Below are 131,349 nucleotides of genomic sequence, written 5' to 3'. Positions count from 1 at the left end.
CGCTTTATCCTGGTTAGGGTCATGATGGATCCAGAACCTATATTGAGAACACTGGGTGTGAGTTGGGAATACACTGGATGGGATGCCAGTGCATCACACTGACCCATTTGCACCTAGGGGCAATTAATGTAGCCAATCTTTCTACTGGCATGTTTTTGGGAGGTGGGAGGAAACCACAGAATTCAGAAGAAACCCACATAGACATTTGGAGAACATGCCAAACGCAGAACAGACAGTAGCCCGAGCTCAGGATTGAACCCAAGCTGTAGGGTGACACCACTGTCCCTAAATCAGACATATTAAGTAGGTTCACCTTTATATGACAGAGATACTAGGGGCATCATTTTGGATTGAGAGTATGGTATAATAATAAAAGTGCTTGAAAATATGAAACAAAATCATCTTATTTCCTGTAACTTTCTCTCCATCTGTAACACACACCGGCTCTCAGGAGGATCCCAAACAATAGGAATGGTTTTGTGTGTCTATTTCTGTGTGTATATATATATATATATATATATATATATAGATATATATATATATATATATAGATATATAGATTACTAAGTAAAAGAAATCTTACAACAAACAATTTTCTTACTAGAAAATGAAAGGATATGGATTGGGTCAGTGGCACATCCGTTGCTAAGTAGTACATAGAACATGGCAGGCTATACATCAAAACGAGGCTAGCACAGCTTGTTTTGAGTATTTTCTTAATATTTATGTATATATCTCAGTGTTGGCGCGTCTTTGTGGAAATGCCGATATTGAGGATGATGTTCGGGAGATGAAAGAGGAAGCCAATAAGATGGCCATGGAAAAAAAAGTTTCCATCCTGGAGCTGTTCCGCAACCCATTTTTCCGGCAGCCTATCATCATCGCCATTGTCATGAACCTCTCTCAGCAGCTGTCTGGAATCAATGCCGTGAGTTTACGTAATCAAGCATCAGCAGTACAGATCGTCAGTGTAGTTACTCATATTGTTCTTCTATCTAAAATGCCAGTCAAGATGCTAATGACATTAGGGGTATGGGAGGTACCATATGCACTCTTTAAACATAACCTGCTGGGTCCTGCTTAGAACTTGGTTCTATCCTAGATACCAAAGAATTGCCAATATGTTGAAAATGCAAGAAAGAAGTGCAACTTCCCTCCACCACTTCCTTTTCTTCATTAGCTTATCTCTAATGTTTGTCTGTTTGTTTTTCTCCAGGTATTTTATTACTCTACAGAAATCTTCACGAAGGCAGGTATCACTGAGCCAACATATGCCACTATCGGAGCGGGAATAGTCAACACTATCTTCACCGTGGTCTCTGTGAGTGCATGACACCTTTGTTAGCTTATATAATGGTATACTATCACAGGCTTAAACCTTCAAATGAAAATGATGCCTCAAGGTAACAAGACAGTTGTATTATGCAGTGTTGGCTCTAAACACTACTCCTCCTGTCTCTTAAACAAATGACCTCCTTCTCAGTCTCTTTTAACCAATTTCTCTCTCTGATTCAGTTCTCCAATCTTCCATTTCCTTGCCACAGTTTATGTTCTTCGTTTATTTGATCTGTTTGACGTTATGACATCAGCCTTGCTGACAGCCTCTGAAAAACCATTATGTGCACCATTTGTTTTTTGTCCTATATAAACAATTCTGCATGATCAAGGTGCTGTCTGTTGCGGCATGTTACATTTCCTTATAATGTATTATTACTAAATACTGTATATACCGTATATATGTGTCAAATATCATAATTGTCACAATTTAGCAAAATACACAGAAATATCCTGACCTTCTCTCTTAACTCTGCTGTTGGGCATCAGCTCTTTCTGGTGGAGAGGGCAGGACGAAGGACACTTCAGATGATTGGATTGGGTGGAATGGCCGTTTGTGCTCTTGTCATTACCATCGCTCTTCAGTTATTGGTGGTGAGTGAAAGCTGACATTTACTTTGCATTGTACTCTGCTTACACATTTTCTGCTCATTTGTCAGGCATTAACGGAAGCATATTTCTCATTTTAACTATCTACTACAGAAATCAAATTTTTTCTGTAAACCCTTTCAGGCATACATTATTTAGACATAATTATATCCAGATTCTTCTCTCTTTTAGTAAAATTGCATGATATATGAATTTTCATTCTGTTTAAATATTATTTATATTAAAAAGTAAATGGATTGCCCATGAGGAAAATGTACTATGGGACTGAAACAGTATGGCTGAAGTAATAATAAAATGTCCAACATTTTTTACATTTGGATCAAAAATATTTAATTTTGAAGACACAAAGTTTTAGAAAATATCATTTATGAGCATACAAAATTCACACAGTTTAGAACTGTTGTATGATGCAAAAATAAAATAATGTTTGTGTGTGTGTGTGTGTATATATATATATATATATATATATATATATATATATATATATATATACACACAAAAATATATATATATATATATATATTTGTTTGTTTGTTAATTAGGGTTTTTTCACATTTTATTAAGAAAATTAGTAACGACTTAGAACAACAAATAGTCTAGAGACATACAGATGTTTGTTAATTTACAGTAATGCCCTCAAGTGATTTGGAGGTGATTTACATTTTATTTTGTATTAAAATATATTATATTTTGCTCAGCATTTTAACCATTTGGTTGGATGACCTATTTGAATGGTTCAGTTAATAGAAGAAGAGTTTATGATTAATGACACTTTTGCTCCAGTGAAACATTTGCTCCATTACGTACAGTTATAATGTTAGCTAATACTGCCTTTTTGTCATCATTGTACCTTTTGATGACCGTAATAAGGACCCATGTGGACAACAAGAAGAGAATCTTTCTGGAGCTCCAGTCCCGCTTGATTGCAATAGAACCATGGAGGCAACACCAGATGGGGTTAGTGTTCACATAGAAAAATCACCTATTACCAACTTTGAAACCCACCATAACATACTTTCAGTCCTGCCCTAACATGTTCAACCAATAGTTTTATACTAATTAAGACCTACAACCCTAGATATCATCCCTGATACCAGGCATGTTTGTGCTTGATGACCATCATTCAGTCAGTAGATTAATATCATAACATATTATAAACATTGGAGAAAATTATCAAAAGCACAAACTGTATATTATTTAGTTACAGATTTTATCCCCATTATCATAAATTTTTCTGTTCAGTCTGTTACATTTGTATTCACCGCTATTAAAAACTAGCCATTGTCCGAATACAAATATATACCAGGAATAACTGCAAAGACCATCTACTGTGTACAAAATTCTGATTAGGTCTATAGAAGCAAGAACCAGTTGCCTTCTAAGCTACCAATGAAGACAACAACAAATATGTCATCAGGTGGTTTAACCTGGCATCAAACTGGGCGTGTACCTTCACCAAGCTCATGAACATTACCATTCAGCTAATAACCACAGCAGTGATGAATAATAGGAAGGGTTTATGCCTAAATCCTGCCCTTAAATCATTATTATACTTTTAAAAACGTTTGTGGTTTTATGTTTGCTTGTTTAATAAAATGACTTTTGACAAAAAATGCTGCGGTGACAAAAGTCATATTTTCATTATTTTATCATTCTTGACAGTTTGCTTTGGTTTCATGAATAATTATGTAGAATATGGCATTGAGGTCATTGCTGAATTGATTTTACACCACGTCTGAACTGGGTCTCTGCCATATTTGGGCCAGATATTAAAAGTAACATTTAAAATAACCAAAACTTGCACCTGTTTATGGCCAAATGTGACAAATTTCTTTATTACTCTTGGCTGTTCAAAATCTGTGATGGTGCATATCTGTTAAAAGGATTAGTTCTGGTGTTGTCCATGCAACACACTGTTTCTGCTCTGTTCTGTGGAACTGGAGTGGATACAGTATATTTAATATAGATTTGTGATCTGGAATGTTAATATACAGTCATGTTTTACAAGCAGAGATTCCTCACAATTTACTAAAACGAATGAAGCCTCTCAGATCAGTAGCAAAACTTGTTCATGACTTAAGAAGTCCCCTTGACTTACTACTACAAAGCATTCAGCATGACCTCTGACGACTAAAAATTTTTGTCACTTTTTTCCTTTGGCAGAGTAAAATTCCACCAGCAAGCTACGTGGCCATCGTGGCTGTTTTTGGGTTTGTGGCAACTTTTGAGATTGGACCAGGGCCAATCCCATGGTTCATAGCAACAGAGCTCTTTGCTCAAGGTGCACGACCAGCTGCTGTCGCTGTGGGTGGCTGCTCCAACTGGACGGCCAACTTTCTGGTGGGTCTGTGCTTCCCGCTCCTGCTGGTAAGAACACTTACATTTTTGTTTGTGACAAAGCTACCTATTTTACAATCTTACTAAACATGGGACAAAATGAAAAATATTTTCCGCCATGCATTTCTCATTAAGCATGAAGAATAATTTCTTCAAATTTTATATTTTCTTCACAACTACTGTCTTGTAATTATGTGTGAAGAAACAAGGCAAAATAAAAGTGTTAAAATGACTTTCTTTTTTCTCTCCAGCGCCTGTGTGGACCATATGTCTTCATCATTTTCCTCATCCTCCTTGTATTGTTCTTCCTGTTTACCTACTTCTGGGTTCCTGAGACCAAAGGCCGGACCTTTGAGGACATTGCCAGTGGATTCGCTAGAAAGGCAGCTTCCGGCCCCACCCAGTCCTCCCAGACAGAAGGCGGGGCTAGTGTGTCAGTGTCTTCCCCCACAGAGAAAGTTGCAATGGTGGAATTTTAGTGGACAGGAGGCCGGCAAAACTGGTGCTAACCCATAGAGCTCACGCTATAGGTTTCATTTAAACTTCTTACATCTTCTTACAAGCACCAGAGAAGAGCAGAAGAGAGTCAGTCTAAAGGCTAGTCTAAGTTCTAAACGAGAAGGCCCATAATGATACCCACATGGGGCAGATTTATTAAAGGAAGCACTAAACAGAGCTGCTGTAGCTACTATGATGGCGTGTATTGCCAGTTTAGAGGGCAATCCACTAGAGACGTGCATACAAATGAATACAGGCTCACTTTGCCCTAATTAACAAATGCCTGGAGCAGCATAAACCCTTTTTAATGCAAGCCTTTGTGTCTGAAATTAAATGAAGGAATTGTACTACTATTGCTTTGGGACTCGTATTGTTCTACTATTTCTTAATCTCTCTAATAATTCATAACAGTTCATACAATTTGGCATGTAATATGTTTGCATTTTGGTTTCTTCAGGGATCCAAATCAATTTAGAAACAACAAGAGCCAAAGTAAATATATATATATATATATATATATATATATATATATATATATATATATATATATATATATATATATATATATACATATACAAAGACAAAGTAAATATTTACTCTCAGCCTTTAAAAATCTGAATAATTTCTTCATTACAGTGAACTCCACTCTGCGTTTTACACTTTGAGACAGGAAAAAAAAAAAAAAAAGATTTTCCCTACTTTATATGATCAGCTCAATTGATCTAATAAGCATAAACATATGTTTAAAAGTCATTGTTATAAACCACAATGAGGTTATTTTCTCCCTAGAGTAGTAAGATGAAATACTGCATGTCCCATTCCTTCACTATCGTTTATTCATTCTCCCACCTGCACACCCACATACACCTTCCACCAGGAAACAAGGATATATTGGATATTACAAAATAAATATTAAAACAGTATTTCTATAAATTTTGAAGTGACGGCATGTCACGTTGGACAAATCATATATTTAATAGAATAAAGGCAAAAGCAAAAAAAAAAATCAGCGATTTTATTTCAACGTGGTTTTATATTAGACAGCTTTTAGTAGCGTGCATCTGTTTATTAAATTCACACACGTCAGTCATGTATTTGACAGTGCAAGCATTAATAAATCTGCCCTTTGTGTAAAGTGTCCAGTCTTCCACCCAATTTAAGTCAAAATACTAAAGTTAAAATGTTTTTTTATAAACACATCAAAGTCATTGTCAGTCTCAGGAACAGGTTATAACAGAACAACACGGTTTTTATAACTGGTGCATTTACTACAAAACTATATTCACAGTAGTGTAGAGAGAGTAATTTACTGATTTATTATGAAATATTCTTCACGTAATATAATGTATTGAGGTACACCACCGTGTGTGATGGTTAAATCTATTTTCTTACAATTGAGCACGTTTAAACATGAAAATAGAAAATGTAAATGTTTAAAACTATAAAATATCATACAATATTTATTTGAACTGGAAGTGGAAAATTGTGAAATTGTCATTGTATTTGTTATTTGTTAACTTCAGGCATACTTGGATGGTTCTGAGGCACTTTTCTTCACCCCGTAAGATTACTTACTAGGATCGCCTTGCACTATAGGTAATACTCTTTATTGTTCCGAGTGTCCTTACCTGTGGTTAACACGGAGCATACTGTATGCAGTTTATTAGCTGGGAATGTTTATTATTATTTTATGGTTACAATTATTAATGTCTTAAAAATATTTTTTTTATTCCATTGTTTATTACTTGAAAGACTGCAAATAATATTTTTACATTTTAAATCAACTCTGCGATCATAAATCATGTTTTATATAATGCAGTTTGCAGACGTTTGTGAGTAAATTTTAATGACCTCTACAATGAACATAACCTTATACATTACATATTTCTGTAACAATAATAATAATAATAATAATAATAATAATGCACATTTATATTTTATTCGCTGTTTATTTGCTGAAGCTAGCAGATTAAGCTTAAGAAAATTTTTTAATTGAAAAAAATAGAAAAATTAAGAAAACCATAAAGATTGTCAACTATGCTCAAAACTTGATTTTTTTTTCCCTCCATTTTCTGTATGCCATATAATGACATTTTAAAAATAAGCAAACAAACAAGAACTGTTTCAAGCATAGTTTACATTATGCAGAACTGAAGCTACACTGCTACTGCCCAGTTTATTAAACTTAAATACTTTTCTTGTTTGTTTGTTTGTTTTTTTCCCTATTAATTATGAATGAATAAAATTATCAATATTTCACAAGTTCTGTTTCTGTAATGAGTATAATGCATTTACTCGTTAGAGCGGTTTGGGGAGCTAGAGAAAAGTATGTATTTCAGGGGTGTCAAACATACAGGACTGTGCAAAAGTCTTGGCACACATAAAGACATTGTGTAAAGATACTTTCAAGAACAACAAAATGAAAGTTTTCTACATATAGAGATGGACTATAAAGAGAAGTTAACAGTTATAAAAAAAAAAAAAAATGTAAGCAGCTTAAAGCAAGTTGATATTTGTTGTGACCAAACTATGCATTTAAAACTGCATCAGTTCTACGACGTACACTCATGCAGTTTTATAAAGAAATTATCTGGTAAATTTTTCCAAGCATCATGAAAAATCTGCCACAGTTCTTCTGACCACTTTGGCTGATGCAGTTGTTTTTGTTTCTTGCTACTATAGAAGACAGCCTGGTGCACTGTTACTTAAAATGTTACTTCCTTTAATGATGTTCAAACATTCCGCTGTAATATTTAATTTTTATGGAAAATTTTTACAGAAAAATCCTAAAAATTGCCTTTTTCTGCTGACAGTAATGCAGACATAAAGCAAACATCTACGACAAAATTTAATATAAAAACAATTAGGGTGCCTAAGACTTGAACAGTACTGTGAGTCCTGCATGAATATCAGTTCATCTAGACTAACAAATAACCTGTAAAATCTGTGTTCTGAACTAAAATCAACTGTAAATGATTTGAAAGATTGAGTCCACTAGTGGACAAAATAGAGCAATGAACCCAAGTCTGCAACAATGTTTAGGAAGGTGGTACATATCAAAGCAGTGGCGTGCGGTCAGGGGAGGCAGCATTCATTACATTCATTGTCATCATGAAATGTAAAAAATAAATAATGATTAAAAATAAATAAATAAATATTTGTCCACTGATCTGTGATAGAAATGTAATTATTGTATGATTCCAATCATTCCAATGATTTTTATAGTCAATATCGCTGAATTAGTGTATTTTCCTGTTCAAATACGGGGGAAAGACACAAAGGGAGGCAGCGATGAGCTGAGCCTCCTCTCGGATTGCGCAATCCCTCACAAACTGGGTTGAGCTGCTCATTTTTTTTGCTCAACTTGAGCACGTGCAATTGATCTCTCTGTATGTCACCAATGTAATGTTTGTACACACTTTTATTATATGTCCTCACATTCCATAGTCTAGGTCATGTATTTCACGTATGTGGATTGCATATTAGTCTTGCTGATCTGACATAACGCCGCAGTGAAAAAGCAGGAGGGGAGGCAGCCAGTACCTCTGCCTCACTGAAGGGGGCGTTTGTGAGCATACGGGCTTGTTCTGCTATTGTTCTTCTTCATGTATTACAGACAAATGGCATTGTGGGTAATATGCTAGCTAAAAAAGTCAAGTAGAGAAAGTCAAGTGCACCGCATCAGTCCGTTTAGTTTTATTTTTTGCCCTGACTGTAAAAATAGAAGATTATATATATAAGCTAAAACATTTCTCAAAACTGGAAGTGATAAATAATGGAAGACCGATGCCGGAGCTAAAAGATTTGCTTCAAATGACAGGACAGAAGATAACACGCTCTTTTCAAACAGAGTGGTACACAATGTTAGCCTCCACAATGCTAAGGTAAAGGAAAACCGAGAGATTTTAAAAGACCTCATTAATGCAACTTGCTTCCTAGCAAAACAGCAATTAGCATTTCGTGCTAACGATGAGAGTACGACCTCTTCTAATCATGGCAACTATGTAGAACTATTACATGCTTTTGCTGAGAAAGATGATGGGTCAGCTAGACATTTGGAGACATCCACTGTGTTTTCTGGCTTATCAAACAGAATTCAGAACGATTTAATTGAAGCAGTAAGTGATGTGATTAGAAATGATATAAAAAAGGAGATTAATGCAGCCCTATTTGTTGCTGTAGAAGTAGACGAGACAACGGATGTCACAAACAAAGCCCAGATCTGTCATTTTACGTTATGTGACAGACAAGTAAAGGTAAGACCATGCATACACTGCTGTACAGTCCACGACAAAAATAAAAGACCAGCCCTTTTTAATAATAAATAAAAATATATATATAAAATAATATAAGAAAAAAAATACATTTGTCTTTTTGTTGTGGACTGTATATACTTTCATTTGTATTGAATGAGTATGAATTGTGGAATTGTGATGGCAAATCAAGAACACACGGAGGGTGCAGAGCAAATGCGCTTTCTCTGAGCCGCTATAAATTTAACGTTCTTCTTTGGCCAAATATGTACCTTACATATGTGTATGTAAAGAATGCTGATATGGGATATGAAACATAACCAGTAGTCAATGTGTAAGCAGCCAGTTGAATGGTGAATTTATGCTACTCTGTTGAATTCATATATTTGTAAATCTGACTTTGAAAGAGTCAGTGCCTCCCCAGCCACAAACCTCACTGCACGTCACTGTATCAAAGTAACACCCACATGAATTCCAGGACCCAAGGTTTCCCAGCAGAACATTACCCAGAGCATCACACTGCCTCCGCTGGCTTTCCTTCTTCCCATAGTGCATCCTGGTGCCATCTCTTCCCCAGGTAAGCGACACACACACCCAGCATCCACATGATGTAAAAGAAAACGTGATTCATCAGACCAGGCCACCTTCTTCCACTGCTCCATGGTCCAGTTCTGATGCTCACCTGGCCATAGTAAACACAATGAAATTCACTTCACCTGTCAGTGGATTTAATGTTCTGACTGATTGTTCTATATTATAGAAAACAAAATGGGTTTTGTTGATATACTGCACACTGACATACGTTTAATCCCGTTATGTATTCAGTCACCTTAATCCTTCAGATAAATGCTGATATTAAGGAAAAAACATTTAAGAGGAGTTGTTGATCTGATATTTGCCACTAAACTGATTTTAATATATATATATATATATATATATATATATATATATATATATATATATATATATATATATATATATATATATATTGTATGGCTCACTTAACATTGGAATGTGGCCTGTTGCCTAAAATGAGTTTGACACCTCTGTATTAAATGTTCTGTAAATGTTTTATTAGTGATGTACAGCAGAGGGCGCTGCCTTTATACCCAGACTCCAGTATCAAACCATGCATTAAACTAGGGATGTGTGTGTGAGAGAGAGTGGGCATGTTTTTATATTTTGTTGGGGACCTAATGTCCTCAGAAGGAAAGGAATATTTGACAGGTTTTGACCTTGTGGGGACATTTGACTGGTCTCCACGAAGACATCTAAAGGAACAACAAAAAAAAATCCTTTTAGGTTATAGTGAAACGTCCCCACAAGGATAATAAGACAAATTATTAAGGTGTGTGTGTGTGTGTGTGTGTGTGTGTGTGTGTGCAAAGAGAAAACTTCCCAAAATATTGTCTTAAAATGGCTGCAAACTGAAATGAGACAACTTGCCTCTTCACTGCAGTGGATATTTCTCCTTGTTGGTCTCATACTGCAGATGCCAAGACGTCCGACTGATTGGTGTATTTAGAGTATGGGTGTGAATGCCAGGGACTCACTGCTTTCTACATGTTTCGACAGTTTTTCTACAGACCAGCCAAACACGTTTTCAGTTCTTTCATGCTCTCTCTCTCTCTCTCTCTCTCGCTCTCTGACTTAGTCATAATCATCATACACAGACTCTCCTCCCCTTTCACATCTCTCTCTCTCTCTCTCTCTCTCTCTCTCTCTCTTTAATCAGAAATCAAAAAGAGCACACAGACTCCTCCTTCTATTCCCCAGCTCTCCCTCTTTCTCTCTGTCTACCTCTCTTTTTTTCTCAGATACCCCTCTCTCACTCATGCCTTCTCCCTCTTGTCACTCTTGTAGTGGACTGTACTGACAGAAATGTGGACAATCATCCTCTCGCTCTTCCTCTCGCTCCAGCCCGGTTCTGCTGAAGAAGGTAAGGAACTACTACACTTGTTGTGTGTCTGTGTGTGCCATGTGTATGAGACAATGTCTGTGTGTTTGTAAATGTGTGCACAAGAAGTCCAAATGCCAAGACATGCACATAGACACTACAGTCACACATGAGCAGGAGGTTTGAAGCTTTTATTTTGTGTACATATGCAGACAGATGTGTGTACAGACTTCTTTGTTGTGTGTGTATGTGTTTCTTAGTTTTTTGATGTGTGTGTGTATGTTTGTGCTGAGTCTGTGTTAACGGAGGCAAAGGCCACTGCAAATATTGCTGATACACAGAAAGATGTATGTGTATATAATATATGCAGGGTGTAGGAATGCAGAGTTAGCTGCTGTATGCAGTTCAATGTGTGCATATAGAACCGTGTAATATGCAAAGAATTAAAAAAACATGGTATGGTATGTGCTGTTATAGGAAAATAATCAACAACTGGGTGGTGTGATGCAGCCAGACACAGAGCGGAGCTACTGTTTTACTGAATTACCTCCCTGAAGTTGATTATTTTACAATAACGGCACAGCCCCTAGTGTTTTATCCCTCAAATACCATAGATTAAAGAATTAAATTAAATTACCCGTCATACTTTTTTATCCACTTATTGTCACATGTAATGTTGTGGAACGTCTGTGAAACAAGCTAGCTCCTGTTATAACTATCATAAACAGTCATTCCCTCACCAGACTCTATTATTTTTATCTCTCTTGAAGTTAAAAAGCCAAAATATGCATCTTGTCATGTTACCGAGAGAAACTCTGTCCAGAAGACTGTGGGAAAAGTTACAGCTTTACCTCTGTGTTATGAAGCACTGACACTGGAGACTCCTTCCAAAAATACTAAACAGCTTATTAACAGTTACACGCACACACACACACACACACACACACACACACACACACACATATATATATATATATATATATATATATATATATATATATATATATATATATATATATATATATATTAAAAACGTTTCTTTTGGAGTGTCCTCTATACACATTCCTGTGTAAGTTGTTACTATAGAAATGTTTTAGAAGTGCACTAATATAAACCTTGCTGCTGTTATATCAGTTTAATCAACAATTTCTGACCAATCACAACTGAGCATTCGAGAGCACTGTGGTATGAGACTATATAATATTTCGTGAGAGTATCTTGGGCATTATTAATACTTTTTGTTTGTGTCTGATTTCACCATTACTCACAGTAACAACTAGTGTATTAGAGTTAACCTTTGTACCAAAGGTTTTATTTTTCTCACCTTTTCCCTGTTAATTATTTTTTGTTATATATAAATGTTAAAAATATAAGACTTAACACTTTAAACAAGAAAAGTTTTTCAAAATTATTGTAGGTTTTAAATGCTATGCCACTGTTTTGCTTGCTTTCTGTTAGCAAACTTGAATATCAGGAATATATATTGTACACTGATACAGGATGGTGTAGTGTATAAACATTTCTGCAAAATGTGTGTGCGAGTGTGTATGTTCGGGCACACAATAGCTTCCACCAGTGTTAGTACTGATGATACACACATTTATTTTCTGTAAAGTATCTACAGTATCTATGAAACTAGAGATGAGACGAGCTGACTTTTTCTTTTCAGATACCAATTCTAATACTGAAACCTTGACTATCAGCTGATTTCGATACCCATCCGATATAGTTTTTCATTTAAAAGCAAGCTACAGAATGATTTTTTTTAACTGATGCTCTTTAAAAATGCAGGAGTAATACATAGCTAAAAACACAACTTTACACAAAACCGTATGTTTCACACAAAAATCTTTACATTGCAAATATAATAAAGCATATAGTATAAATGTAATAAAAATTGTATCCTAAAATAAATAAATAAATAAATACAATCAGGTCTCTTTATATGTAAAACATTTACAGTTCTGAAATAAAAAAAAAATTCAAACCCAATTCCAATCTTTTCCTTTTGTTATAGGGTCAGATTATATTCATTCTTTATTACTCCTTGTATCAGCCTGATACTGATCGCGGGTGTTGGACCGGTACCATCTCTAATTGACACTCTTGTTTGGTGAATGCAAGGATTTGTATGCATAGACTAAGTATATGCATGACCATATTTGTGTGTGTGCGTGTGTGTGTGTGTGTGCGTGCATATGTCTGAGTTGTCATTGTGTATTGAACAGGGCTCTGCGTGCCCTGCCAAGCCATCTTCCCTCATAACAAAAGCAGAGAGGACAGGGCCAGAAGAGGGTGCATAATCAGTCGTGTAACCTTTGTCTTGCTCTAACCCTGGTGGCCTCCTTCCCATTCGCCTCTTTTATGATGATATTATAACTGTTAAAGATGACCCTCCCACTGTCCCATTCAGCTCTACTGTACAGCTGCCTATCCCCCATTTACGCTTCTTATCCTTTGCTCTCTCTCTCTCTTTCTCTGTCTTGCTCTATATGCTTTCTTATGTGCTTCTTTGTCGCCATGTCAAATATGATTGGCTGTGGTGCTCGGTGCTAACGTCTGCTCTGAGGGTTTTTTAGGTTAGTATTTTGGGCCTGTGATTATAACTGCAGTTTTGTAATGATGAGAAGATACGGGGGCAAATTAAGGGAAATAGATGGAAATAAAACAGCATGTGGTAGGCTCTGATAAATTAAGGTCTGATTTTGTGTTTGTGTGTTTGAGAGAGAGAATTTTGAATTCCTGAGCAAGTTACATGAGGAGATTTTCTATATGCGTGTCAGTGAACTTTTGATGTTGTCTAAGTGGAGCATACATAAGTGTGCCTGCATTTCATATGTGTGTGTGTGAGAGAGAGAGAGAGAGAGAGAGAGAGAGAGAGAGAGAGAGATTGATTTATGTACATAAACAGACCAAATTCATTGACTGATAATTCAAATGATTGGGAAACAGCTTGTAGCTTGTATTTACAGAGATAGAGATAGAGAGAAACAGAGAAAAAGAAGAGAGAACGAGAGATGCCCCAGTGACTACACTAATGCTGTATTAACCCAGTAGCACTCATCATTCTGCCACATGTGTAATCGTTGTAAACTAACACAGAAACGCCCTCACTGCACACTGCAAAATGTCACATAACTGAACTCAATTGAATTGCACTCTTTTTTTTTTCTTTTTTTTTGGTCTTTCTTTTTTTTTGAGACTAAATTGTCTCCGATGGGAAAATGGTTGCTGAGTATATTGACATCATCACCACAGTAGAAAATACATTTAGTACCAGACACCACACTACAACAGCAAATAGATACCATGGGTTTTAGTGGGATACAGTGAAAATGCACGAGCATCTCTTTTCTACTTATAGACTATGAGCCCACTTACATTACTCTATTACTACAAAACAGCTTACTTTTTCCACCAAATAGCATGGTAGCTTCATAGATGGCTTTCCATACTTTTCCTACCGAACATATCTGCAAGTCATGCATTCTGTTATAATACATTTAAAATACGTGACTAACACACATTCACAAACTGTTGCTTCAACTGGTATTCAAAATCTGGTACCAATCATTGCAGATGTTTTAAAGCACTTTTAGGTTCATTTACAGCACAGAAATATATTGAAGTCAAGACAGAATACAATCCAAGTAGATCTCATAAACTGAATCATGGAATTTGTCCTCAACCTGAGCACCACAGAGATTCCCTTCTACATAATGTTCCTTTCCCTAGCTCCACTGGTGAGCACAATGAACTGCACTTTCACAACAGTGACAGTTACCCACAATGAATTATATTTCCTGTGCTTCGGGGGTTTCCTCTGGGTACTCAGGTTTCCTCCCCCAGTCCAAAGGCATGCACTGTAGGTTGATTATCATTTCAAAATGGTCTGTACTGTGTGAATGTGTGTGTGCGATTATTGTGCACTGTGATGGACTGGCACCCCATCCAGGGTGTCCCTCGCCCGGGATAGGATCCAGGCTCCCCCCTGAACCTGCGTAGGATAAGAGATGACAGTGACACACAAGGTCGTAGCGTTATCAACTCACACCTCCAGAGCCCCTGATTTTATCCTGAGTTACAGGTTAACTCTGTATGTGTGTGCATGCTTCCTCTGGATTCTCCGGTTTCCTCCCACCTTCTAAAAACATGACAGTAGGTGGATTGACTAAGATTAATTGCCCCTGGGTGTGAATGAGTGTGTGAACACACAGCATTCCCGGGATAGGCTCTGGATCCACAGCAACCATGGCCAGGATAAAGCCTAACTGAATGAATGAATAATTGAATAATTGAAGGAATGAATGAAGGAAGGAAGGACTAAGAATGCATCTCACTCTCACGCACTTATTCACTAAGTACTTTATCCTCTCAGGGTTGCTGAGGATCCGGAGCCTATCCCAGGAACTAGGGTGTGAGACAGGGCACAATGCACACACACATTCACATACTCCTTCACACCTAGGGGCAATTTATCTTAGCCAAGTCACCACTTTTGGCTGCTCAATTTCAGAGTCACCACAGAGGATTAACTGTCCACATATTTTGATTCTGGCACAAGTTTTATGCCGGATGCCCTTCCTGACGCAACCCTCCCCATTTACCAGGCATGGCACCAGCACTGGCTTGTGCAACCCTCCAGTGGCTGGTGTTGGTTCTTTGACTGGCAACCCAGGCCACGGTGAGATGATAAGAGGGCCACATGCTAGCCAGAGCATCATCTTAACAAAGTCAACTACTGGTATGTCTTTTAAGTGTTGGGAGGAAACCAGAGAATCCAGAATAAACCCACAAGACACAGAAATGAACTTAGGACCCTGGAGCTATGGGGCAGCAACATTACATGCTCCACCACCATATATATATATATATATATATATAAAATATGTATGTATGTATGTGTGTGTGTGTGTGTGTATATACATAATACATGTAATATATTAGTTCTCAGGGAGATGAGCAAGTGGGATGGACAAAATTTTTCCACATTGAGCAACTCTTCACATTTTATTCATTCGTCTTGTCATATCAGATTTACTTAAAGATTTGGCTTTTATCCTCTGCTTGTTTCTAACTTCATCTTTTCACGGTGGAGTGGCAGGTTCACTGTTGTCTTTAATTCAGCATCAGATTATTGGAATGATATGGCATGCTAAGAACACACTCTTGTGCTGGGTTAAGTGCTTGTTAGTAGGAGAGTTTTTTTCCTGTCACACTGCATAATGGCCAAAGCACTGGGTCATTTTCCAAGCCACAGACACACTGCTCAGCTGCTTTGTTTCATTTTTAATTAGTCAACCACTTGACCTACTCTTTACAGCTGTATGGCATGAGTGAAAGTGTGTGTGGTGTACACGTGCCTAAGAGAGCAGTGTGACCGGAGGGAGCGTGTGAATGCACGCAGCATGGTGTTTCGAGCTGAAAGACAGCTGAACGTTTTAAAAGCCTGGCTCCATTAAGAGTCTTCACTGCCCACAGCCTCAATGCAGTACGGTCCTGGAGAACGAGGGAGTTGCGGAGTAGGAGAGGAAGGAGAAGTGGACAGAGGGAACAGGGCTAGGGGACGTTAACCTCATGCAGAGTTGAGTGGCTATGGGCTTTTGCCTTTCAGCTCTTATTTTTGATGTCTCTCCTGTTACTCTGTGTGTGTGTATGTTTATATATATGTGTGTGTGTATGTGTGTGTGTGTGTGTGTGTGTGTGTTCAGCTTGCTGAGATGACTGATCTCTCATGCCATCAGTGTACCTGCTGCTGCGTCTTTGGCTCTCCATGCTGTCACCTATCACTGCACGCCATCGTCCACTCAAACAAAACGCACTCAATGAAATTGACATGCATTTTCGCAGTGAAGCAAACGCAAAGAGCCTTGCAATATCAGAGGCATCAGGTTTATATTAGAAGACATGTTCATATCAGATCAGAATTGATGAAACACACATGTACATGGTCTCATTAATAACCGAGGCACACTGCAGTCAACACGAGAATCAACCAAATTTACTTCATTTCCAGCATTTATCTGGATGAAACACACAACAGCAAGATGCAGTGCCCTTTAATACCATCTCAACAGACTGCCTCCCCCGTTCATGCGCCAGTGTGATGAGTTTTTGCTTCACTGCACTGTAGCACCAACTGACCGTCACTCTCTGTGCCTAAACATTTTCAAACGGCCGTATGTTGCATCCGTTCTTTCCGGGTGCCATTTTACACAAAATTTGTTCCCTGATGCAGAAAAACATTCATGAAAAGTTCCCAAAATCGATTTAGCATTTTAAAATGACTAAAATAATGTAGAATTTGTAGCCAAGAAGCCCCTTCAACATGCCTGCGTGCCGTTTTTCAGGACATAGATCCCATCTGCAGCACTGATTAGAGCCAGAAGTCATTACTATTTCAAATACAGTGTTCTAAATGGATTGGTACCTTTACATTAAAATGGAGTCCAAAAGTCTGAGAGCACTATAGAGAAAATGCTTCCAGTTTGCATTCATTTCTAATTTAATACAACAATTTTGATTGCAAATTATATTAATGACAAAATGTGAAATTGAAATCTTTGAAATTGACTATGAGTTTCAGAGTTTCTCAGTTTGTGGTAAGTTCAGAGTATTTGGTGTATTCTAGGGCTGCACGATTATGGCCAAAATGATAATCATGATTATTTTTGATCAATATTGAGATCACGATTATTTATCACAATTATTCATTGATTTTAGGGAGAACATTTTTAAAAAAAATTGCACTTTCACATTTAAATAAACAGACCGCTGCTTTCACCTCCATGTTGTGCTACATTCCAGCTAATGTACAAATCTTTGCATCAACTTAGACCGGTCCTTAAAGTGCATCATCTCGTAAAAGCAAAATGTAAATAAAATTGTACCCAAAATATAGGATAATTAAAAATAAAAATGCCATCAGCCAAATGAAAATATTCAATCAAATATAACAATATGCAATGCTAACTCATTTCCAGGTTTTAGCATTACAAAATGATGTCATCCCTGTGCTATGGTGATTGGCTGTAAGTTTAGGAAGCGCTTGATTTGATCTTCACCGGAGTTTTCTATGAGCGGACAACGAACTTTAGAAAGGTCAATATCGCAGTCAAGTATGTCATGTAATCGTGGGCAGTCAAAATCGTAATTGAGATCAATATTCAATTAATTGTACAGCCCTAGTATGTTCCCTTTTTGCTTTAATGACAGTGTGAACTCTAGCTGGCATGGACTCCACAAGTTAATGTAAAATCCAACAGATCAAATCCGTCAGAGTGTCGTCTGAACACATGCTTCAATAGAAGAGATAAGGCATGAGGAAAGCCTGAGCTTTTGTACAAACCAACTAATATGGTCATTTACACAAATTTACTTACATTTAAACAGGGATCTGGAAATAGTGCAGAATTTTGAATATTCAATATTCAAGATATTGAAAATGCCATTTCTTTGTTTTAAATATTTCAAAATTCTAAAACTTTGTTTGTTTCCAATTGTAAATGAGTGTAATTGAGTTTTTCTCACACTTTTGGACACCACTATATTTGGAAGATTTTTTTTTCATAGAGAAGCATTTAAGTGCATTCATACCATGGCAATCTTGAATTCAAATCTGATTGATCAGAAGGTGTTGATTAATTTTTCATAACTGCATGGCTTTGACAGTAGTGCTGACTGAAATTCAAATGATAGATTTATATTAAGGCATTCATTTTAATACATTGAATGGTGGATGATGTACATAATCTAAGGTTAATAAATAAATGGATTATAAACATATTTTTTAGCAATGAAAATAATCATTTATGATATAATGTGTTCCATCCATTTTCTATATCGCTTATCATACTAGGTCATGGGGAACCTGGAGCCTATCCCAGGGAGCATGGGGCACAAGGTGGGGTACACCCTGGACAGGGTGCCAATCCATCACAGGGCACAATCACATTCACACACCCATTCATACACTATGGATACTTTGGACATGCCAATCAGCCTACCATGCATGTCTTCGGACTAGGGGAGGAAACCGGAGTACCCAGAGGAAACCCCCGCAGCACCGGGAGAACATGCATGCATGCAACCCTGGAGGTGTGAGGCGAACATGCTAACCTCTAAGCCACCGTGCGCCCCGGATATAGTATGTTCTGTAAGGAAATGTTTATTTAACATTTATGGAAGGAGTCATGGGTGTCAGCACTTTGTAACAGTCTTTGTAGGAGTCTTCAGTTTGCACTTTTCGGGTTTCTCACAAGCTCCCTTTTTTTTTTTGTCTTATTACTGTAAAGAGAAAGGAAAAAAAAAAAGTTTTTTATAATGGTGCATGTAACTGTGCTCAGAATTAACCAATCACATTCAAACTCCTGTTCAATTAAGCAATATAAAATAGGCAAGAGTGGCGTTATACTGAATAACAGCACGGCTGTGATTCTCCGCAGGCATGAGCCCACAGGCTGAATGCTGTAGCTAATCACAACCTTTCTGATGTTCAGAATAACCGCATGATTGTGCGATGTTGCTTTTATAGAGCAGTTCTATAAACAAGAAATTAATATTGAGTAAATGATAATATGGCCAAATGTTTTGTTTATTTTTGCTAAATTTCATGAGAAAAATTTTTTTCCAAGCCTGCCTAAATCACCCCAAACCATGTGGTAAAAAGTATTCTGGTCTACTGAGAAAAAGGTAGAACTTTTTGGGCATAATTCTAAAATATATGTTTGGTGCAAAAATGACACTGTTTATAATCCAAAGAACACCATACCAATGGTGAAACATGGTGGAGGCATTTTTGCAAGGTAGAGTGGAATAAAACTGCCAGTATACTCTTACCTAAAAAGATTGAGTGCTGTATTACAAACATAAAGAGCTTTAACAATGTGCACACTTATACAATAGATTGTTCTGGTCCACTAATATGATTGGTTGAGTAGCATTGGAAGATATTGCTTATATTTAGTATAACCGTGCTTATTGCTTATATTTAGTATAACCACAGATGTTTCACTGTTTGTATCACTCCACGTCACATCCTAATTCAAAACGATTAATTTCAGTTCCTAATTCAAAACGTTTCATTTCAGTTCCTAATTCAAAACGTTTCATTTCAGTTCCTAATTAAAAACGATTCACTGCAGTTCCTAATTCAAAACGATTCATTTCAGTTTCTAATTCAAAACGATTCATTTCAGTTCCTAATTCAAAACGTTTCATTTCAGTTCCTAATTCAAAACAATTAATTTCAGTTCCTAATTCAAAACATTTCCTTTCAGTTCCTAATTCAAAATGATTCATTGCAGTTCCTAATTCAAAACGTTTCATTTAATTCAAAACGATTCATTTCAGTTCCTAATTTAAAACGGTTACTGCAGTAGTGCTAGTGACCTCATCAGCAGACAAGGCAAATGGTACATCAGATGAAAAAGGAAAGTAAGAAATCACACCAGTTTGACTGAATGCACCTTTAACAGGAACGTACAAATCACGGTAAGCGAGTCAGCTTGGTGACGTGCTATAACGTGAGTGTGGCTTCTTCAGGATCTATTTCCGCTAGCGGAGCAAAAATAAACAAAACATTTGGCCATTTTGTGCTGAAATGTCACTTACTCTATATTACTTTCCTGTTCATAGAACTGTTGTGTACAGTGATTTTTCTATATTTCTGCATAAATGTGACCTAAAACATCATCAGGTTTTCACACACAAGCCCTCAAAGTAGATAAAGAGACCCAAATTAAAGAAATGAGACAAAAATTTTATACGTGGTCATTTATTTATTGAGGAAAATGATCCGATATTACATATCTGTGAGTGGCAACAGTATGTGAACCGTTGCTTTCAGTCTGGTGAGACTTGTGCAACTAAATGTTTCCAGTAACTGTTGATCAGTCCTGCACATCTGCTTGGAGGAATTTTAGCCCATTTCTCAGTACAGAGCAGCTTCAACTCTGGGATGTTGGTGGGTTTCCTCACATGAACTGCTCACTTCAGGTCCTTTCACAACATTTCTATTGTATTAAGATCAGGACTTTGACTTGGCCATTCCAAAACATTAACTTTATTATTCTTTAACTGTTCTTTGGTAGAACGACTTGTGTGCTTACGGTCGTTGATTTGCTGCATGTCCCACTTTCTCTTGAGATTCAGTTCATAGACAGATGTCCTGACATTTTCCTTTAGAATTGGCTGGTATAATTCAGAATTCATTGTTCCACCAAAAATGACAAGCTGTCCCGTTCCAGATGCAGCAAAACAGGCCCAAACCATGAGACTACCACCACTGTTTCAGATGGAATAAGTTTCTTATGCTGTAATGCAATGTTTTCCTTTCTCCAAAAATAACACTTCTCATTTAAACCATTTAAACCACTATTAACTTTCCAATAGTCTTCTGGCTTGTCCACATGATCTTTAGCAAACTGCAGACGGGCAGCAATGTTCTTTTTGAGAGAAGTGACTTTCTCCTTGCAACCCTCCCATGCACACCATTGTTTTTCAGTGTTTGCCCGATGGTGGACGCATGAAAATTAACAATGTGTGAGAGGACTTAGAAGTTGCTTAGAAGTTACCCTGGGGTCCTTTGTGACCATGGGCAATATTACACGTCTTGCTCTCGGAGAGATCTTTGTTGATTGACCACTCCTGGGGAGGGTAACAGTTGTCTTGAATTTCCTCCATTTGTACATACACTGTCTGACTATGGATTGGTGGAGTCTAAACAATTTAGAGATGATTTTGTAGCCTTTTCCAGCCTGATGAGCAACTCTTTTTCGGAGGTCCTCAGAAATCTCTTTTGTTCATGTCATGCTACACTTCCACAATCATGTGTTGTGAAGATCAGCCGTTGATAGATCCCTGTTCTTTAAATAAAACAGGGCACTCACTCACACCTGATTGTCATCCCATTGATTGAAAACACCCGACTCTAATTTCACCTTCAAATTAACTGCTAATACTAGACATTCACTTGTTTTTGAAACTCACAGATATGTAAATGACAATATAATAAATAAATGACCAAGTATAATAATTTTGTCTCATTTGTTTAATGTCTTGGGTCATATTTATGCAGATATATAGAACGTTCTAAAGGGTTCACAAACTTTCAAGCACTACTGTAAAAGCAATATTGGCTGTATATAACCAATATCACAGAAAAAGGAGCAAGAGTGCAGTTATACTGAATTTTGGCAGGGCTGTGATTAGCTACAGCATTCAGCCTGCGGCGTTGTGCCTACACCGGATCACAGCCGTGCTGATATTGCTCATATTTCTAAAGAAACCTTTTAATAAGCTTTTATTGAAAAATAAATAAAGAAATAAACTCAAAAAGCAAAGATGTTTCCTTTTGTTTACTGAGGTTAAGGTTAGGGTTAGATTTAGATGTAGGCATAGCATTATTTACAGCTGCATTCATTTTTACATTAATGGAAGGTCCTCACAAGAAGATAAAATAAGTGTGTGTGTGTGTCTGCACATCCTGATAGTGACATCTGGAGCATATTAAAGAGAAGACAGGACTCTCTCTCTCTCTCTCTCTCTCTCTCTCTCTCTCTCTCTCTCACCCTCTCACCAAGCCCCACACACAGATTTTTCAAACAGTTCAAAACACTTTTTGAAAAGGCACAGCCTTGTCTTTCACTCTGCCCTCGCACTTTTTTAAGTTGCTATAAGTCAGTATGAGTGTGTGTGTGTCTACAGCCACTCCATCCAGTAAAGGTGTTAGAGGAAAACACTTCACTGGTCACATAACAGAACTATTAACCTTGTATCCCTGCCTCAAGCATGACGACCCAATCAAGCATGAACTAAAGCAAAGCATGTTAACACGTCTGGAAGGCAAGAAAAAAAAGGCACACACACACACGACTCACAGAGAACAGAAAACATTAGCCCTTCACAAGCACGCCTGCACTTGAGTGAGAATGAGAGTAAGTCTGAGCACTCAAGTGAGCGCAGCTCTGACACCGAGCGAGACATAGAGTCACTAATGTAGGACACCCATTCAGACTATCAACACCCAGCAGAGCGAGAGAGTGAAAGAAAGAATGATAATACAGTTTATTCATGGTAATTCACTCTTCTATTAGCATCAGCAACATGGAAATGAAAGCAGGCAGGAGGTACTTAATAGATAATAGAAGTAAAGAGACATGGAGTCCATCTAACTCAATCTCTTTCGTTCTCTCTCGTCTCTGTCCACATGTCACAGCTTTCAAAACAAAGTGACTCTTCTTTTTTCTCTCACATCAATAATTGAAACTCAGTGTAGCCTTGTGTTTAAGCTCTGACAGTGGCCTTCTGTCACTTTAGAGATTAATAATACACACAAAAGAGGGGGACTGAGAATGAAGGAGAGAAAGAATAGGGTGTGTGTGTGTGTGTCTGGGGGGTGGGTGTATCAGAAGCATAAGACTGACCTGTTGGTGCAGTGCATTACTGTTGCACTTCAGTGTGCTTTTTGCCTACGGAGCAATTTATGCCTCCATCAAAGTTTCCTCCATGCACTCTGTCTGAATAGTGATGGGATGAGTATACCAGCATGACTGCACGCCATACTTTTGTGTATGGACTATAGGTGAAGTTTGTGGGGGCTGTTGCTCAAATTACAAGAACATTCCAACATTTTTATTTATTTATTTATTTATTTTTGTAAAGTGGCTTTGGTGATATATGACAAAAAAATGACCTTCTGTCGGCTTCCATTGGGCATAGAACTTTTAGAACAGAACACATCTAGTTTTAAAACTTTAAAATGCGGACTTTAACTTGATCATGTGCACTACTTTACCACTCTGTCCTTATCTGAATGTCGTTGTTCCTCATCCACTGGACAGATTTAATGATTGTGAAAATAAATATTTATTCACACACACTCTAATGCCCTGTGAAAGCATATAGGAACGTGAAACAATGTTAGAACCATAGAACCGATGTGGGTTCTTTCAGAAGGATAACTCTTCTTAAACAATTTCTTGAATTTTCTAGAGTGTAGTATCAGCAATGTATCTGTTCATCTACAGGGGTAGTGGTACAGTATTAAGCTACGTTCACAAATACAGTGATTTTATGTGAGACTGCAAGTTGCCAGACGCTGTACTATGAATTTGCCAGTAGGCATTTCTGCTACTGGTTGCCATAATAATATTTATCATTGGGTGGCACAACTAGTATTCCACTTTTGACAACAAACTAGTTTTCTTGCCGCTAAAATGAAACATTCTGGTGGGACAGCGTTTGTTGATAAAATTCACCAGTGTATATATTGCGGCCATCTGTCTGCGGCGAAAGCACAAGTGCCCGACTGTCCAGGTCCACGTAACAATTCGGACTCGAGGGCAGCATGGCAGATCACGGATCACGTACGCTCTACTGTCTTCACTCCCATTGGTAGTTGCTGCACCAAGTTGCTCCAAATTTACATAAAGACAAACTTTTCTCAACTTTGTTGTCGTTGGACACGCCCGCATCTAGTCACCAACGATCGCTGTTGCTCAAATTGCAGGAAGTCATGAGCTCTCATTGAATATGAATGATCTCCGGTCACTTTGATGCTGCGAGTTGCTGTATGTGTACGTGTATGTAACTTTAGTGTATATTGTTTAAAGGAACACTTTAGTATTATATGTAGGCTACCTTAAAAAATATTGTGAAATATAAGTAAGCGGTAGAAGATGGCTGGATGGATAAATATATATATAATTTATTAAAAAAAATTTTTTTACGTGTAAATAACATATGAACAATGTGAGGTTGGAATGTTCCACCTACATTCCTGGGGTCAGAATGACCTGGGGCAATGATGAGGAGCCGTTGGTGTAGATGTGGAAAGTGTCAGATAATGTTGCTGAGATTGGGACCTCATTTTATTGCATTTTGTAGGGCTGACAGTGATGGAGAGACAACTGACTGAAACAGTTCTGTAATGTTTCACAGCTTCATTTTTAGCAAATGGCAGAGCCTGTTTTCTAAAGTTCTTTTCAAAGTGCTTTTATTCAGTAAAATTCTCCAGCCTGCTCTGTTAGAAAAGTCAAAGTCTTCCATCTTGGGTTCATACATTTCCAAAAAGACTATTTCTGAACTCAGATGAACGATGGTACGCTCACTACTTAACATTCTGGTCATGTTTTGATGGCTAATGTTACTGGCCCAGATCAAGATGCGCCTTTTCAGTTACATTAAGCTACGATGCGGGCAGGACAAAATGAGCACACTAACATGACTGGGGCTTAATTGTAGAAATGAGTGTGTTCAAGCAGAGATACAGAAATATTAAGTAAAGAAAATATATTTTTTAATTCCTTCAATACATTCAAACAACAAAATGATGATTAAGCAGTAAAAAGTGCCTCCTCCGCATGGTGTGTGCTAATTCTTCATCACAGATTTATTATATCAGCCAGAACACACACCACTGAGTTTGGGTGTGGGAGAGTTAAGGCCTGTCCAAATTCTCTATACAGCTTTCAAATTATAGCACAATCCAGCCCTACCCACCTCTTTAGAGTGGCTTTTACACTGCCTCTGGCAGTCAAGAGAGGTGGAATCCAATTTAAAATTGAGAGTGAAAATCAAATAAATACTTTTGCTGACACAGTTCCATGTGTTAACTTCACATCTCAGAGAGTCAGTGGTGTAGCCAGGAATTAATGTCAGGGCATGATGAGGAAATATACTAAATAAAATCAATGTGTGAGTTATATAATTATTTTGTTACGCACCAAATGCTTGTGCATTTTAGCTGGAATTCAGACAGCAATCTGCATTCAACCAATTTTGCTATATCAATGGGAGGTTACATTTTATCTTATAAAATAGATCTACCCTTTTTCTACTCCTTCTTTAGTAAATCTCCAGTACTTCATTGGCTGTCACCTCCATATCCCTGAGCTCAGAGTATAGCTAGTTGGATAGTAGCTTCTAAACAGAGAAATGCATGATTCTGACGATTTCGTCATGTTTCTCACCATAGCAGCTGCCATCAATAAAATGTCTAAGAGACACGTTTATGTATTTGACATTTGAGAAGTTAAATATGGACTTATGACTATGATAATTATGACTTTTCTGATCTTTGTGAACATCCATACAGTGTAATTACTGTTCAAAACTTATTTGACACATATATAATCATCTGTGTTGTATGTGTGTGCTATGTTAACCGCTCTTGAATAAGCATTTGGAAATATCAAAATATTTAAAATGCCCTCCCATCGTCCTCATGGAGGTTCCACCAACCCGGAAGTTAGCATCACCGTGGTTCCCTCAACAAAAAGCCAATAGGATTTTCCCATTGGCTTTTAGATTATTGCGGAAAATAAGCTCTGCGACCAATAAACATTTATGATTCTTACATGTTTTGTTCAAGATAATCTTTAGTAAAAGGATAAAGTTAGGTTATAAACGAACTACACCACATTCGTATGACTTCCGACAAACTCTTTCAATCTTTATTTAAAACAAGTTGTAAAGTTGGAGTTGGAATAGTTTGCAAGAGCATGAGTAGTCCCATTTAGCCACTTGTTTGCAACCGTCTTTTTCAAGACACTTTAAAGCTTAAAATCACAAGTGGGGTACTACTGATGTATTTCATGCCGTAGAATACAATGTGAAAATATCTTGAGCTTGTGTTAACCACAGATCTTATTTCAGGCATTTAACCAAAAAACCATTCAAAAAAAACCCATTGACTTTGGGACAATGGAACCGGAAGTGCAAAGATGCTAACTCATTTCCGGGTGTTAGGACTCATTTCTGCACCACTGTATAATATTACGGTTTAGTGGCTGGTTGTGTATCCTTTAACAGCTGTCCAGTTTGCTTATACATAGGAGTGGCCCTGGAGAGTGGGGTGTTTGTCTGTCTAGCCACAAAAACTCAATGAAAACTGCAGTGCACACTTTTGGCATTTGGCACATTGTTACCATTTTGCTTTTGTACCGACTTTTGTTTTGACATGAAAAAATGCAAAAGACATTGTATTGTGTGCCGATCAGTAAAACAATCCCAAGTTATGAGATGTGCAAGTGTCATGTTCTTTATCAGTTCTCAAATAAATAGCCCAACTAGGAGTTTGGAATCAGTGGGAGGTTATTGTTGCACTGTGTCTAATTCTAAAACCAAGTTCTGAAATGATCATGGCTTTGTTTGTTTGTTTGTTTGTTTGTTTTTGTTGAGGTTTAACACTGAAATATTCCTATGTTAAACAGTAGAAGAGTCAATCAGACTTGCTAGACCATCATCAATTATCCATATTTACCGCAGGCAAGGTTATGAGAATTTATGCTGAAGGATTTAGCTTATTAAATCAAAGGCACGCACACAGCATGACTTGCAAATCTACATTTACCAGAATCCCTGCAGCTGAACAACGCTGCTCTGTAAATTCAAATAGCACTGGATTAATGGAGTCTGACACAAACATGGGTCTAAGAAAATTGTAGAAGCAGGTGGTAAAGTTTTTGATAGGACTTGCCAGTACTGCAAGGCTCAGATCTGGCTCTCGGCAACCTCCAGATGGACTGAACATATTTTAGCTATGAGCTGAAAAACCTTTACTGAAGCATAGCCCCACTGAAGTCACTGAAGCTCATGCCCCAAACTCCATCCTAAAATTCACATTGCTTTGAGTGTTTAACTACCCTTTCCAGCAGCTTTAAGGATAAGTGGAAAAGAAATATGGCTGTTTTACAAGAGTCTGAAATACCTACAGAATAATTTCCTGGACAGATGTTAAAGCAGAAGTTAAAAATACATCTGCAATTTCTTCCTATCTAGCTTTCCATTTATAACCATACATACCAGGTTACAAAACCTGGTCTTATCCTTGGACTAAATATATTGAAACTATTCACAAACTATTCCTTTGATGGATCCAGATATCATACTAAGACTCATGATAGCTGGGGCAAGAGAGTTCAGCTAATCCCTAAGTGACAATTATTTTAAATCATTTTTAGGTGGTCTAGTTATTAAGATGCCTAAATTCATCTAAGCCCTTTAGATTTAGAAGGGTCAAGTGTAGTTGTGTAACATGCCACTTCCGTTGGTGATCTGATGTCTAACACGTCAATCAAAAAATCTTGCTTATGAAGGTGTACAATTGGGTTGATATCTGGTGAGTGTGAAATCCATAGCATATACTCATTAAACCGTTCATTTAGCCCTCAGGTCCTGTGGCTGGGAAGACTGTCATTCTGGAAGAAACCATTCTCATCAGGATAGAAAAGGTTTATCATAGGATAAAGCTGATTAGTCAGAACAACTTTTGTTTATAGATTTGCTGTGATGGTTCCCTTTAAGGGGACAAACTTTGCCAGCAAAGTATCCCAGAGGCATAACAGAAACAGTGTTTTTTCCATTAATTTGTCACTTTCTGTATCTTCCATATTCCTGCAAGCGTAGGCTGTTTCGCAAGATGTCATAGCTAACTTGGCTGGCTGACAAACTTTTTAGTCACCACACTCAATAGCAATAGCAAATGAGTAGTTAACACCAACTAGCATGTGAGACCAAACATTTCTGGCACACTGACAAAGCATGAGACAACATACTTATGACTAAGCAATAAATAACAGTGTACTCCAATATGTCATTATAGTACTAGACAATCTGCATAGATGCATAACACATATCTGTTATGTATGTTGTATCATATATGCTGCATATGTATCTTCTATTTAGATCGATCATTGATGTAACAAAAATAAATAAATAAATAGTCGTTAAAGATTGCAGGAGGTTGCTAGACAGGAAATTTCTACAGTGAGAGTTGAATATGTTTTGGGGGTAGATTAATATTGAACTGTGCAAGGGACTAAATTAAAGCAAAATCAAAATGGAAATTTTATTCCTTATATCAAAACTTACTGAAACTATTGAGATCTAATTAAGTTTATTGCACTGCTAATTGCTATTGTTGATATGATGAGAAAATAAATACCCATGCTAACAAATAGATTTTGTCAGCCTCGGTACTTCAGTGCTGCTGAAATGAAACTACTCACCAAAGCAGGGGTTTAGTGAACTCACCCAGTTTTTATGCTTTGGGCGTGTCTCTAAACTATAGCATTCTCACTCAAGCTTTTAATCATTGCATGGACGGGACTGTATGCAAAGGGTAAGCAATGTGTATTAAAAGCCTCCTTTACATGACCAGTGCTGGAGAGGAGTAACTATTCACCCTTCAAGTGAAAAAATATGTTGCTTTAAAGAAACATGAAACACCAACATTTAATCTACTGAATTGCAGAAATAATTCATTTGTAAACAATGTGACTGGCTCTGTATAGAAAATAATCCCTCTTTTATCCTCTCTGTCACTTTCTAATGGTCTCTCTTAAATATATTACATGGGAGAATGTACAATATACTGCATATGATATACCTGTAGACATTCATGCAATTATGTCTTCATGTCAGTTCGAACCAATTTGGTCATTCTCCTCTGACTTCATGCATCAACAAGGTGTTTCCACCTACAGTACCATGCTTTGGTCAAAGTAATAGTGATTGCATTTTTCCCCCATTCTGATGTTCGATGTGAACATTATTCAAAGCCTTTTGACCTGCATCTGCGTGAGTTTATACATTGCACTGCTGTAGCATGATTGGCTGATTGCATGAGTGAGCAGGCATGCAGATGTTCCTATTAAAGTGGCATGTGTACAGTATATACAGTAGAACAGTTTACTGTATACATGTGTATTTGTTAATTTGTCTGTATGTGTCAGTGTATATTGGTTGTCATTTCTGTAGCAGATACATATACTGACCGAATTTGATAAGGAGAAATTCTTTCTATATTAATAAAGGAGATTTTTCTACTTTTGAACTTATCTCTTTCTCTCTCTCTGAGTGATGCTGCTGGACACCACTGAATCCACTTCTGAACTTGGCTGGACAACTTATCCTGTAACTGGGGTGAGTCCCATAATCTGTGTGTGTACGTGTGTGTGTGTGTGTGTGTGTGTGTGTGTGCGCACAGTTTTGAGTCCTACAATGAATCACTCGCTTTTGAAAGGGTAAATCCATTTTGCAATTTCTTTCTACAATAAGTGGTGTATAACACAAGCATTCTCATAACTTCAAGCTAGCACTTTTATGCTTCAAATTCAGGGTCAGGCAAAAATGATTAAAATGCATTTACATTGAATTAACATTATGTTGTTTAAAGAAAGGTTTGTCTACTAAATGATACTTAATTGCCTCTGAAATTTTGTTCCATATACTGTATTGAATAGGGAGCCACAAACCCCTAAATAAGCAAATACTATGCATGTACAGTATACAGTGGTGCTTGAAAGTTTGTGGAATTTTCTATATATATCTGAATAAATATGATCTAAAACATCAAGTCCTGAAAAAGGAGAGTCCATAGAGAACTCAATTAAATGAGACAAAAATATTATACTTGCTCATTTATTTATTGAGGAAAATTATGTTTTAGGTCATATTTATGCAGAACTATAGAAAATTCTAAAGGGTTCATAAACTTTTCAGCACCACTGTATGTATGTACCGTGTGTGTGTGTGTGTGTGTGTGTGTGTGTGTGTGTGTGTGTGTAGCTGGTAGGAACACTGAGGGAATGCAGACATTTTCACTGGTATTAACAGCTCACATATCTGCTGATATGACCTGGGGCTCAGAAAGAGCGAAGGAGGAATAAAGATGAAGGGAGAGAGACATGAGTTTATTATTAACCGTTATTACTCACAATCTCTTCAGTCCTATCTCTCTAAGGGATGTCTCTTTCTTCTCCCTGTCTCACTCTACTTCTGGTTGAGTTGCAGTATGTTACACTGGTGATGCCAATAGACCAGTCAGATATGCTGCCTTTATGCCCTGGAGCATCTTAGTGACTGAACTACAGATGAGAACATTACTCTCTCTCTCTCGCTCGCTCGCTCTCTCTCTCTCTCTCTCTTGCATTGACCCATTCTCATATGATTATATAGTGACACATACTACATACTCCGCATACAACATTAAGCCTTTTCTTTGCTTCATTTTCTTCCTCTAATCCTTTTTTTCTCGCCTGTTCTCTTCCCATCTCTTTTGTTATTTGTTCTGCAGCTTGTTAATCTATCCATCTGTGCTTTTATATAATCCCCTCCTCGATTTTCTCACCCCCCTCTCAATCTGCCTACTTGTTTTTTAACACCCGTTCACCCGTTGTAGCTGCCAGTCTCTATCTCCTCATCCCCTCTTCTGTCCCTCAGCATTCATTTGAAGCAATCACACATCTCTGTCTTGTTGGCATCCCTCTCGCTTCCATTTGTCCGTCCTTTTATTCCACTCTTATGTAGCAGTTGTTCCCTGTCTCTGTGTGACCATGTCTGTTTGAGATTGTTGTCCTGGAGAGATTTGGTATGTTTTCTGGGAATTTCTGATCAGATTACATCACACCGCTTTGAGAGGGGCTCAAGTTGAGTCATCTCTCCGATCCAATCTGTTAAATTTCTACCTAAGCAAAGTGACAAATTGATATTCATATAATCATATTATGATATTATGTACTGTATATGATGAGATATTTATAGTCTTCGCAATTTTACGTTGAGGAACATTATTCTGAAATTGTTCCACAATTGTAGATGCAGTTTTTCACAGATTGGTGAACCTCTGCCCATCTTTTACTTCCTAAAGACTCTGCCTCTCTAAGATACTCTTTTTATACCCAGTCATTTTACTGACCTGTTGCCAATTAACCTCCAGCTGTTTATTTTTAGTAACACTTACTTTTCCAGCCTTTTGTTGCCCCGTCCCAACTTTTTTGAGGCGTGTTGCGGCCATCAAATACAAAATTACCTTATTTTTTTCTTAAAATTGAACATTTCCTCAGTTTAAACATTTGATATGTTATCTATTGTGTCTATATGTCTATATCTATATTTTCTATTGTGAGTAACTTACTGGTTTATGAGATTTGTAAATCATTGCATTCTGTTTTTACTTACATTTTACCCAGCGTCCCAACTTTTTTGGAATTGGGGTTGTAATTATAAATTTCATATTGATAGTTTAGTGGTAGGAAACAGACTCACCAACCACAACAAATGTGTCTGTCATTTCATGCACTTTTGTGAACGCACACTTGTATGAGCCTCTAGGACATAGCTTTTAGATTCCAGTTCCAGGGGCCACTTGCACCAGCTGGACATCCACCCGGCTGTAAGATTAGACTGGACATAAAATGCACCTTAAGTCCTACGTAGAATTAATACCTGTTGCACCATCTAGGCATAGTGCTATGTCTGAGACTAAATCTTATGCCTAGACAAAGGTAGGTGTAAAGTGGAGGTGTAAATTGACTATTTTCCAAGGTGAAAATAAAAACGTCTAATATACAGGCTACACGATCTGCAGGCTTTCAGGCGTGAAAGAGTAATGAGAGACTGCACCGATCATCTGGATATACTATATGGATATAGAGAACTTATTAAAAAAGGTTTCATTTCAGCAGGGCTGAATTGTTATAATTAATTCAGAAGTTCTCACCATCTAAAAGATGAGTACCTTGTTGGTAAACAAGGAAGGCTTTCAATCAGTTAATGGTATGGCCTTATTTTGTTATGCATACTAAAATATGCAGATACATACTGTAGAGTTCGATATTATCTGAATAATAATTTTTTGTTTTGGTTTTTTTTTCGGCTCAGCAGTCATGTTTAATCTATTTGTTGGCGCCAGTAAATGTGAGTTTGTAACCATAGCAATGTTAATTGGCACGGTATCACTATCACTGCAGTAGAATGCGTCAGCTTGGACGTGCATTGTCTACTCTGGGAATAACTGCACCTAGTCATAATTTTAGATGGTGCAACAGGTGTAAATATTTATCACAAGACTGAACGTAGCTAATTCTGTGTAGTGCTTACACCCAACTTTTTTTTTTTTTATGTCCAGCTGGTACAACCAGCCACAGGACTATATGTTAATGATTTATAACTAATTGATTCAGTGCATATACTTGCATTTATGTGTGATTTACATTTAGTAGTCACAACTTGTCCTTAATGGTTGGTTGGAATGAAAACCTGCACCCAGACCTGCCCTTTCAGGATAAGATTGGACACCCCTGATTTACATTATATACTAAGCTTGTAGTAGCTTCATTGGCTGAAAAAGTAAGCTAAGTTCCAACGATCTCTGCTACTTCCTTCCAAGCTTGATTTTTCTTCATAATGTCTCTATACACATTTAATAAGAAGTCATATATGACATGATAAGATGACACCACAGTTATCAGTTTTTCTTCCATTTTGCACGTCAAACAATAAATGGGAACTAAATGCATTTAGGAACGGTGCGAGTGGGGAAGTGGAGAAACGTTGGACCAAATATGCCATAAGACTGATCAGAGTTTTTGCTTCACTGTGTCATACATTTGCATAAATTTGAGGAAATCTAAATAAAACTGTTACTTGTCATTCTGTTGCTTGTTGCTGTAGCTGAAAATGTGTGTGTATATAGAAAATAACCGGTATATTGTCAATTGTCAATCTATCCATTTCTGTTTTTAGTGGGATGAAGTGAGTGTGCTTGACGACAAGGGCAAGCTTATCCGCACCTTTGAGGTATGCAACGTCAATCAAAACCAGCGTCTCCATGACAACTGGTTGGCCACTCCCTTCCTGCTCAGCTATTCAGCTCCACGGATTTTTGTCACTCTACGCTTTTCCGTACGTGACTGCGCCAGTCTGCGTTCACCCTCGCCAACCTGCAGGGAGACACTCACACTCTATTATAGGCAGGCTGACTCTCAGATTGAAGTGGAGAAAACCTGGAGCGCAGAGGTGAGAGATACAGGACTACATTTCTTAAATATTGTGTATACAAATCGAGATGAATCCTGATCAGTGAATGACATACATGTATGGGGTTAGTGGTTTTTGCCACAAAGAAGCCTGTTGAGTATAATCAGATAATAAACCTCAGGCTTAGGTAGGCCTAATGCACACTCACACACAGTCAATTGGCACTTTATAAGATACACCTACACTCTCAGTGCTCAAATTGGAAGAAGGAGAGGTAGGATTTTAAATTGGCATCCTATTTATTTTTTACACAAAACAGACTACAGAAATCTAGCTTGTTTTGTCAGACAGACCACTGTCTATAAAATAAAAATTTGTATAATCAAAATTTTATTTGATTTTTTTTATTTATCAGGTGCACTTTGTCGGTGCACCTGACTTTAGCTGATATGTTTCTGAGTTCAGTTTATCAAGTGCACGCCTCTAGCCCATCCATCAGAGGAAAAGGACCACTTCAGGGCCACCAGTGGGCGTTGAACTATTGACAGCACAGATGCGACACCTGACATGGGGATGGCATCTTAGTATGTGTGTGGCACCAGTACAAATGCTATGAATTTGAAACACCTCAACGTTACTGCCATGTTGAGAACAGTCCACCAAGTTAAAACTACAAGGTGCAAGAACAGTATATGGTGGATGTACCTGATAAAAAGGTAAAAAATTGAGTAAATTACTGCTTCCTAACTTGCATTCCTTTTTCGTTATTCTGCAGCTAAAACTGGCATCTCTGAGTAGTGGAAAACGTGTTGTGTTTGGCATCTTATTCTGCACACCCACACACACTGACATACAACAACTCTCAGCCTGGTGTAGAGTCTTTCTGTACTAGTTACAGCCAAGAGTAAGAGTGATCCAAGGAGTGTTGTTGTCTGGATAGTTTAATCTCCATGTTTTTATTATGTTTGTAAAATTGTATGAACTTTATTTCCCATTTCGCATTAGCTAGGGGACAGAGAGATCTCCTCTTATGTATTTCTTGTTGGAAAACATCCCATGGGTCAAAGTAAAAGGAGTTTGAGATGTGTTAACACTTCCAGATACTTTCAGGGGAGACAGAAAATCGGTCTCTTAAATGCTTCATCAGATTTTAGTGACATGCAAGTGACTCAATGACATGGTTGCAGTTTGAAGAGATGAGAGACAGCTATTGACAACTTGGATACTCAGTTCTCATTTTCGCACTATAAATGACTTATGACAATGCTTGACAATACCCACTGACAATTTTGGACCTTTCTATAGCATATGAGAAGGCAATGTTTACTGTTACAGCTTTCTGTGTAATATGCAGAGATTAAAGGCAACTCATGCTTATTAAGGGCAATCCTTGATTCGTTGTCAGAGGTCCAAGTGGGGGGTCAGAGCACAAGCAGACAGCAACAATCCATAGTCATATATATATATATATATATATATATATATAGAGTTTGTTTTTTTCTCCTCAGTTTGGTCTTGCCAATTCATACCCACAAGCTAACTCTCCCCCATCATATGACATTTACCAGCCGGAGAATGTGGGGCAGGCACATGCTTCCTCCGAGATGTGAAGCCAACCTCAGTAACTTTTTCTAACTGCTGCATGCAGCATCACAGGGTGGTTTAACACACATGGAAGAAAGCATTATCTGCCCTATTCCACATGCATGAGCTCACAGATGCCTGCAATTGGCAAGTGTCACTCTGCTTGACAAGAGAGTGAAAGTATAACATCCCTCCCACCCTTAGAGCACAGCTAATTTTGCTCTCTTGGCTCACAGCCATGAATAGCTATGGTATTGTCAATAGATTGAGAGTTTGAACAGGGCAAACATTTTCTGTTGCACCAGTCTGTATGGAATTAAAATTGTGCCAAATGTATTGAATATAACTTTTTAAGAAAAGAATAAAAATACAATAATAGAAGAAAAACACTCTGAAACTGAAAACAGTGAACTGAGTAGCAAAAATTTAACATGCTCTTCAAATAAACAGTATTCTTTGTTAATAGTTTTCTAATCTTCATTGTCACTAATCATGGTTTATTAATGCGCTGCTAGAATTTTCATTTACGCTTTCAAACTTTTTGTTTACGCGCCGAAAGTTTATGTTCGCCATTCAGGCGCGAATCTCACATGTGGGCGGGGCTTAACAGCGATACTTTCATTGGTTAGTGAGATTTGGATTAACACAAAGTTACGTTCAATACTTTTGGTACAAATTTAATTTCATAGTCTGGAGCCTAACAATCCATAATCTTTAAATGAGGAAAACAGGTGAAGGCCAAAACCAGGAAGTAATACACATGGACCTAAGGTACTTGGGACTCACAACAGAATAACTTGAACCCACAATAATGAGACTTGGAATGAGACGGAAAAAAAACCCAGCAGTGTATAAATAGATAAACTAATCAGGGACTAAACACTGAACAGGTAAACACCATCGGATAACACACTAATGACAAGACAGGGGTGGAGACAGAAATAAAATCACATGGCAATGTGAACCCAAAACAAACCAACATGAAAGCAGTAAATGTCCCACTCGGAACCACACCACACTGAAGCAGGGAATTTATGACATAAAGCTGCATCTGCTGTATGAGACCCAAACATCAGGCACCTGACAAAATATTAAACATGGCTATCTTAATCAGTTAAATTTTGACATCTTGACCAAGTGAATAGAAAAACCTGTAAGATCAACAAGTCTGATTATCACAAGATTGGGAGTTTGAATTCCAACAATGGCATTGTCATCTGAGGCAAGGTCTAAGGACTGGGTGGGAGGAATGTCATTCCTTCCTGTCAATCACAGCATGTGCTGGCTTGAGCCACATTGTAGAAAAAATGTAGTGGCTGGTTTCATATGTCTTGAAAGAAACATATTATAGGCTTTGCTCTTCTTTGTAGCTGTTGTGCAATACTGGAGAACTAGTTAATGTGTGGAAATATGCAGTGACTAAATTGAGGTCAAATTGGGTCAGAATAGGTAGAAGGTAGTAAGCAATCATAACAGATTATCCTTCCCTTGAAGTAGAGAGAAGATAAGGTTCTTGGCTCATAGCATGACTGTCCGTATGATCAAATTTGCTACACCTTTCCTTTATTTAACAATATGAATACTAATATATAACTAAATTGCTAGTGATATAATTACTAAATAAAATGTATTATTTCATCATTAATTAGTACAAATGAAACACCCCATCAAGTGCAAAAAGAACACAGAATCATACCCTGATGTTAGTGGTTTTATGCGAGAAACTTTCTATTTTATAATTCAATTATGTAATTAAATTCATTCTGCTTTCTTGCATCGAATGTAAGGGGTGGTCATGGTTTCTTTGTTACAATCTGCAAAGCAAACCGAGATGTATTTTCTGCTATTCAGTCTGAGCCAGTGGGCTAGTGTGTTCGCCCAGGAAATGGGAAAGCACTGCATGTTATATTCACTTCAGGTGCAAACATAGTGGTATAGTGCTATGATCACTCAAGAGGCTTTCACCAAGAGGGTATACCTGGACCAGAGCAAACAAAGGCCACAGCATTAACAAAATAGACAGCCTATGTTTGCTGAACTTCCTAAACCAATTATTCACCTTAGACTTGGATCTCATTCTGTAGAATTATACTGTACGTCACGGAAAACTTAACATGCTTGGAGGCTGTTATTCTTTTCTTTCTTTCTCTTTTTTTTTAAAAAAATTGACGAGTACTGCAGTTTGCTAAATTTAGATTTAGTTCATGGGACATGGCATTCCACAGAGTTCAGCTCTTAAGTCATTATTTAAAGTATTTTACAAGCGGATGCACGGGAAGTCTCAGCAACATGTGATTTAGTGTAGGTGTCCTACAAGAACTTCAATTGCAAATTGCAAAAGCCCAGCATTATGAGATAGGATCTGAGATATGAGGATATGAGATGCAGGATGCTCTAAATTTTATTTTGGCACATCCCATGACACCTTTAATACACTCTCCAAATATTATGTTTGCATGCATTCTATTCTTGCTCTTGTTCTCTCAGGATCAGATAATGCAGGTTACACATTTATGTCCTGTTATGAGTTCACTAACAGGAATAGCTGGTCTGTATTGCAGTGATCAGATCCATCACACACTGGAAATAGTTTTTTTTTTATTTTTTATAAAACAACTGAGTCTTTAACTTGTTAGTTTTTTCATAACCAATTCCGACCTACACAGACACACATGCACAGAGCTCATACAACTGACTAAAAACACATTAACAGGGTGAACTGAGAAAACCTAAACACTTAATATCCTGAAACATTTAATAACACAGAAAACCCAGGCCTTAAAGCTAACACAGAACAAATGTTGAAAACAATATCTGTAACACAACAATAAATCAATTTAAAGTTCCTCAGGCCCATATGCAATGGAACCTAACATTAAAAACACATGTTTTGAAGACAAGGATTGATAAGTCTCACTTATACTTTGAATTATGTGCTGCATATGAATACTGGGAAGGAGCACAGTCAAAATCACATGAAAACATATGGAGGGGTGACATGGTGATGCAGTGGGTAGTGATTGGCTAGGATAAATTGATCCTAGGTGTAAATGTGTGCGTGATACCATGGTGGATGGTGTCCAATCCAGGGTGTATTCCCACCTCACACCCAGTGTTCCTAGGTTCCAGATCTACTGCAACCCTGACCAGGATAAAGCAGTTACTTGATGTGAAAGAATAAACATTTTGAGGCGCATTGATGATGACTTGCATTTTTGCCAAACTGCAGTTCAAATCCATGTACTATCTGGTATGTGCTCAATTCCAAGTACCTCTCGCTCTCTCTCTCGCTGTCTGTCTTTCTCTTAGCCTTTGAGTGGGGAGACCAGAGAGGGCTGGGTGAAGATAGACACCATCGCAGCAGACAAGAGTTTTAGCCGTGTGGAGCCAAGTCTTCCTCACCAGTACAAGCCAGACCGGACGCGCCGCATCAACGTGAAGACCCGCAGCTTTGCCCCCCTCACACGTCGCGGGTACTATGGCGACTCCCTTTGACCTTTTCACGGTCACCTTCATATCACTGCATGGTCCAGTGCTGATATGTGATGGGTGACTGTTCAGAGATGAAATGAAACTCTGTGCGGTTCAGCTGGCTTTGTGTGCCTGTGCGGCCAAAACAATTCAACTGAGTAAATATCAATGTGTTCCAGCGCTAATATTTGCAGGAATAAAGTCTGGATGGAGAGAAAACAGAAAACGGGAATTAATCAATCCACATTCGCCTGTTTTCTTCAGCTCTCAATGACAGATGAGCATGTAGTGCATGACATTATTTACCTTCTTTCATCTCTCTCTCTCTCTCTCTCTCTCTCTCTGTCTCTCAGATTTGTGCTGGCTATTGTAGACAGTGGAGCATGTGTGTCACTCATGGGTGTGTCCGTCTTTTACCGCCGCTGTCCAGCAACAACACTGTACCTGGCTTCTTATGTGGCCACGCCCTCAGGGGCAGAGCCTACAGCTCTGGTGCCAGTGACTGGGACTTGTGTACCTCACAGCCAATCGCAGGGCGGGACGGCACCCCGGATGCACTGTAATGCAGAGGGTGAATGGATGGTGCCTGTAGGAGGGTGCACATGTGACGCAGGATATGAACCAAATCATAATGGCTCTGCCTGTCTAGGTGAGTTAGTAATACTTTACTGAGATAGTTTGAACCTCTTTATGTCTGTGTCTAAGTTACAGGATTATTTACATTTACATTCGTTCATCTAGTATCTAGCGATTTACATCATACATTCCAAGTATACAAATGAGAGTTGTTCAATCTCCGTCAGTGGCTCTGAGTAAGCACTGGGATTCTGAACTCATTGTGTTTACTGTATATCACTAACATAGAACCTTAACCACTGAGCCATCGCCACCTGTAAGATATGCCTGTCTGTGTAATCCCCAATCAATCTCCTGTCATTCAGAATGTATTCTTGCCTCCAGACTCCACATCCTGGTGTTCATACCTCTGAACACGACACTTCAATTGGACTCAAAAATCCATCTAATAAAAACAGGATAAACACAAATCTATATATACAAAACACTAATACAGGCACAAGGACAATCCACACCAAGGTAACCCAGATTCACAAGTGTAATACACATACCAAACTCTGCAAACTATTGCACGTTTATAGGAATTTTATTCTTAACGGTTTCTTTTTGTCTGCATCAATAGAGCGTAAGCGTGTTGTATGTCTTCATTGTGTTAGTGTGGCTCTGAATCAATAGTCCATGTGCCCTCCTGTCACTGTAATTATAATCTCTGCTTGACGGACAGAAGACGGTGTGTATGTGTGTTTGTGTGTGTTATTACAGTGGACAGTGTGTGTGTGTGGGGGGGGGGGGGGTAGTTAGTTGCACAGATTTGTTTACAGACAAAAGAGACCATCTGCAGCACCCACTGTTCTTCTATAGTGTGCGTGTCTGTGTGTCACTGCACTGTGTGTGTGTGTGTGTGTGTGGCAGCCTGTACCTTTTTTTGTTACTGTGCAATACACATGTGAGCATTAGAAGAGTTTTTAGTGAATGTGCACATAGAATTAATGTGTGTCACTACTGCTCTTGACCACTCTTGACAACGGGAGGCAGTTGATGCAAGTGTTCTTGTTTGTACTGCTTTGTGTAGCACACCGAGAGAGAGAGAGAGAGAGGGGTGATCTTGAGATGAAATGAAGGAGATGCAGCAGCAACAAGCGCTCTTCCTCCCAGAGGTCCAGCACCAAAGGGTGGAGTTAATTCCTGGGGTGATGGCATAGAATCAGGAGAACATACCTTGGAGAGAAGAGGAAGAAAAGAGAGAGCAAGGGACCAGAGGAAAAGAGCAGGGTGTGACACATTTAGGTCGCATTGATGTATTAGCCACTCAACTGTGAACAAGTGACAGAAAGTGCAGGGGATGGGGTCCAACATACAGTAAGTGGACACAAGTTAATGATGCAAGACTGAAGCTGGCATAAATCCTTGCAAAGATTGAGAAAAGGTATGGGAAAGACTGAGGTTGTGCATGGTGTAGACACACTGGAGGATATTTTAAGGTGTGAAAAGTCAACATGACATTAAATTGACAGTGAGTAACAAAGTCCTGACATTTTAGCTCTGCAAGCTGTTCCATGTCGAGGGAGCAGAAAACGTTTGCCCTTCTTAGTCCAAACTTTAGGAACACTCATAAGCACAGTGTTCTGAAACCATAAATCATAAGTTGCATGTTTTCTTGACATTAAATACACAAATACCAACTATTCATCTCTCTCTCTCTCGCACATTCAGCCCATTCACTCTGCAACAAATATAAAAATGTGAAAACGTTCACACATGCACATTTATGTTCAATCACAGATACAGGCACAGAGAAACAGACATGTTTGTGGATCAAATGATCACGTGTTGGGCGGGCACACAAAAGACATGCTCATGCACATTTGGGCAGACTGAATACACATGCTATCTCTCTCTCTCCCCCTCTCTCCTCCTCTCTCCTCTCCTCCGTCTCCTATTTCTCTCTCTCCCCCTCTCTCCTCTCTCTCTCCTGTCTCTTTCCTCTCACTCTCTCTCTCTCTCTCCCTCTCACCCCCCCCCACCTCTCTCTCTGCCTCTACAGTGTATCTGCCATATATAATCACAGTGAATCATATCATATAGATTTACATACTGTATAGACTCTTACATTTTTCTCATGCAAAATTAAAAAACATGATGTTCTCTGTTCAACTTCATTCAGGTGTTTTTGAAGGGCACATTGAATATACCTAATGAACTTAATGATATAATAGTCTCATTGATGGAAACTCTGAAGCAGCAGAATACTGTATTTATACTGAATATGGACAAATTCACGACCTTTTGGGTACTGAAAGAAAAAATGTTGGCTTGGTTCTGGATTCTGAATTAAGATTTGCCATCTTTGTTTTTGGTATAAGTCATGTGATCTCTATCCAGCTCAGTCTGCTAGATGATGGGATTTGTTGTCAAGGTCATGAGCACACACAGAAAGAGCAAACAAGGAGCAATGTACAGCAGCTAACTTGCTCTAATTGCAACTCTGTTGCATAACAATAAAGGAATAAGTAAGGAATAATACATGTCAGGGTGTGCTGTTCTTGTAAAATAATATTTTATTCCTTTTAAACCACAACAGTTTGCCAACAATTAATAAATTTTCATTGATTATCCCTTTATGGTATGCCTTATATTTTAACCATTTATAGTTACATTTAATGTTGTGGAACGTCTGTGAAACAAGTTCATGTTAACACCAACGTTATAGCAGCTACAGTCAGTCATCCCCTCACCAGAATCTCTTTTCTCCTCTATTGAAGTTAATAATACAAAAAAAAAAAATTGTACGCAGCTCTGTCCTGATGACTTTCCTATGATGGAATATTTGCGGTAAGTAGCAGCCCTACTACTGAATGTTACAACGTGCTGACACTTGAGACTCTGTCTATGTTGTTAAATAAACACTATCCTTGCAGGAAGCTTCACCATATCATCCATCTTACATTTTTGTTTAATAGCAATAGCTTTTTTACATCTGTTTATTGTTAAGCTTACAGGGTTTACCTTGTGCTTCGGGGGTTTCCTCCCCTAGTTCAATGACATGCTTTGTGATTGGCATTTCCAAATTGTCTGGTGTGTGTGTGTGCGCAACTGTGCCCTGTGATGGATTGGCTCCCATCCAGGGTGTCCCCTGCCTTGTACCACGAGTTCCCTGGGATAGGCTTCAGGTTACCCTGTGTAGGATAAGCAGTATGGAACATGGATGGATGGATGTTATACTTAAATTATTAGAGTGTCTGCCATACAGGTACCTGTGAATTATTATTATTATTATGATGATGATGATGAGACTGATTTGAGTTAAAGTCTGAGTCATGCTATTATTAAAAAAATTAAAACATCTTTTCACCAGTTGAAATTGAGAATTCAATAGTGCTCTGGCAGAATAATGTTCACAATGATTGTGACCATGCTCAGTACAAAGATATAGACATTATTCATACACTACCATTAGGTCCTGTGGCTGCTAGCTTTTTGACCAAACTGGACTTGGTTGCTTTGTGCTAATTGTGACTATAATTTCCTTCACATTCCTTAGCTGCATGGGATTGCTATAGTTTAAATCAGCCAGGGTTAAGTTCAAATTGGTTACATTGCTGTTTGTCCTGGTTTCAGTGTGAATCAGGTGATTAGTTATGTAGTTTCAGCCAAGACTAAGTGTCTTTGGTGTTTGATGTTACATTACAGTGTTATCGGTTAGCCATGGGGAGAGGATATATATACACACTGAAACGCTGCCAATGTGGGGCAATCCTATCAGGCCCTAATAGTCTTTCTGTTCAATGCACTGAGCTAGAAGAGCATAACAACCATGTATAATAAAATCAGAAAAATAATACTGTAGAGAAAACATGTTCATTATCTCTTACTGCTCAAGTGAGTTTGAAAGTCAGCTTGGGTTTATTTGGCGGCTCTCTGGGAGGCACAGGATGAGGAAATGTGTATGTTGTGTTTCAGTCAGTATGTAGCGCTGCGAGCAAAAGAAAAATGAGAGAGAGAGAGAGAAAGAGAGAGAGGAAGAAATTGGGTCAGCGATCTAAATACCAAGTACAATGTCAATGGCAGATTATGCATTCCTGTATGCTGCATTTCTCCTTTTGATCTACATCTACAAATTCCTACTTTACAGTCTCTGAGAATAAAATATATCCCCTCTCTTTGAAATGTCAACTTTCCCCTTATTTTTATATTTAAATCCCAAAGAAAATCAAACTTACACAAACACACACATCCCTTTGTCTCTTTGATCTATTTGCCCTCAACTGTCCCTCAACTCGATAACTTTCATTATCGTGTGATGTTCTGTGCAATTTTACATCCATTTATGCATTCAGTCAAGTGAAGGATTTGCGGGCCTCTTCCATCAATAAGTTATGTGCATTGTAATGTACATTTTCATTTTGGGATAGCTGACAAACAGTAAACAGACTCTGTGCCCAAAATGTTCCACATATAAGATAAAAGGAGAAAGAGGACGGCAAACTTCTCTTAACATCTCTATTGTTATTCCTGCATTTATCATATTACATGAAAGGAAAAAAGTCAGAGAATCAGTATATATGGAGCTGTGATTAGTAAACGACGAGAAGCTGAGAGATCACCGAAAACCACAAAATTTTTTGTACCTTCTTTGTCACAGCTCTGGGGAAATCACATAATGAATTCTAACAGCATAAAAGATAGAAAACATCCCCATTTTCTTTCTCTGCCTTATTTTCTTCCTCTCTCGCCTCTCACATCGGTGCTGGGAGCGAATCTCAGATTTAGTCGAAGTGAAAACAAGGAAAAGCTTTTATCTTGGGGAGAACTGCCACACTTTCTTGCTTTCTGCTGTTTTGTCTCTCTCTCATGCTCTGCCGTGCCGCACTCAGACACATGCACACTACTGAAGCCTTGAAAAGGTGTTACACTTGTTAGACAGCACTATACTCATGGTTAGAGAAACGTGTGAGGTATTTAAGGACCAGCACTCAGGTAGTTCAATGGAGCTATGCACACCTTTGCATGTATATCTGCTTCTACACACACTCACCTGAATATGCTTTTTTGGCTCTGTGTCAGTATGAATATATGTATTTCATACAGATCATTTTGAGTCAATCTGGAATTAGTCACATTTTCATTATGTACATGTGGCTGACAGGCAAATTCAGATCAGCACTTCCATAAGGCCTTGTGTAGATGTTTTTACTTTGCAAAATTAAAGCTGACAGCATTTTTCATACATCAAACCCCTCCTATCACTCATGTCTGTATCCTTTGTTTTCCCAACCCTAACTTTTTGTCTTCAGCCTGTCAGATGGGCTTCTATAAAGCCGTGTCGGGTTCGATTTCATGCACTGAATGTCCAGCTAATAGCAGAACCAGCTTGGAGGCTTCTAAAGTGTGTGAGTGCCGCAGTGGGTTCTACCGGGCGCCAAGTGATGCCAACACCACGGCCTGCACTGGTAAGGACCACATGACTACTGTAGCATGAGTTTACAGATTTTAACCACTCCAAAACAAAAGAATAATCTTAATCAAATAAGCAGTAGGCTAAAGCAGTAAGCAGTATCGGCTTAAATAAGGTAAGAAACAAAGGAACGGTTGTGATTACCAATACTCAAATTAATTTCTGCAGTCCATTCTAAAATGATGACGCCTAGGTAGGGTAGTTTGAATAGAGAAAGGCCATGACAGCTATTTGTAGGCTCATTCCAAACTGAAGTGATGAAAAACATTTGCTTCAAAGCAGGGGATCGCAAACGTTTTGCAGCCAGAGGTCCTGTTAATTGTAAAATAAATTAATTTGACCCCCCTATATATTTATTTTTATAAATCTAATCCAACTAGACATGTACTAGGCTCATGATTTAAATGTGTATGTTAATATTTTGACTAATTATCAGAGCCATATAGCTTTTTACTCCATCAATAGTACATATTTTCATTAAATGTGTCATACTATGTAAAGGCCTATTTTTTTGTGGATTATTGAACTTAGAAAGAGTAAGTATCGCTCGCACACATGAGTGAAAAAAGAATGACGGTGTGTAAAACAAACAATGCACATCTCATGTGCATTCAATGTGTATTGGTCTTTAGGCTGAAAAGTCTACTGCTCTGCTGCACAATTCTCCAATGAAGTGTAACGCTGTAAATGCCACATGACAGCATGCTTACAGTCAAGAGTTGCCTATTTCTGCGTTGATGATTGGAGCAGAAAAGTATGGTCATGTGATGTAAACAGTCAGATGCCAGCCAAGGCCTTTGATTTATAGTTAAATTAATATTATTAAACTCCTTCTCTTGATATGGGCCCTGACCATCCATCCATCCATCTCTATATCTATCTATCTATCTATCTATCTATCTATCTATCTATATATATATATATATATATATATATATATATATATATATATATAGAGAGAGAGAGAGAGAGAGAGAGAGATTTTTTTAAACTATATAATAAAAGAAAAGCTTTGAGTAAGAGTATGTTTGCCTTACCAGCCCCCCCCTCGGCCCCTGTGTCTCTGTCCTGGGAGTACGAGAGCTCAGAGGGAGGGGTTTCTCTACGCTGGAAGTCCCCGCTGGACCTGGGTGGTCGGAATGAAGTGACATATGGAGTGGTGTGCAGAATCTGCCCCACAGCCATGCAGATACAGCCTAGTGTCTGCTCCTGGTGTGGAGATTCTGTGACTTATATGCCTTCTAAAAGTGGCCTCAGACAAACTAAAATCACCCTCAGCAATCTACTGACCCGAGTCACCTATCTCATACAGGTAGGCAGACTACATTACCTATGAGCACTCAGCTAACACAGGAACAGTCCAACAAACAACATTATCAAAAAGTTCAGTGTGTATAAAAATGTAATGTAAGGAAAGGTGTGTGAATATAACATAAAATTACTCCCAGAACACCCAAAAAAGAGAAATGGGTAATGGTTTCTATGAAGCCCATGCTTATAATGAATTATATCCCCATTTATACTTATTTATAAGCAAGTATTACTGCTCTATAAACACATTTATAATGACACAAAGACTTATACTTCGTTATAATAAAAGATATAGCTACATTTATATTATTGTTATAATTACTCATAAGTGATGCACTTGCTTTTTTTCAGTGCCCATGCTCATAATACATTACACACCAATTTATACATATTAGTCAGTCTTGTGGTTTCATTAATGTATTCATAAAAATGCAGCCTGCATTTTTATAATGTTATTATATTATAGTTATAATGACTTATTGGTAATGCAGATTTATTTCAAGGTCCAATAAGTGAATAATTTTATATTGTTGATCGTTGTGCTGTGCTGCCTTATAAATACTTAGTTATAATACAATTACTAACCTTTATAAATGCATCATTGATGGCTTTAAGTAAAGTGAAAGCATAGGATGCAGTTTCCATAATGCCAGTGTTATGAAATCATTAAGATGTGCTTATTATTGTTACGATACCTGTTGGAGACAAGCGCGGACGGACAAGATTAGAGAGTGTGGATCAGACGGAAGATGAAACACGGAAAATAGACGAAGGTGAACAATCCAAACTAGGCAAGGCAGAGAATCGTAACCTAGAAACAGGCAGTATATCCGATAACCAGGAAAATCCGGCTTGGTAAAACGACAGAGTACGACAGCTGAGCGTTTACTTTGCGAGACGCTGAAGTTAACGAGGCCTTTTATAACCTATGATGAAGCACAGGTGTTTGCACTCAGTACTCCGGTGAACTTGAGCGCGTGCATGACTGGGAAGTGTAGTTCTCGTCAGCCATGTTTGTAGGCAGCACTGCATTCTGGGAACTGCAGTTGCGAGTTCGCTGTGACGTGACAATTACACAAATAGAACATGTCCAGATGGCACAAACCACCAACAAAATACACAACAAATATATCCAAATGGCAAAAAATGAAATAACAAATTAGAAAAGCATGAAACTCTTAGCAACAAAATGTGCCATTTCACAAATAAAACATTTGAAACGTACTCATCTCATTAAACCTTTACTGAAATCAGCACGAGATCCCTCTTAGCACTGTCACATATGTAATATAGGCATGCAGAAGGTGCTTTTTCCACTTCCTATGGCATGGACGTGGGATTGGAATTTAGGAGCCAAAAATAACTATTTACAGCAAACAGGAAAGTGCAAAATATAAACTAGTATATACAAAACATGAACAAAAGTGCAAAAAACCTGAATAATAATACATTTAAATAATTTAATATTAAAAGAATATTTATGTATTATTATTTAATAATTTTAATAATAAAATAATTGGCTGTCCTTGACATCACAGTATGGCTGCACGATTATGGCCAAAATGATAATCATGGTTATTTTAATCAATATTGAGATCGTGATTATTTATCACGATTATTCATTGATTTTAGGGACAACATATTTGTATTGCACTTTCAAATTTAAATAAACAGACCGCTGCTTTAACCTCCATGTTGTGCTACATTCCTGCTAATGTACAAATCTTTGCATCAATTTAGACTGGTCCTTAAAGTGCATCGTCTCGTAGAAGCAAAATATAAATAAAATAGTACCCAAAATACAGGATAAGTAAAAATAAAAATGCCATCAACCAAATGAAAATATGCAATCAAATATAACAATATGCAACCAAATGAAAACAATTCAGGCGAATGCAGAAAAGGCAATAACAGTGTTTACAGGAGGAGAGACGCAGCCACATCACCCAATAGAGCGGTGACACAGGGATGACCTCATTTTGTACCGGAACCCGGAAGTTAGCATCACACTGGTTCCCTCGACAAAAACCCAATAGGATTTTCACATAAGCTTTTGGATTATTGCAAAAAATAAGCTCTGTGATCAGCAAAAGTTTACAATACTAACACGTATTAAGACTTGATTTGATATGCTGCAGAGTTTTCTATGAGCGGAGGACGAACTTTAAGCTTCAATATCGCAGTTGATCATGTTTATGTAATCGTGGGCAGTCAAAATCGTAATCGAGATCAATATTCGATTAATGTTTTTCTCATTTACTGACACAGATTTGAAAAATATTGAATAATACATTTAATAAATGGTATCCAAAAATCAGCCTGATGCCTTATAGGTCCAAATCCAAGCACTGTAATGTGCCTATATTAATAAGACAGCTAATATCTTTTTATGGGAATCAAACTGGAATCCAAAATTGCTATTTTAGATTTTTTTTAAAACATCATCGTTAATTGCTTTACGAGAAAAATCACTCACTAGATTCAATATCACATTTATTGAGCCCATGACAGATTTCTCTTATGAATGTTTATGATCTTGTGTTCTTACACACCTCATGTTCACTGTATTGGTTTATTACTGTTTAAATTTTTAGAAACACACTGGGTAGTACTGTGTGTTGTGACTGTTCCAAAACTCATAACCTTTCCTTAGAGTCATTATCAAAAAATAAAATAAAATGCAAATATTTTTTCATGGGATCCAGTTTAAAACAGTTGGTGTTCTGGGAAAAATAATGGCATGGTAGAACAAGGATGAGAACGAGGTAGAAAATTTAAGTGTGACAATATACCAGTATATAGTATGATTGAAAAAAATATTAAATAGGTATATTCCATTAAAGTGGCTTCTGTTTTACTGGTTTAGATCATGTCTACAGAATTGTATAAAAATGTATAAACACACCATTAAATATACCACCAGACTTAAAACAGGCTAGCCTACATATTAAAGAATAAACATACCGTGCTCTGTTGTAATAAATTCCTGCAAGCTAAAAGCAAACCTATTAACAAGCTTATTTTTAAAATCCACAAGCAGTTCCTTAGCTTATTGAATAATTGAACACAGTGATACCCTGTGATCCATAATACAAAACTGTAAGGTTATCATATAACTCTTTCACTCCAGTACTAAGACTACAACACTCTTTATATGACTCTCCACATCATCCATGTGTAAAGAATATGACCGATGAGCAGTCTTACTGTTTATGCTGCTCCAGTCTCAGTAAGCCTCTTGTTCCTGTCTATAATAGTGTCTATAAAAGAAACCTGACCCCATTTTATAATGATTACTAAACCTGAAAGTGGGCGGGCCATTTCTGGCTGTGAGAAGTAAGCAATGTAGTTTGATGTTCATTTACAGCCCATCTGCTAAAATGAGCCTAAATGGACTATCCATCATTTTCACAGACAAATAAAGGTACATCCATTTGTATACAAATCTCTTTTATGCTGCAAACTACATTTTCAGTCAAAGAGAGAATAAATGGGTTTATTTGTTAACCATGTCCATCAGTGGTGTATTAAAGATTTAGCTTGTTGTGTTTTATTCATTACATGTATTCCCATATGCAGTATGTATGCATGATATATTTAAACATAAATATTCTTATGGTTTTGTTTTTAGCAAGGAATTTAGGCATTAATCTTGACTGATTTTTATTTGACAATTCAGTTATTCATTATAAAACCCATCTGCAATGATTAGATATAACTTTGAACTTTACATGTTTTGTCAAAAATGTTGATTGGCAGGTTCAAGCTATGAACGATGTGTCCCCTCTCAGTCCTTTCCCACCACAGTTTGCTAGTATCAACTTCACCACCAGCCAATCAGGTGAGTGTTATCTTACTTTGATTAAATGGATTGGTGTAATCGGAGACTGTGTGTCTGTAACTAAGTACAGTATATAGAGGTGGATGTACACCGAGGGCAAGAGCAGCTCATGACTGTAGATTTTGGTGAGGCATTGGTGACATTTAATGGTGACATTAAGAACAACAAAGCCTTAAACAAATTCCAGTTGCACTTGAATTATGCTATAGGCTACTATCGAGTATATTTTCGGAGTAACCCTAGTTGAGAGTCAACAACAAACAGTCATCCAGAATACAGACTAGTAGCTTGTTTTGAGAGTACCTTTGTTAAAATGTGGCACACACAGAGAAGCTAATGTCATTAACCAGTATTGCCAGGTTTCAGCAAAATTTCCAGCCCAACTATGCCTCAAGCAAACTGGACATACAACTAGCCAAAACAAATTGAGCATTAGAAAAGCGAGACACATTTTTCTACTTTTTCCTCAGTTTTTGTGTCGGCAACAAGGTCACTGTCTTGCACACAGATTTCTAATGTGCAGAAATAATCCACTTTTAATCCCCCTTTACCTTGCCTAATCTATGCAATATATCTTACAAAAGAAATGCTTCTGCATTATCATACATCATAGACATAGACATACTGTCTGAACTTATTTTGCCTTTGTTTGTGGCAATTTAAAGTATTACATTTAATTTTGATTAGTTGCTATAAATAAGATCTTGGCTAGTATTTTTAAACTAGCCCCTGGCAACATGAAAATATGACCCTGACAACCCCAATAACTGTCCTGTCCACTGCTCCTCTGTGATCATGGGGCAACATGCTTCCTGCCCAAATGGGCCTCTATTAGCGCTTGTTGCAGTTCCCATTTTTAACCACTAGGTGTATTAATAACAAATAGGCAGTGAGTATCTAGAAATTTGAGCAAATCAGTGGAACACTGGCTTATATCTGTCAAGTTTCAATTATTTTTTAATCATTAGTCACTAAAAAGAGGTCATTAGCATTTCAATGGAATTTAAAATGCACCGAGTTGTGAATGAAGACAGGGTTATGAAGGCTAAGACTTGTTGAACAGCTGATATATATGGTGGTGCTCTGCTCCAGCTGCCCCTATAGACAAGTCACCACTGACTGAAGGTGTACCTTAGATTTGATGTGAACATGTTTCTGTGTCTCAGATTATTTCTTTTGATTTTTTTTGGTGCCATTTTTTCTTTACCTCCTGATTATTTTCAGATAATTTCAGTAATTATGCCAATATTTTATGTGTGGTTTGTTTTTCTATAACATACAAGTGCTTATTCTATACTGTATATAATTGTCTGTCATTTGTTATTAGTATATTTTTGCCCGGACTAGACCCTCCCCCCCCCCCCCCCCCCCCCCCGCACCCGTCTCATAATTTCTCCTCCTTGGCCTTGGACTGCGGTGGTTTTGGGTCACGATATCCTGTCAGCTCATATAATGCTCAAGGAAGCAGAAAGAGGTAGAGGTTAATCGTTGTGGCAGTTCACAGAAACTTTTGGGATGTACAACACAGCTCAGGCCCCCCTCCACATGAAATGAGTAAAGATTCTGGTTTTCACACTCTCTTTCTGATCTCTCTCTCTCTCTCTCTCTCTCTCTCTCTCTCTCTCTCTCCCCCCCCACACACACTTTTTTGTCTATTAGTACATAGCTTTAGTCTGCACTTATTTCAAATTTTACTCTGTAAATATTCCTAAATTGATATGATGTAACACTTCTTTAAATGTCAAGTGGTCTGTACCAGTACTCAGTGTAGCTTGTCCCTGCTCTTATACATGATTGCTTGAGATTTGAGGTGACTGAGAGAGAAGAGGTTTGTCCCTGAGAAATGAGTGGATGAGTAATGTGTGACATCAGGTTCAGGAGAGTCTTCCACTGTTTCTTTATAACTGCCAAATATGAATACTGGCAAACATCAAGATTTTTTTTTTTCTAACTTGCTCACCCATCTATCTTGTTAGGGAGTTAATATGAAACTACACAGATTAATGTATTCCTTTTTGAATTATTCCAAGCCCCTTAAATAAAATAAAATAAACTCTACAGTTAACCGCACAAAACTGTATTATATATTTTAACATGAAATACGTTGATGCCCCCATGTGGTTGCAGTTATAATAGCAGTCTCATTCACTGTATGTCTCTCTCCAAGTACCTTCTGAGGTTCCCATTCTGCATCAGCTCAACAGTGCTCCAGATTCTATTACTCTGTCCTGGCCTCAGCCTGACCGGCCCAATGGAGACATCCTGGAGTACCAGCTCAGATATTATGACAAGGTCCAAGTCACTGCATCTACACTATATTTCACCATCATAACATTTTCATGATATTTATTTAAGTTTGATTTTTTTTTTTTTTTTGGGCATACAATTCTGACTCCTAGGCATGTTTTTTAAGTAATGTCATAAAATAAATTGAGGGGGAGGGGTGTTAAAATATGAACGTGAATTATGAGTGAATTATTATTATATTTTTTTGCAGATTGTTCTGCCATGCTTTTTATTATTATTATTATTATTATTGTTATGATTATTATTATTATTATTATTATTATTGACTTTATTTCAAGGACCTAAGTGAATGGAATATGTTATTGGACTGTGCAGCTTTTCCCATGCATCTTCCCCTCTAAACTCTGCCGCAAACTTTTTTTTTTTAAATAAATGACATTTTTATGAAAATCTAAATGCAGAGTTACTTTATAATTGATTAACTTAAAAATAGGGAAAATGGATGCCTTTCCAGTTGTAAAGTCTCAAAGCACAATTTAGTCATTAGCCCTTGATTGGCTCCTTAGGACTTGCTAGGCAGGTCAAGACATCAGTAGGAATTGTCAGCCTATGGCAATTTCAGAGTGTAATAAGCTTTCTATCTCTTCAAACTTTGTACTAACACCCAGCAATCTTGGACTCCTCTAAGTAGCTGATTAAGGATGTGAAAAATAAAACTAATTGATGCCTACAAACCAAAGGAAGTCTTGAAAAAGGTATCAAAGCCTTTCCAACGTGCATTTTTCACTGTAAACAATGTCATTAAGAAATGACAAGATCTGCATGACTAAGAAAACACTCAGATGGAACTGCCTGTATGCTGGAGAAAAAGGCAAAGCAAAACCCCTTATGACATCAAAGGACCTACAGGATAATTAAGCTGACACAGGAGTGCCTATTGGAAGACTCATCAGAAGGGAAGCTTACTGATGCAAGACAGCCCAAGAATATCTCAGAACTTAGAGAGAGAGAGAGAGAGAGAGAGAGAGAGAGAGAGAGAGAGAGACTCCTAGCAGGCTAGAAAAAGCATTTGCATGTTGTGATAGCTGCCAAAGTGGGGATTACTAAGTACTGACTGGACTAGGATGTCCAAACTTTTGCACATGACACAATTAGTTTTTTCTATTTTTTAAGTTTACCAAATATAAAGTAACTGTGCATTAACGTTTGTTATTTTTAAATTGTTTGATGCAGAGGATGTGTTGAATTCTTTTCACCAAGAGCACAAAACCAATCCCTCTTTCCCTCTGCAGAGCTCTGATGAGAGCAGTGCAACCAGTGTGTTCACTGAGACCAACACAGTGACCGTGTCTGCTCTGACCCCAGGCTCCATTTACGCCTTCCAGATCCGAGCTCGCAATGAGAGAGGCTATGGCCCTTACAGCAATTCGGTTTACTTCAGCACTCTGGCTATGGGTACAGATTATATACTCTTCCACCAACTTTGCACCTTTCATCTATCAGTGACCAGTGATCTATCACTACGGACGACAGTTACAGTTATATCATCAGTTATTAATTATTATTTATTAATTCTTCCCAATATTCCAGAATGAATGAATCTTCTTGTGCATATGACATACAGTTTTAATATTGTAAGTAATTGTACCAAATGGGTCTGGTTTTCTGCACTTCAGTGTGCATAATGAGCATAATGAATATTCCAAACCCAGTACAATGCCTGGAAATCAGAAGGTTGTATTTATATGAGTATATGGCTTAGATCTGCATTTGGAGTATTCATGCAGTTTGTTAAGATGTCTTTATTGCTGATTTTGTCACCGTAGAAGAGCAATCAAGGCAAATTCAGAGCCGCCTGCCTCTGCTGGTTGGATCTATGATGGGTGGAGCTGCATTTCTATTAGTTGTGGCAGCAGTCGTCATTGTGTTTGTCTTTAGGACGTAAGTGTATTTCAGTATTGAATATACTTTAATATTAACTGAATATGTTGTATACAATGATTCAGATGCACCAATAAATAGTAATTTTGCATGGATTAAATAGTGGGATATGAATGTTTGTAACAGGTAATCACAATTTCATGTCAAAGTAAATTCTTACTGTATTCTTACTTCAACAGTAAAAGGAGAGAGAGCCATTACAGTGACAGACTTCAGAGATATATTAGCAACCGAGGTGAGTGTGTGTGTGTGGCCAGTGTGAACAACAGTAATATGACTATAGTACTTTCTTTTCCTCTAGCTCTAATGTAGAATACTCTTTAGCACAATTTCTTCAGGATCATGAACATCCTTTGTGTTTTTACAGCACCTGCATTTACGTTGAATTTTTTTCACTATACTGTCCAGGTTATGATGTTATTTTAAAATGCATATTTTCAAAATGTATTAACATATCAAAGAAAATACCAAATTATGTATTCTAATTCGATGTTCTGAGTTGGTAAATAATTCTCCATCTGCATTTCAATTTTTCATATTTGACAGGTTGGCAGGTGTGTCTGGTACTCTAAGGATGAGCGCATATTCTCAAAGCTGTATCTGTATGGTGCTTGTGCTGATTTTGTGTTGTGCTCCAGGGGTCACATTATGAGCTGCTATTTTGGGCATTGGGAATATTAACATGTTTTCTGTGTTTTGTTCAGCTGGGGTAAAGTATTATGTGGATCCTTCCACTTATGAGGATCCAAGTGAGGCAGTCAAAGAGTTTGCCAGAGAAATTGACCCTGCTCACCTGAAGATTGAGGAAGTCATTGGTGCTGGTGAGTAGATAGATGAGGTTTACCTGGTTGCTAACCAGTGTTGCATTACAGACCTAATACTAAGCCTAAACTAATGGTTAAAAAAAAAAAATCAAGTAAAATCTGAAGTAATGCATGTGAAAATTTTCTAATGTCAGTTGCACTTAATTATCAAAAGTACTTTGGTATCAGAATGAGGGAAAAAATGTTCAAATTAATAAATTAATTTAAATTTAACTTCTAAATTAATCTTCAAATCCTCCTAAAAAGGCAGAAAGTATTGATGTGTCATCCAGAAACTGAGTCAGCTTTTTGTGTTTGCTTTTTAGGTGACCTTTTTTTTGTTTGTTTTTAGGAGCACCACATAGCTGTTTTGTTGACTGAACTACCAAGAAAGAACAGTCAAAAATAATTGTAATTTAGAGATTACGAAGAATAGGTCAGCGTGATCTCAGTGATTTTTGTCCATGACATGATTTTTGGTGCCATATAGGTTGGTTTAAGTATTTCTATAACTGCTGATCTCCAAATGAACACCTTTGGGATGTAGTAGAACAGAGATTCGCAGCATGAAAGTGCACGTGAAAAATCTGTAGGAATTGTGTGATGCAATCATGTCAACATGAACCAGAATCTCAAAGGGATGTTTCCAACATCTTGTGGAATTCATGCCATGAAGGGCTGAGGCTGTTATGAGACACTACCCAGTATTAGTATAGTGTTCCTAATAAAGTGCTCAGTGAGTGTATTTATACTGATTATCCAGTGTCTTTCATTCTCTTTCCTTCTCTTTTTCTGTGTTTTACATCTGTATTATCATTATAATATTAACTGTATACTATATTATACTGTAATTCAGTTTTCCATCTCACTCTTTTTTTCCCTCTTGGTCTCTCTCTTCAGCTCAGTTTGGTGAGGTGTCCAGGGGAAGATACAGACCTTTAGGCCGTAGAGAAGTGTTAGTAGTGGTGAAGACTCTGCGATGGGGAGTAACAGACCGTGAAAGAGGAATGTTCCTCAGCGAGGCTGGGGTCCTGGGCCAATTCGATCACCCCAATGTGCTGAAGCTTGAGGGTGTGATCACACAAACTCCTCCTGAGCGCATCATTATGGAGTTTATGGAGAACGGCCCCCTGGATGCCTTCCTCAGGGTGAGCAAGATAAAAAAACAAAAAACTATACCATAGATCTTATTAACACAGTAGATTCTAAAACCTAAGGTAATTTATGTGTCAGAGCTTGTGAGTCTGTTTTCTTCATCTGATTTTTATTTCCTTGAAATCCAAAAATATGTGAAATCTTTGTGTTCATTATTTCTCTTGCTCCCATGTTCCAGGAAAATGAGGATCAGTTCAGTGTGTTGCAGCTGGTGGGTATGGTGAGAGGCATCGGAGCAGGAATGTGTTACCTTTCTGAGAGGAACTTTGTGCATCGTGACCTCGCAGCTCGAAACATTCTGGTGAACTCAAACTTGGTTTGTAAGGTCTCCGACTTTGGTCTGTCACGGCTCATGAAGGACCTGGACCACAATATGCCCACCTACACTGCATCACTGGTGTGTTTTGGGAACTGAGCTGTGTCATACTACTATAAAAGTTTAAATCACTTTGGGATTGGTGAAAAGGAAATTTGTTTAGTCATACATTTATGTCTGTATTTATATTAGTAAGTTTTAGAGTTTTTCCTATGGGGTGCCAAATGTAAAATGTTTCATGTTTTTTCTCTCTGATTTTCTGAGAAAATTTGAAGTCATTCTGACACATTTAAATAGTGACTCATGTCAACTATCTGTTTCAGTGTAAATTTTAAATATAAACCTAAATGTTATATGTATAGTATCTCACAAAAGTGAGTACACCCCTCACATTTTCGTAAATATTTGATTATATCTTTTAATGTGACAACACTGAAGAAATGACACTTTGCTACAATGTAAAGTAGTGAGTGTACAGCTTGTAAATTTGCTGTCCCCTCAAAATAGACATTAGACATTAATGGCTGTGTGTTGAGTTATTTTGAGGGGACAGCAAATTTACAAGCTGTACACTCACTACTTTACATTGTAGCAAAGTGTCATTTCTTCACTGTTGTGACATGAAAAGTTATAATCAAATATTTACAAAAATGTGAGGGGTGTACTCACTTTTGTGAGATACTGTAAATGTTAAATATACATTTTAAATGTATAAGTTAAATGATTCATTCATTTATTATTCATTTATTATTTGTTAATTTAATTGCCCTTGCCCTCTCTGAGTGTGTGTCATTGGGAATACACAGCAGTGTATTCCACAGTGTGATAGTTTTGGAACATGGTTGAGGATTTAAAAAGCAGGTTCACTGATGGCATTTTTTGGGCTGATTTAATAACAGTCCACAGCCACCAAGATTTTGTTTTAAAGCAAATAATCAAAATTAAATCAAATCAATTTCTGCGAATATATGCTATGGCAAAAGGAAAATTTTAATGAAAACAATTTAAAACCAGGGATGAGCTACTTTTGAGCATCTTGATCCTTTATCCCCCCAAAAATTTGATCCTTTATCCCAAGTTGCCAGATTACTAATCCATACACACACGTTTTACACCACCTTACTCAATTTCCTCTTTATTGAGGGAAATCAATGTACAATTAATGCAGTGCATTTTTAACGATTTTATTAACTATAAAACTTGAGCAATTGTGCTAATTCAAATGGGCAACTTCGTTGGCAATTGACAACCAATATTACCCCAGCAAGCAAATGTAAACATCTCAATTGTACTGTCTGTAAATTTGCAACAAACAAATGTACAAAGGTCCTATTTTTGGTTAGTATTCTCATTCTCAACCCAACCTCAGAGAACAGTTCAAAAGTGCTTATTCAAAAAATAGTTATTCCAAATGTTATTACCAAAATCCACATATTACCATGAATAATGCCGAACATGCAGTAACAATTCAGTGCATAGATGTCCATACCAGTCTACCCCCCAAACACACACAGTTCAGACAACATTCCCACTACTGATGATCATTAGTGATGATTCATGCATTTGGCAAAAAAGGTTTTTGCTGATGTATTTTACCTTTTAAATCTGAGATGAGAGCAACTCTGGCATCTGTATCTTTCATACTTCTCTTTGTAAGCAGTGGTGCAATGGCAATTTAAATTAAAATCTTTCATTAAAAATTACGTTTCCAAACACACGGACGCCCCTTTGAACTCGGTAAAAAGATCATGTTTCCCATCTTGACTGGAAAACACTAATTTAATTGTCAGTTTTTATTTTCTTTTTGCTCATTTTTGTGAACGTTCACATTAGTGTACACACGCTCTCTGACTTAATGCAGGACACTCATTAGGATGATCATTTGGGAATGCAATGTCAACATTACAACCAGTAAATCCTGAAATTAATCTCTGCTATGAAATGACTGATGTAAATAAATACAAAATAGGTAAATAGGGAAATGCAAAAGTAGGTAGCACCTCTAGCGTTAGCTACTCAGATAACCAGCTTAGCTACCGCTAATGTGCTGTGTACCTTCTCTGCTTCTGTATACTTTGCGGTATTTTATAGTGGAGAATAATTTCAGGAGTTACCAGTTGCAATGTTTTGAACATTTAGATTTAAGATTTAGATTTAAGATTTAGGTGTAACATTTGTATGAATATTTAGATTTAACATTTAGATTAACATTTCTTTTTAACAATTACATTAAATAATTAGATTTACCATTTAGATTGATTTTAAACTTTTTACATTGAATGTTTATCTTTAAATTTTACCTATAACATTTAGATTTATATTTTAAATTTACTCTGATACTTAAGATTGTTATTTGACGAGTCACTATCTATATGTACCAGAATGGCTTCAAATATGTTCCCAGAACTGCCAAATTTGCATTTGTTTTCCTTTTATTTCCTTTTTCTCAGGGTTGTAAAATACCTATAAGGTGGACAGCTCCTGAGGCTTTCCAGCATCGTAAGTTCAGTTCGGCTAGTGATGTCTGGAGCTTTGGGATCCTCATGTGGGAGGTGATGTCATATGGAGAACGGCCATATTGGGACATGAGCAACCAGGAAGTAAGGCTTGTGATGTGTGTACGTGTTTGTGTCTGTCAAGGTCTTCTAGATCTTTGCTGAAGGACCAGACTAACTGAATTATTCATGGTTCATTGATTCATGGTCTGATGATAGTTAATCTATTAATCATTAATTGGTAGATAATTGTATATTGGGTAGACTTGCAGTGTACAAATCGTAATTTGATGTTCCAAATACAAAATGAGCACAAATGTGATAAGCAACAATACGTTAATTCCCTAGGCATGGGTACAGTGAAAAAATTAGCAGGAGCTTGTTTATGTGTGGATTCATGTGAGGGTTCATTCCAAAAATTGGTTTTCTATTAAGCTATTTTAATCATGACTGCGTAGTTCAGTGCAAGACACGATAACCAACCTCCATTTTTTTCCACCTCTAATTAAATCAGTTATGTGCAGTCATGAATGAGTCTGTATGCCTACAGCATTCTGATGATGGAGCTGTTATGCGATTCAGTCTGTTTCAAAACTGTGTGTGTGTGTGTATGTGTGTGAGTGCACACTGAGATGCATAATGTCACCAAAGGCCTCCAGCCAAAGACATGGCATGCCACTGAAGCAACATCATTTATCTGGCATGTGTATCTATTTTTATAACAATTGTGGTTGGATGTTTACATTTCCGTGCAATGTCTTCTCTGCACAAATAATTCACATACAGAAATGTGCATGTGGCTGACTACTACTTACTATTTTGCATTTCTGGTTAGATGCTAACTGAATTTTGTTGGCTTTGTACTGGTACTCTGCTCAACAACAGTGAAGCTGAATCTGATCTAATCTAGTCTAAAATGAGAGCCAGCCACTAACAAAAAAATTTGTGTGCCCCACACTCAATAAAATCATCTCTACAGGTTCACTGCAATTATGCAATGAACCCCAAACCACAACACTGACAAACAAATGAGGAAAGGACAACTGACATCTGTAGTAACCTACACTTTATTTCATTTATTTCCCTGATTTTCTGTCTCTAGGTAATGAAGGCAGTAGTTGATCAGTATCGTCTTCCCGCACCTAATAGTTGCCCTCCTGTTCTACACGCTCTGATGCTGCAGTGTTGGCAGGCTGATAGACAGAACCGTCCCAGATTCGACTCTATCCTCTCTTCTCTAGACCGTCTCATACGTCACCCTGCATCCCTGAAGGCTGAGCATGCTCGGTACGACAAGCACTTCAAACTACATCTTCCATCATGAACTTTCCTTTAGTAGTTTTTATATGTCCTTGACAAGGAACTGTGTCAGCTTTTCGCTCGGAATTCCGAAACATCTTCAGGGTATGGCTACACCTTGATAATGACAAAATCAGAAAATATGAATGTTTGCAACCTATTCATATCATGCAGTCGAATGATTACTGCAAAGCTCTTTAAAAATCCATTTGCTTGAAGCTAAATGCCTGTAACACTAAAAGGAAGGGGGCTAACTCAGATATGCACAAAACATTAGAGAAACTTTGCCTTCTGTCAGTGCTGTCATTCCCCCCACTCCCCACCCCAATGTAATAACATACTCCTGATAAAATATTGTGATATTCTTAAATGCAATCTAAATATGTTTAAAGAAATATTACATAAATTCTTCAGACAATACGTTCATTCAGATTGATTCTAGCTAATGTGTTCTCCCCATTACATCCCCTTAACATGTTCTTTTTAAGCCCCACCCAACCCCTGCTTAGCCCCACCTCCACAGATCTGTCAACAGTGACGACAGTCAGCGAGTGGCTGAGTGCGCTGAGGATGGACCGCTACAAGAATGAATTCGAGAGAGCACAGCTGCACAGCCTGGAGAGAGTGAGCTTGCTCACTATGGAGTAAGTACACTTAGCATACATAGGAAAGGTTTTGTTAACTGCTCTGAATTAAGGGCTAGTGGATTAATACATTAACTAGTCAGACAGTAAACAGAGTAATTCAATCCCACTTAGTAGGGTAGAGTGGCACATGGACGCTGACAAAATCCAAACCAGACTTGTTTTATGATGCTTCTATAAGGCACTTTTTGATGGACATGAGCTTCCATGCTTTGTAGCCTCAGTTTCAGAATCAACAGTTTCAGTTGAGCCACCTGGTTGTCCATACCAGTGCATTTTAAGAATTGGTGCATCTGTAAATAGTGTAATATGATACACAGATATATTATTTTGCATATTTATTGCATTGATTTGCTTATTTTTGTTGTTAAGAGTGTAGCCTAAGAATCATTGAAGTTCGAACTGTAATTAGAAGTCTGTCTGTGGCTGTTAAGTGAAGTAAAGTACGGTTGGATGCATTCTTTGCTGTAGTTTAATCGTATTTAACTGCACTAATAAAATAGCCTAAAACAGCAATGTCAGTCAGTTTTCATCATCCATCATCTCTGTAAAATAAATAAATAAATAAAGGGCTCAAATGACATTATTCAGCTCATTGTTCCTTGTGTTAGCTGGGGGGAAAAAAAATAAAATTTTAATGCCTCAACAATGTGGAACAACTTACAGGATCATTTCAAACTTGCTGTGCTCCCTTCACTGGTTGAATTTATGGCATTTGTAAATAACTTTGAGTATAGACATATTGGAAGTGGCTTCTGCGATATTTGATTATGTATTACTATGTATTTTTTTCTATTTTTGTTTGTTTTTATTGATTCATTTTTATTTATTTATTTTCCCCTGAGTAGCCATAGTTTTATAGCTACTTAGACTAATTTGTTCATGAAGTATCAACAAGAGGTCCAAAAGGAATACAGACAAACAAGAAAGAAAAAGAAACTCTCAAACAGAAGCTTTTACACTCCAGTCTTATACACCAGACATCAAATTACATGCAGTGCAGTATTGTAGTGGTACAGGAATGTACAGACTTATAAATTGACAAGACAAAGCAGGAGCTCAAATTCCTCAGGACAGGACTCTCCAGGCAGTACCTACTTAAAAGGATGACCAATGGCACATTTTTATAGACAAGACAGTTTGGACGGCATCTATGTCAAACTGGAATAGAAAGGGAGGCCTGTGCCAGGATTTATCATCTTAGTCCAACTTTCATCTTTAGCCTGGCAGTTTCACAGCCATTCACACCTTAAGGATACCCTGAATTTATTGTGACCTTAATGAACTTCGTAACATTGGTGTGAATCACACTGAGATTTAATTGCCACAGAATGTGCCACCATACAGGTGTTGACAGAGTCCTTTGGATAAGCGGCTAAAGGTTTTGCCATTATGACTTCCAGCTACTATACATGCTGTGAGTTACAGTACATCATATAACACTGAAGTTACAACTGAGGGCAACTTTTGTTCTTCATGACCAAGATCTACCGTTAGATACTCTTATCAGTAAATTTGTGAGAATTTTTTTTTTTATATACATGGCTATTCACTACAGTAAATGTATGTATGTATATGTGTGTGTGTGTGTGTGTGTGTGTGTGTGTGTGTGTGTGTGTGTGTATATATATGTGTGTGTGTGTATATATGGTGTATATATAAATTTACTTTAGTGAATAGCCATGTATATAAAAAATTCTCACAAATATATATATATATATGCGTGTGTGTATATATAAAATATATATATATAGTATATACACTGGTGCATCTCAAAAAATTTGAATATTGTGGAAAAGTACATTTTTTTCCCCGTAATTTAATTCAGAAAGTGGAACTTTCATATATCCTAGACTCATATTTCACATAAAGTGAAATATTTCAAGCCTTTTTAGTTTTAATCTTGATGATTACAGCTTCTAGCTCATGGAAATAAAAAATCTCAAAAATATTAGAATAAAGAATTTATAATACAGAAATGTTGACCTGAGAAGAGCTCTAATCAGCTAATTAACTCCAAACACTGGCAAAGGTTTCCTGAGCCTTTAATTTCTCAGTCTGGTTCAGTACACTACCGCAATCATCAGGAATATAATCAATTTTGCATTTGATTTGGAAATCAAGGTCCCAGAGTCTGGAGGAAGAGTGAAGAGGCACAGAATCCAAGTTGTTTGAAGTGCAATGTGAAGTTTCCACAGTCAGTGATGATTTGGGGTGTCATGTCATCTGCTGGTGTTGGTCCACTTTGTTTTCTCAAGTCGAGAGTCTATGCAGCGTCTACCAGGAGATTTTAGAACACTTCATGCTTCCGTCTGCTGACAAGCTTCATGGGGATGCTGATTTCGTTTTCCAGCAGGACTTGGCACCTGCCCACAGTGCCAAACTACTAGTAACTGGTTTGCTGACCATGGTATTACTGTGCTTGATTGGCCAGCCAACTCACCTGACCTGAACCCCATAGAGAATCTATGAGAGACACCAGATCCAACAATACAGACAAGCTGAAGGCCGCTATCAAAGCAACCTGGGCTTCCATAACACCTCAGCAGTGCCACAGGCTGATTGCCTCCATGCCTTGCCGCATTGATGCAGTAATTCGTGCAAAAGGATTAAAGCCCTGACCAAGTATTGAGTATTGAGATACTTTTCAGAAGTTCAACATTTCTGTATAATAAATTCTTATGTCAGATATATGTGACTGATATCGCAGGGTAGAGATGCATCAATATAATTTTTTAATCATGTTTTTGGTACTATTACCAATACTGATACCAAAATAAGTAACCTGCATAGTATTATTCAGACAAAAATGGAAGATTTTATGTAACTGTTTATGTTTCCTCAGTTTACTTCATGGCATGCACACATAAGTTGATGTATGTAGGCTATAAACCTTGTTCTTTATAACATTAGTGAGTTGATTTTCTATGAAGTGCATTAGCTACATTAGTTACATTACATAGAGTAGGGTTGCAGTAGAGAGCAGGCTACTGTATGTTTCTCTTTGCAAACACTTTTGCACAGCTGTATGTAAAGTTCGTTTTATTGTCTTCATCTTTTCAGAATCCCTTGTTGTTTAAGAACAATAGTGTCTGAGTTCAAAAATAGTAAGCTGTGTAAATGCTGTTATTTACACGTACCTAGGCTTATCTGTAGACAAGTTTTCTCACCTAACCAGTGATTGCTGTGCCATTTGTTGATGTTTAGTGCTGCTAGCGATGCACTCGTCATGCTGAGTTTTATGTTTAAGATGTTTTATCAGGTTAGTTGTATTTTAGAAAGACACTGTACTACTTCCTCTTGATATTTTTGCAGAGCACAGTTTGCAGTCTGCTTTACTTTCATATACAGTCCAATATGTACAGATTTCACGTCATATTTTCCATAGCACGGCAATGTACACCAGGCTTACGTCACATAGTATCACATTGTATTGAATATGAGTATTGGAGCATTTTTTTTTCTGAGTAGTAAAGGGATTTTCCATTTATAATTCCGTTATGGGATTTTCCACTTTACATTATAATTACATTATAAGAGAGACATTATAATGTACATTATAATGTAATGGGATGGTCATCCTCAATTCTATAGACATTATAGTCATTGGTGAAACCATCTTGTTCAAGAGTCACACAGTGATGGGGGCCAGCATTATTAACAATTCTTTTTGCTCAGTCTGAACAGAAAAAGAAAATAACGATCAGTTTTCTTTTTCCTAAAAGCAATTTCATGTCATAATGGCAATTTGCAGGACAAAATTCAAGCCAGTGGGGAAGGATGTGTGCTGGCAAATATGTATATTTCTAAACAGCAAGTTATGGAATACCAATCAAATTTTAACAACACATTAATGATTTCTCATGCATATACACATACTTTGTGCCTTCTCTCACTGGCCATTTTATCAGATACCACAGGACCACCAGAGACCGGATATTATTTGGGTGGTGGATCATTCTCTGCACAGCAGTGATACTGGCATTGTGGTGTGTTCGCGTGGTGGTTGTATAAGTGTATCAGTCACAGCAGTGTTGCTGATATTTTGAAACAATGTGTGCACTTACTGGACCTTGTTGCTTCACTTAAACAAATTGTACATACATTTGAGACACTGTAGAAGCCAATATATGTCAGGTTTTTATTCAAACACATATGATTCTGTTTATCTACTGAATAAACTAAACCTGACCAGCCTTTTTTAATTTTACATTGCAGTTAAGTGGTAAAAACAGTAGAGTGCAAATAATGACTTCTCTCTCTCTCTCTCTCTCTCTCTCTCTCTCTCTCTCTGTCTTTCTGTGTATTTCAGGGATGTGCAGGCATTGGGAGTGAACCTGTTGGGTCATCAACGGAAGATTGTGAACGCAGCACAGCAGCTCAGGACTCATCTGACTCAGGGACAGGTGGAGGTGTAGAGGACTTTGCCATCCTTTCTTGTGGACATTATAATACACAGATGTTCAGTCTAGCCTACACAGCAGCCCAAGCCATGCAACACAAGGAAGGTCAAAGGACCAGGTGTTATGGCATGATAAGAACATAGTTTTACAATATTTATTTGCACATCAATCTGTCAGTATCTCTCTTGTTCACACACCAATTTTCTCTCTTTCTTGTCATGCTTGTTTAGGTGTTCATATTCCTCTCTCCTTTGCCTCCATTGTTTATCTGTCCATATTCCTGTCTGCCTTGTTTCTCCAACACTCCCACACACACCCCCCCAAATGTCCATTGTCCATTAATGCAGATTGCAAAAAAAAACAAACAGCTGTAAGCTAATGCCTGGGGAAAAAAAAAAAAAAAAAAAACGAAAACAAAGGGAGTTACCACTACAGTCAACTGCAATGATAGTCGATGGCATTGTTTGACTGACTGTTTGATTTAATTTAGAAGTTATGCATCTTTCAATTGGCTCTGGATGGTTGCTAATTTAAATACTAATTCAAATGAGTAATTCTAATACTAATTCAATTAGTAATGTTTCCATTTTATTCCAGGGCTTCTCATCTCTAAGGATTAAGGAAACCTATTCCTCTAATATACATAAGGCTGCTCATCAGTCTTTCATAAGCTGAGTCACATTTGTTTTGAAGTAGAGAACACTTACAACTGTGCAGGACAGTGAAGTTGAGATGCTAGAGCTGATTATTGTAATCATATAATTATATGATTATTGTAATCAGTTGCTTTGGACTCACTCATTAATTTCAAGGACCAATCAGAAAGGCAGATTTGTTCACTTTCTTCCTGATTAAGAGGTGGATGCAAATTAAGACTTTTATGTCTGTTTAAGGTAATTTATGCACCTTTTAAAAAACACATCACTACCATTCAACACTATACCAAAACCCCTTTAGTTTTGCCCACTTTGCAATTCCTAGTCAGGCATTAAGTATTCATTTTTGTATTCATTACATTACAAAAGGTTATGTTCAGATTACAAGGCTGAGGTGGCCCAAATCCAGATTTTTGCCTAGATATGAGTTTGATTGTGGTGTTGTTGTTGTTGTTTCTGTTGTTGTTTCAAATATAATTTAAACCACTTTCATGTGTGATCCTAGATTGCAGTCATATCTGATCCATGATTATGTGACCGTATTAAGAACTAATTTCAAATGAGCTTTTTCTTATAGTATACTACACTACATGTGCAGGTCATTACAGGCTCTAATTTTACACACAAAGGAACTACAAAACAGTGAAAGCTATGCATTTGTTTTTTTGTTAACTATTTTTGTCCCAGTGAACCTCTAAGCAATGAAGGCTTATACTGCTGGTTCATTGGTTTTATGTGCATGATGGTCAGATTCAGGCACCGTTAGCACTAATGTCATATGTGGGTCACTTACACTTGTAGAAAGGAATGCAGGAAGCATCAGATATGTGCTAAATTCAGCACTAGAGCTTGACTGTATTAGGGAATTGAAAGAATATGGTATTTTTTACAGTTATTTGCCTGCAATCATATTATTAACAATAGGCTGTTATAGTGTAAACTGAGGTACATTACTATAATGTTTTAGCAACAATATATTACAAGAAGGCCCTTATTTGTGCACTCATGTTGTACACTGATATTTATCATTTTTCACAGTAAAATGTAAGGTTTTAGTGTCAGCTATGGCAGTCCTTAAACAAATGCCGTTCACTGTTCAGACAGTATATCATCATTTGTCACTTTGTCACTTCATGATAGGATTCATGCACAATTTCAGCCACATCACTGGAGCCTGATTAAGGCCACAGATTATCAAGTGTATTATCCTTGGGTACTGTGTATTGAGCTGAGTAGAGGGCAAGCTTCTGCATTACACTGAATTGTGCAATTCATGAATAGATATTAGATGTTGTTTCATAATTCATGTTTCTTGTAACGTAACTTACGCTATGTGAAAGGTTTAGCACAAGTGCACTTATTTACCTCTCTGCAATCGAGTTGCTGTAGCACACATGAAATTATTTCAGTGGAAAATAATAGTAATGGTTTAGCTTGTTTTATTTAATTTCTTAATTAGAATCATTCAAATTGAACCAAATTAATTATTATACATAAGATGCAGCTTTGCATATTGGTACCACGTTCATCTGCTAATACTATTCCATCTGTCATATACTTGTTCCCTTGTAGAATGATGTGTGTCGACTTGCTATCAATGCTGACTAGTGGAATTTACTGTGCATTTTGTAGTGACATTCAAGCTTATAGATAGGAAACATCTATAGATGTTTGGCATGGACTCCACAGGTTTGTGCAAATCCTTATGATTCATTTTAGATCAAATCCATCAGCGTGAACACATGCTTCAATAGAAGAAATGAGGCATGAGGAAAATCTGACCTTTTGTATGAAGCAGTTAACATGGAATTAATGTCTTAACATTAATACCATGAATTTGCTCACAATTATATAGGGACCAAGAAATAGTGCAAAATCTTGAATATTAAACATTCAAAATATTGAACACTTACTTTCTTTGTTTGAAATATTTCACAACTATAAAAACCTTCTGTTTATGTCCAATTTTAAATGAAAGAAATATCTCAGACTTTCATACTGACCAGCATTTATTACACGCAACTGATATATATATATATATATATATATATATATATATATATATATATATATATATATATATATATATATATATCAGTTGCATGCAATATATGCTGGTCCAGATGTCTATAATACAGTATATCTGGATATGGATGAATATGCTCCCTAAAGAGTCACTGATGCAGAGTCAGTATCAAACCCCTGTGCTCATGGTTGAGATCAAACCCACAAGGTCCAAGTCGATGACCCTTAGCTTACTTATGTAAAATGAAAACTCATCACTTCAGCAGAAGCATAACTTAATGCAGGTTGCCAGAAAAAAAAGACATGTAACTGTTGATACAGAACATTTTGTGATGACACAGTGACTATAGTTTACATGTAGCTTTTACACTAGCATAATTCTTTTATCATATACTGTATGCAAAGGCCTCCGATTTCAGAATTTATGTAAGGGTGAACCATAGCAGATTAGTTCAAACAGGATTTCTGCAAGTGTAGTAAACTAAGAGAATTTTCCCTCTAGAGCTCATATTAATCCTTTAATTTATCTCTGTACACCAGTACTGTCCTAAAAAGCTCAAGCGGTCTAAGTGACAGTATTCTAAACACGGTTCCTCATTGGTTTTTTAGATAGTTAAGGGTTCTCAGCATATTTTAAGTAAGTATCATGAACGCATTAAAGAGCATTAAGTTTTGTTGCCTCATAACATATAGCTATCTGTCATAGAGCTCACCCAAACCACAAGCACTTACCAGGCCCTTTTAATGGAGACAAATTTTCCATTGTACTAGAAGCATATGATCATTAAGGTGAGCTGCTAAAGCCAGTTCTCCATCCAAATCACTCTATATTTATGTATTACCAAAGTCACAACCTGCTTTATTCACTCGCTTTATTCTGCATGTAACATCACACTGTAACATAGTACACATCAAATAAGTCAACATGTATGTTTTAGTTAATGGGACTTTTAGTTCAATGAAAGAAAAGGAAACAATGCTTTTTGTGCACACGTGTGTGTGTGTGTGTGTGTGTGTGTGTGTGTGTGTGTGAGAGAGAGAGAGAGAGAGAGAGAGAGAAGGTTTTCACAAGAGCACCTAAGTTTCTATAATTTGTTACTGTTCATCAATATTACACTACTGTGAAAATTTGTAAAAATGAATAATTGAATAAATAAAATAATTTTTATTTATGTACAAAACAATGGTCTAATGTTTACTATACTGAAGCTGTAGCATATTTCTATGTTATGATACATAAAGCATTTCTCTTTTTCGGTGATGCTATTGTCAGATTTACATAACTAGATAAGGACTAACGACATCATTTTCTTCATTGTGAGAACTATAAATTACATTGAACCAACTTAATATTTAAGGCTAAAGGCCAAAGTAGGCTGTGTCACTGTGCCACTCAAGAGCTATTGCTATTCATCTTTGGTTTATGAAAGATTTTCTCCTCCCTCTTTTTGATGTCTTGCCTAAATATTTTAGCTGACCTAACTCAAAATCTGCCTGTAGCATAGGGGATATAAAAATATGTATTCAAATAAAACAAAATAAACACATCCAGTTGAACTCACTATATGAAAATTTTAAAATAGCAACAAAACTTTATTTATTTATGCTTTATTTACTAACCATCATGTACCTTCTCATAATCCAGCATTATTGCTACTGTCATGTACTGTCCTGTTCCCATAAAACATTGCAGGTCAGCAGATGGCTCCTCTTTAGTCTTAGTCAGCTCTAAATCAAGAGATCTGATCTGTATACAGCATAAGATCTTAATCTACTATACGGGTGAAAAGCACAAATAGCCATTTGAAATGTATTTATTTTCCCACTATGTGCTACAAGGCTGCAAAAAAAGCTATTTTCTATTAAATTATGCCCTATAAATGTATATCCAGGCCAACTCTGGAAGACTCCTTGTTATTTATTTATGTCAGGTACATTTTGTGTTAATGGCATGTACAGTTTTCATTTTAATTATTTGTAGATATTTGTTGTTATTAGTACTTCTTATAGGCAGCACAATTATATCTATATTTTGAGCCTTGGTTAGTATTACATAGTAAAAATTAAGTAAGTACTACTTACGTCCATACACTGTCCACTTTATTAGGAACATGTACAACTGTATATCCATGCAGTTATATAACCAGCTAATCATTTGGAAACAGCGCAATGCATAAAAACATACAGATACAGGTCAAGAGCTTCAGTTAATGTTCAAATCAAACAGAATGAAGAAAAACTGTAATCGCTGTGAGTTTGATGGTGGCATGGTTGTTGACACCAGATAGGCTGGTTTGAGTATTTCAGAAACTGCTGATCTCCTGGGATTTTCACACACAACAATCTCTAAGAGTTTACACGGAGTGGTGTGAATAACAAAAAAACATCCTGGGTGCAGAGGGTCTGAAACACCTTGTTGATGAGAGCGATCAGAGAAGAATGACCAAACTGGACTGAGCTGACAGGAAATCAGATATAGGTGTAGATATCTGAATCTAATCTCGTGCAAAATTTAAAAAAAACATTTGAATGACTGACAGCACAATTGCTGGATTTTATATAAATGAAGTCATGAATGTAGGACCGCTAACCTGCCCCCTAACAGTGACCATAATCTTTCTGGTCTTTTCTTTGAATTGACTCTCATGAGCTTGCAAGCCTGAGACTGTTAGATAGTGATTACAGTACTAAATTATAGGTTAGTAGTGTTATATTGATAAATACTAAATCTAAATTAATAAGGATAAGTAATGGTGATCATCATAATTTAATTATATGTAGTACTTTAAAAATGTAAACAACATATACAAGGTAAGGCAAGAATAAATAAAACAGAACAAGGATCAAAACCAGAATAGCAAAGTGGCAAAATACAAAGGCTTGGTATCGACAGGTATGAGAACAGTGAACATATACTTTGCGATTAATTGATGAACTGAGAGTCCTTAAGTAGTATAGTGTATAATTGAGACCAGGTGTAGTGCAATCCGATTGAGGGTAAGAATGAATGTGAGAGATTTGTGATGGTTGGGTGTTGTAGTCTTTGGCGGCCATGCTTGTAGGCCACTCTGTCGTCAATTCTGGTGTTGACTTGACACCATTACTCTGCATCCAGCCAATCCGTCCATTCCATTTCTGTGCCGCTTACACAGGGTTGAGGGGAGCCTGGAGTTTATCCCAGGGGACTCAGGGCACAAGGTATGCAACACACTGGATGGGGTGCCAACCCTTTGCAGGGCACAATCACACACTGTGGACAATTTGGAAATACCAGCCAGCCTACAATGCATAACTTTGGATTGGGAGAGGAAACTGGTGCACCCGGAGTAAACCCCTGAAGCAGAACATGGGAAGAACATGCAAACTCAAACTCCACGCACACGCGGTGTCACGTATCGTGACGTAACAGAGATAAGGTAGGATGCAAGCGCAGTGTGAACAGTTTTATTGAGAGACACACAGGCAGGTAAATCCAGAACGTGATCCAAGAACGTGATCCAAAAATGTAATCCAGTAACATGCAAAGTTCAGACGATCGGCAAACAGGCATAAACGAGGCAAGGCAGGAATCAAAGTCGTTGTCACGGGATACAGGGTCGATATACCAAACGTGAAACATAAACAACAGTGAGGGACTGGTAGCGGAGAAACCAGCGTGAACTTAACAAATGAACCTAAACATGAAACATGACATGAACTATGACTATGAATCTAAACATGAAACATGAAACTATTCACTGACTGTGGTTATCTATCGTAAGGACTCTAAACTAATTTACTATAACTCATTCAATATTCCGCGTCGTGTGCTGGGAGGCGCGCGGTATATATGCGGAGATAATCAGCGTTGTAATGGTTGACGGCTGAGGGCAATTCAGACACACGTGAAACTACAACCAATGACAGAACGGGGAGGAGACATGACAGAAACATAAACAAATGCACGTGTCGAAATGTCACGATTGTCCACAAGGGAAAAGCAGGTGCTCATGCGCTCACATGCTCCATAGCGCGCTGCTTAAAGGGGAACTCGTGACAGAACCCACCCCCCCCCCCCCCCCCCCAAGGGCGCTCCTCCCGGAGTGCCATGAAACATCCATCTCCATTGGCGGCCCTGGCCCCCTGGGCAGAATATCCCAAGCAGAGCCTGGAGACCGCATGCCATTCTTGGCGAAACAAAAAAGCAGAGCGACGTACACGGCAGAGCAGGGAAGCAGAGCGACGTCCTCAGCTGAACAGGTAGGCAGAGCGACGACCACGGCCGGGCAGACAGGCTGAGCTACTTCTTCGGCGGAGCATGAAAGTGGAGCGACATCCTCGGCGGAGCAGGGAAACAGGGCAACGTTCTCGTCGGAGCATGAAGGCGGAGCAACGTCCCCGGCTGAACAGGTAGGCAGAGCGACAACCACCGCCGGGCAGACAGGCTGAGCGAAGTCCTCGGCGGAGCATGAAGGCAGAGCGTGGGTCTCCGTGAGGCCCGGGAGAGGAGCGTGGGTCTCCGTGAGGCCTGGGAGAGGAGCGTGGGTCTCCTCAAAACAGGAGGGAGGAACGATGTTCGCCATGGAGCAGGAAGGCTGAGCGACGACCTCAGCCGAGCGGGGAGGCTGAACGACGACCACAGCTGAACAGGGAGGCTGAGCGACGACCTCAGCCGAACAGGGAGGCTGAACGACGTCCACAGCCGAGCAGGGAGGCTGAGCGACGTCCACAGCTGAGCAGGGAGGCTGAGCGACGTCCACAGCTGAACAGGAAGGTTGCAGCTCTGGAGTTGTGATCTCCTCGTAGATCTCAGGCTGGGGCTCTGAGGTCACCAGGTGAACCCTGGGCATGGGCAGAACTTGGGCGGCCGTGTCAGTAGACTCGGCCGTGGGCAGAACTTGGGCAGCCGTGTCGGTAGACTCAGGCATGAGCAGAACTTGGGCGGCCGTGTCGGTAGACTCGGGCGTGAGCAGAACCTGGCTGTGCGTGTCGGCAGACTCGGGCGTGAGCAGAACCTGGCTGTGCGTGTCGGCAGACTCGGGCGTGAGCAGAACCTGGCTGTGTGTGTCGGTAGTCTTGGGCGTGGCCTGAACCTGGGCGACCGGGTCGGTAGACTTGGGCGTGGGCTGAACCTGGGCGACCGGGTCGGTAGACTTGGGCGTGGGCTGAACCTGGGCGACCGGGTTGGTAGACTTGGGCGTGGACTGAGACCTCAGGGACTTGAGACTTGACTTGGATTTCAGAGACTGGAGACTTGACTTGGACTCCGACCTCAGGGACTTGAGACTTGACTTGGATTTCAGAGACTTGAGACTTGACTTGGACCTCAGGGACTTGAGACTTGACTTGGACTTGGACCTCAGGGACTTGAGACTTGACTTGGATCTCAGGGACTTGAGACTTGACTTGGACTTGGACCTCAGGGACTTGAGGCTTGACTTGGATTTCAGAGACTGGAGACTTGACTTGGACTCCACAGACTAGAGACTTGACTTGGACCTCAGGAACTTGGTTGTCCGTGTTTACATCAACTTGGTGGCTCATCCGCTCATAATGCATGTGGAATGGAAGATCAGCACTGTTCGCCACATTAACTCCCTTCAACAGCTCATCCAAGTTGTAGCTCTGCCCTGGTTCTTCAAACTCCCTTTGAAACAGGTCAGAAAACTGCCTACTGTCCTCCACTACCCGGGGTCTCATGGCTGCTACTCGCTGTGCCCAATTGCGAGCTGGGCCAAAAAATCGTGACATCATGAACTTAATCCATTGTCTCTCCCTTGGCTTCGGGTCAAACAGGCTTGAGAAGTAACTCTGGCAGTCTATCATAAAATAGTCCGGAGAACCAAAGAAGCCATCATATCGATCGGGAAGGTCCATGAAAGTCCATTGTGAAAACTGGATAGAATCCAAGGCGGGGATGATTGGCGTGGACCTCCGGGTTCTGCGTCCTCTTTGTTCTCGTGCTACATCCATGATGGGCGGAATATTCTGTCACATATCGTGACGTAACGGAGATAAGGTAGGATGCAAGCGCAGTGTGAACAGTTTTATTGAGAGACACACAGGCAGGTAAATCCAGAACGTGATCCAAAAACGTAATCCAGTAACATGCAAAGTTCAGACGATCGGCAAACAGGCATAAATGAGGCAAGGCAGGAATCAAAGTTGTGGTCACGGGATACAAGGTTGATATGCCAAACATGAAACATCAACAACAGCGAGGGACTGGTAGCGGAGAAACCAGCGTGAACTTAACAAACGAACCTAAACATGAAACATGACATGAACTATGACTATGAATGCAAACATGAAACATGAAACTATGGACTGACTGTGGTTATCTATCGTAAGGACTCTAAACTAATCTACTATAACTCATTCAATATTCCGCGTCGTGTGCTGGGAGGCGCGCTGTATATATGCGGAGATAATCAGCATTGTAATGGCTGACAGCTGAGGGAAATTCAGACACACGTGAAACTACAACCAATGACAGATCGGGGAGGAGACATGACAGAAACATAAACAAATGCACATGTCGAAATGTCACGATTGTCCACAAGGGAAAAGCAGGTGCTCGCGCCCTCACATGCTCCACAGCGCGCTGCTTAAAGGGGAACTCGTGACATGCGGCTGCGGGAATCGAATCCCCAACCCTGGAGATGCAAGGCAAATGTGCTAATTTCCAAAAAAGTTGGGATGCTGTATAAAATGTAAATAAAAACAGAATGCAATGATTTGCAAATATCATAAACCCATATGTTATTCACAGTAGAACATAGAAAACATTTCAAATGTTTAAACTGAGGAAATGTACCATTTTAAAATGGCAGGAAAAGTAAGTGTTAATAAAAAGAAACAACTGGAGGAACATTTTGCAACTAATTAGGTTAATTAGCAACAGGTCAGTAACATGATTGGGTATAAAAAGAGTATCTTAGAGAGTCTTTCAGAAGTAAAGATGGGGTGGAATCTGGGTGGAAGCATATGTTCCTCTAAAACCTGTATATACCTTTCAGCATTTATGGTGCTTTTCTAGATGTGCAAGCTGCCCATTCCATAGGCACTAATACACCCCCATACTATCAGAGATGCAGGCTTTTGGACTGAGTGCTGATAAAAAGCCGGATGGTCCCGCTCCTCTTTAGTTTAGAAGACGTGGCATCCATGGTTCCAAAAAGAATTTCAAATTTCGATTCATCTGACCACTGAACAGTTTCCCACTTTGCCTCAGTCAATTTTAAACGAGCTTTGGCCCGGAGAAGATAACTGTGTTTCTGGATCATGTTCACATATGGCTTCTTCTTTGCATGATAGAGCTTTAACCAGCATTTGTGGATGGGACAGTGAACTGTGTTCACAGACAATGAGTTCTGGAGGTGTTTCTGAGCCCATGCAGTGATTTCCATTACAGAATCATGCCTGTTTTTAATGCAGTGCCACCTGAGGGCCCGAAGATCATGGGTATGCAGTATTGATTTTCTCCCTTGTGCACAGAGATTTCTCCAGATTCTTGGAATCTTTTGATGATATTCTGTACTGTAGATGATAAGATATTCATAGACTTCGCAATTTTACGTTGAGGAACATTATTCTGAAATTGTTCCACAAATTGTAGACGCAGTTTTTCACAGATTGGTGAACCTCTGCCCATCTTTACTTCTGAAACACTCTGCCTCTCTAAGATACTCTTTTTATACCCAGTCATGTTACTGACCTGTTGCCAATTAACCTCCAGCTGTTTCTTTTTAGTAACACTTAATTTTCCAGCCTTTTGTTGCCCCATCCCAACTTTTTTGAGACGTGTTACGGTCATCAAATTCAGAATTACCTTTTTTTTTTTTAATGGTACATTTCCTCAGTTTAAACATTTAATATGTTTTATATGTTCTATTGTGAATAATATATGGGTTTGAGATTTGCAAATCATTGCATTCTGTTTTTATTTACATTTTACACTGTGTCCCAACTTTTTTGGAATTAGGGTTGCAGCAGTTCTATCACTTTCAGCTACTTCATGAGCTCTTTGTGTAAATAGTATTCTGCTTCACTTTCTTAAGTCATTATCAAAAATGGTCCAGTACTACAAAAAACAGTCTCTCAAAACGTGAGCACTACACCTATGAAGAGGTTATAAAAACAAGGTGAAAAGGCCACCCTTTACCAAAGACCCATAATGATACAGGGGACACACAGTGTTGCAGCACACAACAAAACGTTACAGAGCCGAGTCTGAAACGGTCAATAGACCTTAGTAAACACTTAGTTGACCTGGATTCAGTGCCTGTACTAAAGGTAGTGTTGCACAGTGCCTTCTTAAGACATTCAATCATCCTTTAAAAAGCAGTTGGCTGACCGCTATTACTCATTATTTGCCCGTTCGTCCCTGCCATCTCTCTCTCCCCTCATGGATCAACAAACACAAATCATTTAAGCTGATAAATGACTCAACAGACAAGGACACTTTTGTTGCATGTGGACATGCAACACTACATGATGTAGGCTCCGACTATAGACATTATCTTTGGCTCATCCTTCCAGATCCCTTTCTAGAAATAGCAACAAAAATTTTCTTACTTGTCTAAACATATCATTAGAAGTAAGGCTTGTTTTCTTTCTTGTTCCTCAACAAACCTTCTATTGATGATTTTAAAAAGCACCCTATTAACACTTGTATTAGCCAATAGAAATCTTTTGTAGCCTGTATAATTTTTTTTAGAAGAGATCTTGACATTTAAGGCTAACTACAATAACCTCTAACCAGTCTGAAAATATCAAAACTGCTGACTACACTGTTTCATATTTCACAGATAAAGGTGTGTGTGTGTGTGTGTGTGTGTGTGTGTGTGTGTGTGTGTGTGTGTGTGTGGCCTATATATAAACTTAGTACAGTAAAGCAAATGCCCAGAGATCTTTTTTTTTTCTTTTCAACCTTTTACCTTTTTTATCTTTTACCTTAATTAGCTTTTAGAGTAAAGCTTTAAAGGTACATAGGTTGTCCTTATAGTCCAATTATGTACCTTAAATTATGTATTAAGGTGTAAAGATTATATAAGTCTATTAATAGTAGAAAAGATATACCACCCCAGTGGCAAATACAGCTTGGTACCTTTATTTCTGAGTGTAATACAGTGCTGTGAAAAAGTGTTTTTTTTTTTTTCTTTCCTTCTTCTTCTTCTTCTTCTGTTTTTGTGTATATCTCATACTAAATTGTTTCAGAAATGAAAAAATCTAAGATAAAACAAAGGCAACCTGAGTAAACACAAAATACAGTTTTTAAATGATAATGTTCTTAAAGCAAAAAAGTTATCCAATATCAGCTGGGCCTGTGTGAAAATGTATTTGCCCCCATAGTTACTAATTCCCCAAATCTATGAAACTGCATTCAGCTGGACAAGATGCAACCACGACTGATTACTGCCAGTCCTGTTCAATCAAATCAACTTTTTCAACAGCATGAAGTTGGTTAAAAGGTCTTACCTAGTAACACACTATGCCGAAATTGAAAGAAATTCCAGAAATGATGAGGAAGAAGGTGATTGAAATACATCAGTCTGGGAAGGGTTGCAAAGCTATTTCAAAGGCTCAGGGACACCAAAGGACCACTGTGAGAGCCATTATCTCCACTATGAAGTCCACAAATAAGCAATATATTAATACGTAACTAATTCTTCCCATCCTTAAGACATCAGGAAATAATGAGGTGTTTACATTTACAGCCAACTGAATCATTTATGAACAGTCATTAATAATGTTAATACTTAAATATTATCATCTTGTTGACACATTCTGTTAATTAACATCATGACTTACACAGTATTGTTAAAGATCTGTTACAGTCTTTTTCTACACAATGTAGTTAAACAAATTTCAGGCTATTTAAATAACTGCGATGATCCAAATCAAACCACTTTATCAGTGACGTTATAAAAATGGTGTAATGGAAGGACTGTGGAATATGCTAATAAATTGACTTGTTAAGGCTACTTAACATGTGATTTTAGATAACTGTATTATAAACTGTATGTTTCATATATTTTATGATTGTTTAGAATTGGGTGTGCTGGAAAACAAATATTCAGAAGGGTCTCAAGCTTACATTATTGCCTATAATTCCAAACACACTTTTCATAATGTAAATGATTTTTATTAATACTGTGTCATGATATTAATTCAAAGAATGAGTTAAAAAGATGTTAATAATGATGTTACCTAATACTATAAATATGTATTTGTGTATGACAAATTTTTGATTTCCCTTCATTATTTTTTCATCTGTTAAGGATTAATACATGTACAGTATCTCACAAAAGTGAGTACACCCCTCACATTTTTGTAAATATTTGATTATATCTTTTCATGTGACAACACTGAAGAAATGACACTTTGCTACAATGTAAAGTAGTGAGTGTACAGCTTGTGTAACAGTGTAAATTTGCTGTCCCCTCAAAATAACTCAACACACAGCCACTAATGTCTAAACCGCTGGCAACAAAAGTGAGTACACCCCTAAGTAAAAATGTCCAAATTGGGCCCAAAGTGTCTATTTAGTGTGGCCACCATTATTTTCCAGCACTGCCTTAACCCTCTTGGGCATGGAGTTCACCAGAGCTTCACACGTTGCCACTGGAGTCCTCTTCCACTCCTACATGATGACATCATGGAGCTGGTGGATGTTAGAGACCTTGTGCTCCGCCACCTTCCGTTTGAGGATGCCCCACAGATGCTCAATAGGGTTTAGGTCTGGAGACATGCTTGGCCAGTCCATCACCTTCATCCTCAGCTTCTTTAGCAAGGTGGTCGTCTTGGAGGTGTGTTTGGGGTCATTATCATGCTAGAATACTGCATACTGATCATGCTGTGCTTCAGTATGTCACAGTACATGTTGGCATTCATGGTTCCCTCACTGAACTGTAGCTCCCCAGTGCCGGCAGCACTCATGCAGCCCCAGACCATGACACTCCCACCACCATGCTTGACTGTAGGCAAGACACACTTGTCTTTGTACTCCTCACCTGGTTGCCGCCACACACACTTGACACCATCTGAACCAAATAAGTTTATCTTGGTCTCATCAGATCACAGGTCATGGTTCCAGTAATCCATGTCCTTAGTCTGCTTATCTTCAGCAAACTGTTTGCGGGCTTTCTTGTGCATCATCTTTAGAAGAGGCTTCCTTCTGGGACAACAGCCATGCAGACCAATTTGATGCAGTGTGCTGCGTATGGTCTGAGCACTGACAAGCTGACACCCCCCCCCCCCCCACACCCCTTCAACCTCTGCAGCATTGCTGGCAGCACTCATATGTCTATTTCCCAAAAACAACCTCTGGATATGATGCTGAGCACGTGCACTCAACTTCTTTGGTCGACTATGGCGAGGCCTGTTCTGAGTGGAACCTGTCCTGTTAAACCGCTGTATGGTCTTAGCCACCGTGCTGCAGCTCAGTGTCAGGGTCTTGGCAATCTTCTTATAGCGTTGGCCATCTTTATGTAGAGCAACAATTCTTTTTTTCAGATCCTCAGAGAGTTCTTTGCCATGAGGTGCCATGTTGAAGTTCCAGTGACCAGTATGAGGGAGTTTGAGAGTGATGACACCAAATTTAACACACCTGCTCCCCATTCACACCTGAGGGTAGGGAAAATGGCTAATTGGGCCCAATTTGGACATTTTCACTTAGGGGTGTACTCACTTTTGTTGCCAGCGGTTTAGACATTAATGGCTGTGTGTTGAGTTATTTTGAGGGGACAGCAAATTCACGCTGTTACACAAGCTGTACACTCAGTACTTTACATTGTAGCAAAGTGTCTTTTCTTCAGTGTTGAAACATGAAAATATATAATAAAATATTTTTTCAAAAAATGTGAGGGATGTACTTACTTTTGTGAGATACTGTATTACTGTATGTGTTACTTATTTGTGGATCTTATATTAAAGTTTTAGCCTGAGTTCTCAAGAAATGTCTTAACAAATCATCTGGTATATTTGCTGAAGCTTTAAAAAATAAACACCTTCACCAATGAATTAACTCACACTTGAAAGAATGTAGGCTACTTGACCAAGTTGTGGTGACTCAGTGGTTAAGGCTCTGAGTTACATTGAAAACGGGAGTGTGTTCTAATGTTTTACTGGCAACCCTGCTGTTAATAAATTACTTTTGTAACTGGAAACATGGTAAGGATTTTTAATCTGACAACAATAATGAACGGAATAAATAAGATGCTGCTTGTTATTCTCACTTAATAGCTACATGTTAATGCTGTTTGGCATGTTAGACAAGTTAGACATGTAAGCGACAGCTCTAAAACACAAACAGTTTTCAAGACTAATTCACACTTTTGAGGGTAAACAAGTGCAAGGAAACATAAACGGTGATTAGGCTACTGTAATTTGTGGCGCAAAACAATGTGAAACCTGTGTGGTGAGTCATTTACAGCCGGACAGCTGGAAACCAGGGTCAAACCCCTCACCTGGGCCTGAGCACGACAGGATATGCTACACTGCCCTGAAGTAGCTTCGAGTTTTTGCTGGTTAAAACAGGCATGTTTTAGAGTTTAATAGTTTAATACTGTTACTAAACATCACCCGGGCTTGTGGGCTCCACAGATCTGGCCAGGAAACACAAGAAGCGTGAACCTGAAAGAAGGAGGCCTCAGCTGCTAAAGCTAAACTTTCCTCAGGATGCTTATTTCTGTAGTCATCAGAGGTCTTTAAACGAGTTCACCAGGATCACTGAGAGGTTCGAACTGAGCCACTTTATCGAATATATGGTAGTGACCAATCAAGTTTCAGCAGAATTTTTAAATTTTAACGTAAGATACAAGTACAATAATTTCAGTCCTTCAAACATGTTGCCACCTCAGCAAAATAGAAGCTGTTCATTCACAACACGGTTTGAGAGGCTAGTTTAGAAATTTCCCCAACCTGCCCTCCCCTTAATGACCTGTAAATCGCATGCTGTTTTACTCATCTTTAGTCTCACACCCTCACCTTTGTCTATCTTTTTCATCTCCTCCTCTGTCAACCCTCCTCTGGACCTAAAGCACAGCCTCCCATATAAATACAGGTGACAGATCACACACTGCTGCTTATTGTGTATTGTCACAGGAAATCCAGGACTTTGCTTTATCAGAGTTGTTTTTCATTTTAAAAGTGGTCATTTGGTGGAATTTAAAACTTTCCAGAGGGTAAGTGATATTACTTTATTACTTATAAAGTAATATTAGGCATATCGCAGGTATTGTTTTAATAATGTTCTTAAATGATTTTTATGATTACGATTTATGGTTTAACATGACATTTATAAATTATTTATATATATATATATATATTGCAGAAATTTTTTTATTTCTTTACTTATATTACTTTTTTTCAGCATACCTTGAATGTTTAAACGAATCTTTGATTTTGTCTTTAGCCTATAAATGTTTCATTATCAACCAAATGCACAAATATTAAAATGTTTTACTTGCAAATTACAACAGAGCATTAGACTTCCAAATCTAAATCATTTGCACAACTCCGCTTGTTTAAAAAGTTAGAAAGTTTAAAGTTAGGGATGGAGTTAGTGTTTGTACTTTTTCCTCACAGCTCCATTTGTAGGAAATCAAGCAAATTCTAAGCACATTGCCCTTGTTTGTTTCAGTTTGTACACTTTTTCAAGAGATCATGTTTGCCCATTAATCTGCTTTATTTTTTACATTTAGCTAACGGTTAAACATGCTTAACTGAACTAATAAGCATTAGAATTTGATATTAAAATAATTACATTTTGTATCCATCTGAAACACGTGTGTCATGTGCAAGTAGTTCTTCTGAATCATGCTCTGTATTGTCATCATGCCAGTCACTGAAATCAGACGACCCCCCTCAAGAGCATGGCTCCACCTCTTTCACGATCTGCCCCGCGGAATATAGTCCGCTGGTGGAATCAACTTAAATACCGGCTCCAAAACAGGAAGGGCTGGGATGAAGTGCTGGATGAGACATTCCTTTATCAGTCTAAAAGGTAGTTTTTACACAAACACGCCACTGTCATCTGTTATTCTAACATCATTATTGTTATGGTTGTGTAATAACAAGAAAATGGTACTGTGCAACATGAATAAGTGATGTTATGAATACATCTGCAAACTTTTCTAACTATACAGTTGTGGTTCCTTGTGACTAAAAAAACACTAAAAACCTAACTAGCATATATTTATGTATTTCTTTTTGGCAACTAAATGTCAGAAACCTGGCATCAAGAATATATCAAACCTCTGCCTCTTTGTCCATCAGAGAAAATGAAATCCCCCTGTTTCATGCAACAAAGGCGAACAATGTGGGCTGCATCAGGAAATTGCTTGATTGTTCTACAACCAATATCTTTGAAAGAGGTGAGTTGCTGTCATTTGTGCAGTCTTTTTTGTAATGTAGTTGTAAGTAAATAGCCTGTAAATATGTGTGTGTGTGTGTGTGTGTGTGTGTGTGTGTGTGTGTCAGGTGCACTAGGTGAGACTGCTTTGCATGTGGCTGTGATTAATGATAACCTCGAGGCAGCTGTGGCACTAATGGAAGGAGCACCAGAGCTCATCAATGAGCCCATGACCAGTGAACTGTATCAAGGTAAACACAAAGCCTTACACTTAATCAACCAGAAATAAACATAAGGAGTTCAGGAAATAATGTTGACTGTTCATCGAATTTCATATCAAGGAAGTGCTGCTTGGTTCTTACAGGTATCACAGCCCTTCACATCGCTGTTATCAACCAGAATATAAATATTGTCCAGGAATTAATCCACAGAGGGGCTGATGTAACCACACCCAGAGTGACAGGCATCTACTTCAGCAAAAGAAAAGGAGGGCTTTTTTATTATGGTAATTAATAGCAAAAGGAAATATTAGTCCTGAAAAAAGGTTATTGAGATTTCTATGCACTTTAATGATCCCAAAAGAGGGGGAAAAAATGTTTTAGTGGCAACATTTATGTTTATTAATGTACTCCTGACTATAAAATGGTTTCTGATGTTCTTTGGATTTAGGTGAACACATCCTGTCCTTTGCTTGCTGTATCGGTAATGAAGAAATCATCACCATGTTGATCAAGTCTGGTGCTAACATTAGGGCTCAGGACTCCCTTGGTAAGAGCAAAATATGCTCCTGGGTTAATATCCCCTTTTGTATGCAGATTACAGCACAAGCTGCAGAGCTAAAAGTAGCTAAAAAATTCTTTACTCAAGTGAAAATGCAAATAAAAAGTAGAACAGTAGAAATTGTATTTGTATGAAAGTAAAAGTACGAGTAAGATTCACAGAAGTCTGTCTAAAATCACACAATGATTTGTGTTACTCATGGTTCTGAATGTACTGATGAGTAACTGAGTAAATTAGTACCCCTTTTACCAAGAAACCAAGGAACATGGGAAAAGAGTAAGACTAATTAATAACAGCTTTATTCCTAAACTCTCAAATGTTTAGCTAGCATGATAATAGGTGAATGTGAATACAGCTTGCTGTCACAATATCAACTGCCTGAATAAATACAAAGTGTATGTAGCAGCAGATAGATTACAGTAATGGGTATTAAGTGTCACTCTTGTTGTAACATCTGTTAAAGTTAAGATTTGTTAGAATATTTCGAAATTCATCTTTTGAAATATAGTAAGTAAAAGTAAAATACAGATGCTTAAAAAAATAGAATTATTTGTAGAAGTAATTGTTCTTTGTTTTTCCCCACCTTAACTCCCCCAACTTCTCCTGTCTCACTCCCTTTCTTGCTTCCAAACAGGGAACACTATTCCGCACATTTTGGTTCTGCAACCCACGAAAATAATTGCATGTCAAGTTATGGACATGCTGCTAACACTGGATGCTGAGCTGGAGCCCTCACTGCCACTGGACATGGTGCCGAATTATAGAGGCCTCACGCCTTTCAAGCTGGCCGCAAAGAAGGGCAATGTTGTGGTGAGAGACTTTATGCATTAACCTTGTATCACACACAGCCTTCGTATGCATATAGAAATGACATCATTGTCTGAAATAGCACTTAGCACTTAGCCCTTATTGTAAGGATACTTGAACACAAGACCAAAAACTTGTCAGGCCACAATGACCCATTCAAACTTTTTACTAAATAATTAGTAACCGTTTGTGCTTACCTCAGTTCTTCTAATGAACATGAAAAACATAGCTATAATTTTTATATTACAGAGGTTATAATCATTTTGATCTGAGGGCAATAATAAATAAAAATATTAAAAATAGCCACAAAATAAAAATGAGTTGTTTACTCAAAAATATTTGATTTCTTCTGTTTTTGTGTGTATCTCATACTAAATTATTTCAGAAAATAAAACAAAATCTAAGATAAAACAAAGACAACCTGAGTAAACACAAAATACAGTTTTTAATGATAATGTTATTTAATGAAGCAAGTTTTCCAATGCCAGCTGGGCTTGTGTGAAAATGCATTTGCCAAAGTTGAAAGAAATTCCAGAAATGATGAGGATGAAAGTGATTGAAATACATCAGTCTGGGAATGGTTACGAAGCTATTTCAAAGGCTCTGGGACTCCAAAGGACCACAGTGAGAGCCGTTATCTCCAAATGGAAAAACTCTGCACAGTAGTGAAATTCCCAGAAGTGGCCAACCTTCCAAAATTCCTCCAAGAGCACAGCAACGACTCATCCAGCAAGTCACAAAAGAGCCAAGGAAAACATCAAAGGGCCTACAGGACTCTCTTGCATCAATAAAAGTCACTGACTTCACTATCAGAAAGACACTGGACAAAAATGGCATCCATGGAAGAGTGGTGAGGCGAAAACCACTGCTAACCCAGAAGAACATTAAGGCTCGTCTAAATTTTTCCAAAACACAGCTTGATGATCCTCAAACATTTGGGAGAATGTTCTGTGTATTGGTGAGTCAAAAGCGGAACTGTTTGGAAGACAGGGGTCCTGTTACATCTGGCATTAACCAAATACAGAATTCCACAAAAAGAACATAATACCTACAGTCAAGCATGGTGGTGGAAGTGTGATGGTGTGGAGATGCTTTGCAATAATTGAGGGAAACCTGAATTCTGCTCTCTACCAGAAAATCCTAAAGGAGAATGTCCAGTCTTCAGTCCGTAAATTGAAACTCAAGCGCAACTGGATTATGCAGCAAGACAATAATCCATAGCATAGGAGTAAATCCTAGTGCTAGAAGTAAGTGAAAGACTGATCTCCTGTTATTGGAAGCGTTTGGTTGCAGTTATTGCTGCTAAAGGTGGCACAACCAGATTTTAAGTTTAAGGTGGCAATTAGTTTTTCACATTTATGATAGGTGTTGGATAACTTTTTTTGAAAAAAAAAAGAAAAAAGTAAAAAACTGTATTGTGTGCCTTTGTATTATGTTGTATTACATTTGAAGATCTAAAACTATTTAGATATGAGATATACACAAAAACAGAAGAAATCAGAAAAAGCAAATACTTTTTTACAGCACTGTAGCTGTCGTAGTCAAGGGAGAATTCCCTTACTAACTAACTGATTTTGTGTGTCTATTTCCAAAAATATTTTTTATTTTCTTATATATATATATATATATATACATATACATATACATATATATATATATATATATATATATATATATATATATATATATATATGCTCATTCTTAGATGATTTTATTCTTTCTGTCTTTCTATTCCACCAGGCTTTTCAGCACATAGTGAATCGTAGACGCATCGTTCAGTGGAGCCTGGGGTCTTTGAACTCCTACCTCTATGACCTTGCTGAACTAGATTCCCGCACGGATGACATCTCAGTCCTCGAGCTTATTGTCTCCAGTCAAAAAAGGAAGGTAGGTGTTAAGCTGTGAACTGAAATTCACTTGTTTCTGAATTGACTTACACCTAGCACTTCTATCAGGTTAAATCCTATATGTTTTACATTTTATTTATTTTCACAGGCCAGAAAAATCCTAGAGTTGACTCCTGTCCAGCAGATCATCAATCTCAAGTGGAATCTTTATGGAAAATTCTATTTCAGGTAACAAAAATATACCGCATGAAGGAGGGCTGTAATAACTCAACTTATACCACAGCACTGCTGAAATTTTTAACAATGGAAGCCTTTTCTCAACAACATGACAAGCTGTGTTTTAGCAGGATGTTCAACAGTAAAGTAACTATAAACGGATATTAAGTACGATGTCTTGTTCATGAATAAATTAAAAAGTGTAATTGTTGGCAAATTGGTGTGGAATAAGGGAAATAAAACACAGGAATGTGCTGTTATTGGAAAAATAATCCACTTTGGAATAGTAACCGCCCAGTTATTTTTCTGTAATAGCACACCCTGTTGTGTTTTATTCCCTTGTCAATACACCCTGTATACTTGCAAAGTGTTTCTCCAATGCACACTCTATATAGTCCATCAGTGTATTTTCTCTAGATGCTCTAAAGCACTACATTATATCAGATTTTCTCTGTGTAACTGGAAAAATTATTTATGGAACACCAGCATATCTTATTACACTTATGTGACAGAAATGTTAAGTTTTGTAAACACACTGCCCACATTGAGAGACAATGTGCTGGTCTAGTATCATGTTAGCTTTATATCATGGGAAATGCTGTCATACAGGTTGTTGCTGCTGGTGTACCTGCTGTACATTGGGACGTTCACGTTGTGTTGTATGCACCGCCCCCTAAAGCATATACCTGAGAACTACACAAAAGCAGCTAATGACCCAACCACCATGATACAGAAAACTCTCAAGGTACACATTTATTCATTGCTGCCTGTGTATGTATGTATGTACAGTGCTGTGAAAAAGTATTTCCCCATCCTGATTTCTTCTGTTTTTGTGTATATCTGATACTACATAGTTTTACATCTTCAAAATGAAATACAACATAAAACAAAGGCAACCTGAGTAAACACATAATATAGATATAAAGGTTATCCAACACCTATCATCAATGTGAAAAACTAATTGCCCCCTTAAACATAAAATCTGGTTGTGCCACCTTTGGCAGAAATAACTGCAACCAAATGTTTCTGATAACTGGCAATCAGTCTTTCATTTACTTCTAGGACTAGGATTTATTCCTATGCTTTGGATCATTGTCCTGCTGCATAATCCTGTTGCGTTTGAGTTTTAACTTACAGACTGAAGACCAGACATTCTCCTTTAGGATTTTCTGGTAGAGAGCAGAATTCATGATTAGGCCCTGAAGCAGCAAAGCATCCCCACACCATCACACTTCCACCATCATGCTTGACCATAGGTATGATGTTCTTTTTGTGGAATTATGTGTTTGGTTTACGCCAGATGTAACGAAACCCCTGTCGTCCAAACAGTTCCACTTTTAACTCATCAATCCACAGAACATTCTCCTAAAAGGTTTGAGGATCATCAGGGTGTGTTTTAGCAACATTCAGACAAGCCTTAATGTTCTTCTGGTTTAGCACTGCTTTTCACCTCACCACTCTTCCATGGGTGCCATTTTTGCCCAGTGTCTTTCTGATAGTGGAGTCATGAACAGTGACCTTTATTGATGCAAGAGAGGCCTGTAGTTCCTTTGATGTTTTCCTTGGCTCTTTTGTGACTTGCTGGATATAGTTGCTGTGCTCTAGGAGGAAATTTGGAAGGTCGGCCACTTCTGGGAAGGTTCACTATTGTGCCGAGTATTTCCATTTGGAGATAATGGTTCTCACTGTGGTCCTTCGAGTCCCAGAGCCTATGAAATAGCTTTGTAACCCTTCCCAGAATTATGTATTTCAATCACCTTCTTCCTCATCATTCCTGGTATTTCTTCCAATTTTGGCACAGTGTGCTACTACGTAAGAGCTTTTAACCAACTTGATGCTGTTGAAAAAGTTCTGTTTAAGTGTTGATTTGATTGAACAGGGTTTGCAGTAATCAGGCCTGGTTGTGTCTTGTCTAGCTGAACCGCATTATGAATGCAGTTTCATAGATTTGTGGAATTAGTAACTATCGGGGCATAAAATTTTTCACACAGGCCCAATTGATATTGGAAACTTTTTTTGCTTCAATAAATAACATTATAAACTGTATTTTGTGTTTACTTTGATAGAAGGGTTGCCTTTCTATCTTAGATCTTGTTTTAATTTTTGAAAGAATTTTTTATGAGATATACACAGAAACAGAAGAAATCAGGAAGGTGGCAAATACTTTTCACAGCACTGTATGTATGCATGTATGTATGTATACACTCACTGAGCACTTTATTAGGAACACTATACTAATACCAGGTAGGGCCTCCCTTAGCTCTCATAACAGCCTCAATTCTTCATGACATGGATTCCACAACATGTTGGAAACATTCCTTTGAGATTCTGGTCCATGTTGACATGATTACATCACGTAATTCTTGCAGATTTTTCAGGTGTACTTTCATGCTGCAAATCTCTCGTTCTACCACATCCCTAAGGTGTTCTACTGGATTCAGATCCGGTGACTGGGAAGGTCTCTGAAGAACACTGAACTCATTATGGTCATGAAACCAGTTTGAGACAACTTTTGTTTTGTGACATGGTGCATTATCATGCTAGGAGTAGCCATTAGAAGATGGGAAATTGTGGCCATGATGGTATGTGGCATGTACATGGTCAGCAACAATACTCAAATAGGGTGTAGCATTCAAGTGATTATTGATTGGTATTAATGGGCCCAAAGTGTGCCAAGAAAACATTCCCCACACCACCTCCACCAGCCTGGACTGTTGACACAAGGCAGGTCCATGGATTCGTGCTGTTGGTGCCAAATTCTATCATCTGTGTGCCTCAGCAGAAATGGAGATTCATCAGACCAGGCTACATTTTTCCAGTCTTCAGCTGTCCAGTTTTAGTGAACCAGTGCCCACTGCAGTCTCAGCTTTCTGTTCTTGGCGGACAGAAGTGGAACCTGACGTGGTCTTACAGTTACTGTAACCTTTCTGTTAGCTCAAACCAGTCTGGCCATTCTCAGTTGACCTCTGTCATCAGTAAGGCATTTTATCTGCAGAACTGCCGCTCACTGATGTTTTTTTCTTCACTGCACTGTTCTGAGTAATCTCTAGAGACTGTTGTGCATGAAAATCCCAGGAGATCAGCACTTATATTAATACTCAAACCAGCCCGTCTGGCATCAACAATCATGTCACAGTCAAAATCACACCTTTTTTCCTCATTCTCATGGTTGATATGAACATTATTCAAAGCTGCTAGCATTTATCTGCATGATTTTATGCATTGCACTGCTGCCACTTTGATTGGTTGATTAGATAATTGCATGAGTAGGTGTACAGCTGTTCCTAATAAAGTGCTCAGTGATTGTATGTGTGTGTGTGTGTGTGTGTGTGTGTGTGTTTTCTCCTTACATCTTTCAAACCACATGATAAGTGTCTATGTGTATGTGTATGTGTACAGGAGAGTTATGTGTCTTATGCAGATCACCTGCGGCTGGGTGGAGAGCTCATCAGTGTAATAGGAGCCATCATCATTCTGCTGCTGGAGGTCCATATACATATAAAGAAACACTTTCACAATAAGAACTGTTTCTACTATGCTGTCATGCAGTACATTTATTGCAGGGAGTCAAAATATTTGTTAACTAATTGCTTTTTGACAGTTGATTTAGATGACTAAACTTTAGTATGTCTTTCAAGTAGCGTATTACTAAAGCTTTGATAATAATAGTCATAACACTTGTGATTATGTGTGTGATTTATTTAATTATGCTCAGATACCAGATATCCTGAGAGTGGGAGCAAAGAGATATTTTGGTCAGACCGCACTTGGAGGCCCCTTCCACGTCACTCTGTAAGTCTAATTTACGTTCTTATGTCAATGATCCCGTCACACCCACTCATCATAGAACCCACAACATTGTGGGTCATACACTCATTTATATGAATAATTAACGATGTTTATTATACAAACATCTCCTGCTGATTTCTCTTATGTCCATTTTGGTGTGTAGGATCGCTTATGCAGTGCTGGTGGTATCACTCTGTGTACTGAGACTCACCGAGATGCCAGGCGAGACTGGAGTGATGGCTTCGTGTCTGGTATTGGGCTGGTGCAACGTCTTGTATTTTGCACGAGGTTTTGAAATGCTCGGGCCTTATGTCATCGTGATCCAGAAGGTGATAGGAGTGCCTTCTCCTCTCAAACTTTCCTGTCCTCATTTGCATTTGTAAACACAGTACAGATTGATAAACTACTCTAAAACTTAAGCACTCTATTATAAATCTATATGAATGTGTCACCCTCTAATTATGTAATGTTTGGTGGGTAAAATAAAAAGTTAAAGAGTATCTTTAGTGATATAGCACTTACAAATGGAGCTTTGGTTTATATAAACAGCAAATGGAGCCAAGCGCCAGTGCTATAATTTGATCTCAGATGGTGGATCATGTGAACTGTTTATATCATACAAAATTAACTATGCCATATATTTCCACATGCATTGACAATGCATGAATGGCTGCTGTCAAATTTCTTGCTGTGGAGTGCAACCAACTACAGGTTCTGTTAGAATCCTGATGCCTTTTTTTTTCCATTTTGTAGATTATATTTGGAGACCTAACCAAGTTCATGTGGTTGAGTGCCATTGCCCTCTTAGGATTCTCCACCGGTAAATTAACCTCTGGAATGCACAATTAGAAGCACTGTAAATGAATCTAGCAATTTGGCATCCATGACCATTTAAAAAACAAAATCTTAACCTGCCATTTCCTCGTCTGAACTCTAGCTCAGTGGACTGTATACATGACTCAGGATCATATGTCCGTACCAGCGATGCGCTCATACCCCATCACGCTCTTCACTATGTTTGAGCTGACTGTGGGTCTGATCGATATGCCTGTGGACCACACCATCCACACTCACCCCATTGTGCATGTGATCGACTGCTGCTTCAGTGTGGTGTCCCATCTCCTCCTCCTCAGCCTTCTCACAGCCATGATGAGTGACACTCAGTGGAGGGTTGCACAGGAGCGAGATGAGCTCTGGAGGACCCAGGTGGGTATAAAAAAAACCCCTAGAAATTACTAAATAATCATCCAACATAATACAGTGAATTATATTCAATGCCACAAAGCTGTCTGTTTATGTTTTGAGTTTACTGTTGGTTCTGCGTAGGTGGTAGCCACCACTCTGATGCTGGAACATCGGCTGCCACGGTGTTTGTGGCCAAGGCTGGGCATGTGTGGTCTGAGCTATGGCCTGGGAGATCGCTGGTTCCTCCGGTAAGGAACACAAGCATGATAGCCAATAATACTATGATTATGACCATATTAAGCACATCATGATATTATGATATTTCATCTGAATAGTGTTCTTCCTGTATCCACGTGGGTTTCCTCTGAGTTCTGCAGTGTCCTCCTACTTTCAGAAAACTTGCATATAGGTGGATTGGCTGCAATAAATTACCCTTTGAAATGAATGGAGTCCCATTCAGTGTGTCTTCCCACCTCAGGATAGGCTCCATTCCCACCTAATGTTCCCAGGATAGGCTCTACATGAGCCACCACAACTCTGATCATGATAAGTCGGTTACAGAAAATGAAGTAGGAATATTAACACTTATTTTTTTACACTGTATTTATTTCAGAGTGGAGGATCGCAGTGACCAGTTTATGCAGAAGATCAGACGCTACGCGAATGTGCTCGCAAAAAATGACGACTCGGACAAGAATGAGGGACGTGAGAGCAATGACATGGCCCATGACCCAACAAACACAAAAAGCATGCAGAGTGACAGCTCAAATGGCAATAGGAAGTCAGTGCTTTGCTGGCAGATTATACGCCAGAGCCTTCTTGGTTTAGAGATGGAGAACACAGAGCAGTTGAGTGCTCAAGAGATGAAACCAGTTTGAGAGATGAAATGTATTGAAGGTATACTGATTCTGTAAAATTTAATCATTTCCTTATTTTATTGAGTGAATACTATTTTATGGTGAAAAATCACATCACAGAAACTGTGCGGACTAGAAAGGGTGAATTACAAAGTGAAAAACAAAAAAAAGTAGAATTTTTTAATTAAATCACTTTAAAGACTTCTCACCACTTATTTTAAAGGCAGCTATATAGTTATATATTTAGTTTTATAATACACTCTGCAACCTTTTTAGTGCAAATAAGGTTTTGTAGAAATCAGTGCAATTAAAAGCTGATATTGATTGTATCATTGCAATTAAAAGCATTACAATTTACAGGTAATATAAGCACAGAGTCACTTTCAATGAATATACTTAGCATGCCTCATTTTCTCAATCATGAAAAATACATAGCACGTCTACTTGATTGTGCATCACAGAAATGAATTGTTTCATGTACTGATTCTGTATTTCTTACCATTTATGAACTGCATTTGTAAAAGGTCAATAAAAGAGTAAATGATATTAAAGGCAAATGTAGCACCTCACAGCAGTTTGAAATCCAGTTGTTCATTTGTGACCTCACTACCTTTATCAGTGCACAGGAGCCTTGAGTGTATGCTTCTGGTTCGCCACGGGCCCAGTAGCTGCCAAAAAAAAAAAAAAAAACTTGTTTAGTTACACATACACTGACTGGCCACTTTAACTGGAATACCTGTACCCCTGCTTCTTCATGCAATTATCCAATTACCCAGTCATGTGGCAGCAGCACAATGCATAAAATCATACAAATACAAGTCAAGAGCTTAAGCTTAATTTCATATCAAACGTCAGAATGGGGTGAAAACATAATCTTAATGACTTTGACTGTGGTATGATTGTTGTTGCTGGTTTAAGTATGTCTTTGGGACTTTCACATATATCATTTACTAGAGTTTACACAGAATCCAGTGAGCAGCAGTTCTTCGGGAAGAAACACCTTGTTAATAAGAGAGGTCAGAGAATAATGGCCTGAATTTGGGCTAACAGGGAGGCTATGGTAACTCAAATAACACGCTACAACTGTGGTGAGCAGAAAAGCATCTCGGAATGCACCTCAAACCATGTCAAGGCTCGTCTTTTTGTGTTGTACATGAAAAACCCAGGAGATTTGAGTAAATACTCAAGCCAACATGTCTGGCACCAACAACCATGCCACGGTCAAAGTCACTGAGATCACATTTTCCCCATTCTAATGTCTAATGTGCACAGTAACTGAAGCTCTTGACCTTTATCTCCATGATGTTTTGCCTTGTATCACTGCCACATGATTGCCTGGTATAATTTCATAAATAAGCAGGTGTACAAGTGTTCCTATTAAATTGGCTAGTGAGTGTACACATATTTCCCTGTCTCAGTCTGGAGTAACTTGCACAACATACAAGCTGTAAACCACTTAATTAAGTTTCTAAATGATGCAGTAATTATTAGTGCTATACTGAATACTGGTTTGAAATTGTTCTAAAGCCTTTTATGCTTATATTTTTTTGCATAATTGTTTAGCATTACTGACCATAACTGCAAAGCACTTGCATTTATAGTTCTTTCATACTAAGGAAGGTTGTCCAAAAGTTAATTTTATGAAACTGGATGGGGTTGTTAATATACATCCATTGCTGCTTTGCTGAATAACGGAGCCCAATCCAGAACAGCAAGCCCCAACACTTAGTTAGACATTTCTATAGTAATAAAGGCAGAATTCATAGCAATAAGATATACAGGTTTAACCTGTCTTTAATGATGGTGTCTGTTTCAGTTTGCCTGATTGAGTGATTGACTCAGTGATTGATTGATCAACCTGCACATGTTCATTGTCAATGACAATGGACTCCGTTGGTCTCCGTCCTGTTTCTGACACTCCTCGATGCTCTGCTGCCAGGTTAGACGCTCCCTAGCTATGAAGTAGCAGGAGTACTCAAACTTCAACCAGCCCTTCCCACATACAGCACACTGATACCCTACAGAGAAACAGCAGGTTTAAATATGCAGCTCATGAGTTACAAAAATAAACATAAAGAATTCACACCAATAATAAAATAGGATAATTACAAAGAAATGACTAAAAGTGAAAAACATTTAGGGTGATTGTGAAAATTAGGATGTGGTTGTGTTTTAATTTGGTTTGAGTGATATTTGTGCATATTCTCCACTTCAGCAGAGAGATTTGGACACTTCTGGCTGGACTGAACTGCATATACTGAGGTTTAGCTATCAAGAGAACAACTGTAAAACAAAATATGAATTTTCTATTTTAGACAGAAAACTTATTATTTATACCTACATATCCAAGGCAGCTTCTGCCCACATGCTATCAAAAAGAGTAATATTACAGAAAGCCCTTATGCTTATCAAAATATTTGATGCCAATATAAAATCCACACCACAGTTCATCAATCTTTGTAGAAGTCAACACACAATATGCAAAATGCATTCCTGATATAATCACAGAACAATCAGAGGTGAACCTAGATTATGTAGGGGCCCCAGGCAAAATAAATGCATGGGACCCTTCTGACAGATTTATGTTGTTATTATAATTTCCTGTTACCCAGGGATATTGTTATGAACCTTTACTTCTGTGGAGGAATTGCAGTAAATGTGTGTTTCAAAGAACTGCTAACACTACTCAAAACATGCTAACTCTAGCTAACTATTAACAAACAATGCATCTTATAATAAGGTGAAATAAAAACTATTGATGTGGATTTGTTCTTTAATTATCCTTAATTCATTTGTCATTATCTCCATCACTAATTTTTCAGATTAATTTTCAGGTATTAAAGACTCGACTCGAGCGTGAAGGGGTGGTGCAGAAGCATAAATGAGTCTTTGAGGGGATTGCTGAGATGTTGCTGCACATTATTTTAAGATGAAAATTTCTGATTATTTAAATTATCAGCCTTCAGGGGCCCTCTCAGTATGCGGTGCCCCAGTCTTTTGCCTGCTTTGCCTGACAGGACAAAAGAAATCATAGGCTTAAAGTTCTTGATTTTAGCTTAAATTTGGAATAATGTACAAAGCACCAATTATCCAAAACTGTCCTATTTTTACACAGGTTTTTCTTAGTATCGGGAGATATGCTTTTCATCATATTCAATGCTGCACAATGGTGTCTCATTTGTGCGTCATCTAGTGGAAAGACCAAAAATTATCCAAACACAGCACCAAAGAAGGTAGAAAATGGCAAATAATTCAACAAGTTCAACAAGGGCCAGTAAATGATTGTTCTTTAGACTGTGTTATGTTATAATAATGAACACAGCTCCAATATGTGTTGAAGGTTATGTTGTATCATATTGTTTGTTTGGGTATTTTGTTTTTGTTTTAATTTATTTAGCAGTTTTTGCATTATGCCAATTGGTGGTCATAAGCTTTCAAAACTTGATAGACATACAGGCCTTAATAGTTGCAAAATAAGAAATATTTTTACACCAAAATACCGATGCTGTCCTTTAAGATGGGCATCCACTTAAAAGTCAGAAGATTCATCTGGATTACAAATGATACCTACACAGATTGTTCCAGCAACTCTTAAAGTAAATTTTCAAAAACAAAATTCATTATTTGTCAGTAAATTAAAAAAAATGTAAGTGAAAAATGCTGCTTGCATAAGTATTCAATACTAGTACTTCATAGAACCACATTTTACTGCAATAATAGCTTTAAGTCTGTTGGGGTAGGTTCCTACCAGCTTTATAATTCCTACAGGTTTTTCTCTAACCAACAGATGGCAGTATTCTATCCCTAACACCCAGATCTAGAAACAAAACAAATTGAATGTATGTCAGCATTAAAGTGATTTATTTCATAAAAATGTCATATTTCATAAGCAAATTAATGGTGTAGTTGAGTAATTCTGCAATAAATAAGTAAAGAAAAGTATCACGAATTCCCCAAAAACACAGCCTAAACTTATAGTTGAGAAGAAAAAAAAATATGCCACATGTATCATTAAAATATATATCATTTTTATACAACCCCAATTCCAAAAAAATTGGGACACTGTGTAAAATGTAAATAAAAACAGAATACAATGATTCGCAAATCTTATAAACCCATATGTTATTCACAAAAGAACACAGAAAACATACAGTATCAAATGTTTAAACTGAGTAAATGAACCATTTTAAGAAAAAAATAAGGTAATTTTGAATTTGATGGTGAGAACACGTCTCAAAAAATTTGGGGCGGGGCAACAAAAGGCTGGAAAAGTAAGTGTTACTAAAAAGAAGCTGGAGGAACATTTTGCAAATAATTAGGTCAGTAACATGATTAGTAACATGACTGGGTATACTGTCACTTACAGATGTGGCCTTTAAGAATACGCGGTATCACGTGATTTGTCACGTGTGGTCACGCGGTATACTGCATGCACGGCTCTAAGAATTTATATTCATTAGTTGTGCTTCACACAATAACCACCAGGAAGCGCATGGAACAACATACTGTAGCTGAACACAGTACAATAAAAATGGAATGTGTGTTCGAATGGTTCACATAAAAATATTACGTTTCTCATCAAAACTTACGATAAACCTAATTTAAACAAGTTTCTAATTACAAGATTATGTAAAAATAACTATAGTATTTAAGTTAAGGAGGTTTTGTATGCGCACTAGGACAGTGTAATGGTAACATGCAGGTTTATTATACCAGTGAACAGGGTTTGAGCCTCAGTTCAACTAATTGTTTTTTTAAATGAGCAGGGTTTTTTTCACTGTAGAAAGTTCATCGAGGTAACACTGAATGAATTCCGCGTGAACAACACTGACTGAGGCCCATGCCAATTAGAAAGATTCAGGTGATGGACTATTAACAAGTTGTCATTCATTCGTATAATTACAACAATTATTAATTTTTTTCACTATTTAGTTGTCATTTTATTTTAAAGATCTAATAAATTGCATATATAAAAGTGTCATTTTTGTGATTATTAGGTTATTCATTCGTCATTTAGTACAGCTTCAAAACAGACTTGTGATTTGATGACATAATGCTTATTTATTCAGAAAAAGAATTAACTATATACAAAAATGCTACATTAAATTTAAACTCTGACAGCGTGCTTTCAGTTGATGGACGCCCCATTTATATTTTTGATGAGTTGCAGAGATATTCAAGACAACTATATTATATATTTTTGAAATTAATATATAAAATTGTTTTATTCACAAGTGTCATGTTTGTGATATTTATTTGTTGTGTAGAATATTTAGATCAAGCAATTTCCAGAAGTAGGTGCATTTTTATAGCCTACCATTTAATTTTCCCAGTTTAACTTTTATTTATCTGTACATCGAAAAATAAAGGAATGTTTTGTAACATGACAGAATGTCACGGTTTCCCCTTTAAGCAGCACGCGGGAGAGCATGTGGGCGCGCGTGCATGAGCAAGGTGCGCGAGCACCTGCTTTTCGTATGTTGAAAATCGTGACATTGTGTACATTGGACACGTGCTTTTGTTATGTTTTTGTTATGTCTCCTCCCTGTTCTGTCATTGGCTGTTATTTCACGTGTGTGTAGATTGGTGTCAGCCGTCAGCAATTGACGCTGATTATGTTTGTATATATACCACGCGCCTCCCAGCACATGGCGCGGAAGATTAGATTAGATTAGATAAAATAAGATAAGTTTAGTTAAGTTAAGTTTAGATTCGATTCGATACCATAGATAGTCATAGTCATAGTTAACATCCATGTTAGGTTCCTTGTTAGAGTTATTTAGGGTAAACATTAGATTTAGTCCATGCTGGTTTCTCCGGTCCCAGTCCCTCGCTATTGTTTATGTTTCTTGTTTTGTATCTCGACCCTGTTTTCCGTGACCATGACATTGATTCCTGCCTTGCCCAGTTTATGCCTGTTTGCCGATCACCTGACCTTTGCATGTTTCTGGATTACGGTTGTGGATTACAATTTGGATTTACCTGCCTGTGTCTCTCTTCAATAAAACTGCATTTGCATCCGTCCCTATCTTCGTTACGTCTCGAGACTGTCACGAATCGTGACGTAACGGAGATATGATGGATGCAAGTGCAGTAGGAACAGTTTTATTGAAGATAGACACAGGCAGGTAAATCCAAATCGTGAACAGAAACGTAATCCAGTTTCTGAAATAAACATATGTTCTGTGTGTTGACGGATGTACCTCTCCTGAAGGTGGTGTGCGATGAAAATGGGTCCAGGGGATTCGGATATGTGCACTTTGAGAGTGCCAAGGATGCAGAGGCTGCCATCAAGAGGCTGAATGACATGCTCTTTAATGACCACAAAGTGTAAGTCATGTGGAAATCAGTACAATGTATACATCTCATTCAATTTCTTTTGAATTAGTTTTTTATACATGTATAACTCAATGTATTTAATGGTTATTGAAAACATTATATGGTTATATAGTTATAATTTGCTCATACGGATCTTAATGCAGGAAAATTCTTAAATGTGCTAAATATAAATAAAATAAAATAAATTAAACTGTCACATTAAATGTTTATATTATTATTATTATTATTATTATTATTATTACTACTACTACTACTACTACTACTACTACTAATAATAATAATAATATAGTGCTGTTACAGTGTGATGTAGTGTGATTCAGCATTGTGCAAAAAGAGTTTAACTAAAGAATTTAATCGAAAAAGACTACACCTCCTTTATTGGGACTGACAGGATCAAAGGTCACTAAATTAGGTATAAAGGCTTTAACATTCGTGTTCTGATAAACGCTCTAACAACAGTGTCTTGATTGTGTTAAAGGTTTATCACACACTTCAAGTCCCACCAGGAGCGCCAAGAGCAGAAGAAGGAAGAGAGACATTCTAAACTTCAACACAAGTTTGAGCAGGTACACACACACACACACACACACACACACACCGAGTAGATGGTGACTTTGCCCTCTGTTCTGTAGTGTGTGAACCTGTGTCTGAGGAATCTGGATGTCTCTGTGGATGACGAGCGTCTACATAAAGAGTTCTCACCTTTTGGAACCGTCATCCACTCAAAGGTCACTGACAATTAAAGCCCTAAAATGTTTTAATTTCCTAATAACCTGTGTCCACAGTTTTTCCTTATGATTAGCCACATTAGCAGTTTATCCTAATGAGTCTCCTCACTGTCTTCTACAGGTGATGAGGGCCAATGGCTGCTCTGGAGGGTTTGGGTATGTGCGCTTCTCTTCTCTGGAGGAAGCCACAAAGGCCATGAGCGAGATGCAGGGAAGGATGCTGGACAGAAGGGAGCTGCACATCCGTCTGATTCAGCTCAAGGAGAAACAGGCTTCTCTCTCCAGTCAGGGGACACTGTCTGCCCAAAAGCCTGCAGTAAACCACCACCAACCTGTACCACCTTCTGACAATGTTATGGATGCTATTCCTCAGGTACAAACTAAAATTACCATAAAGCCTTTAGTTTCAGTATCATCAGCTTCTAACTATAGACCAAATGTTCTTCTCTTAAGCTACTCCAGCTAGCTAAATTTAACACAGAAGTTTATTGGTAGCTCGATAGAGGACCTAACTGAAAGAAGGTAAAATAAATGTGTAATTGACTGTGTGTTACAGGCTCAGAACTCCACTGCCAATAGCACAAGCATCCATCAAGTCAAGCCTCACCCTAGTACACACAGGGCTACCCAGCTGCAGAGTGAATCACATCTGTCTGTTTGTATGTCCTTGTTGCTTATGTTACACAGTGTGTGCTCCAAACTGTCAACGGCTGCTTCACAAACCACATCCTACTCTACTAATCTATGTGTTAGCTTGCTAGATTAGGGATTAGCAGACTATTACTGAACCCTGCCTGTGGCTACCACCCAGACTGCTAGTATACAAAAAAATGTGTCAAAACAGAATCCTTTTAGGAGTTAGTGTTAGCCTGCTACTTAGCTACCTGAACATTTCCTGTGGCTGTGTTTAAAACAGCATCCTGCTTCTGTACTGTGGTGCTCTATTATTTAGAATAGTGAAATGCAGTTTGGAGCAGTTTTTGTAGCACTAATAAACTCTAGCCAGCTAGCTAACACACTGTAAAAAAGAAAAGTTAACTTAACATTTCAAGGCAACTTTCTGCTCAGCTTTTTTTTTTTAGTTTGCTCAACTTAACTTAACTGAATTTTTAACCTTGAGTTGAGTAATTTAAAAAAGCTGTGCAGCAAGTTGCCTTGAAATTCTAAGTTAAATCAACTATTCTTTGTTACAGTGCATTTAAGTAGCTTTCACCACAAATGTATGATTTTTACGTACTACATAGCACAATTGAATGTGGTTAAGGATGCAGCCTGTGACTGTGTTAGATTGACACTCTTTGGATGACATCATCTCATTGCATTTTCTGTATGTAGGTTTCCAGAACATGCCGGAAGTGATAGCTAAAAAAAAAAAAAAAACTACAGTCACGGACTCAGTTCCAGCTGTAGTTTCGGCTGCAGTTCCCACTGGACTAAAAGCTGTACCACCTACAATTCCAGCTGCAGTTAAAGCAGTACCACCTACAATTCCAGTTGCACTTAGTAAGGAAATACAGACTGTGAGTATAAAAGCAGTACCAGCTGCATGTAAGAAAGAAATACCGACTGCAGATATAAAAGCAGTACCAGCTGCATGTAGGAAAGAAATACCGACTGCGGATATAAAAGCAGTACCAGCTGCATGTAAGAAAGAAATACCGACTGTGAGTATAAAAGCAGTACCAGCTGCATGTAGGAAAGAAATACCGACTGTGAGTATAAAAGCAGTACCAGCTGCAGTACCAACTGCATGTAGGAAAGAAATACCGACTGCGGATATAAAAGCAGTACCAGCTGCATGTAGGAAAGAAATACCGACTGCGGATATAAAAGCAGTACAGCTGCAGTACCAGCTGCATGTAGGAAAGAAATACCGACTGCGGATATAAAAGCAGTACCAGCTGCAGTACCAGCTGCATGTAGGAAAGAAATACCGACTGCGGATATAAAAGCAGTACCAGCTGCAGTACCAGCTGCATGTAGGAAAGAAATACCGACTGCGGATATAAAAGCAGTACCAGCTGCATGTAGGAAAGAAATACCGTCTGCAGATATAAAAGCAGTACCAGCTGCACGTAGGAAAGAAATACCGACTGTGAGTATAAAAGCAGTACCAGCTGCATGTAGGAAAGAAATACTGACTGTGAGTATAAAAGCAGTACCAGCTGCAGTACCAACTGCATGTAGGAAAGAAATACCGACTGCGGATATACAAGCAGTACCAGCTGCAGTACCAGCTGCATGTAGGAAAGAAATACCGACTGCAGATATAAAACCAGTACCAGCTGCCTGTAGGAAAGAAATACCGACTGCGGATATAAAAGCAGTACCAGCTGCATGTAAGTAAGAAATACCGACTGCAGATATAAAAGCAGTACCAGCTGCATGTAGGAAAGAAATGCCGACTGCGGATATAAAAGCAGTACCAGCTGCATGTAAGAAAGAAATATCGACTGCAGATATAAAAGCAGTACCAGCTGCATGTAGGAAAGAAATACCGACTGTGAGTATAAAAGCAGTACCAGCTGCATGTAGGAAAGAAATACCGACTGTGAGTATAAAAGCAGTACCAGCTGCAGTACTAACTGCATGTAGGAAAGAAATACCGACTGCGGATATAAAAGCAGCACCAGCTGCAGCAACTCCAGCACCTATGAGAGATGAGCAGCTGACCAAGGACACACAAGACACACAGCAACCCCAGGATACACATGTACCAGTGGACCCAACACACACACACACACACACACACACACACACACACACACACACACACACCCCAATAACACAACATTCTGCTTGCTTAATACTGCAAAATATTACATAACCATGGAGTATCGGCTCAGTGATGTAGTGAAACTGAAGAAGAAGAAAAATAGGGTTGTGGGTTCGAATCCCACCTTCACCCTGTGTGTGCTGCATTTGCATGTTCTCCTCTTGCTTCTGGGGTTTCCTCTGGGTACTCTGATTCCCTCCCTCAGTCCAAAGACATGCACTGTAGGCTGACTGGCATTTCCAAATTGTCTGTAGTGCTTGAATGGGTGTGTGAGTGTGTGCGCGATTGTGGGCTGTGATGGGTTGGTACCCCATCCAGGCTGCCTCGTGCCCCAAGTCCCGTCGGATAGGCTCCAGGCACCCCGCAACCCTGTGTAGGATAAGTGCTACAGAAGGTGAATAGATAATAATAATATCCTATGTTCGAAGACTGCTGTGCCTGCACCGAGTCAGAAGCCACTAACCATCTACATGTTGGAGTCAGCTGATGTGGATGAACAGATCAGGATGCTTTGTGAGTCTCACACTCATATGCAAACACACACACAAATACACTTCTGCTCTGCACATTCCTTATGACTTGGGAAGTGTTTCCTTAAATAAAGCAGTTCATACAGTAGATTCCTACCTGCTTGGAGCTTGAGCCCCATCTGTGTTACATGACTGGATGGCAGGAACCGTTAACTTCACCCCTACAGAAAACGTTTACTTCTATATATAGGAAATCAAAAAAACCACAAAGCAGCAACTCTCACTCTCACACATGTCTTACTCTCTCTTTCTGTCTGTCTCTCTGCAGATGAGTATGTGTTACCACTGGTGGAGGAAATCCACCCAACTCAAGCTGAGGACATCACCTGGAAGGTAACGCAAGGCGAGAACAACTATGACCTGCTAAATATGATTGGGGACCCCAAGCTTCTGCACTCCCAGGTCCATACACACGCAAAGACACACACACACACACACACACACACACACACAGAGGATTACTCTTTTTTATACCAATTGTCAAAATATTTTAGTAACAGTGTAGATTTTAGCAATATACAAAGTGTGCCATGTTTGATTCATGCAGGTGATATAAATTAGCTTTGGCCATGTGGAAACAGAACCCCACCTACCAGTTACAAATTTACAGATATTCACGTTAATGTATATCACTTTCTTATTCAATCATCATATGCATATGGAATACATGAAACACTCTAATTTACTGTCATATACATGTATGTATTTATGTGTGTTTGTGTAGGTCGAGCAGATTGTTGCTATGCTTCGGGCAAGGGAAGCTGGTCAGGACGTGGTGAGTACTCTGTTACGTGATACACCATAACACTTACGTATGTGGTACAAAAGTGTAGTCTGCACTAATTATACACACTTCATAAGTTATAGCTAAATATACAGTAGGCTCCATAGGTAGGCATGAAATGAAGCATGTCCCATTTGGAACACAGTATACTCACTTTCGTAACTACATGCTAGGGTTGTAACGCAATACCACTATCTGTGTCTGTATCTGTTTAGTGCTCTTTAAGCAAACCTAAAGTGGGTGTAACAAACTAGTAACCGAATTTAATCCAAGGATGAATGAATGAACTGTAGGTGCATTCTGCAGCGCAGCACGTTCATATTAATGTACTTGGCTTTTCTTTGTCCTGCAAGCTTCATATATAACCGCTCTCTCGCTACTCTCTACAGCATGAAAGTAAAAACCTCCAACTCACATGACTTTTTGTTGCATCCTGAGCAATCCCAATCCTGATGCACACCTCTAGTCTCCACTCAGAATAGTGCACCTCCTATTCTTCTCTATATTTATATCTGTTTAGAACACATTATCTGGTCATTCAGAATATTACATACTCTGTCAGATGGTGTTAGGTTACACTCCATCACAAGTGTCCAAAGTAAAGAGCTTACAATGTCTTCCTGGGGGACAGAATGTGTCTCGCTGCTCAATAGAACACATGAGGAAAGACGATATTTTTTAATGCCATAATAATTATTTAGATTAGTTAGACACTAGCAATGAGAGTACAATATTGTGATAATATCATCAACTGTGATAAAAAGTTTGGCTATAATCATAATATATAAAAGAAATATAACATAATATATAATATGTATAATATTATAACCAGTGCATGCCTACTTTTCCTCTTTCAGAGTTTCCCTGAACCCAAGAATTAGAATGAGAATAGGTGAAAGAAGAAGCACTTCCAACAAAAACATTTTAGAAATAGAATAAATGTCAATACTATTAAAACCTCTGTATTTAAATGAGAATAATAATAATGTTGTTTATATAGTAATAGTAATAATTACATAAGTGTTAGCTTCAGACAATTTTTATGCTCTTTTCCCAAAAACTGATATTAATCCCAAAGTAATGCAACAGAATTCAAACTAATTTTTGTTATGGTAAGTAATTGCAGTTACGTGCGGTCAAGGGAGGCAGGGGAGGCAGTGCTTCCCCTGTATCATCATGAAATGTAAAAAACAAATAATGATAAAACATATATATATATATATATATTCGTCCTCTGATCTGTGATATAAACAACATTATTGTATGATACCAATCATTCCAATGATTTTTATAGTCAATATCACTGAATTTGTGTATTTTCCTGTTCAAATACGGGGAAAGACGCGAAGGGAGGCAGCGATGAGCTGAGCCTCCTCTCGGATTGCGCAATCCCTCACAAACTGGGTTGAGCTGCTAATTTTTTTTGCTCAACTTGAGCACGTGCAAATGATCTCTCTGTATGTCACCAATGTAATGTTTGTACACACTTTTATTATATGTCTTTAGATTCCATAGTCTAGGTCATGTATTTCACGTATGTGTATAACATATTAGTCTTGCTGATCTGACATAACGCCGCAGTGAAAAAGCAGGAGGGGAGGCAGCCAGTACCTCTGTCTCACTGAAGGGGGGCGTGTGTGAGCATACGGGCTTGTCCTGCTATTGTTCTTCTTCACTTATTACATTCAAATGGCATTGTGGGTAATATGCTAGCTAAAAAAGTCAAGTAGAGCAAGTCAAGTGCACCGCATCAGTCCGTTTATTTTTATTTTTTGCCCTGACTGCAAAAATGGAAGATTATATAGATAAGCTAAAACATTTATCAAAACTGGACTTTCCATCAAAACTGGAAGTGATTAATAATGGAAGACCGATGCCGGAGCTAAAAGTTTTGCTTCAAACAACAGGACAGTAGATAACACGCTCTTTTCAAACAGAGTGGTACACCCGAAGAGACTGGCTGTGTGGTTGTGCTACGAGAAACCGCCTTTTCTGCTTTCCCTGCCTTTTGTTCTCAACGAGTGACAATGCCTGGACCACAACGGGATTTTGTGACTTGAAAAATATACCAAGAAGCCTCAGCAGACATGAAAGTTCAACTACTCACCTTCCGAACAGCGGAGACTAAATATTAGCGTCCACAATGCTAAGGTAAAGGAAAACCAAGAGATTTTATAAGTCCTCATTAATGCAACTTGCTTCCTAGCCAAACAACAATTAGCATTTTGTGCTAACGATGAGAGTACAACCTCTTCTAATCGTGGCAACTCTGTAGAACTATTACATGCTTTTGCTGAGAAAGATGATGGGTTAGCTAGACATTTGGAGACATCCACTGTGTTTTCTGGCTTATCAAACAGAATTCAGAACAATTTAATTGAAGCAATAAGTAATGTGATTAGAAATGTTTAAAAAAAAAAAAGGAGATTAATGCAGCCCTATTTGTTGCTGTAGAAGTAGATGTAGTGAGGTGTGCCGTGACTAAAACGTCATCCTTATTAACTACATGGCCAATGAGCTCTCTTCCTACCATAGTAGATAAGCTGTTGTTTAGGCCTCACGGAATGTGTCATGGTCAAAAACCTGCCCCTTCCTTTCGTTGCTATGGACTACAGAGTGTGACGTTGGACAGGTGTGCAGGAGTGATGTGCTGCTCACAATTTGTGCGGTGTGCCGTCAAGGCTCCCAACTGTGTAGCATGGTAGTTTAACGTAGCTCCGGTCGGAGCGCCAGCTGTTGCCGTCACAACTATTAAAGAAGCTATCATGATTTTCGTATGTGCTATCGTGAGTATCATGTCATCGGATCACGGGTCCTCGATTTTGCATGCGTTAAGGCGGGCTGAGTGAGATGTGGTCATTTCGGTATAGTGCCTCCCCCTCACTCGTGGAGCCACGTTGCTGTTTGGTTGCTTTGTTGCTGCTTTGTTGCTTGGTTGCTTGGTTGCTTGGTTGCTTTGGGGCTGCTTGCTGTTTGTTTTTGCTGCTTGGTTGCTTTGATTTGTTTTTATTGTTTTATGTTCTGTTTTGTTTTGTTATTTTGCTTTGTGTTGGTTACTGTCACTGAGATCAGATTTCTTTAATTCCACTGTGTGGTAACAGTCTTTATCAGTTATGCTGATACTGCTATGTGGTAGTAGTGGTTTTGGTCAGCTTTGGTAAACTTGCTACCTGTAATCAGTTTGAGCTCAGGGTTATGTCTGTGTTTTTGTGACAGTAAGTTTGCCTTTGTTTTATTTTATTCTTTTGTTTGTCTGCTTTGATCATATTGTAATTGACTTTGTGTTTTTGTTTTCTCCTTGAAGGAGCTGAGTGCTTCCTGAGGCTGGGGGGGGTTCTTTGCTGCACCTTTGGCTTTATTTAATTAAGGGTTGTCATTATTGCTGTGTTTATTTGCAGTGAATTTTGTGGGTATGATTCTGATTAGTGGGGTGCGTTTCCCTTTTGTATAGCTGGTGCTGTCGTACTAGCCTGCCCTTCATACAGGAAGCCTCAGCCCTCCTGTGATTATTGTTAACTTGTGACTGTTAATTTGACCAATGCCTGACTGTGTTGGATGTTTCTTTTAAAATAATTCTTGGCCAGTCTTTTTAACTTCAAAATAAAATGTATTTTTATATGGAAACCGATTGCCTGTTCTAAGTGGAACGTACTTGCGTGTCTTTATTTGGGTTATTTCCCCGTTTTCTCGGGGTGGCGTAGTTGGTACGAAACCAGCGAGCCACATTGCTACAAGTGGTGTAGTTGTAGAGCGAAACGAGCCACATTGCTACATGTGGCGTAGTTGGCAGGATCACTATAATATATAAACGAAACGAGCCACATTGCTACACGTGGCATAGTTTTTATTTTCCCCGTTTTCTCGGGGTGACGTAGTTGGTACAAAACGAAACGAACAAGCCACATTGCTACATAGACGAGACAACAGCTGTCACAAACAAAGCCCAGATCTGTCATTTTGCGTTATGTGGCTAAAAGTGAGGTGGCTTGTGAAGTGAGGGAGGCGTTTTTGGGATTTGATGATGTGAGTTTCGTGAGAAATGTGTTTCTTATTGTGGGGTGCCACTAGGGTTTCTGGGCCCCCTGGCTAATTTGTACTCTGGGCCCCAAGCCCCCAACCCCTAAATATTCTTTCTTATTGCCATGTGTAAAAACAATCATTATCAATAAGCATAAGAATTATTGCATATTCAATAAGAGATTATAAAGAACTAAATTTGAACAGTTTATTCAATTAACTGATATTATGCATTTATAACTATATACAATTATTTAATTAACACCATTGTACTCTCTCTGTCTCATACACAGATACTATAGAAACTCTGGATGTCTTTATAAGCTGTTGACTTGTAATTTCTTATTCCCCAAGTACCAAGAACAATGAACTTTACTATTATTACTATTATTAAGGGTTCAAACCTGAAAGGCTGAAACCCTGTTGTATTTGTAAGTATTTTTATTATTCTTTTTTAAATGATGATTATTATTATTCTGCCCTAAAACTTATTGTTTTAGGAAGTAGGCATGGCTAGTTTAACGTAAATGGCTATAACTCTTGAACGAAAATTTTATAGTGTGCCAAATTTAGCACACTTATGTCTCAGGACAACCTTTGGTGTCCCAGAGAAGTTGGCACAGTTTTGCGACATGGTGGCGCTATAAAACCAAAAAAACATGAAATTGGCTGTAACTATGCAACCGTTGAGCCGATTGACTTCAATATTACCATACAGTGTCTTTCTCTCAGTTGTCATCACACTCTATGAAGACATTCACGTACGTTGAAAACATGGTCGCCATCGGCCAATCAGATTTCAGTAGTTATTAGACAAGGTTACCAATAGCTGAATGGAATGAAACTTGGTAGACCTATTTGACTCGGTCTAAGAGTGAAATAAAATTTCCTGCAATAGGAAAACATTCTGGACGTGTTAGATCAATAGTTATCAAAAAAAAAGTACAATTCTCTATACTCTCTAAATCAATAATTATTAACAAAATGTGGATCTTTACCCTTTGGATAGCTGTAACAAGGTCATTTAGAAAATGGGCTTGGCAAAATGTACTCAAAAACCTAAAAATCCTAAACGTAAAGTCAAAACTTCACGAAACTAAGCGGTCACGTGTAACATATAATTCTAAAGAACCCTGCAAACTTTTATTGAGCTTGGACAGTAGGTGGCGCTATAACCGTTAAAAAGTTATTTTTTTTCTTTTCTTTTCTTTTTTTTTTAAAAAAAAAACATTTATTTCCTTAGTAAATTGGCTGTAAATTGCCTTTTTCATCTCTGATCTACAGGTTTGCAAAATAATAAATAATGCCTTTTTAGACATGTGCTTAAAGGCCTTAAAATGTGGGCTTCAGAAAGTGTACCCAAAAGCCTATAACTCCTAAAGGAATGCTTAGATCTTCCAGAAAGTACGTAAGCTCATGTGACATATGACTCTGAACAAGCACACACAATTTTATGTAGATCGGCCAATAGTTCTCTCCATAACAGTTAAAAAGGTTGAAAATGACCATTCTTATGGAACTTTCACTGAAATTGCCATTATACTCACTAGATGGCAGCAGAGTACCACGCTTTGCTCATTCTGCTCAATAATATAGCTCTTTTCACAATATAGGTTTTTCTTTTGAAATCATATTTAGACATTATAAAATAATTATAATAACATTACCAATCACATTTCGTCAAGGTCTATCACTTCATTTGTTCATTTGAGGTATCAGGGTTTGCAATTATATCCCATTAATTACAGTGAGATTGGGAAATTATGTTAAAAACGGGAGACCTGAAGTAAGCATTTTCTTATCTATCAGTTATTCCAAGCACCTAGATCAACAACAAAATGTGTGTGAAGCCTGAAAATAGTATTATAAAGGGGAGTCCTGGAATAAGCGTTTTTTTTCTTGTCATTCCTAATAGGATGGCACAATATTAAGTAATAACCTTTAACGTCTTTAACGGCCCTAAATGGCTTGAACACCAATAATTGCTACTTCCAGCTAAATTTAGGGGTTCAAGCCCGAAGGGGTGAAACCCTATTGTAATTGTAAGGATTTTAATTATTATTATTATTATGTAGTAAAACTGATCATGCAGACCAAATTATAAGGCCTAGAGAGCTGAAACTTTGAGGGACGGTAGTACTACAGTGTCATGTTTCAGTCTGATCGGCCAGATGGTGGCGCAATAGTGAGCATGTTTAGAAAAATGGCCATAACTTTTGAACTGTTTAATATAGACTCAAGTGTCTTATATTTATGGAATCCTTGGGACCAGATGAACAACACTCCTATTATATATAGGAGTATATCTCCTATTTCATTTCTGCCTATAAGAATTTTCCGCCATCTTGGATTTTTTGTAAAACCTACTTTTGCAAACTACTCCTAGGTTTTTCATCCGATCGGTACCAAAACAGTGCCAAATGAATCTATGGAGTCTCAGTATCAAAATAATCAAAAACAGTTTGAACTTTCGACTTGAGGTAGTTAGGGTATGTGAAAACACAGGAAGTAAGCATGGCCACTTTGACGTAAATGGCTAGAACCCTTCAAAGAAATTAGATATCTTCACCAAATTTGGCAGGTTTATGTGGAAGGAGAATCTATTGTTGCCCAGAAAAGTTGGCACAGTTTTGCCATATGGTGGCGCAATAATACCGAAAAAACATGAAATTGGCTCTAACTGTGGAACCGTTGATCTGATTGACCTAAAATTTGCACACAGTTTCTTTGTCGCAGTTGCCATCACTGTCTATGAGCATATTTACGTATGTTGAAAAACATGGCCGCCATCGGCCAATCAAATTTCAGTAGCTATTGCTCTGTGTGCTTGTACAGTTTCTCAGACCCACTGAATTTGTCTGTGATACACCAACTTCATGTGGCTTGAGAGAGTGACAAGTGCCAGAGAGAGAGAGAGAGAGAGAGAGAGAGAGAGATATGCACATGCGCTTTGTGTTATGTTTGTGTGTTTGTTTCTCTGTTTGAGTTTGGTTTATTATTCATGTTTATGTTCAGCCAGGTCCCACCTCCTCCTTGCCCTTCTTTAAAGTTTGTTACACTGGAGCTTCCAGCCTACCCTTTATCGCTCTCTCTCCCGCTGATTAACCAAATCAATGCCAGGTGTGCATCCTCACAACCTGGCTTCTCCCTCCTCCTTGTCACAGGGGGCAATTAGAGTAGTTATATCATACACTTTCTGTCAAACTGTCAATCAAAGTGTTGTGTGTGATAATTTATGACCCTCTGTGCTTCCCTGACTGGCAGGTCTGTAGGGGTGGTGAGGGGGGTAACCCTATGGAGTTTATCAGCTGGTCAATCTGGCTCCTTTGTGTCTGGGGGTGTTGTGGAGAGGTGTGTGTTGGGGGGAATAGCCCCCCTCCCAACAAAAGGTGTTTATGTTAATGAGTTTGGTTTTTGGTGGGGTGAAATACGTCTGAAAAGAAATAATGTTTTTAATATGGGGCTGTGTTTGTGTTACTTTGTGGCGTTATTTCGTTTGTGTAAACACATTGTTAGAAAAGCATGATGTTTGAATGTGTACATATATGAGTAGAATATTTGTTTTGTGAAATAAATGAAAACAAATGTTGATTATGTTTTTTAGGGATCCCGGTTTACCTTTGAATAAAAAGTTTAGGAGTTAAAGCGTCTTTTTTTTAAAAAAAGAATCTGTTTAAAAAAGAATCTGTTTAAAATAATCGTTTGTATTACATACATTCTAAACACAAACCTTTAGGATGTAAAAAATGATCAAAAGAGCTGTTTAAAAAGAATCCGTATTACTAGGTTTCCAAAAAAAAACACATAAAAACTTTAGGAGGTAAAAATGGTTAAAAGAGCTGTTTAAAAAGAATAGCACCTATTACACGGCTTCTAAACAAAGATCCTTACGAGGTAAAAATGTTAAAGTGCTGGCTAAAAGAATCTCCGTAATGTTTAAACTAGGAGAGAAGTATTTTCCAGAGATGTCTTCCAGTCGCTGTGTTAAGCAGTAATGAAGTTAAACGGAGACGCCTCACTCTCGCTAAACCCCGCCCACACATACGCGTTTTCAGACACGCCTCTCACTCTCTCTCTAAACACACCCATTCACATGTTTTCATCGTAGCCAGTACGTTCTGTCAAAATGTCAATCACGGCGGTAGAACTAGAGGGCTAATTTATGGCCTCGTCCTTGACAGGCCTGCGTTTCTCTAGGAGTGCTTAATTTATGGCTCTTTGTTTCTTCCTGACCAAAGAGTTTTTTTATGACTAGGGGGGTCGTGGTGTGATCCTACAGATTGTTTATGATAATGAGTGTCTGCGGGGGTGTTAATGGGTTTTAAATAGCTTGTTAAGACATTATGGTTAAACACAGAAGACAGTCTGTAACTAACTGCTACAATGGCTACACCGAGAACTCCTAATATCTCTAGAAGACGGTTCTGCATCACGCCTATAAGAGACTCTGAGGAAAAGATTGAGGAGCTAACTTTCGCTCCGAGAAAAAACAACAAATGTATTAGTTTGTCAAAAAATCTTCGTGTGGGCGATGAGGTTGTAAAGGAGCTGTTGTTTAACCCCGAGCAGGGCGTTACCAACTCCGGAGATCCTCTCTTAAGACCGCCCTCATGCTGTGATGATTAAAACGGGGTGGCCTGTGTCACAGTTAAACACATATTACGAAGATGTCTCAAGATTCTACATACGCCTGCTACAGCAACACCCCGGAGACAGCGCCGGCTCTGCCCGACGACAACGCGACAACGCTAGAATCCACTCCGCAAACATACGACAACAAGTGGTTGGATAATTTCTGCAAGGAATTAGGATATCACAACCTAAGTTTCCTCACAACTCCGTACGGAATCAGCGGCTCTTTAACTGGCGCCTCGGCCTACATCGGTGTTGATGACACAGACGGCTGTATTCGATCTGACGCGTTCAAGATTATAAAAGCGACAGTCGTGGTCCTTCTGGAGCATGTTATCAATAAAAAACTGAAAGATCTCTGTTTGGGGTGCGAAGTGGATCATCCGAGTCAGCTTAGACACTCTTGTCTCTTCGAACCTGACGCGTATTTCTTTGACAAATACTTTGAGGAACTATCGCGTGATCTGCTCAAACCTGGGCTTAAACATTTCATCGCTCAAGCCTTGAGTCGGTTTGGTTTGAGGGTTAACCCTCAGAGAATTCAAGGATCGGTGGATGCCGTTCTACACGAGCTGCGGGACGAAGTGTACATCGTGCAAAGGCTTAACGAGGTAAGAGAGAAACTTGTGGATGTCAGCAGCGAGCAGATCGTCTACGACGCCGTGGACAGCTGGAAGGGAGTCACACCAACCGTTTGAGATGGGGAATGTGTGCAGCGCTACAGGATTAGCAAAGAGTCTGCTTAAACGCCGTATTAGGTGCGAGATGTCCGGTCTGTTGTACAAATGCCTTACGGACCGTGTTGGTGTATCCGTAGTTGTAAACGGATGCGATGTTGACCCGAGACGTCTAACAAATCTCGTGAATCAGATGTGTCTTGTGCGAGGTACGGTGTGTGATTGGACTGCTTTGGTACATATGTGTATTAACGCATGCGAACCGATTTTGGTTTCTATCACAAAAATACTAGATATTGTGACTGAATGTGGCAGACGTATTAGAATTGCAGACATTTTATGTATGTGTACGTATGTCTATGATGTGTGTGAAATTCTGCTGTCGAGAAATGACCAGACAGATGTCTGTGAAATAATAGACGCATTTATAGCGTATGTGGTTGACAAAAACATTGTGATGTGTATAAAATTCCTACACTCCCTCAATGATGTTGTATGATAACGTTTATGATCTTTTACTGAAATAAATACCAAGACGTTTAAGACCATCTGTGTTATTCTTTTGTGCTTGTTAAAGTGTCGACATGTCCGGAGACATGACAGCAGACCTGAAAAAAGTCTATTACACACCTTCAAATGCGGGGTCTTTTGGTGGTAAAAAAACGTTTAAAAGACGGTGTTTTAAAGGAAACAGGGGTTCGTTTAACAGATAAACAAGTTTCGGATTGGCTCGCCGGCGAGGATGCTTACACGTTACACAGAACTGCACCGCTAAATACAAAAGAAATCGTGTTTTTGTTTATGGTATTGATATGCAGTTTCAGGCAGATCTGGTCGATATGTCTGCATACGCCAAGGAAAACGACAACGTTCATTTTCTGTTGACGTGCATAGACATGTTTAGTAAATATGCGTGGACTCGGGTTTTAAAAAACAAATCCGGTGTCGAGGTGTCTAAAGCTTTCCAATCTATACTGGATGAGGGCAGGGTGCCCGTAAACTACAGACAGATAATGGGAAAGAATTTTTTAATAAACATTTTCAAAGCATGACAAAAAAGTACAACATACAACATTTTGCAACAGCCACCGATTTAAAAGCGTGCATCGTCGAGCGGTTTAATAGAACCTTAAAAGGGCGGATGTGGAGATATTTAACTGCTACAAACTCCAAACACTATATCGATATTCTACAAGACATCACGGACGGATACAACGCCAGCTATCACAGGAGCATTAAGATGAGACCTATTGATGTGTCCAAAGAAAATGAATCTGCCGTGTATAAAAACCTATATGGATCTAAAGACGGCCCCCGGCGTAACCCCTAAATTTAAATATAAAGTTGGCGACATTGTTAGAATTTCTAAAGTAAGAGGTCCGTTCACAAAAGGTTATAAAGAAAACTACACGCACGAGTTCTTCACTATAACAGAATGCATATCACGCGAACGTCCCGTCTATAGGTTGTGTGATTATGACGGCGATGTCATCGATGGTGTTTTTTATGAAGAGGAATTACAAAAAATATTTGTGAACAAAAACAAAACATTTAAAGTGGAAAAATTTTAGACAAGAAGAAACAAGGTCGAAAAACAATGGTTTTGGTTAGATGGCTCGGATGGCCCTCAAAATTCGCATCGTGGATCGACCAGAAAGAATTGGTCGATGTACAGAACCCATAAAACAGACGAAACCTCGTAGATGGCACACATTCATGTAAAAACCAACCATGACTGCTGGTGGTTTTTATGTAACGCTTCCCTGTAATGCCTCAAGGACCGTTTATCCGGAAAATAGTATCTCGTGTTATACAACTCGATTATCAAAAACTATCAATCTAAAAGGAGAATGGCAAGTCGGGTTAATCGAATTTGAATATCCGCTGTCGTGGTACACATTTAATGAGGAAGATGCTACGTTCATTTTCAACTATGGTGAAACAACGAAGACTGAGAATCGGGTCACCGAATATAATATTGAAGGCAATATATCAAACGCATCTTACAGGTTAAAGACTGGATATTATGACGACGTCGTTTTTTTGATCAGGGAGATCAACGCGACTCTCACACAACGTGCGAGTCTCGGCTATGACCATGTTAAAAATAAAATTTTTCTCAAAGGCCCCCCGAAGACATCGCTGACATTTTATGGAAAGGTGGCCAACATTTTAGGATTAAAACCGGGAGTTGCTATTGAAACTACGGACCATGCTGTTGAAAGATCTGGCATGACTTATGCACCTTTTCAGGCTGATATTAACGCGGGGTTTTACAGTATGTATATTTATACCGATATCATAGAATACCAGACCGTGGGGGATTTCTACGTGCCGCTACTGAGATGTGTACATATAGAGGGGGAGAACCACAAGAATGTTAGTGTTAGATACGACACCCCACACTACGTATCGGTTAATAAATCGTCCGTCAGTGAGATAACCATACAGGTGAAAGACGATCAAAATCGAGACGTGCGCTTCAGTTACGGGAAGGTGTGTGCCAAGCTGCATTTTAGGCCTGTGAAACAATTTGTTTAAAAAATAATCATAATGGCATATTTCAACAATCACCACACAGACCCTTTGCGTTATGTCCAATATTACCAGAATCAAGCGGGGAATGGGCTCCCCGGTTATGCAGGGGGCGGAGTTATGTACGGAGCCGGGTTAGGGGGTGTGTTTAGAGGTCTCTTTAGAATGGCCATTCCTTTGCTAAAACGCGGTTTTAGCATAGCCAAACCACATCTTAAATCAGCAGCAAAAAACATACTAAGCGATGTTGTCAGCAATACATTATCGCATACGTTTAATAATAATAACAACAACAATAATAACACTCAAGATGGATCCGGATTAATGGTGATGGCTCGTAGTAGAACATCTAAACCGCCAGGGACTCGGAGGAGTGGCCAAACGACGAAGAAAAGAAAACATAACACCAAGAAATCGTCAGTTGTAAAACGCAAGCACAAGAAGACGCCAACCAGCTCTACAGCAAAAAGACCAAAGACCTGCGTTAAAACAATATTTTAGACCATGTCTTTACTACACAATATGTCAGAAGAATGTTTAAAAACCGAGCTGGACCTATTCACAGTACCATTAACACAGACCGTTATTGAAAAAAATACATATATAGAAGTACCACCGTTGTCAGCAATATCAGAAACATCACCTCTGGAGTTTTTTATAGCGGGGACTGGAGAGGATTATGTGGACCTAAACAACACCCTGGTTTTTTTGCGTCTCAAAATCACTAACGCAGACGGCACAGACATAGCAGACGGAGCCCCCGTGGGGCTTATTAACTATGCCGGATCTACGATATTTTCACAAGTGGACGTGTCGCTTGGAGACCGTCTCATATCACAAAGTTCCAACACATATCCTTATCGATGCATAATAGAGTGTCTCACCAATTATGGAAAAGACGCTCTTGAAACGCTGTTCTCAGCGGGGCTCTTTTACAAAGACACGGCCGGTCACATGGACGTAACGGACCCCGCTGGTGGTAATAGAGGTTTGACCAAACGAGCTGCATTTACCAACGCCAGCAACGTTGTTGAACTACTGGCCCCCATTCACAGTGACATATTCTTTCAAGAAAAACTAATGCTTAACGGCGTGGACATTAAAATTCGCATGACGAGGGCGAAAGATGAATTCTGTTTGATGAGGAACGACGCTGTGGCCTATAAACTAAACATCGTGTCAGCTTCACTGTTTGTGAAAAAAGTGTCGGTATCACCAGGTGTGAGATTGGGGCACGCGCAAGCATTGCTCTCGACGCCAGCCAAATACCCCATCGACAGGGTGTGTGTGAAAAACTTCTCAATCCCTGTAGGCTCACGTGTTTGTAATCAAGAAAACTTGTTCTTAGGAACTCTACCAAAATCCGTTGTTCTGGCTATGGTTGATAATGATGCGTTTACAGGCTCGTATGATAAAAATCCGTTCGCCTTTAAAAACTATGACCTAGAATTTTTGGCAGTTTATCTGGACGGCCAACAGCACCCCGCTAAACCTCTGCAGCCTGAATATGGAAGTGGCTCTGCGGTACGCGAATTTTACCAGTTAGCGCTGGCTTCTGGAAAGCATCTTAAAAATCAACCTCTAGCTATTGATAGGGAGGATTTTCTGCATGGGTATACCCTTTATGCGTTTAATCTCACGCCGGACGAAGACTGCAGTCAACACGTGTCGCTTATCAAGTCTGGGAACATTAGGCTAGAAGCACGTTTTAGACAACCTCTACCCCGAACGATCAACTTAATCGTTTATGCCATATTTGACAGCATCATCGAAGTGTCAAATCGCAGACAGATCCTGGTTGATTACTATTAATAGGCAGAATGGACACCATCCAGCTTACGGCAATAATGGATAAGATCTCATGTAACACCCATTTTCTCGGCGTACTACCGTGTGACCACCTACCAAAAGCCCCCTTGAGAAAATTACCATCCATGGTGATAATCAACACGCATCCTTCAGGACTCCCGGGTGAACACTGGCTAGCCATCTACATAAACGAGGTCGGCGTGGGTTGTTTTTTCGACAGCTTTGGTAATAAACCAGATGACAATCGTTTTCCACAGAATATCAAAAACTTTTTAAACCGAAATTCTAGAGTGATTCAACATTCAGCAGTACAAGTCCAAGATTTTTCATCAGAGACCTGCGGGCAGCATTGTGTGTTTTTTCTCTATCACATGGTGAAGGGACATGATTATGACCGAGTGCTGAAGATGTATACCGGCGATTTTATTAAAAACGACAAGATGGTGTCAGCATTTATGAAAAAACTAAAACTAAAAAAAGGTCTTTGTAATGAAAATGTTTTCAAATGTATTCGTTGTGTTCAGACAGGTGAAATGTTTATGTCTAACACTAGATATTTTCAATAAAAACAAAGAAAAGAGATTTCTTCTTCTTTTTTGACTCTTTATTATTATTATTATTAACATCATTATTATTATTATTGTTATACAAACACCACATACAGCAATACAGATAATAACAAGATCATAAACAAAAGAAAACTCATGGTTTAAAAACGTAGCCACTGACTCGTGTCAAGAGTGGGTGATTTGAATACAGGGCCATCTGAATAATTTGATTTTGCTGATGGTGTGCTCGGAAGTATTTTCTGCTTTTTACGCCTCTTAGACGAATTGGTTATAGGCGAAGTCGATTTGGTTTTGAAAGATTTAATTGCGTGTCTGACATAATGGTTTGGCACCGTTGAGTATGGTATGTTTAAAGTAGCAAAAGCCTCCAGAAATTCGAGCCAGCCGACAGGTCTTCGGGCATCGGAAATCTTTTGCGGAGCCGTGATGCCTTTAACTAAATCGAGCATATGTGAGCCGGGAATAGTTCTACCCTTAAACACAAACTCCCCCGAATCGTCCCAAGATGTGACATCTTTCATTTTAGACATCTTATCTAAAATGTAGCGAGCGTTTTTTACACTCCTCTGCGGAATATTCTTCAAAATATCCGCCGCTACGTTATCTAAACCGTCCTGGTGGTTTACGCCGGGTGGCGCAGACGGCTTTTCTTGTTCAGGATGCTCAGTCTGCATAGTCGTCAATGTTAATGTGCTGATTTCACGGTCCCCTTGTCTAGCGACTGTTAAAAAGCGCTGTAAAACGTTTGTGTACAGCTTCGCTTTTTCATAACTGTCCAAGTCAGAGCGGTGCAAGATATTTCTTATAGCAATGTCCAAATCATTCTCCACGATTTGTTGAATAGATTCGCGTGCTGTCCCGGTCTTTAGTTTGTCCAACTGGTGCTGCGGGACTAAAAACATTTTCTCTGCGTGCTCCATTCCCTCTGTTATCTAGATGCAATCAGGCTGGAAATGAAAGGGATAGCCACGCTTAAGAGCGGTAGAAGAAAGCCCCCTGTTGATTTATCACACGTCTCTTTCTTTTAACACCAACAGTCTTATCCGCTACAAATTTGATCACGCTTTTCCTTTTTCTGAGCTTCTGGTATTGTTGAGATGTGAGAGGTATATTGCCGTAGAGAACGTTAAGAGCTACTTCACACAATGTCGCAATGAGCTCGTCTGTGGCAGTTTGTAAAATAATCCGTCTTTGTTTGGGTGACGCTTTTAATAATATTTTTAAAAGCGGCAGGTTTCTACAAAGTCTGGCAGACATATCGCTATCTTCTTTTCTGGAGATATACCACAGGGTGTGGCGCAAGTAAATCTGTTCTGAGCCGATAGTGTTCGGGAGTTTTTGTTTTATAATCAATCAGCAGATACCCGAAAGGCTTGCTGGTTGCGTCTCGATAACATTCCATAAAAAATTTTGTGTTGCCGGGATACATTTGTCTTCCTAGAACACTGACTTGATTAGCATCTCGGGGATTTTTAAACAACATTAGATAATTTGTGTTTAAACTGATGGTCCTACTGGATTTCCCTTGGCAAAATAAATTCTGCACAATATAAATAGCGCTAAGATTTCTATGATGTACATATTGGGTAAAGACCTTCTCCACTTCGTTGCTCCCGCTGGCCTCTTTCATCAGATCATCGAGGATTAACAAATTAACAGCGTTGGCCGGAAACAGAGCATCATCATTCAGAGTCTGTGGTAATCCTTCAACAAATTTTATTTTGTACATTTTCAACAATTCATCATACAACGGTTGCCAACAATCATAAATATACACAATATTTTCAATTTTTTTAGAAATCAAATGTACAGCATTTTGCAACAACATTTTTACAAAATATGACTTCCCCGAGTTTGAAGGACCGCTTATCACACACGAGAAAGGGTGATGTAATCGGAAATCAAACCCCTCTGTGTCTCGCACACCCCTATGTCCAAAGAGATTGTCAGAAGCCATATGGGATCGTTGTGAAATCTGGGAGCAGTACGCGTTTGTTGTACACAACCTTAAACTTTTTAACAACTGACCTGTTGTGTAGTGTGAATTGTTTTTTATTACGTACAATGGTATCTGTGTATGCCAGTATATGACGACTATTATCCTCCCCCACGACGTAGTGATCGACAAGTCCAATCAGGGTGTCTAATCTAATGGCTTTTGAATTTACTGCGTTGAGCGTGACACCTTTGGCTTTCATGCAAACCTTACCCTTCGCAGTGCGGTAGCCGTATGTTTTCGGGCCGCCTGAACAAAATTCTACAATATGATCACCAGCTCCAACCTCGTCAGTTAAATTACCGAGATAGGGGCCCAACGGAGGTTCCCAGTCGCCCTCTCTAGATGTAAAGATCACACTGTCTGTGTCACTGTACAACAGCCTGTCACCCAATTTGTCCATTAATTCGTAAAGTTCTAGACGGGCATGAGCTGTTGTGAAAGCCCCAAGAAAGATGTTGATGTCGCGAGTCTGCCCCCCTTTCCCATCCGCATAACACCACTGAATTAGAGCCACGCTGTCTGAAACGAAGGAAAAGTGTTTAACATCATACCCGTCACCGAATATGTGCTGTGTAAATTGTTCCGGATCCGAAATTAACTCTGTACACGGCAAGTTTTCACGCATGGAGAAACGACCCCAAAGTGAGTTCAGCAGAAGTTTGTTAATAGAACGCCGTGCTGGATTGCGACTTATCTTACCGGCGTCCATCTTAATCCCCTCTTTCTCAAAGTAGTCTGAGATGTAGGATTCCTTGTCTGCGTCTGTCATAACGTGTGCGGGGAAACCGCTGGCCTCTTGTTTATATTGTAAAAATGTTTTAACATAATCACAAAACAAAGTTTCTGACCGTTGTGGAAAATGCCACACCTCGTCCACGTTCGTTACAATATAACCCTTTTCCACACCTTTCAACAGCTCTATGCTGACCCAACACCCTGAAATAGCTCTTTCCTCATCAGTATGACCACACGGGTCTGTCTGATTCTGATGTTCGGCGCATGTACGACAAAGTGGAAACATAAGCTTACCACCGGTCCTATAGGGAAGGACGGGGTGAAGCAGTTTTCGCGGTGGCAGTACTGTAGCCTTGACAAACCCATAATAATTTTCAAGAGGTTCAAAATCCTTGAAAATTATTTGTGGATGTCCTATGGGGTAACATTTTTTGGCCTGGCAAAAGGGGTACAAACTTGTAAAGTCGACATATCGTATTTTTTCACTATTGTGGGCTTTGTGATACAATTTGTACGCGTTAGTACGACCACCGAATAGCGCGTTGCGTGGTTTCAATCGTTCAGGATGTATGTAAGTGGACATAAACGCCATTACAGCGACATCGTTCTGTTTAGCGTTATTCCAATCACATTCCCACATCACCTCAACATCGAGACCATACGCCTTTTCCAAAATTTCGACCTTATCATCAAACTGTCTTCTGAGCAAACCATAGGGCACTTTTGATAACGGATGTAAATGGTTTGGGTTATAACGACATTCATGCCCGTGAAACATGCATCCGTTGAATTCGAAACCATATTTGACACCATCCTTTTCATAATAACCATCGAGATGATATTTTCCAATCACCATCTCTCCATGATTTAAAGCGTGCTGAATGTTCACGCCTCGTGTTGTTTTGACATATTCAAGCCATTCAATGGAAACGGCTGAATATGTCTTGTTCTGATTTGTGTATGCATTGTTATGGGTCAGAGCTAGTGTGTCTTTTGGTAGGTAGTGGGTTTTATACACGGCCATGCAGCACGCTGCTAAAGTGGTGTATCTGAATGGGTCGAGTTTGGTACATTGTATGAATTCGTCACGGTACTTCATGCATGCCTCACGGAGCAAAACGACATCGTTCTTGCCGTACATGGCGAGCTCTTTTTTTAAATCAAAAACCTTACCCGACACCGTAACATACCACTCATCAAACAGAGCCCTCTCTTTGTCAGACATTGTCTCATAGCCGTAGAAATGCTTATCAGGGTATGGGCCTACGTAGTCTTCATTTTCGGTTCTATTGAACAGATGTGGAAAATGACCTTTCTCAGCACAGGTTAGATTTAACGCGGCGGATGTCATGGACAGACGCATAGGGATGAAAGAGTAGCTATCGATGAAACGTTGCTTGAATGTCTTATCATACATTAAGATGATCCGACAGCCTTGCATAGTAATTTGGAGTGTTAGCCCTGCTTTTGCAAAATATTCCAATAGTATAAAATTGTCAAACCCTGAAGCGTTGTGTGCAACCCATGTGTAATTCTGATAATGAGGCTGTCTAAACTTTTCAACAAGTTGATCTATACAGTCTGTACCAGCGGCTGTGAACTCTTCCCCTTTAAATGTAATGGCGCATACGAAATTTGCCACGTGTTTACCGTCCGTGTGTTGTGTCTCAAAATCATAATAAATGTATTTGTCGCTAGGTGGTTCCATTTTTATAGGCTGTATGAAACATTGGTGTACTCCGTCATTAACCAACTCAGCTTTACAATGGATACAGTGTTCTGCAGGGCACACATGTTTTTTTGGTACTGCTCCGTTGACGTGATATCGCCTGTTACATTTCTGACAGTATTTAGTGACATCACACTGAGCGTACTGTTGTCCTGTTTGCGTTTGTTTATGTGCGTTGTAACAGTAGGTTGATCTGCAGTACCGCAAACAATCGTGACATTGCCTCGTTTTGCCAGCGTATTTATGACAATCAGGTGCATTACATACATCGCAAACGTATTTACACCTGTGGTCTCTGCGGCTAGTAAAACCACGATAGCAGTATTCGCACACGTATGGTGTACCGATGAATGCTTTTAGGTTCTTAATCAAGAAATAATGTTCGTTGTGTAAATACAAGAACACGGTCTTATTATGAGGCTCGTCATTGTTCGTAAAGTGTTCCAACAGACCAGAACATGTCCTATGGAACACCACTATTTTAACATGTAACAACCGTTCAAATCGTGTGATGTCATTAAACCCTATCTTTTGTTGTACCGAATACCCTGCAGTTTTCTGTAGAGACGCTGCTAACGACTCGAGTTCACTACATGGCGTATGCGGTTGTAGAAAATGGGACAGACAGATCGCAAAACACAGATTGTTAGATATGTTGTTGGGACAGAACAGATTCATTCTGTTTCTGGCAATCACCTCGTTATGAGCTAAATCACGTATCTTCCGATAAGCGCCACCGTGTTTACCGCGAGCTATAGACACGTACAGATCTAGACATTCATCAGCCCGTACGTCAGAATTACTCTGCATAATGTTCTCTAGTTGTTGTGTGAATATGTGCAAATCGTAATCGTTATCAGGTGACAAGACAGCGTTAACGTCAGAGGGTAGACTAGGGCCTCTCAAGGTAATGTTGATTAAGCCCCCATCGCCGGCCAGCAGTCTGGAAAACGACACTATTTCAGACATGATATCATGCAGAAATATAGCGTACGCTGCCAGGTCTGGAGCGGTTATCACACGCATGTTTATACGACGCCGTATCTCCAAACCATTAAATCTGCGTCTCGGTACCACCGTATAATCACCAACAGACCCACCCTCTCTTACGATAGACTCAATAGCGGCTTCGGATAACCCAAAATTTGGTTCCGAAGGATTAAACGATTGACTGTCCGACCCGCACCCCACCTGCTGTGAATTTGAATCGCTGTCTAACAACGAATTTGAACCGATGTCTAACAACGAATTAGGCAGCGGCTCTGTTTGAACCTCAGCCATTGATCTAACAATGTTTAATAAGTCCAACAAAGTATCGGTGGTAGACTGCTGTCTATTCAGATCCTCCATTGTCCGAATTAAACCCTGTAACGTCTCTGTATTGCAACGCTGTTCAAAAGTACACAGACCATCGTCGTCGCATCTTCTAAATTTAATTGCAGCTCCCAGATTACACGAGTTTTCACCACACCGCTTTGACATTTTTATTATTGAAACAAAAACTAGTAAAAATCACACACAGTAAACCAGATACACACCAGCAAATAAACGCACCACACACACACACACACACACACACACACAGGGGTATAAAATACTTATTGTACAACTCACCCGAGTTTCTTGTTTTTAACTAACTGTACAAACTGTTTTAACAATTCCGCCGTCAGGTGTTGATTGTGATCAACGCGACGAATGCCCCCAATAAGACGCCTCTGGTTTGCTATGATTTCTTTATGTGTGATGGTATGTTTTTGTAAAGTTTCCACAAGACTTTGATTATAAAGACGCTGATTCTTCTCTATAATGTCCAGACGCTCGGTGACGCTGGCAAAAGTCTTTTCAAAACCAGCAATACGGTCCTCGATGGCCTTGAACCCGGTTCGTATCACCTCCGCCGAGTCTCTGTTATTGTCTATAACATCAGTAGCATCGCGACCAAATGCTTCTTGGTTTGAGGGCAGATCGTCTCCGGGAACCGGGGTAAATACACATGCGTCCCACGAATCTAACAGCTCCTGATTCCAGTTCAAACAAGAGTCTATAGTGCTCGGTTCATTCACAGCTGACTCTGTTTGGGGAAAAAAAACACAAAACATTGCTTAGGATACCGGCACTAATTAGGATGATGAAACACTCTTTAAAAAAATAAAATAAAAAAATAAAAATACATGCTACACACCGTCTGTCGATCGTGGGGGAGATCTTGATCGTTTACGTTTAGACGTTGCGACACCCGCGCTGTGGACCTGAGAGACTGTTTTACGCTTGGCTTTTCCAGAGCTCGTTGGTATACCGCGTTCAGTGGAAACCGCAGCACTATTTTTGAACTCGGGTGCAGCGATCTTGTCTACAAGATTTGACAATCCTTGAACAGTAAACAAACGAACACAATACGTAAGAAAACATCTTAAACCACTTTTTAAACATAACAGATAAATATCTCGTTATTACAGATCTTACCCAGCACGGGGTTTTCAAACCTGACTCGCGGGACTTCTGTGTTCGACCCTTTGTGAAAAAAAGAAGTAAAATCATTAAACACATACACATCATACATAGGATCGAACAATTATAAAGAATAACAACGCACGTACCGCTTGCCTTGTTCAGAAACCTGATTTCGTCTACGATGTCCGGGATAGACACAATATCATCATCACCTGTAGCGTTAGATACCTGTTTTATTCACCACAATAAACCCATAAATTCGTTTATAAATAAAAACATTCTTAACTATGTGTAATAATAATAATAATAATAATAATAATAATAATAATAATAAAAACAAAACACTTACTGTTACGACAGACAGCCATCTCCTCTTTGAAGTATTCTCAAAAATAAAATATAAAGCTTTAGCGGTGAGTTAAAACGAGAATCGACGATTCGCCTAAAATTACACAGCGCTCTGATACACGGCCGCGATCTTAGAGACTTCTGCGTAACTGACCCTACTTTTAAACATAAAGCATACCTATTGTAGGGTGTGTCGTAAAGCAATTAACACCCCCGCAGACACTCATTATCATAAACAATCTGTAGGATCACACCACGACCCCCCTAGTCATAAAAAAACTCTTTGGTCAGGAAGAAACAAAGAGCCATAAATTAAGCACTCCTAGAGAAACGCAGGCCTGTCAAGGACGAGGCCATAAATTAGCCCTCTAGTTCTACCGCCGTGATTGACATTTTGACAGAACGTACTGGCTACGATGAAAACATGTGAATGGGTGTGTTTAGAGAGAGAGTGAGAGGCGTTTCTGAAAACGCGTATGTGTGGGCGGGGTTTAGCGAGAGTGAGGCGTCTCCGTTTAACTTCATTACTGCTTAACACAGCGACTGGAAGACATCTCTGGAAAATACTTCTCTCCTAGTTTAAACATTACGGAGATTCTTTTAGCCAGCACTTTAACATTTTTACCTCGTAAGGATCTTTGTTTAGAAGCCGTGTAATAGGTGCTATTCTTTTTAAACAGCTCTTTTAACCATTTTTACCTCCTAAAGTTTTTATGTGTTTTTTTTTGGAAACCTAGTAATACGGATTCTTTTTAAACAGCTCTTTTGATCATTTTTTACATCCTAAAGGTTTGTGTTTAGAATGTATGTAATACAAACGATTATTTTAAACAGATTCTTTTTTAAACAGATTCTTTTTTAAAAAAAGACGCTTTAACTCCTAAACTTTTTATTCAAAGGTAAACCGGGATCCCTAAAAAACATAATCAACATTTGTTTTCATTTATTTCACAAAACAAATATTCTACTCATATATGTACACATTCAAACATCATGCTTTTCTAACAATGTGTTTACACAAACGAAATAACGCCACAAAGTAACACAAACACAGCCCCATATTAAAAACATTATTTCTTTTCAGACGTATTTCACCCCACCAAAAACCAAACTCATTAACATAAACACCTTTTGTTGGGAGGGGGGCTATTCCCCCCAACACACACCTCTCCACAACACCCCCAGACACAAAGGAGCCAGATTGACCAGCTGATAAACTCCATAGGGTTACCCCCCTCACCACCCCTACAGACCTGCCAGTCAGGGAAGCACAGAGGGTCATAAATTATCACACACAACACTTTGATTGACAGTTTGACAGAAAGTGTATGATATAACTACTAATTAGTTTTTCACACTGGTGATAGGTGTTGGATGACTTTTTTATTTTTATTTTTTTGCTTCAATAAAATAAATAAATAAATAATACTATGTTGTGTGTTTACTCAGGATGCCTTTGTTTTATGTTGTATATCATTTGAAGATCTATTTAGTATGAGATACAGTGCATCCGGAAAGTATTCACAGCGCTTCACTTTTTCCACATTTTGTTATATTACAGCCTTATTCCAAAATGGATTAAATTCATTATTTTCCTCAAAATTCTACAAAAAATACCCCATAATGACAACATGAAAGAAGTTTGTTTGAAAGCACATGTACATAAGTACTCACAGACATTTTGTGTTGTGTTGCTTCTTAAAGGATTATTACATATACAGATGATTAAAAAGAATCACAATTAGGCTGCAATAAGAGCAAATGAAAACCTTTATTAACATAAACTATATAAGCACTATATAAAAACTATTTACAAATAATTCTATTTACAGCTGTAAAGGAAAGGAACAGAGTGATGGGGATAGGGATAAAGTACTAAGGGGTATAAAGGGATGAGTATTGAGGGATGAGGGATTTTACACCGGTTCTTCAGTCCTGGGCTCTGTGTAGACCTGTTAATGAAGAAAAAAAGTTTTTTTTAAATACGAAGTTAATTGAAAATAACAAAATCAATTTATACTTACTAGTGGAGAGCTTGAACAATGTAGTGAAAAATAGTGATGGAAAAGAACAAATATGAAATTCAATAAGAGGAAGAAAAGATTAATTTTGGCAGTCTAATTATAGCAATAATAAAATTTTTTAGCCTTATTAATGTTAAAAGAGATAGCAGGAACTGACGAACATCCCACAATGTCAACTGTACATTAAACGAGATAAAAGCGTGAAGAGGAAGGGGGGTTGGGGTGGCAGAGGGGTGGGTAGAGGCAATGGCATTGCTCAGCTTCTCCAAAGTGTCCATCATCAGCTGGACATGCTGCCTGAGGAGCCGTGAAACCACTCAATAAGGCCGCTGGGTCGCTGTAGAGTTCCCGGTGCTGAGAAAACAGTACTTCACAAAGCACTGTAAGCCGATCCTATTGACAAATTTCACACACACACAAATCCAACACTGAGTTAAAGATACAATGCTGAGAATTTGTGCATCGTGGCATCAGAAGATATTCGACACTTACAATAAGTACAGCTCTGCCGCAGGCTCCCACACGCCCACGTCCCACATGCTGATGAGAGCAAACAGGCACTCCAAGAATCCTCCCTCAAAGTTCAGGAATATCAGGGTTAAAAGTATGGAAAATCAAAATGCGATAAAATCGACCATGGTCTGAAACTACATTCTCCTGATAAGACACTTACTGCCTCAGGTGTTGAGCCGTTCCCAAAGTAGCCGAAGAGAAGCAGCTCATAAAACACATCCAGGAATTTGTAATGGTAGAGCTGGACAGAGGAGAAAAGTTCCAAAAAGAAATAGGCTTTACGTATTGGAGTCGTGTTTTCTAAATAATCAAAAACTTTTAGATAAGAAAAATCCTGATAGGAAGGCTTTCTCAGGAATCGAACCAAAGACTCATAGGCCAGCTGCACACAAAATACATCCTGTTAAAACAAACAAAAGAATCACTATAACTCACTCTGGCTATGGTGTTCAACATGGCTACTGATTTTAAACCCTAACGAGAAGCAGTATGTAAGCCTAAGTGTGTCCAGTACTCCACTAACGTTACACACATGATGTACTAAATGGGTCAACTTTCCAAGTATTGCATTTCCCAGAGCCGTCTTCATCATACATTTTATTTGAATATTTGTCCTTAATTCTTAGCATGCTGTGATTATTAAAACACAGAAAATTTGTTATTAATTCTAGTTATTCCAATAGTTACTGTATGTACATTGCACTTTGTTAAAATGTATGCTAATGCAGTTTTCTTCACTGCCTAATTGCCTGTTGCTGCTTCTAGACTTAACCACTAAAACATTGAAAGTATTTTACACAACAGTGAAACAGTCCATCATCATTCTGAAGTCACCTGGTTGTTAGCTGGTGCCAGACGCATCACGATCTTCTTTCCAACCACAAACAAGAAGTTCTGGTTGTGGATGCTGGCAAGCAGAGTCTGAAAATAAGACAACACACAATATAAATTAAAGCAGAGTGTAATGTACCTGAGTAACAACCGCAGCTAAACAAAGGTTTTACTCTCAGAGAACGCCTGACGGAGAGCACGCAGCTTCAGTCCGATGTCTGTAACCCCTCTGTCTGAAAGATGGTAGCTAAGAAACAACAGGTGTAAATGCTTAGTGTATGTTAAACATGCATTACACCATTAAACTGTGAAGAGGATCGTACAGTACATAATAAAGGGCACCTCCATCTCATCTGGCATAAGGCCCTCCTCAGTCTCCTGCGAGCAAAATTAGCAATGAATCATTAAATCTCCCACAGTAAATTTTACAGACGCACATTCAGGGGAAAAGCAGCATAGATACACATCAGGTCTGAAACATGGAATTACCTCCCAGTCTGGTTCACTCTCTGAATGTCTACAAATATAGACATTGCAGACAAATGTACAACAGACAAAATTCCCAAAAATTATTATCTACATATACACATCATGACAGTATAATAAATTTACCACATATTCCTCAAGTGGCACGGTGACAGTCTCCATGTGGTGACAGGAAATGATTTCTGTAACCACCCCCAGATACACCCTTAAGAGAACGATATAAAGTGAGCAAAATTAGTCACTTCAATTAACAAAGGTTTTGTGATGCTACAATGAATAATCTCTTACCTGTATGCCAGTGGAACAGTCCTCGGTTTCGGTATAATAAGGGAATCCGTGCAAATGACAATTAGCTGAAACTCAAGATTTATTTCACATAAATGCTCCTCTAATAATCACTAATATCAGTTCTCTTCATCAGAGTAATAAAGACTGTGATTACCTCGTGGTTCAACCAGCGTGTCTTGGTGGTTATAAACCAGCAGAGCCGACTCTCTGGACCCCTCATCATTCTGAGGAAGTACCTTAGGATGTCCACTGACTAGAAATAGAAAAAACAAAAACAAACATTAGAGCTTGAAAAGAAGTGTGTGTGTGTGTGTGTGTGTGTGTGTGTGTGTGTTTTTGTATATCTCAGCTGTAGCACTGTACAATACCCCAGACTGCTGGAAGCTGAAGGAGTCTTCAGAGAAGAACTGAACATCGCTCCAGGCGCTGCTCATCTCACCGGCACTGAGAGGCTGTGGAAAGTACAGCACAAAGATCAAAAGTGCTTCATATCATAACAGTTTCATACCAACACGTCTAACATTCTGTCACTTTCTACACAGCAGAAACAACTTTGGAAAATTTTGTAATTGGCTTTAGTAAATAAATTAAAGGTTTGGTTACCAGAACGACAGCTGAAGGGTCATGGTGAGGTTCAGTGGGCAGCAGCTGTAGGTTTGTCTCAACGAACTTAACACACACACAATCACAATTAGTCACAGCAAGTAACAAAATTTTGTTATGCCACTACGAATTATCCCTTACCTGTATGCCAGTGAAACAGTCCTCAGTGTTGGTAAAATAAGGGAATCCCTGCAAATAACAATTAGATTAGACTCAAGATCTACAACTGCATTTCACAAAAGCGCTCTTCTAATAATCATTAATGTCAAGTCTCTTCATCAGAGTAATAAAGACTGTGATTACCTTGTGATTCAGGCGTTGTGTTTCTGTGGTTTCCAACCAGCAGAGTCGACTCTCTGTACCCCTTATCATGCCAAGAAAGTCTCTCCTGATGTCCACTGACTAGAAATAGAGAAACAAAACGAAACATTAGAGCTTGTAAAGAAAAAAGAGAGAGAGAGAGAGAGAGAGAGAGAGAGAGAGAGAGAGAGAGAGAGAGTGTTTTGTGTGTGTGTGTGTGTGTATCTCTGCTTTAGCACTGTACAATACCCCAGACTGGAAGCTGAAGGAGTTTGAAAAGAGGAACTAAATTGCTCAGCTCATAAGATCATATCATAGCAGTTTCATACTAACAAAACAACTTTAGAAAAGTTTGTGATTGAATTTAATAAACAAATAGAAGGTTTTTATACCAGAACAACAGAAGGTTCTTGGTGATGTTCGGTGGGCAGCAGCTGCAGGTTTGGCTCAACAACCTTAACACACACACACACACACACACACACACACACACACACACTTAGACAATAGCAGCCTACAGGTTACAAATGTAGTTAAATTATTTTTTTCTAACTGACACATACCTGGAGGACAGAGGGAGTAAATATCGATTCTTCCAGCACATCCTCAGGCTCTGCAATAAATTACTGTTATTTGACTCAGAATTACATTTACAACCAATATTTCTATCATACATTTAAAACCAACAGTCAGATTTATTATTTAGTAACATTAGGATAAATATTGTATTATGGTGAGACCTTAAAATGGGCAGTTTTCAAGTGCACCAGCATTCAGCTAAATATTCAATTGTATAATTCTTGTTTATGCATTAATAAGAAATAATATTTGACCAGCTACTCATTTTAATGTTTAGCTCTGCTCAATACAATTTTGTCTTAATGTTAGCTCCCAAGCTAAGTAGCCAGGTTTGTTAGCAGTGTAGCTAATGCTAGTCCAGAGTTTCCACAAACACACAGATGATACTTTGGTGTTTGAGAGAGTACAGGTGACATGATTAAACTCTCTAAAACCTCCTGTCCATCACCCAAATCTACATAAATATTATACTGTTATAGTTATTAAAACCTTTAACCGAGTTCAGCAAGCAAACCAGCTTTAAACTCACTATGATATTGTGTAAATGAAATAATGAGCTATAAGTTGGCCAGGTAAATAACATTCACCTGAAACACAGTTCGTTAGTGCGCTAGCTTGCTCATCACTAGACTCATCATGATTTAGTGTAAAACCAGTAACCAGGTTTGGTAAAAGTGACTTACTATTAGGGTAAACATTATACTATGGAAATAAACTACCTTATTAAGCCAAGCTAATCAACTTGGCTAAGGATTTTAGTGTGTAATATAAACCAGTAGCCAGGTTCGCTAACACGGTAACTAGCATTCGGCTAATTATCATCAATAGACACTGCTGCTTGTGAATTAGATGACATGACACTGTAACCTGAACCTGTGACACTGTGACCTGAACATGATTTATTGTAAAAGCAGTGAGGCAGTAAAGTCACATGACTGACTGAAGCTTCTCTTACCTTGAGGAGGCAGAGTGTGGTCAGGAGGAGCGCTTCCTCTCCGCATGCTGCGGTAAACGCGTTAACCCGCACCTGCAGAGAGCACGACCAGCCCCGCAGCACAGGCGATCTCACCCAGGGTCCAGTTCTTCAGATCCAGCAGAAATCTTACGAAATCCATCGCTTTCTTCCAAATCGCTTTAAGTAGAGTTGAGAGAGATGAAGTTGATCCGTCGCGAAGCAGAAACTCAGTGTTGTGTTTTGGTTCAAAATATTCCATGGAACGCATTTATCAATATGGAGACATTTTAAACACAAACAATTTTAAGAAAAACAACAAACACGCAGATGACGCACAAGATTTAATGCACAGGTTCTCGAACTGGGGGTCGCGACCCCATG

General features: G+C 38.5%; 4 protein-coding genes and 1 long non-coding RNA gene across 8 annotated transcripts in view; 3 read left to right on the top strand and 2 right to left on the bottom strand.

The window, feature by feature from the left end:
• The window catches only part of slc2a3b (solute carrier family 2 member 3b), a 19,116-nt gene extending 13,850 nt beyond the window's left edge, over nt 1-5,266 (top strand). For both annotated transcript variants that reach the window (XM_053625852.1, XM_053625842.1), the window contains exons 7-12: nt 741-928; nt 1,217-1,321; nt 1,825-1,929; nt 2,815-2,901; nt 4,108-4,311; nt 4,533-5,266. In XM_053625852.1, coding sequence (XP_053481827.1) covers nt 741-928; nt 1,217-1,321; nt 1,825-1,929; nt 2,815-2,901; nt 4,108-4,311; nt 4,533-4,760 — 917 coding nt within the window. In that variant the 3' untranslated portion in view covers nt 4,761-5,266. The remainder of the gene's footprint in view (nt 1-740; nt 929-1,216; nt 1,322-1,824; nt 1,930-2,814; nt 2,902-4,107; nt 4,312-4,532) is intronic.
• A 5,121-nt stretch (nt 5,267-10,387) lies between these two features.
• Nucleotides 10,388-67,891, top strand: ephb6 (eph receptor B6). The gene is made up of 19 exons (XM_053625828.1): nt 10,388-10,971; nt 29,792-29,856; nt 33,460-33,732; nt 38,587-38,750; nt 39,102-39,397; nt 44,619-44,774; nt 45,820-46,091; nt 49,850-49,931; nt 52,099-52,223; nt 53,471-53,633; nt 54,005-54,119; nt 54,299-54,354; nt 54,824-54,940; nt 55,823-56,070; nt 56,256-56,474; nt 58,844-58,993; nt 59,991-60,175; nt 60,676-60,831; nt 65,144-67,891. Exons 1-19 carry the CDS (start codon nt 10,914-10,916, stop codon nt 65,247-65,249), a joined length of 3,006 nt encoding a protein of 1,001 aa, XP_053481803.1. The 5' UTR covers nt 10,388-10,913; the 3' UTR covers nt 65,250-67,891.
• A 13,081-nt stretch (nt 67,892-80,972) lies between these two features.
• trpv6 (transient receptor potential cation channel, subfamily V, member 6) lies at nt 80,973-92,300 on the top strand. Its single transcript, XM_053625807.1, has 17 exons — nt 80,973-81,081; nt 81,741-81,902; nt 82,175-82,272; nt 82,379-82,501; nt 82,615-82,755; nt 82,920-83,018; nt 83,665-83,840; nt 85,578-85,724; nt 85,833-85,912; nt 86,510-86,645; nt 89,300-89,386; nt 89,616-89,692; nt 89,853-90,018; nt 90,443-90,509; nt 90,627-90,895; nt 91,016-91,122; nt 91,488-92,300. Exons 2-17 carry the CDS (start codon nt 81,772-81,774, stop codon nt 91,750-91,752), a joined length of 2,169 nt encoding a protein of 722 aa, XP_053481782.1. The 5' UTR covers nt 80,973-81,081; nt 81,741-81,771; the 3' UTR covers nt 91,753-92,300.
• On the bottom strand, nt 92,288-103,400 carry LOC128608227 (uncharacterized). The gene is made up of 3 exons (XR_008386022.1): nt 103,304-103,400; nt 93,590-93,749; nt 92,288-92,399 (listed from the first exon to the last, which is right to left on the bottom strand). It is a non-coding gene; the product is annotated as an uncharacterized LOC128608227 (long non-coding RNA).
• Nucleotides 103,401-118,554: 15,154 nt separating this feature from the next.
• On the bottom strand, nt 118,555-125,782 carry LOC128608210 (uncharacterized). Of its 3 annotated transcripts, none has more exons than XM_053625777.1 (2): nt 124,391-125,782; nt 118,555-124,253 (listed from the first exon to the last, which is right to left on the bottom strand). In XM_053625777.1, the coding sequence occupies exon 2, from the start codon at nt 123,070-123,072 to the stop codon at nt 119,074-119,076; it is 3,999 nt and encodes a 1,332-aa protein (XP_053481752.1). In that variant the 5' UTR covers nt 123,073-124,253; nt 124,391-125,782; the 3' UTR covers nt 118,555-119,073. The 3 variants fall into 3 exon arrangements, with proteins under 3 accessions (XP_053481752.1, XP_053481770.1, XP_053481760.1); XM_053625795.1 differs by lacking the exon at nt 124,391-125,782 and having other exon boundaries at nt 118,555-123,661; nt 123,773-124,349; XM_053625785.1 differs by lacking the exon at nt 124,391-125,782 and having other exon boundaries at nt 118,555-124,101; nt 124,188-124,349.
• Nucleotides 125,783-131,349: the final 5,567 nt, after the last annotated feature.

The sequence above is a fragment of the Ictalurus furcatus genome, chromosome 1, assembly GCF_023375685.1.
Source record: "Ictalurus furcatus strain D&B chromosome 1, Billie_1.0, whole genome shotgun sequence".
Classification (NCBI taxonomy): domain Eukaryota; kingdom Metazoa; phylum Chordata; class Actinopteri; order Siluriformes; family Ictaluridae; genus Ictalurus; species Ictalurus furcatus.
This window is presented reverse-complemented; position numbering and strand designations above follow the sequence as displayed.

What these genes read in the sequence shown, in the direction of transcription:
- trpv6 (XM_053625807.1), top strand. Translation starts at nt 81,772, where the DNA reads ATGGCTCCACCTCTTTCACGATCTGCCCCGCGGAATATAGTCCGCTGG. An exon ending in CAAAGAAGGGCAATGTTGTG is followed by an intron (nt 83,841 to 85,577) that starts GTGAGAGACTTT and finishes CTATTCCACCAG; the next exon opens with GCTTTTCAGCACATAGTGAA. An exon ending in GGCCCCTTCCACGTCACTCT is followed by an intron (nt 89,693 to 89,852) that starts GTAAGTCTAATT and finishes TTTGGTGTGTAG; the next exon opens with GATCGCTTATGCAGTGCTGG.
- ephb6 (XM_053625828.1), top strand. Translation starts at nt 10,914, where the DNA reads ATGTGGACAATCATCCTCTCGCTCTTCCTCTCGCTCCAGCCCGGTTCT. An exon ending in CTTCAGCACTCTGGCTATGG is followed by an intron (nt 53,634 to 54,004) that starts GTACAGATTATA and finishes TTGTCACCGTAG; the next exon opens with AAGAGCAATCAAGGCAAATT. An exon ending in GTGAGCTTGCTCACTATGGA is followed by an intron (nt 60,832 to 65,143) that starts GTAAGTACACTT and finishes TGTGTATTTCAG; the next exon opens with GGATGTGCAGGCATTGGGAG.
- LOC128608210 (XM_053625777.1), bottom strand. Translation starts at nt 123,072, where the DNA reads ATGTCAAAGCGGTGTGGTGAAAACTCGTGTAATCTGGGAGCTGCAATT.